Here is a 138,899-nt window from a genome sequence, read left to right on the forward strand (position 1 = left end):
TGTTTGCCAGGGAATTAAAACTGCACGGCCAGCCCCAGCGAGTGATTTAGGTACTGAGACCAGACTGAGCCCCGCAAGAGCACGGGCAATAAAACGCTTCGCTGCCCAGCAGCCTGGGCAATTTAGGTGTCTTCCCACGAGGAGGAGGCGCAGCCCAGAGGGCCAAGGAACTGGGTCAGGGCTTCTTCTTCTGGCATGTGCACGTGGGGCAGGACCCTCTCCCAGGGCTCACAGACCTGCCCCACCAGAGGTGTGGGTTGGCCACCTTACTGAAGCAGTGAGGGTCACCCAGTCTTTGCCATTACTGCACCCCATGGACCCTTGCCAGCTGCTGGGAGGAAAGACCAGAAGCCATGAAAGTTGGACACACAGATTATCTGGGACCGAGACAGAACTCAAGTGGTGTGGGATGAAGGGACACCAGTCCACTCACACAGTAGGAAAATGCGGTGTCCAAAAGGTCTGCTGCTGCCATCAGATTTTGCAGACTTGTGGGGAAAAGTTTAGGACTACCTTTTTGAAATTATATTGTCTATGATGCCTGTCAGTAAACACCTCTGTGGTGGTTTCTGGTGCACTCTCTGGATGAAGCTGTGAGCAGAAAATGGCTGTTACATCCCTTTCCCAGTGCAGAGAAGCTGGGAGGAGATCTCCCTCTTTCCACAGATCCCAGCACAGGGAACACAGATATCCTATATTTCCTCATCCCAGTCCTGGAAGAAGGATGCAGCTCAACAAATGTTTCAGCCTCTGCAGGGATCATTCTCCAGAGACCCTTTCTAACCCCTGTCAGACCTGCCTTTGCCATCATAAAATAAATACACAATGCACCACTTGCTGGCAAGCGGGCTGGAGCTCCTGATCGCCCAGCTACGATATTTCTGAATTTCTCCTTAGCCAACCAGATCTTTCCCTGCATCCCACATTGCTGTAGTGCTTGAGACCAATCCTATAAAGGATTTTAGGCCTTTTATTACTCTTCTTTTTTTCAATGGTGGGGTTGTTTCAGGCCAAATGGAGACAAGGTGTGTACAGGAGAGAGCGTCTCCCGTGCCTGGCTGTCCCCGTCCCCGCCATGGCAGGGGAACAGAGTGTTTCGGCACCTCCTCCTCTGTCACAATGTTTTTCAGCTCCACCAAGCAAAGTGTCCAATTAGAGCAGAGCCTCTTGCTTCCATCTTTGCCGACATTTAATTAACATGCTGCTGCTGGCAGCCGCTGACAAATTCCAGAAACATGTTGTAAAGGGTTTTTGTCTTTACCCAGCATGGAAAATGAGGGTGTCATATCCCAAGGGGATGTGAATAGCTACTTTTGACTCCCCCCCTCAGGTGTAAGAATTACAGCTAGACGCAGTGAAGAGACCTATCAGCCGTCCTACCTCCTTTCTCCACCCCCCTCTCCTTTTCCTTTCCTGCTTCTCACATTATATCACCCTGGAAATTTAGGCCTGGTTTGCATCCCTGTTTCCTCCAACTCTGGCTGAAGCCTGATGGTCCAGCTAAGAGACAGGGTCTGTCCTCTTCCCATCAGAATAGCACCAGACAGTGAAAGAAGCCATCTGATGACACTGCAAGAAACGGCTGAAACCAAAAAAGAGGAAAGCGTCCTGCCAGCCTGTGCTGTACATGCAAACAAGGTTCCCAAGGAGCTGATGAAGGCCTCAGCAGGGCAGCTCAAGGGAAGGTGATGGCAGAGGCCATCATGTAGAAGTGTAGCTGGACACACAGGTGGCCCTCACCCCTGCTGTGGATGGCAGGATGAGTAGAGGGTCAGCTGCTGCACCCCAGTGTCCTCCCCTCAAAAAGAACCAGCCTGGCCCATGCTTCCCACAGCGGCTCAGCCCCATCTGGGAGCTCATCACCTTCTCGGTTGTCAGCTCAAGGTGCCAGCTCCCAAACCAAGTATCTCCCAGAGTGCGTTATCTAATATATTGTCTGAGACATCCAGCCTGTATTGCCATCGTTCATGCCTCCACTTTGTCCCCAAGGCACCGGGAATGTCCCGGCTTTGCCCCGGGCAGCCAAGAGCTCTCCTGGCAGCTGCCGCGCCGCTGGCGGCAGAGACGGCTCTGGGCGACATCCCATCCCGCTCGGCCGCTGACACAGGGCAGCCCTGGCCTGGAAAGAAGAACACGACTTTATTCTATCCACAGCAGCTCGTTACAAAAGCGGCAGAGTAGGGCAGAGCCCTCGTCGTCACGGGGAGAAGACGATCCTTCGGCCGGCGGCGCGGGGCGCGGCTCAGGGCGAGGCGGCCTTGTCGGGGTTGTGCATGTGGTACACGTCGCTCTCCTCGTCGTCCGGCACCTGCGGCAGAGCCCCCTGAGCCCCCCGGGCCGGGCCGCGGGCCGACAGCGCCATCTCGTGCCCCCCGGCCCGCTCCCGCCCCGCGCCCCCTCACCTCCCAGTAAACGCCGTCCTCGAAGCAGTTCTCGGCCGCCGCGTCCCCCCAGATGGGCAGCTTCAGGATGCCCCCTGCAAGGAGGCGGGCAGGGCGGTGGGCAGGGGCCCGTGCGGGAGGCAGGAGGGATGCGGCTGGTGAACCCAAGGAGGGAAAACCCAGCCCTGGCACAGCGGTCGGTGCCGTCCCCCCAGGATGCGTCCGGCAGCGGACAGCGGCACGTGGATGCCTCTGTTTCAGCTGCAGGCTGGCTCAGCCCTCCCCTCTCCGTGCTCCCCTCCGGCTTACCCACGATGGCCCCCCCAACAAATGCCATCAGCAGAGACACCACAATGCCGGCGGCCTGGAACCCTCCCTGGATACTAGGTGTCCGTGTCCGGTACACGCCCGTGAAGTCAAACGCCTTGATGAACCTGCCGAGGGCAGAAACGGTGATGGGTGTCCCTGGCTGGGGACATTCCCTGGCTCTAGAGGAACCATGTTGCCCTGCTCTCTTGGGAACTCTTCCTTAGCCCCATCCCTCTTCTGCAATGACCAAACCCCTGCTCACTTCCTTCTCTGACCCCTGGCAAAGCCTTACCAAGGAGGAGCCCCAGATATAAACATTCACTTTGTAATTCAGACTTTTAGCCTTATCCAACCCCACAAAACAATGCAGGGGAGAGGGAGAAGCACCTCTCTCCCCATTGTGGCCCAGAATAATGCCAAACAGCAGGATTGTGGCTCACTTTATGAGGCCACCAAGAGTCAGCTGAGTAAGATGAGGCTACAATTCAGTAAGACCAACACGGTCAGAGCACCCCCATGTTTTTGAGGGACATCTCTCCACAACCCTGAACTATGAAAAAAAGCTGTTAATTGCTCCCTGCTCCCAGCCCACAGAGCTTCAGGTAAGATCTATTCTCAGGGAAGATTTTCAAGCCATCTTACCCTTCCTTTCCATACACATCCTCTGTGGCTGCAGCTGCTGTGATGGCCCCCACAATGCCCCCAATAAGGCCTGGCATGGCATGGAGGTTGTGGATGCCACATGTATCCTGAATGTGCAACCTAGACTCCAAAAAAGGCTGAGGGGAAGGGAAGTAGAGAGAGATCAGGGAGTTGAGTGTGGTCCTGGAAAGGATTAGTTCCTTCCATGGGGGACTGGGATAAGCAGAGGAGGAGGAATGATACTGCGTCCCATTAAAGAGATAAGGGCTTGTAGACAAAGATGTAAGCCAAGCTCAAGATAATCTAACAACATATCCTCCAAACATGCTCCTGCTGTGAGTCTGAAACTTCATGGGCATTTTGGGGAAGTAAAAGGAGACAGAAGGGATTCTGGAAAGCAGGAACTGTCAAAGGGAAGTCAATCCATTTCTGGTCTCCTCAGCAGGACCAGGGCTGCAGACCCCTGGAGCAGTACTCACCGTGAAGTAGACATACCCCACGGTGGACACGATGCCGGAGATGGAGCCGACGATGAGGGAGCCGTACGGGGTCAGCATCATCTCAGCACTGGTGCCCACGGCCACGCCGCCGGCCAGCGTGGCGTTCTGGATGTGGACCTGCACAAGCAACCTGCCTTGGCATCTCAGGGAGACTGAAATTGCCCAGGGATGGTGCAAATGGCAAAGTGGGAGAATCAGCTCTGAAAATGTTTCCAGAGGAAATATCAGGGCCCATTTTCCTACTTAGTGGTGAAAAACAAGAAAAGAACAGGCAGCTTCTGTCTGCAGCACAGGTGCACATAGACTCCCACTCCCCGTACCACACACGTTCTTTGCATCCACAGATAAGGGTGGGGAGTTGTGATGAGATGGAAATTGTCTCACCCGTGTGTCATGCAAGCTCTGCTGTCACAGAGACATGTCACCCACACATCTAACAAGTCAGCCCCCCGATTGCTCATGAGCTGCTGCGCAGGCCTTGTTTGATGGGGAGCGCTGCCAAAAAGGGCTCTGCAACATGCCCAGCAGAGCAAGTCCAGCTCCTGCCGTGACTTGGGTCCACCACAGGAAGGGCATCACCCCACACCTCAAGCCCTGCGGGAGCCATCCCCACTTTCTTTTTCAGTATAGCCTCAGAGTTTCTGCCTGCATGCTGGTTTCACCATCATGCCCCGAAACCCAGTGTCTGTTCAGAAAAGTACAAGTACCAGTTGTTTTCTGGACCCTTGATTAACCTCATTAATTGGTTAACCCTGGTCAGTGCAGGGTTCTCTGCTCCCATCTTACCATGTCAAGCTTGCCCTTCTTTTGCAGCATGCTGGAGAAGGCCATGGTGGTGAGGACACAGGCAGCCAGAGAGCAGTAGGTGTTAATGGCAGACCGGTGCTGGGCATCCCCGTGATCAGAAATGGCTGAGTTAAAACTGGGCCAGTACATCCACAGGTACAGTGTGCCTGGTGGGATGGGGCAGATGGGATGAGGAAGAGAAAGGGACAAGAGAGAATACAGGGATTGAAAAAATACCCTACTTCTTTAGGAAGATATTTCTGCATGGGGGAGGTTACATCCCATAGTCCTGCTTCCCTAGATTCACACCCCACATGATGAGACCAGTGTCAGGAAAGGCTGGGAGAGAAAGGGAACCAAAATACATCCTTGTCTTCTCAGACACCACCTCAGCCCAGCCACTGATGAAGGGAGCTGTGTAACTCTGAAAGGTGAAAGACCTCTGGGATACAGAACTCCTCAACTCCATATCCTGGTTTCCGTTTTTCCCAGAGACACAGGAGGAACCAGCCCTGTACACCCGAGTGGTCCCCAGGCAGCAGCACCCCAAGATGAGGGCTGACTCACCGATCATGGCAAAGAGGTCAGAGTGGTACACGGAGCCCTGCTTGTCCTTACTCTGCTCCAGGTTGGGTCTGTACAGGACCCGTGTCACCGTGAGGCCAAAGTAGGCTCCGAAGGTGTGAATGGTCATGGAGCCACCTGCATCCTTTACCTGCAGCCATGGGAAAACAGAGGTTTGCTTCTGCAGTTGCCACTCATTCTGGAGCCGAGGCCTGATTTGCATTGTCCTCAGCTTGTCTGTGCACTTGACAGAGGGACCCAGTGCTCCTGACTTGCCAGGCTTATAAACCCCAGAAGATATCCCTCCTCAGGGAAGTACAACCCCCTGCCCCTCTCCTTCACAATCTGCTTACTTTTGCTGCCTGAATTCTTGCATTTTAAATCGGTGGAGCCATAGCAAAGGGAGACAGTTCGGACAGGTGCAGAGAGGAAGGGGCAGAACAAAGCAGGTACTACCTAAAGCCTTACATGAAGAAGGTTGAGGAGGATGTACTCGTTCACTGAAAAGAGTGTGACTTGGAACAAAGTCATGACAAGGAGCTGTATGGGGCTGGTTTTGCCCAGGATGGCCCCAAAGGCGATGCACACAGAGCCCACGCAGAAATCAGCATTTATCAGGCTGGAAAAGGGGAAGGAAAATTATGGTTTAATAAGGACATGTTTCTCTGTAAATCACTCTTATCTATACCCAGCTCTAGAGATCCCACCTGAAGAGAAAAAAGTGATTAGGAGACATCCCTGGATTTCCCACTGACTTTCCTCCCATCCTTATACCCCCAGATTTTTCAGGTAATGTGGATGATACATGTTCTCAGCACTAACATCCTTGGTGCCTGGCTTGGCACTAAGGGGTGCCACTCATCTCAAGTTTCCCTCTGAGCAGTACCACCACAATGGCAGGTACCTTTGGACTAAAAGGTGGAAAGCAAGTGGAAGTAAAACAACATTTTAGACACTGATTTGTATTTGACATAACTGAATGACAGGTGTTGCCAACTGCTTGGCTCTCATTCCAGCTTTTCCACTGGCCAAGACAGAGGTTGCATCCTAGAGCCCAGTTCTTCCTTACTTCTCCACTCCAATGAGGATCTTCCCATCCTTGAACGAGTGGAACCAGCCTTGCATCAGGAGAGCCCACTGGATCCCAAAGGCAGCAAGGAGGAAATTGAAACCCACAGCTCCAAATCCATAGCGCTTGAGGAAGGTCATGAGGAAGCCAAAGCCCACAAAGATCATCACATGGACGTCCTGGAAAGCTGTGCAGAGGGAAGGGACTGTCAGCTCTGTGGGGACAGCAGGGCTGCAAGTGCCACGTGCATTTGGTGTTGAAAAGAAACTAATTACATCAGTAGGGGGGAAATTCAAGAGAAAATGTGTGTTTGCCTCATGTCCCCATGTTTTTAAGACTGAAAATGGCTCAGCTTTCAGAAACAGCTTTTTCTTAAAAGGCTCAGCCTTTAAAGTAAATGTTTACTAAAAGCTGTGTGCAAAAGAAGACCTGAGAGTAATGGAGTGTACAGAGGAAAACGTTTTTCTATTCAGGTTGTTTTTTTCCCCTTTTGTAAAAAAATAAAAAAAACATCATGTGTAATGAACAGTAAAGTTTTTTTAAAACACGTAAATGTTCATTTTGGGTAGGTCCATTCAGTGCAGGCATCCTGGTGATGCCTCAGAGCAAGGAGAGGACAAGAACAAGGAAAGTTTACAAATGCATTTTAAAATGCTTCGGAAATCAGTGGCAAAACACCCTTGAGACCAGAAACCCACCTCGTGAGATTTTTAGTGCTTAAACCAGAGAGACCCAGTTCTTCCCACTAATGGTCAGAGCTGCTCACCCAAGCCCCTCAGATGCCCTTCCCCGGGGGAAACCAGATCTGTTTGAACCTCTTGAAAGACCTTCTTGGTGCCGTAAACCCTGCACATTTTAATCTGCACATTTCTATCAGATAAGCATTGCTTTGCAATTAAGTGAGCTGAAACGCTTGCATACTTACAAATTGAACCATGCAAACCCTCACACTGAAGGCCACTCAGCCAATAGAAAAAACAGGAGACCCAAGGCTGGGATCCCCCCTGGGAGGCTCTCACCACCAAACCCATCCTGCAGAGCAGATAAATTCAGCAGTGATGGAGCTAAACCAGAACGTTCTGCATTTTGCAGTCCACAAATCATTATAGCCACTATATCCAGCAAAGTCTGTGCACTCAGAGAGGGTGTAAGCTCAGGGCAAAGGAAATTCTCTACCCCAAACCTGTGCTGAAATCCATAAGCTTCTGGTCCATTTCCACAAAGCTTGTGTCTGCTATTTCCACTGAGGGCTGATGAAGACTTGTATGAAGTTCTGCAGAGGCTGAGTTTTGTCTTTTTGTGCTTTAGAAGACCTTGCAACTTGTTTAAGGATGAGCATTTGGACAGGCTTAAGCCATGCAGTGCCATGCTAATCTAACTGATTTTTAAAAATGCCCCTCATACCTATGAAATCACTCTTCAAAAAGGAAGGAGATGAGATCTGCAGCTGGCACTGTTCAGCAGAGGTCACTTTAAAAGCACTTCTCTACATATCCTAAGAACCAGTCTTACTGTGCTTTTACCACACAATCCCAGAGACTTTCCTTCTGCAGCTGTATTTATTTCCCCTCTCTTTTCCAGTGTAAGCAGCACAATATACAGCTAGATTTATCTGCTGCTATTTGCATTACATATTCATTCTTTCATCCTAAAAGCAGAAATACACAGGTCATAGTTAAAGCTGTGGACTGTGTGCCTTCCAAAAACCCAGAGGATCCCACTGTGTACTAGACCCTGTACGATCTCAGGAGGAAGAGCAGATCTTTCTTTAAACCACACCCAGTCTAAAATCTTTTTCTAACCCTTGCCTTTGTTTTCCTGTAGTAACAATAACATTGTTATCACTCAGAGGCAGCACAGGCATTGCCATGCCCTATAGGTTTTGTAAGCCCGCTTTTGTGGCAGGACAATTGCTGTAACTATCAAGAATGAGTGTTTGGGCTTTGGGAACACTCTCAGGGACAAATAAAATCTCTTTTCTTTTTCTCTAGAGAGCAGATGAGTCACTGATTATGGAATATCCATGTGCAATCCAAAATGAGAAAGAATTGTCACACTGACAGGACCTGGCAATGGACACCACTAACACAACTACATACTGGCTTCCTGAAACCAGGACAACTTCCCTCTGCCTGCCTTCCCAATCTTCTCTGGCTTGAAGGACCTGTTTGTCTGTCACTCCTATCCCTCTGGCATTGCAGACTGGTGCTGTGGACAGCAGTGGTCGCAAATATGTTGGTACAAATGGTCTTTGGATGTTCAGCCACCACATTCTTCTGAGCAGCACTGGATGGACACGGGGATTAAAATTCCAGGGCTTGGCCACCTTGTCATATTTGTCCATCTTTGCAGAGAGAGAATATTTCTGATTAGATGAGGGAAAAAGAACAGCTGTGCTTTTGGGCACGTGAGCCCTTCCTCAGGTCTGAAACAGAAACGTAACTCAAAGCTAAACTGAGCAGTTGCCCGTAGATTGATTTAGTTGTGTTGAATCCATCCTGCCATTTGAGGGGGAATACTTGGCACTGCAGAGCAGGAGTGGGATATGAGGACAGAAGAGATGTCACTTCCTTAGCTCCCACACACTCTTTCTTGGACTCCTGATGTCCTCCCAGTGCACCAGTGACAAGAGCAGCCCCCAGGCACTGCTGCTGCTTCACACCAACCTGTGTGGGGCTGGTCCCAAGGGCAGATGTCCAGGGAGAGCCCAGGGCAACCACGACCGTACATGAACCTGGAGCTGACTGAGCAGTGGGTTTCTGTAAGCAAATCCTTTTCTGAACTAGCTAATCTTCAGCAGCCACAGGTTGCTATAGCTCCTTTGATTTAGCAGGTGTTTTTAATGGAAATGTTCTAAATAGATGCATGACTCAGGCCTGTTGCTTCCTTGGAAACAATTGCCTACAGAAGCAGCCTGTTCTGAAAGGCTCACAAAGATGACCAGCCCTGGAGATCAAAGCCACCCAAAGGCACTGCCTGGCCAGAAGAGCTTTAACCTTCTGAATAATTTCTGTGTCACTACGATGCAGTGACCCCAGAACCCTGGGAACCTGGCAGCTTAGGAGAACTCTGGCACTGAAATGCCAATAGCTAAAGGATAATTCACAAGTGAGGGGGTGGACAGAGGAAGAGGAGGAAGATGTCACAGGATCTCGACAGCCGTTCCTCTGTGTGCACAGAAAGGCTTGCTCTGATCCAGAGCTGAGGGAGGGGGCAGCAAGCTGAAACTTGCGGAGTGTTGGGAACACGTCAGCCCTATTCCTGGAAAAAAAGACGTCACGGTACCCTGCTGACAGAGCCCCAAGGCACCAGAGGGTCATGAGGCCTGTCTCTTGCTCTTTGGTGAACCCCAAGCCAGCCTCAAGGCAAGAGCACGACTTTCTAGCAATGGATGGAGACGGCGGCCCCGACAGGCTCTGCCACAGCACAGGATAGGATGGAGGGGATAGAACGGGTTGGGATGGGATGGATGGGATGGGGACCAGCCAGCACAAGGATTCGTCTTCCAGAATACTCACAGGGGTATCGGAAGTAGAAATCGTTCTCTATGTCACTGGTCAGGTTCATCTCTCGTTTCTCCTCCTCCCAGTGCGCGTCAGCCTCGGCGCCAAAGCGCACGAAGACTCCGAAGAGGACGATCATGGCCACCTCCCAGAGGAGGCACACCAGCGGAAGCCGCCAGCGCATGTTCGTGTTCTTGGCCATGCCTTGGTGCCTCGGCTTCGTCCCCCGCAGGGACTCTGGGGGACCGTGCCAGCCCACGTCCCCCGCGCCCGCCCGGGGCCTGGCACATATATGGGTCGGAGAGGGCGAGGTGGGGCCCAGGGAGGTGCCTCCGGCAGGATCACATTTCAGAGCACTGGAGCTTCAGCGGGGTTGTTCCTCTAACCCACCTTCCTCCCTGGGAGGAGGGACAGGCTTCAGCACCTTTCCTCCGAGCTGCTCCGAGCGCCTTTGAGCCCTGCCTCCACGGGGACGAGCAGATGTGGAGGCCAGTGTGCCTGGGGAGTGGAGCCAGAGTGTCCAGCCCCCTGCTCTGCCCGGTCCCACACCCCTTCCCTGCCCCTGGCAGGAGCACCCTGTGCCCGGCTGTCCCCTCCCTCTTGGCTCTGGGTGTTCCCCTCACCCCTCCCCAGCTCTGAGATTGCACTTCCCCAGCTGGCACTGTGGGTGAAGGCAGGGTACCCTTTGCTCCAGCTCTTGGCTTTTGGAAAAGCAGCTGGGGAGGAAAGCGTGCACTTCAAACCAGGTACCAAGATCCTGCATGAGTGCACAGACACACGATGGCCTTGCCAAGGCTGTAAGGATGTGTTCAAGTGACACATGTTCCATAATTTCCCAGAGTGATTTACCCAGAGCATTCTCCTGGCAAGGCAAACTGAGCTGGGCTGCATAACCAGGGCAATACTGTGAGATGGTCCTGGAGGCCTGAATACCCTCTCCTCTGGTATGGTTTTCTTTTAATTAACAAACATAAACACAGATCTCCATTTTTCCTCCTGTTTTGAATTATGTGCTCTTTCCCCAAAGAGCTAGGAAAGTCCTTCAGATGGATCCCAGCTCCCTCCTCTGCCTGCAGATCCCTGGGTTGCCTGTCAGTCTTCAAGAGATGAAAGACTGCAGCCCAGGCAAGCTGCCCAAATTTGCTGATGGCATCTAATTGTGGCCCGCAGGCTGAGCAAGCAGCACTGATTTTGGTGTTGATTAGGCAATAATTTGAGTTTATTATTTTTCCTTGTATGCTTTCTTCTCAAAATGACAGATGGCAGAAAAATGCTGTGGATGGTCTTGAAAAGATTGACGGCCACACAAAAATCATTCTCCAACCTCATTTGAACCCTGTGCAGGCAGCAGGGTAGAGACAGAACTGGGAAGAAGAGAGAAGCCCACCTGCCTTAGCCCTTACCCTGCATGAGCAGAGGTCGGTGTGACTGGGGTCACGTTTTGGGGACACCTAAAGCAAGTGGATGTTGCTGTTGTCTGAAGGACGAGCTCCCCCTCGAGCAATGCTGCTCAGGGTGTGGTTTTGGGTCTCCCATTACACAGGGTTTCTTCAGGGCTGTCTCAGCTGTACACACCAGGATACAAAGGATCCCTAGCTAGAAAGAAGCTGAAATCCCCGAACAATACTTGATCTCTAATTGCTGGAACACAATTGTTGACAGTTGCATGTTCTCGTGCCAACTACGTGGTAAGACCAGTATTCTGCCCTGCCCTACAGCAGCCCTTAGACACCTTGAAAAAGGTAGCACAGAGGAGCATTTTAAAACAAAAGGGAACTTGTTTAGGTACTATAGCCACCAGCAGTTACACTCTGTGATTACTCTAGCGAAAGAGTAACTGCAGAGCTTTTCTAATCTATGACATCAACTGAAATGGCAGGGTCTCCAGAAAAGCAGCTTGCAAAGCCCTTGTGCAGACCCCAGAGGCAGCAGTTCTGCCCCACCTGCTGTTCCCAGCCCCTCTCCCCATGTGTGGAGGCCAGGAACAAAGGCTAATGGCTTTTCTGCTAGCCTGATAGTCTCACCTTGCTGCACTGCCTGGCGCTGCCCCTCCTTATCAACCTGCAGATCAGCACTTTGTCACTGCAGTCCCATCAGGGCTGGCATGCTCCACTGGCTGTCTGTGCTGTGAGAACCCATTAAAAGACCAGCTTCTCTCCAGGCTCCTTTTCAGGGCCAGGATAAAAGTGGGAAGGCTGGTGGGGCTGTGCCAGCACAAGTGTCTGCAGCAGTGCTGGCAGAGCACTGCCTGTGATGGGTTAGACCACCATTGCATCCACCCTACAAGGTACCCAACTGTGTGGTAGGACACACAGGGCAGGCTTCACCATGCCTCAGTCACAAATATCAAGGTGCTTAAATGTCCTGTTGGAAACTTCCGGCTGGTGTGAACTTGCTCCACCACAGAATTTTGCCCATCATGTCTAGCACCCGTAAGAGCCACAAGGTTTCCCCAAAAAATCACCGGGATGATGCTGAGGGAGAAGGAGAATTTGCCTCTCTGCTTAAGAGATATGGGGCCAGGTCTGGCAGTGTCCAGATCTTAGTTACCTTGGGTGAGGGTTGTACAGTACTGGTCCCAGCTGGGTCTCACCAATTTTCTCACTTTTATGAGCACTAAAAATATTTGAAAATGTATAGATAAAATCTAAAGCACACAGAAAGCCTTCCCTCTTGCCTGGAGGCCTTGGGGCAGCTTCACCCTGGATAAGAGGGAATGGGTGCTCCCCAAAATCAGTCGTCAAAGCAACCACTGCCAGTAGCCTTTAGACACATGGGGTGGAGAAGGCACTGGAGAATGAGGATTTGGGGAGTCTTGGAAGCCTTGAGACTCTGGGCATTGTCCAGTATCAAAGGTGACTTGTTGCTTGTGCAGGTCCTTGAGGAGTGACCTGAAAGCAAAGCATCTGAGTCAATACAAAACAAAACTTTTTTTCAGGCCGGCTCAGCAGAAAGGGAAACAAACTTTCCACAGGGGCAGGACAGAGTGGTGGTATAAGGGTAGATCCAACAGTTCTCTTAGGTCTGGGCTTTCTCATCCTTTTTTTCAGCCCCCTACCATTAAGTATCCCTTGGAGATAAATACTGGAAACAGGACAAAAGAAAGTGAGACTTTTTTAGGTTAAAAAAAATTCTTATCTGGATCAAAGTGACAACCACACGTGAGCCAAATTCACAAATGATTTTTCTTGTGCCCTCTCCTTCCTCCCAAGAAACAGTATTTATCAGCAGGTAAATGATTGTCCAGAAAGAACCCAAGGACTGTTTGAGAGGGAAGCTGGTGTCCTTGTGGAGCAGGCAGAGAGGGCAAATATCTGTGTAAGCAGCACAAACATGGGACAGTGCAAGAAGCAGAGGTGTGAGCAACTCTGACTGTCACACAGGGAAACACCATCACCTGGGCTCAGCCAACACCTCTGCTGGCATTCCCAAGACCTGGATAGGCTTCCAGAACAAATACACTGTATTGGGCAGGAAAGGAGAAGGAGTTTGGGTAGCTAGCAGCAGTTCCTGTGTTGCAAGCTGTCAGACTTTTCTGAGAAACTCCCTTTAGCCCTGGGTTTGTTTCGGGGCCCAGGTGGCCTGTGACAAGGCAGGTTTTGGTCACACTCTGCTAAGTGGGCTGCTGGGGCAGATGCCAGTGGCTGGACAACAGCAGTGACATGGTGTGGTTGGCTTGTGGAACAGAGTGATATCAAGCAGCAAGAGATGTCAGCCCCTGGCCAGGAGAAGGGAGCCCACACCCCCAAGGCTACAGGCTGTCCTCTGCACTTCTCCAGGGAGACCTGTTGTCCTTCTCTTGCTCTTGGTGGCAGGTTACTCCTGCCCACTTGAGTGGATCAGCTCCTGGTTCCAGCTCATTAAACCCACTTGTGTTCACAGTCACCAGCAGAGCTGAATGGGCAGTTTAGTGCCCACTTGTCTTTGTTGCTCTATAAATATGACTGGCTGCTGGTGACACTGGTTTGGGCTGGGGCATTCAAGCTCTGGAGGCCAGGGTAGCGCTGACACCTGGGTGGCTCTGGTCTGTGGGGATTCCTCTGCCATTACCCAGTGTGATCACACCTTGACACTACGGGGCAAGAGAGAGCCCTGCAGGGAGGCGATGCTCCTGGACAAGGCAGCTGATGACAACCCAGGGTTCTCGTCCTCCACAAGTGTCAGCCCTTGTCCAGGTGCCCTGACTCCCATACCTTTGCATAGAATTGTCAAGCTTGGAAGAGACATTTACAATCAAGTCTAACCATGAAAAGAGCATTAAATCACTGCAACTTCTAAACCACATCATCCAGCGCCAGATCCAGATGCCTCTTGGGCAACTCCAGGGATGGTGACTCCATCAGTTCCCTTTTCCCTGCCCAACCTATTTCAATGCCTGACCACCCGAACAGTATTTTTTTTTTTTTTTGAATATGTGATCTGAATTTAAATCTGAATTTTACCCATACGGGTCCTGGGCTGTCCCTGCTGTCCTCCAGGGAGGCTCGGGGAGGAGGATGCCGTGTCTGCAGGACCCTCCGGGCAGGCTGTGTCTGCCGCTGTCCCTGTTTCTCCTGCCCGCGGGCAGTGGCGGGCATGGGGAGGTGGCGGTGAGCGAGCAGGCGTGGACCTCTAGCGGCACTAACGGAGCCTGTCCGGGTGCCGGGCGGGCAGGACCGGGCCGGTGTCATGGCCTAGCAGCGGGGTCCCGGCTGGGACCCGGGGAGAGCTGCCACCGCCGCCCCGGTGACGTCACACTCCATACCGATGACGTCACCACCGGGCGCGCCCCGCCGGCTTTAAATTTTAAACCAGTGGCGGCGCCCAATCGGCACGGTTCGCGCGCTGGCCCCGCCCTCCCCTCCGGCTCTGCCTCTGGCCAATGGGATGGCAGAGCTGGCCGCGCGGCCTGCCAATCAGCAGTGAGCACCCCGTTCGCCGCCGCGGCGCTCCGCCCTCCCGCTCCGCGTTCTCCGCCAATGGGAGAGGGAGTCGCGGGGAGTGGGCGTGGCGGGCGCTTCGCGGCAGCCAATGGGAGCCCGCGCTTGGCGAAGGCGCGAGCGGCCGGACCGGGCGGGCGATGGCGGCGGCGTGAGGTGTCCGCGCCATGTCGTGCTCGCACAGCGCCGTGTTCCTGCTGGACACCGCGGGCCCCGCGCGCCGCGAGCGGCTCCAGCGCGGCGCCCTCCGCCTCCTCACCCTCCTGGGCTGCCGCTTCGGCCTCTCCCGCCTGCGCTGGGCCTTCCGCTTCTTCGACTCGCTCGGCGGCCGCGGCGGCGCCTCGCGGGGCGGCGGGTTCCGCCCGCCGGGCCCCCGCGCCTGGGAGCGGTTCGAGGAGGAGCTGGCGGAGCGGATCGGGGCACGGGCCCCCGCCGCCCTGCCCGGCCCCGCGCCGCGCGCCGCCCTCACGCACAGCGGGCTCAAGGAGACGCTGCTCGACTTCCAGTGGGACCGCCCGGAGATCGCGTCCCCCGCCAAGCCGCCCCGCAGGAGCCGCAGGACGGGGCTGGCCGCCGGAGAGCCCACGGAGGCGCCGCCGGAGGGCTTCGTGAACGCCGTGTTCCTGTTCTCCCCCTGCCCGCACTCGCGGAGGGAGCTCCGGCAATTCCTGTGGGGGAACGATGCCCGTTCTTCCCCTGCAGAGCCGCCCACGGCGCAGGAGCTGGCGGAGAAACTCCTGCCCAAGAGTGTCCAGGAGTTGCTTGTGGAACAGAAAATCACCCTGTTCTGGGTGGACACTGCCGACTGGGCACAGGTAACGAGGTTACACCGCGCTGGCGGGACATCTGCCACGCGGCTTTCTGGTATAAGTAATCTTTGGGTGGTAGGGAACCACGCCAAGGTTCACTTACTACCGCATAATCTTCAGCAAGGGCCGGAAATCTGGAATGGAATTATCCACGTGGAGACTGAGATATGTTTGCGGTGGAGTAGCTGTACAGTGTTTATTGATGGGATGTCTTGTGCTTTGACTTAAGAGGGGTATTACAGCTGTTCAGAATTGCAGATAAGCAGCCTGATAGTTCAGGTGTGTAGATACCAGATTTTTAAAAAAATAGCTTGAAAATATTGTTAGCTTTTAATTCACTGGGAATAGTATTTACTTTGTTAGGTTCCTATGAAGGCTGATAAAGTCCATGAAAACACTCAGAAGGCACCGTGTTTAGATGTTATGGATATGTTTCATATGCCAGCTTTTCTGAAAAAGGGCAGTCTTTATTTGTTATCATGAAAGCTCTCTCACTGCCACCTGAGTAACCTCTCTGTTACTTCTGTTTCAGCTGATCGAATGCCCGGATCATGGTGGCTACTGGACGATGTTTGAAGTGATTTGTCAGATGGGAGGCACCATTTTGCCGGCAGAAACCTTGGTGCACTGTCTGAGTCACTCCAGGGCAGATGATGCTGCTCCTGGCTTCCTTGGGGACTTCGGGTTGTTCCCAGTGCCACAGGCTGTGCCTTGGGCCACACTCCTGCCCCTGGATGCAACTTTGAACTGTTTGTTCTCCAGGCCATCCGGGTATCGATCAGTGTTTCCCCAGCAGGAAGGAACGTTGTTTCTCAGCATGCCTGGTAATAAAAAAAGGAAAAAAATATAGATGTAGCATGGTAGCAACTGGTCTCTCATGCAGGGTCCTTGATGAGTTTCCTTTGTGAATACTGTGTGTGGAAGATATTTAAAAGTCTAGGTGTTTTGTGTTATTTTTAAAGTTCTGCTTGTGCTCTGCTTCTGATATGAAAACTATTAGCCCACATTTCTGATTTAGCCTTTTCAGTCTTCCATGCTCCTAGAAGTTTGGATGAAGTGCTCTTTGCTGGTCCCATCTTATAGAGGTGTACTCTCTCTTACAGTTATTTAATTTAGCTAAGAAAGAACACATATTAAAAACCCTTCTAAAGAAAACAGATTAGGTGTAAAGCAGCATGCAGTATGCATGTGGTCTTTCTTTAGTGGCCTTTCCATGCACTCAGCTCTTTGAGGGCATGGGAAGGAGGTCAGTTCTGTAGCACGCTGTAGAGTATATCTACTGCTTAATCCCTGTTTAATCTTAGAACTCTTTTGACATTGAATGTCAGAATTTGACATTGATGGGAAAACTTTTTTTACTTGCTTTCAGACTTTATCCTATTCTTGCACAGGTGAGAAGAAGCAGGAAAGCTGTGCTGTGATCCTGGAACCTCTTGCCATGAGCCAAAGACAACTTCAGTGTCCAGTCAGCATTGTTGTGAAAGGAAGCTTGACAGGTTGGAGCTTGGCACAGGCTGGCCACTTCCTCACAGAGAGCTGGATACTGCAGAGCTCACAGGCTGAGCAGGGAGAATGTAACAGGTCTCTGTTTCATCACCTGTTGAGGAGTCTGGTGGCTGAAGGACTGCACATGGTAAATCGTCCTCTTTGCCTTAAACTAATACATGCTCTGAAATGAACTGTGACAAAAAGGGTGGCAGTTGTGAAGGCAGTAATAGACACTGCACTGCAAATTGCTCATTTGAAGCTAAATTCAGAATTATTTTTTTTTAGATCATGTAACTCTGTATAACTCTATAAGCTGCTTGTAAAGTATCTGTGCCCCTTAGGTCTCTGTATTTCTAGATGATGTAAACTCTTTTCCTTTTTTTTTTTTTTTCTTTTAAAATGCAGATTGCTGAAGTATCTCTGTCTGAACCTTGGTGCCCCCGCACTGCTGTTCTGTCACCACTTTCTGAGGATACTGCAGTTCTGACTGTGCTTGGTCCTGAGAAGTCTGCTGAAATTCAGGGATGCAGCCTTGAAGGAGCTGTAGTGGAAGACTCTTCCCAAAACTGTGCTACTCACCTGCCAGAGATTGTGAATAGTGTGTTGAGTAAAATTGACATGTCAGTGGAAGATTCTCTGGCCAGTCTGGGTAGGTGTCAAAAAATACAAAACTTGCCATCTTTTGATCATCTCCAGATCTGCAGTGAAAAAAATATAAAGTTAATGATTTTGTCCTTGAGGAGTCTCTTTTTTGGGACTTGGTCATTGTGGAGCAATGGTGATGTGATGCAGAAATGGATGTAGCTTTCTGTTTTATTGACAGAGTATTAGTTTCCATTAGCTTGCAGATAAAGCACAGCTACATGTGCCTGTGGGCATGTTTTTAGAAGAAGGCTTCCTAAAATGTGTCACATGGGCCATCCCTGGCCAGTAAAGCCTTTGGGTGGGACTGCAGCGAGGAGGCTTCATTTACATGTGTGTTTTGTGTTAGAGTGACTCTCCTCATCTTCTGATGTATTGACTATGAAATTGTCTCTCCAGGATCAAAGGTTTGGGAACCTCTGTCTTAGAGCTTCTATGAAAGCTGGGACCTTCTGCCACTTAGTTCAGCTTTTCTGATTTTTGTGTGTGTGTGTGTGCTTACAGCAGGAGAAGCTCCAGTGCCAGAGTGGGTCCAGCGGGAGCTGTCCCATACAGGGGGCTGGCATCCTTCAGTGCTGGAAGCATGGTATCCTGCATCCAATGCTTGTGGGGCAAGCTTGGATCTGATGGAGTCATTCAGGTATTTTTCTGAAGATCTCTGAGCAATTATCAAGGATTTCTGCTTCCTGTTAAGGGAGTATGGCTGTAGCCTTGCTTAGAGTTCTAGAATTAAGTACCTCTCTACTGCTTTTATTTCTCTACTCAGTTTACTGGTGGCTTATCTGTTGTTTCCCAGCAGTGAGACATATGGACAAAAGAAACTGGGAACAGGATGTTTGGGTATCAGTTTGCATGGATTAGAATCTTGCTAGTTTCAGGAGTTATAAAGGTCACTTAAAGTGACCTTAAGCTACTTGTGAAATGACAGACTTCAGCTTTTATGGGATGGTGAGATCCAGTAAAAGGTACTGAAGATGTGGCTGTGTTCTCACAGTTGGTGTTCATTTGGAATGAATAAGCCTGCTTTCTTCAAAGAGCTTGCTGAGTGAAACAAAAGAGCTTAATGCAGGATAGTTGAGAAAGCACAAAGCTGCTCATTTAGTTTTGTGGTACAGGTCAGTGCCATATCCATTGTACATTAATGTAATGCTTGTTTCCAGCATTTTATGAGGGTATTGGTTTTCTGCATCTCCTAAGTGTGTTGGGGAACAGGTGCTGGAAGTGTTACTAGTGTGTGCTACTTGCACTATGTTGCTGCAGGCTGGAATCTAGGAAAACCTTGTTTCTGTCCATACGGAAGAAGGGATATGCCTCCTACTCCCACCTTTTTTTGATAACAGTATTGTTCTTTCATATAGACTCCTGCAGGTTCCTTGTGCTAACAGGAAGGATGATGCACACCAATCTGATGTGGAGCTCTCAGAAAGTCTGTCTGAGCTGTACCAGAGAAAATTCAGTGAAACCTCTGCTGCAGCTGGACCAGGAAATCACAAAAAGAGACGTATGTATACTTTGGGATTATGTGTGCATGTTGTCAATAAAAGATAATGCATGAACCCCAGAGATATGTACTCTAAGTAATAGCATGTTTTAGAATTTTTTTATTTAGGGACAGTCTCATTTACTTATTAATATTAGGTTTGTCTTGTAGTAGAACTCCCATTATTGTAATTTAAGGCTGTGCAAGGACTGACAGAACTGTTAAAAGCAGCATGCAGAGCTCTGCAGTTTAATTAGCTGTTGAAACAGGGACTGCTCTAACTACTAGTAAATATTGCAACCTCTCAGTTTTGTTCTGATTAGAGAAATAAAACTCTTTCTTCTAGAAGAGTGTGATTGTTGCATTTCTCTACACTAACCACAGCTGACTTTACCCTAGCCTCATGTGTCTGTAAGTCCTGCTCTGTCAGCTGCTTCTATTTCTGTGACATAAGATTGCTGCCTATATATATAACTTCTGATTAAACCTTTGTAACTTATGCAGAGCAGTATGCACCTGGATTTTTACTTGGAGAAGTAGCTGCCTGCTACACTGCCTGTATGTTGATTTCATGAAGAAAGACCAACCTTTTGGGCCATGTTTTCCTCTGGGAGTTTACTAAGTTCACAGTTTTTTTCTCTGCCTTGGATGGAGTTCCTGCCCCAATGTGCCTGATGGTAGAACTCTATTTTGTGGCATTGCAGGTGGGGTTCCCCGAACTCCAGTTAGGCAGAAGATGAAGACCATGCCCAGATCCCTGCAGATGCTCAATGCAGCAAGACTGAATGTAAAAGCTCAGAAGTTTCAACCTGATGCTGTGCCACCAACAGTGAATGAGAAGGTTCCACAGAAGCTTTCAGCAAAAAGATTGGATGAAAAGGTGGAAGGAAAGGCAAAAGCACTTAAAATATCAATTGGTGGGTGTTAAATCCTGTTGCCATTCTGTCCTGATGCATCCCATATGAACTCTTGATATCCTGATATAGGAGTCACAGAGGATTTTTATGGAGGGGAGGCCATAGTATAATAATGGAGTATTCAGTATTGAGGAGCAGATCAGTGTCTGAGTTTCTCTATCTTCAGCATGGCAAAGAGTAGACATTTTTTCCATCCTTCTGCCATTTAGCTTCTGATTCTTTACAAACTAGTGTTACAGCTGTTTCTGGGGTTAGTTTCTTGTCTTGTATCCATCTGCAAAAAGCAATAAGGATTTACTTTAAAAATTTTTTAACCGAGAGAAGTAGAGGGAAGCACTCATCAAAGTAAAACTGGAAATGTAGTCCTGTTTACTAATTAGACAGAAATAAAGAGCATTTATTGACTGCTACAGTAGCTTGAACGTTTGCTGGTCTTAAGCAAACATCGTTGATTATAGGATTGATTTAGCTTATAATATGTCATGGGCCTGGACCTGGGACTGCCTCTGTTAAGTGCTGTGGTCTGGATGCATTATTGCTGGAGGAAATATTTATTATTACTTCCTCTGTTTTCTGCTTCAGCTGGGATGGGTATTTTATCAGTGAGGTGTGGTGAACATGCATGTAGTTAACAGAGACTATTTCCTTGCAGACTTCCAAACAGAGGAGGAGCTGCAGTCCCACTTGACTGCAAGCTACCAAAAGGCTGTTGCTGAGGGAATTCCCTCATCTGTGTGTGCCCAGAATATGATCATGGCCATTAAAAAGTTCTTGAAAATACAAGATGCCAAAGAGAAAGAGGTAGGTAAGAGCATGTGGGCAGGGTTGTTACTGTTCTGGAAGAATTTTTACTATTTTGGGCTACCTTTCCTTCATGTTCCCTGAAGTTATATGTGGAGTTGCACCATGGTCACTGACTGCTTCTGTCTGTGAGGACTCAATCGTGAGGAACTGGATGCTTGTAAAAAATGTAGGAAAATCCAGTTCAGTTATCAGTTTACAACTTTGCTAAATGTTGCAAGGTATTTTTTCTTTACATTGATGACCTTACCAATTCTCATTTCAAAGACAGTATTTTAAAAAATACATTCTTGCAAACTGTATTTTAAAGAAAGTGCATCTTTTGTTTTTGCATTACATGGCAAATCTAGGCCTGGCTTTGCCAGGAAAGAGAAATTGTTCAAACACAATTGTTTAGCACTCTTCATAGGCTTACAATAGTCTGAAACCAAAACTGGTAAACCTGTGATTAATTTAACAAAAACAATGAGAGACAAATCCAAAGTGGATCCAGAGAGAAGAAGGTCTGAAGCTGCAAGCAAGAGACCTCTGTGATTTCAAGCTCTAAGTTGTTCTATGACATAACTTTGCTACTAAGAGGAAAAGTAATTTCTTTCCTTGAAAGAAAAGGAAAAAACTGTACTTCTAAAAGAATAGATGTGGGGGGCAAACTGGGGGACGGGAAACAGTTTTGAAGTTCTTGCTGTCTTTGTGTCTGCAGGTGGCCTGTGTGGGAAGAGTCAGAAACCTTCTCCTGAAGACCAGCAAAATGCTCAGACAACAGCATGGCTCACAGAAGGAGACCAAAGTCAGAGAGTATGAGACACTGTATTTACTTCAGCCTCTGAGATACTGTGGAGTTGGTTAGCAGTTTTTAATGGTGGTTTTTTTGTACAACTGGAAAAGTATTTACATGGGGCAAATATTTCAAGGGGAATCTCTGGTTGCAGTAAAACCATTTCATTAAATGCAAACATACCCATGCTGTGTGATAAGCACTGCAGCCTATATCTGGAATGAGGCATCTCCCTTGCCACCAAAATGAAATGCTAACTAAATTTTGCTGTCAAAAGGAACCACTTTCCTTCCCATTGCTTTTTTGAGCACACCTTTTGCAGTAAATCTGCTGTTTCCATTAGAAGAAGAGGTGCTGGATAATTGCTTGTCTCCTTAGGTGCCGACTTCAGGTGTTTTTGCGCCTTGAGTTGTGCCTTCAGTGCCCTTCACTGCAGAGCAACGCTGAGGAAATGGAGCAGCTGTTAGAAGAGGCAAGTAAAGTATAAACCAGGTTGTGTTTCTGCATGGCACTAGAAATGCAGACCTGGAACCTGCTTTTCCTTTGATTTTACGCTAACACTTTATATTCCTTACTAAAATATCTGGTGCTGCAGCTGTCAAACCTTAATCCCTTTTGCCACCTGACTTCTTCTTCCAGGTGACAGATATGCTGCGCATTTTATGTCTGACTGAAGACCCAGCCTATCTTACAAAGTTTCTAGAGGAAATATTAGAATTGTAAGTTCTTCAGCATGACTTTGTTGCTGGGGACTGTGGTTTGGGTTGGATGTTGTCTGTGAGTAAAAAGCAATCAACAGCTTTGATTCACTGCATCTTTGTAATTCTCAGAAATTTAGACATGTTATCTTTATTACACTTATATTTTGGTTAAAGAAAAAGTAGCTGATAAGCAAGTAAACCAGTTAAAAACCCCAGTTTTATATTCAGTTTATTGTTTTTAAATTGACATGTAAGAACAAGAATTTAGTTCACACCTTGGGTTTGAAATACCAACAGTTTTGAGGAGGGGTATATTTCATGTGGGTTCTCTCTGGTGCTCCAGGTACATGAATTCTATACCGAAGACTCTTGGAGACATTTATTATGGTCTGGGTACACAAATACCCCCAAAGCTGGCGTCTGTTCTGCCTTCAGACTTCTTCAGTGATGACTCTATGACTCTGGATAGCCAATCTCCCGGCCTTCCTCCCTCCTTGTCATCTGTCTTAACTCCCAGTGCTGTTTGCACTGAGAGTGATCAGCTGGAGGAGCTGCGCACCAGATCTGCCAAAAAGAGAAGGTAGGAATTCCAAACAGGAGGCACCTTTTTGTTGACTATAAAAAAATACAATCTTGATTCTGTGTTTGTATCTTATGCAAAAGTAGATTTCAGAAGCATCTTCCATGAGAGGAAAAGCATGTTATGCTGTGCAATAGCTGATCAATATTGTTAAAGTTAAAAGTGATTTACAGGAGATCTGTGGTGGGGGTTCTGTGTTCATAGTAGCAAATTGTGAATGCATTCCAATGGCAACTTTAGGAATAGCTTTTTATATTGCAAATCATATCCCAGTGTTGTAGTAAGTGAGGTATCAACACAGTTTGCAATCTGAATTTAGCTAAACACTTCCTATCTCTTGAGTCACACCTAAGTCAATAGGTGTGTCAATAGGTTGACAAATGTGCTTTTGATATTATTTTAACTTATTTTTTGTGTATTTTCTAAAGGAATAATGTGTTAACCAGGCACAGGAGCATGACAGAAGCACCACAGAACTTGCGTCAAATTGAGATTCCCAAAGTAGCCAAGAACCCCATCAGAAAGGTAAAACTCTTCCAGAAGGGCTGTGTGTGAGTTGTGATGCTTGACTGCAAAAACTCTTGCTCTGTATTCCCTTGGTAAGTGTGCCCTGTATCAGCTGTACAAAAATGAAATTGTTTTGAAGGCGAAATTGAAATAACAGTTGGTTCAAAACTTACAGTTAATACTCATACTTACACATAACATTGCAGTGCTGCTGAGGCCGATTTCTTGTTTGTTTCAGGAGAACTTACGTTCTTACCCTGCCACTGAGAAGTCCCAGCAGATGCCTTTGTTGCAGAAAGAGGCAGTGCAAGGTATATTGACTTCTGGCTTGATCATGGAAAGGTGCATCTTCAGCACATGTTGTCCCTGTAAATTTTACTGAGCCATGATGAAATTATGCTGAGGCATTCTGGAAATCTGAAGGAAGCTTTGCTGAGTTGTGCAAGAACTTTGAGGGGAAAAAAATACATGGTATTCTATGGACTCGTACGCAGAAAACTTAAATTTTGTGTCCTCAAAAGAGAACCTTGACTCTTGAAATTATTTCCATCTTCTCTGTCCTGAAAATAAAATGGGGACAAGAACGAACTATATCTGAAAATAGGATATATCCCCACAAATACTAAATAAAAATAAATCTCACGTGTTCTCTGAACCAAGATATGCTTTCGTTGAGATTTTGTAGTGCACCTAATGTTCCACATGGGACACTCACTGTCTGCTTTTGCTGCTATGGCATCTGCTTGTAGCTTATTGCTGGAATAATACAAATAATACAAATTCAGATGAGAAGGCTGGAATGGATTTAGAGGAGGACATGTTCCAGTAGCAGAAAAAACAATTTTTCAAAGGTTTTTAGCCTCTAAAAAGTTGTCTGTCCGTGCTGGTATATTGTTCTATCCCTAGTGGCCTGATAAAATTACCTTTGTAATTTTTTTTTCTTTCTTTTTTTTTTTCTTCTGCTTTTCTTTGTAATTTGGTCTTTTTTTGCTTTTCTTGCCTCACAGAGGTTACAAAGGTGAGGAGGAATCTCTTCAATGAAGAGGTACTTTCACCATCAAAAAGGTCGCTGAAAAAGATGCTTAGAAGCCAGTCAGTATCTGCTGTGGAAGGCCTAAAATACAAATGCACCAGTGAGGGCAACAAAGGTAGGTAGGGTATGACTTGCCTATGTAGGATTATTGTGGAAGAACTTTTGCTAAAATTCCTATTTTTGCATGCTCAGTTCTATGAAACAATTATGATCTGTTTTTAATAAAGCATAAAAGGAGGTCATTGCTGTGGTGTTTGGAGGGGGAATAACGATGGTATTGAAACTGAAACCTGTTTTTACTGAACTCTTTACATCTCATAAAGAAAATTAAAGTTAAAAAAGTTTGTTTAAAAAAGGATTTGTGAAGTAAAGATAATTTAATTCTTTATCTCAGTAGGTTAACTAGGTCTGATGTACTATTAATAATATTGAGGGAGTGGGAGGGAGGTGTAGACACTGGACTGAAATAATGATAGCTTGTGTGTGCTGGGAGACAGCACAGAGATTTTATATTGACTGTCATTCTTGAGCTTAAGCCTGTACAAAACTGTATTTATTTATTTGTTCCAAGTGCTTTATAATTGTGGGATGTTCTAGCTCTTATGTGTGTTTTTAGATCATCACAAGTTATTGACCAAGAGAGTTGCAGAAACACCACTACATAAGCAGGTGTCCAGGAGACTCCTACACAAGCAGATCAAAGGCCGGTGAGTTCTTTCTGAATTTCTTCAGTAAGTATTTGCTATCTAATTAATGGATGCCTAATTAATGGTTATGAGCAGAATTACCAGGTATTGTTGTGGTCAAAGATGATCTTCACTTCAGGCAGTAAGAGACCCAGTGGATGATAAATCCCATTGCTTAAGTACGGGGAAATACTGCTTTTTCATCATGTAAGTGAGGCTGCTTTAAGTCCTGCAGCTAAATGTCTGTTTAGGTTCAGTTGCTGATCCAAGGGCTTCTGAAGACAAGGCTCCTGCTGTATTTTGTGGAGTCCAGGCTGAATTGTAGCATTTTCTTTCATGTAGAACTGTTAACTGTACATCTAGAGAGCTACCCATACTTAATTACATGTCAGTAAGAGGCAAAGTGCTCACTAATTGCTCACTTAGAGTAGTCCTCAAAGCAATACATTGGTGTAGAGTAGAGTACTGCTTTTCAGTCTCTGTGGCAAGTTCTGTTCCTGTAAATGTGCTCAGTATGCTAAGCCCAAAATGTCTGTTGTTTCTCAAGGTCTTCTGATCCAGGTTGTGACAGTGGTGTTGTAGAAGAATCTCCAGAGAAGGCCATATATGGTAAGCACTGATTTTTCATTAAAGGTGGTTTGGCCATGTCGTAGCTTGTAAGATGAGTGTGCTTTGATTTGGCTAAGTCATGAGAAGTCAGTCCAAAAGTCTTGTACTGTTCTGTTCTGATAGAACCAGTTGCTGCTCACTGCTTTAACAGCTCTGGACAATAGAAGTTAAGAAAGAGAGGTAGGTAGTAAGTCTTTTGAATGAAAAAACATGAAGGACTTGAAGGGTGAACAAGGTTCTGAGCTGCTATAATTACTGTCAAACCAGCACATGCTTATTTTTAATGTAACTTCACCATGTTGTGTTGTGACCCTGCTCTGATTTCTGCTGTAACAGACAGCCACCTGGCTCTGGGGAGTGTCTCTGATACTGGCTACTGCTGTTCCTTTTCCCCAGAAGGGAAGAAAAAACCAGCATGTCTGGGCAAACGGGAAAATGAAAATGCTGGCAAAGAGACAAGAGCATTAACCAGTCTTTTAACTTGAATGTAACCTGCATTGAACATGGCTTTTCTAGCATTCCTTTCCATATAATTGCTGAAGAGGAATGACAGTGATCATGAGTTAGAGGAGGGGCATCCTACTTTAGAAGGTGGTTTGTATGCATAAATATTCCAAATCCTCAAGAAAACTGAATCTTTTCTTCACCTGCTTGCCTTTCTGGGTTGAATAGGTATCTGTAGAGAATTTTATTCTGAGAGTATGTTCCTTGCAGTTGTGAACTGATGATGTGCCCATTGCTGAGGGGGAAAGAAGGCTCAGTCTCCAATGTCTTTGCCTTTTCAGAAGCAGGTTTGAGGAGAAGCCCACGCATCAAACAGCTGTCTTTGAATAGGACCTGCTCTGGTGCTTTCTATTCCACTACACAGCTCAGCTCAAACAATTCACAGCACCTCCACCAGGGACAAGAAAAGGAGAGCTGTAAACTGCAGGATGTAGAAGGTACTGAGTGGGATTTCAGCAGGCTGATACTGCTGATCTAAAAAGCTGGCATGGATAGCTCTGAGTTTGATTTGATTTGGCTCTATAAGAGACTGTAAGAAGCTAAGAGCTGTCATGTAATACCTTCTGTAGACAGAAATTCATCCTCAGTAATTATTTTTTAATTGGTGATCTGAATTTTGAGGGTGGTAAGGCAGCTATTTCTATGATGAATTCACTGCCAACTTAACAAACCAGTCAGGCTCTTTTTACAGAGTACCACTGATTGTCAGTCTGCATTCCTTAAATGCAGTGAAATCCATGTAAAATATGGGACAGAAATCCTATAGCTTACTTTCAGTCTACTCTGTGGCAGAATAAAGCAGTGACTGATGGGATCTTCTTTGCAGGCTTTCTCAGTAGGATTATCAGCTAAAAATGGTGACACTTAGTTCTTTATATTCTACTTATTAGAATCCTTAGTCATGAACCAGAACTATCTAAAGCTACAAGCTATAAATAGAATAAGAGGCTGAGGTATTTTGTATCTTTTTTTACCATTGGAGCGCTCTTTCTAGAGATGGATATTAATTTCATAATGGGAAATAACAATAATTCTGGTGAAGCTTTAACTCTTGGCTAGAAAAGAACATGCCAGGGATATGAGCTTTTTACACTACTTTTCTGCCCATTTGACGTGATTCAGACAATTGTGGCACGTTACTTTGTAGTAGTTAAATTGTGCTGTTCCATGTTATAGGCCTTAACCAGCATTCAGAGAGCCCCCCTGTCCAGACTCCCAAGAGGTTTTTCTTTGGTGCAGTCATTGACATGTGTAGTCCTGCAGTGAAGCATTCACCTGGAAGGAGGAGAACAAGAAAAGATTCCTTACACTTAGAGGAGCTTCCCTCATGTCAGGTAGAAACAGTTACCTCCCTTTCTCTTTCTTCCCATCCTCATTTTCTCCTCTATTCATCAGCATCTTAAATTTAGTGTTCATTAAGTCTCATCCAATGGGTTTTTTATGTTTCAAATCTTTGGAAGTAAATATGAAGATGGATAGATAATACTCCTGGAGTAGAACAAGCATGATTCTTTAATTTATTATTTTCCCCCTGCAGACTCCTAGAAAAACACCTCATAAATTTGCCCAGAAGGCACTAAATTCTGCCAGTAAGCTCCCAAGGAGATCTCCTCGCTTTGCCCACAGGACGCCACAGAAGCTGGAGAAGACACCTGGCAAAAGTCCAGCAGCTAAGCAGCCTGTAGCTAAATGTTTGGGAAAGTACTTTTCTCATCCTGCACAAAGGGTCAAGTCTCCATCTGCTCTAACTGACAGCAAGAGGGTTCACTTAATGCAAGTAGCTTCTGAAGACTGTTGTGCAGCACTAACACTTTCCCCTCCTCTCAAAGAGCCTGGCTTGCAAACACCAAAATGTGAAGGGTTCACAGGGCTTAATGCCTCTGTATTACCTCCAGCAGATTCAAATCCAACTGCTGCTTCTTCCCCCTCTGCCACCCAAGAAAGGTGTTTTACAGAACTTCAGACTCCAAGACGTTCCTTGAGATACCTCTCAAAATTAGCATCTCCAGGTAGTGCTCGGAGGCAAATCCTCACAAAGGAAATTCAGGTGCAGTCAGATCAGTTGTCTCAAGCAGCTAAAAGGACACCCAGGAAACTCGAAGATCCAGGTTCAAAGTTATGTACCAGCCCACTGAGTACAGAAATACCTCAATTTGCTGTGAAGCCAGAGCCTCTCTGCAGTTCCCCTCTTCATGAAAGTTCCACAAACGCTGTGACAAGCTGCTCTGCTTCCCATACGCAGGCTGGGGAGTCTGACTGGGAACCTGGTGCATCTAAACCATCTTCTCAAAAGACTCCATGTATTACTGGCACTTCGCTGAGCTCCCTGCTTCACACATCCAAGCAGGCCAAACGTGAACCAAGTTCTGGAGCAGAGAGCCTCACATGTGTCACACTTCAAGAAAATGAGAACAGTCATCATGACAGTGGTGGTAACTGTTCTGTAGAAAGCCTTCGGCTTCATCAGTCCCAAGTTACTGAAAATACTTCTGTATTGGAGAAAAATAAACAGATGGATAGAGTGTTTCAAAAGTCTCCTTCAAGGGAGGACTTGGAAAACTTGGAAAACCATTTCTCTCCAAAGCCTTTTGCTGGAGGGCAGGAACATGCGCAGAGTGCTGAGAGAAACTGTGAGCCATCAGTTCAGGGGGAGAACTGCAGTGCAAACACCTGTGAGCCCTTCCTAAGTGATTTGCAAACAGTCAGCGATGACTTGGAAGCAAGAACTCTGCTGAGGGAAGAATGTACAGGACTGAAGGCTCCAGGTGTCAAGAGACGCTCCAGGTTTGCCCTGAATCCTTCTCCTCCCATGCAGAAGTCTCCTCCTGCCTATTCCCTGCGCTGCACTGCAGACAGGCGGCAGCGGGAGGCTGCGGCACGCATGGCAGAGCCTCAGCTTGTAGCCAAGTTCTCCACTCCTGAAAGTCGCTGCAGACTTCCTTCTGCCAGCTCTCCGACGTACGAAGTGGAAATTGAAATGCAAGCTTCAGGCCTGCCCAAGCTTCGCATTAAGAAAATTGGCTCTTGCTCATCATTGGAAGTTCAACCTGAAGCAAGTGCCAGCAAACCCAGGGGAGGAGAAAGCCCCTTCAGTGATTTTGCTATGACCTGGTGCAGCAAGCACCCAGGGAAACTAGCAGCTGCCTGTGTTTCTCCATCCTGCTGCCGTTCTTTCCATAGTACACCTGGGAAAAGTGCAGGACAGACCTACATATGCCAGTCATATACCCCAACAAGCTGTGCCTCTACTGTCACCTCCCCATTCCCGTTGGATGCAGGAGTTCTCAAGACACCTTCTCCAAAGCAGAAGGGGAAGACTACTCCTGATGCCATCAATGACTGGCCTCGGAGGAAGAGAGCAGCAGGCAGCACTGCTAATGTGAGCTGTGGTCTGAGCGAGAAAAATGCTGATGACAGGTCATGGGTGTCAGCAGGCAGAGAGAGAACGATGAGGATCTCAGAACACTGCAGCAGCAAAGTAACAAATACTCTTGGGGAATTTGAACTGGAAGGGATTTGCAGGCTCCAGGATCAGGCATCTCCTAGTGACTCTGAACCAAGGGCTGATGAGGACTCTGCCATGGGAACTTTTGGCTTGAAGTCTCGGAAGCGGGTTTTTACTTACCTATCACCTGAAAAGGAGGAGAGTCACAGTGCCAAGAGATCACGTGCTGAAAGGGGCAGCTTGGATCTCGCTGGCTTTTCCACGAATGAGGGCAACAGAAATAAATCAAGGACAGACTCTGTACTTCCTGAGAAACCAGGAGCCTGTGCTCTCAAAACGCTGGACCAGCACAGTAGTCTTGGGGATGATGATGTCTTCCTTTTGTCAGGTAATTAAATGGCATGAAAGATGCTCCACTGAAATTCAGATGTGGTTAAAAATGAGGCTTAGACTAAAACAAGAACACAATTGTTTTCTGTGTAATTGTCTGAGGGAGAGTGAGGTGAAAGGGGAGGGGCTTGTAGATGACATGGAAGATAATTATGTGGATGGGCAGACTGGATGTAAGGATGGAAGAGAGATCAGAGAAATATGAAAGAGCAGGAGGCTGGAGGGACTAAAAGGAAAGTCTTGAGAACTTGAGGAGAAAGAGGATCCCAGTTACATTCAGCTGGTGATTTGTTCAGGTTTGTGTTGATGCCACTGGCTTCTGCCCAGCAGCCAGCTCTGAAGCCAGCAATCTTAAGTGTAAAGCTTGGCTGCTTCAGTGCTTCAGACTGGAGTCTTGGCAGGGTTAGTCCTGTGGATGTTGGTGTTTACTGGTGCTCCAGTTGTCTGTGGTGGTGGACCGGTTGAAAGTGCTACCAGAAATGATGCCCTTGCTAGCAATAATGGTCAGTAGGTGTATAGATTTAAGCTGCCTCTTTGCTTTTGCTGTGGGTACAGAGGATTTAGCTAACCTTGGTGAAACAAGCTGTTCAGCTCTGTAAGCAAGGCCTTGTGAATTTCAAACACTCAATCCAGTATTGTTGTATAAATTACAGGGAGCTGTGGCAGGTGTTGTTCTGTAGTCATTGCACTAAGCTTTGGTGTCTGTTTTCTCTTGCAAGGAAAGATTTGTACACAGAGGCAGTGTCTTACTCAACATTATCACAGAAAAAAGGCAAAACCTTAAAGCAACATTAATCCATATTCAGGACATGAATAATAGTGGTGCTTTGCCTTCAGATGGTCCTGTAAGAGACTTTCTGTACCTACAGACATTGTGTTTGTATTTCTAGATCATTGTGGTGGTAACAGTTTTCTTCCAGGCAGTGTGAATTACCTGTGTTTAATACAAGTGAAGTGATTTTCTGCTAAACCAGCTAAGAAAATTAAATATGCTAAGAGCTGATTCTAGACTGCCATTTACCTTTCTCAAATGCTAAAACACCACTGTTACAGCCTAGAGTTTGTATCACTTTGATAAGTGGTATCAAAGTATCATGTCAGTTTTGAGGTAGCATAAAGGCCGTGTGTGAGACTTAATATTTGAGTTGTTGAGTGGTTTAGCTTCTGCATCTCACTGTGCTTTTCCAGGCTCCACTCCACCCCTGAAGAGTGGACTTTGTGCCAGCAGCCTTCTAGCCCTGACCCAGTCTCCACTGCTATCTCCACCACCAGCTCGGAGAAAGCGTGTTCAAGGTAAGCACTAGCTAGGAAAGGCTGGGCTCAGGTAGACTGGCTATGCTCCCTGCTTGACTCCAGCTAATAAGAGCAAAATCTTGCTGTGCTAGGGGTTGGGCTTTGGGCAGAAAACCTGTGACTGTATCTGCTACTGCTGTGTTCAGTGTCTCAGTCTCACGTGCTTACAAGCAGCTTGGTATGGACTGGGAAGTTTGGAAGGAGAGGTTGCAATGAAGAGAGAGTAGCTACATGGGAAGTGCAACTTTCAGTTCTTGTTGTCTCCACTTGGTATTTGGCTTCTTGGAATCACCAGTGAATTCTGGTAAACTGTAGCTTTCATGTATTCTTTCTGGTTTTGTAGAAGAGGAATCTGATGCTGTCCAAATTACTGCCAGCCAGGAGCTGTCTCCGTTCCACGTCATGGCTTCCAGGAGGCATCGCCTTAGCAGGACTTATTCACGGAAAAAGCTGCTCAGCTGAAGTTTGGAGCCAGGCCAGCATGGGAAACGTATTATCCCAGCTGTACAACACACCTTTTGACAGAGCTGGACTGGAGCAGCCTTGTGTTGGTAGGAGACTGGGTGCAAGCTGATGGCTGTAGAAATAAGGACCACTCTAAAAACTTACGGTTTCTTCCATCCGTTTGAAGCCTTACTTGGTCTTTCTGCTAGAGGAAGCTTAGGGTTCTACAATGAAGATCCAATTCTCCCAGCCCAAGAGGGAGAATTGTCACTTTTCTACAGCTTTCTTGTAAAATAAACTGATACAAATTTTCATTGTGTCCTTTAATCCAAAATCTGTTTTTGGCTTGAGGGATGGGGCTGCAGCAAAAGAGGATGCTGGAGGCGAATGGGTACAGAACAAGCTGTGTGCTCCTGCTGTGTCTTGTCCTGATACTAAATGGATCCCTCTGTTAATTGTATCCAGTTTGCCACAGCTTAGTGGGAAAATAACAAGTGGATTAATTAATTAGTCAAGTGCCAAGAGTACAGAAAAGGGGAAAGATAATTTAACTGGGAACATCTTTGCAGATCATGAATGGTTTGGTGTATCTGCTCCTGGCTACTTCTCGATAAGCAGATGCTGATGGAATGACTTCATTGTCCTTTTCTGCAAACTTGCAGTAAGCCAGAGAGAATTGGCTTGGGGAAGTGTCCTTGAGAAGTAAAACTTGGATGTAATAACTGGAAATGACAGTTTCAAGACTACTCTTTACCCGAGTCATGGATTAAACAGTGATTTAAGTCGCCTGTGACACATTTGTGTTCTAACCCCATTATGAGAGCAAGAGCTGTTGTTCAGTGCCTGAGATGTAGCCTACAAGGGGCTAAAATTGTGCATAATATTGGAAGGGCTGAATTTTTTCCCTTGGGATAGTGATCTGTCTGTGCATAGCAGGACCTTGGGGAACTCACCCCACTGTGTCTACTGACTGCACAGGAGGTGGAGAGCTATGAAGAATAGTGTGAGATCATCCTTAAAAGTATGGGAAACCAGACATTTGTTAGGTGTCTTTAAGGCTTTGAGGGACTGTGTGGGATTGAGTGGAGCTTGTTTCCTGGACACAGTTTGTTGCAGGAAAGCTGTTAATTTCCCGCTGGGAAAAGGGATGGAGAATCCTGTGCTAACAGTGATTGTTTTGCTTCTGGGAGAACTGTACCTGCTTCAAAGGATGTGGGTGACAGAAGCTTGTAGCTTCAAATCTACTACTTCCAAGTAGGGTGGATTGTTATTTTCCCTATTGGAGGTCTTTGTTTTCAACAGCAGGAAATAAAATGTCTAAACTTAATCTTGCATAGCTCAACCACATACAGAGCCCTCAATAATATCCCCCCTCACTGTCACACCAGGCAAGGTCAAGGATGTAGATCAGAAAGTGGTTCTTGTATCATGCTGGCTTTTAACTTGGTGTGTTACTCCTTTAGTAGTGGTTGTGGTGGCTGTTCTCATTTCAGGCTGAAACGGTGGCTTGTTTTTTAGGGTCAAGTGGTCAAGCAGCCCCTTGCCCTTCCTAAAGCAGGTATCTGGGCTTTCATTTCTTGCTCTGTCAGAATTGAACTTAGTCCCCCTTCCTGAGCTGTCAGTGTTAAGCTGCAGGATTGTATTTAGTCTCTCTTAAATCCAGTCTGGAAGTTCTCTCAAGAATATGAAAACCCTGCTCTGAGCAGCTTAGAGGCTGCAAGAGAACAGAACCAGAGTTCCTTTTATCATGGATGTTTCAGACAATTCTGCTGCTGCCTGGAGATGCTCTTCCTGTGGCAATTTAATGTAGGAGGCCTACTAGATGTGGCTGGGACTACTTAAACAAAGCAGATATTTTAAAATTAGGCCAACATTGTGACAACAGCTGACTCCCCATGCAGTGAGATTTAAATGCAACTCCTTTCCTGCATACCCGGAGTAAATGGCCCTTCTGACACGTGACCATTTCATAAAACTCACTCTGCTTTATTAGAAAAGTTATAGTAGAAATGTAAAAAACCCGAAGTTACTACAAAAATCTATGTACAAGTTCTGCAGGACTGCACAGCATCTTTCTCCAAGTTTGGCAGGACTGAGTGAGCCCTTCAGCTGAGAATTCCACATTGTAAACAAGTTTTTAGTGTTAAGAGGCCTGGAAGGAAAGCGTCTCCTGCTTCACAGTGTTTAAGCTGCTGAGAGAGCAGAGGAAAAGCATTCTGTCAGTGCTACCTGGACTGGCAGCAACATGGAGAATATAGGCTGGTGCTCCCACACCTTACACACTCCACTCCCTCCTAACAAAGTCACATTTCTCTTCCTCAGGCCTCTGAAATGTACCGGGGTTGTAGCCAGGCTGGCTTGTGGGGCAGGAGGGCTCTCAAAGTCAGGCCAGCAATACCTGCTGCTCCCTGCCCTGTGCCAGGTGAGTGCAAGCCTGGCTCTAGAGCGGGTTTTTCCTCACATCGATCATGGCTGGGTGATAAGGCACCGGGCTCATGTTGAGGCTGGCCCTGCGCAGCTCCCGGCGGGGTTTGGGAGCAGCAGCAGCCAGGCTCCGTGCTGGGAGCAGCTCGTGGGGCTGCCCCGCTCTCAGGGAGTGCTCTGTGTCCCTCTGCCGGGGGTCGCCGGGGCTGTCGCTGGGCAGGGAGGAACGCCTCCATGTCGAGGGCAAAGGGGCGTGCACCAGGTCCCTGCTCTCCTCCCTGGCCCGGGGGCTTTCTTCAGCGGCAGGCACAGGCTGAATGAGGCTGAATTCCTCACATGTGCCAAGCTCAGGGGCAGCTCTGTCCGCAGCCCCGTGAGTGCTTCTCTCCATCCCTGCTGGGAAAAAATGAGGGTAGAGAGGTGAATATCTAGTAGAGGATCTTTACTTTCTTCATCAAAACTGGTGCCTGTATAGCAGTTGCTGAGGGACCTATACAAGCACTGCTCCGGACTGCTCCAAGCTCTCACTGCCAGGCACAGGAACAGAACCTCCCTTTTAACTTGGCAGGAACAGCAAGGCCCTAGCCTGTGTTTCCTCTCACCTTTGGTCTGTCCAGGATGGAGGTTCATGTTACTCAGTCTCTGGTTCAGCTCCTGGTTTGCCCACATATAACGACTCAGCTCCTTTTCCAGCACTTGAATCCTTGCCTCATACTGCAGCTTGCTGCTGGCCAGCCCCTCATCCATGTGCTCTACAAGAAAAAACAAGGCTATTTCAGCCTGGGAGCCCTGTGAAGGACAAAAGCAGTAGCACTGCTGCTCATTTGGAGAGCTGGGGGAGTTACCACGGCTCTGCTGCAGCAGTAACTGCATGTTCTGCTCGTGCTCCTTCTGCTGCAGGGTGAGCTGGCGGTCCATCTCCAGGCGCTGGCGCTCCACAGCTGCCTCCAGCCAGTGCACCAGCTGCTGCTGCTCCTCCAGCTGCATCTCCAGCTCCGAGAAGGCAATGTGCTGCCTGTGCTGATCCTCTCGCAGTGTCACCACCTGGCCAGGGCCCAAGAGCAAGGAACACTTCACTGCTTCATGCCTGAGAAGATTTCCTGCCCCACCGAGCCCCAGTCATGTTAGTTTTTTGGTACAGCTTACAAAGGTTAGTAGTGCTGGGATGTCAGAGCTGCCTTGTGGAGGGAAGAGCAAGGTGTGGCTGCAGTGATGTGGCTGAGCCACTGCAGGGATCCATGAATCCCATGACTAGAAAAGCCCCTCTCCCAGCTGGGGGTCATGGTGCTGGCCTTACTTTACAGGGCAAAACTACAGGATGATGCATGGAGAAAGCTGGAAACCGAGGGAAACAAGAGTTTGGTAAGATCATAATTTCTATTAACAAGTGCATTCAAGCTGTGTTATGTTTATTATGTATTCTAGCTGGCTAATAATGCAATCACTACCAGCCAGTAAATGAAATACAGCACAGAGGGCAGTAGTCTCCCACCTTGTCAAAGTACTTGCAGAGCAGAGCTCGTGTCTCGGAGGAGGAGAGGTAGCTGAGCTTGGCCATGAGGTTCATCTCACACTGGGACAGCAGGCTGGCCGAGGCCCGCAGGACTCGCTGCCTGCACGTGATGGACTCATTCTTGTACTCAATGGCTGCATCCAGAGCCTCGATTGCCTCATCCAGCTGGAACAAGATCCGCTCTTCCTGCCAGGGCAGAGCTGTAGTTAGCAAAAGGTTTGCTTTGTCTCACCCTGCCCTAACCTTCCTTGTCATGTCAGTAGTGTTGGTGAGAAGCTGAGACACACACAATTTGGGATGCAGGGGAGCATCTGTCAACAACCTCATGCTCAGCCTTTACTTCTCTCCTACAAGCTCCTGCTCCCCAGCCCCAGCAGAGGTACCTCTGGGGACAGCAGTGTGCCCTGACGCAGCTTGTTGTCGAGCTCCAGCCTCTGTTTGAGCAGCTGGTCCTTCTCCTGGCGCAGGCTGTTGATCTCCTGGCGGATCTGCTGCTGGTCGTGGGCGCTGCCGTGACGCAGCTGCCCGTTCTTCTCACTCAGCTCCTTCTCCAGGTGCTCCAGGCGGCTGGACACACGCACTATGTCATCTGTCAGGGCCTGCAGCAGAGGATGCTCAAGGGGATGTGCTCTGAAGGTAAGTCAGGCCCTCAGCCTCGTTCTACTCCCTCTCTAGGTCAAGTGACCCCCCAGGCAGACACAGGCCAAGGGCTACCAAACCAACAAGCTCAGAGGCACAGCACAACCAGACTCTTTCATAGGGACAAGATTTCATACCCACTTCCCACCACCACCTCATGCTGGTCTGCAGCCTTCTGCCAGACACAGGATGGCACCCAGGTATTCCAGCCTCCACCCCTGCTGGAAATCAGGCAAAGGGCTGAGGTGTGACACTCTTGTCCTACCTGGCTGGAGCGCAGCCGTTTGCTCTCCAGGCCATTCTTTTCCTGAAGCAAGGCTTCTTTTTTGGCCACAATAGCTTCCCGCTTCCTCAGCTCATCTTCCAGCTCATCCAGGGCTCGCCGCTGCTCAAGAACTTTATCCATCTCCATGTCCAACCACTTCTTCTGTTCTTCAATTTTCTGATGGAGGGAGAAGCAAATGGTGTGTGTGCGCGCAGACACCAGCAGCAATGCCCAGGACTGCTGGACTAAAAAGCAGTGGGGTTGAGATCCAAACAAGAGTCCTTATTCCATCTCTGCTAACCCCCACAGGTCAGACTTCACTGCTTTTATCCTTCCAGCTCCTCCAAGAGGCAGCACTAAATTCCCAGCTGTCAAGGAGGGCACATCTCTCACCACCCTTCTGCTAACAAACAAAATTTCAAAGCTTCTTTACCAATCCTGGGATTTAGATGAGATCCTGTTTCTGGGGGTAAGACAAGACCTTAAGCCCTCTGCTACCAGGTGCAGATGACATTATGGACTGTCCTTCTCAAGAGTGGGATGGGCTCAGGTCCCTGTTCTCAGATTTCTTCCATCAGCCTGCAGTCTGCCAAGTATCCCCTCTGAACAGGAAAGCGGAGGCAGGCTTGCTGTCTGTACCTGCTGCTGCTCCAGGCTGATCACAGAACCATTGCTGCCACTCCGCCGCTTCCTCTGGAAAGCTGCAATTTCCTCTGTTTTGATGCGCAGGATTTTCTGGTGCTGCTCGTGCTTCAGTTCCAGTTCCTGAGTGTAAAAGAGCAGCCCTGAGCATGGAGGGAGTGGGACATGTTTGCCTTATGGAAAGGGGCTGAGGGACAGGTTATGTTCTCCTCTGGCTCTTTGGATACTCTCCATCTCCACGCTCTCCAAGACAATCCCAGACCACACCAGAGCCCACCCACTGCCATCCTCACAAACACCCCAGTAGCACAGCTGCTCCTGCCCTCTCCTACCTTGACTCGGTGCTGTCCCTTGTTCACCTCTGTCTCCAGGCGCCGTTTCTGCTCGCTCTCCTCGCGCAGCCGCCGCTGCAGCTGCCCCTGCTGCCGCCGCATCAGCTGAATGTTCCTCTCCAGCTCCTGCACGCGCTTCTCGCTCTGCGCCGACAGCGACACCAGCCTCTCCGTCGCCTGCTTCTTCCTGCACAGAACCTGCCACAGGGTGAAAACCACCCTTGGCTTCGGCTTCTCTTTGCAGAGACAACTCAACTTTTCATCCCCCAACTCTGCCCCTGCTCAGCGCCAGGGTGGGCAGAGCCCTTCCCCTCACCTGTGCCTTGCTCTGCGCGGCCGCCACGCGCGTGCGGTACTCCTGCAGCTTGCGCTTCTCCCCAGGGTCCCACGGCTCTTTGCCCTCCAGCTCCTGGAGCTGCTTCTGGCTGTCACTCAGCTCTGCTCGCACCTGCTCTGCTTCCTGCTCCAGCTCACTGATCTTCTGGCTGTACTGCCTGTTCAGAGCCTGGGCGTCCTTGCCTGCAAAACAGCCCCCTCTCTCACAGCTGGGATCCTGACCCTTCCTCTCTCTCCCCAGGTATTTCTGGCTACAGAGACTGAATGTTCCCTTTCCCTTAGCCACTCTAGGGAAGGGACAAACCAGTGGGAAGGGCTTCTGTCAGCTGGAGGGATGGAGAAACAAGGCCCTGCTGTTTATAGGGGAAGAGACTGATCATGAGCAACACAGGGGAGAAGATGAGGATGGAAGAAGAGACTAAGCACCAGGACTAGGAGGAGGTTTCATGGGAAATGGGTGCATATTCCTGCCATTAGCACTGCACCTGTCTTAATGAGCTCTGTGATCAGCTCCTCTTTCATGCGGATGTTGATCGCCAGCTCTCGAATCTTCTGCTGTGCTTGCACCAGCCTCCACTCAGAGTCCTTCCCTGACAGGCGCTCCCAGGAACCAAGCAGGGGCTCGCGCTTCCCAGACACATCTGGAACACAGATTCCCAGGTCACGAAAGTCTTATCTTAGCAGACAGGTGACAGAAGGGCAATCTGATCTTGGATCTGTAGCTGGTCTGGCACAGCATTGCCCAGAGTCACCTGAAGCTTCCACCAAACACTCTTGCCAGACCCTACGAGTTCAAGTTTCTCCCTAACAAAAGCAGCTGAGCTCCATTTCTGCTCCAGTTTTGTCCTCTGGGCACCATCCAGCTGGGACATCAAGATCACCCGGTGAAGCACCATCAGCCCATGGAAGATTGTCCAACAATCTATGGTTGCTACTTGCCTTTTGACAGCTCCAGCTGCTCCTCCTGAACTGAGTAGGCATTGCCTCCACTTGGCTCCTCGCTCAACTTGAAAATCTCTTTCTTGCTCAAATTTTGTATCCCATTTCTAGAAGGAGAAGCAAATTAATCAGTTTGGTCTGGGCACTGCTGAAGCTGTTCCCAGTAAGGACCCTCATGATCCACAGGCTTCAGGAGATGGAAACAATAGCTGTGGTCAGGAATGATGGTAATGAGCTCCGCAGGGAGCAGTAAGGTGTCTCAGCAGCATCACTGACCCCAAACGCAGCATTTGCCCCTACATCAGATACGAGAGCTGAGCTGCAGCAGTGGGACAACCAGGTCACAGCCAGGACACCACACAGGGACAGCTGGCTGGGACAGCCCTAACTCACCGGCGCTGGGACAGGGACCTTTTCCGTTCCCATTCCTCCATCTCCTCTCCCGAGGACAGTTCTGATGGTTTCTCTGAGTCCTGGCTGAGCTCCCTCCTCAGCACCACATCTCTGACCTCAGGATCGCTAGTTGGGCACTGTGCATGGTGCAGGTGCCAGCCTGCTGGCTCCTCCTTCTGCAAGGAGCAGGTGCTGCTGAGCTTCTGGGGCACAGACTTGGAAAGAGAGGAAACAAGCTGTGTGAGAGCCAGCTTAAGAAAAAGTGGCCCCCAGCTGAGCATCACTGCTAGATTGAGCGTATTTTCAGGGGAACCAGTGTGTTGCCAGACCCAGCTGCCTGTGCTTCTGCTACTCAAACACTGAACAAATCTGGGACTCACTCACAACGTGAAAGCAAAACCCTCAGTTTTGAAGCTGGACTGTTTTTGCCAGAGTTGCAAAACTCTGGATTTGAACACTAAGTGCAGTCTTCTGGACTACACTTCTGACAAGGATCATGTTGAAATGCAGGACAAAAGTTCTCCTACAGTGGAGAGCAGCCAAGTGAAGAGGCAGCAGCTCTTCAATGGCACAGCCTTATGCCCTCACCTTTTTGCAAAGAGCTCTTCCACTCTGCTCAGGAAGCAGCCCCGGGGGAACCCCACCAAGGCCATGGGATGGGGCAGCATCCAGTGGGGCTGTGTGAGGTCTCTGGCTGGCAGTCACCAGGTGAAGATTTTCCAGCAGTCCTGGCACACACAGGTCTGGCATTGCCATCTCCAAGCGCACGTGCAGCTCTGAGATCTTATCCTGCTGCTCCTGCAGTTTGTCACTCTAGGAAACAATGAGAAAAATGTGGTTACATACATGTTGATCTGAGACCCACTGCAGAGAAACCTGAAAGCTGGGCTGAGCACCCCTGGGCAGGAAGGAAAAGAGTGGAGCAGGTCCCTACCAAGAGAGCAGAGCCCAGAAATACCTGCAGCTTATACTGTTCCATAGCATCCTCCAGGGCAGCCAGGAAATCACGGTTCTCCTCCTCCAGGCGTTCTACTTGCCTTTGCAGTTTGGCCACCTGCTCATCTTTTATGGACTCACACTTCTTCTCAGTGCTCACCTGCTCCCCAAAATAAAAGAGAGGCAGCATCAGCATCCACCTTTGCCCTACCCTTCCCATGCTGGACTCTGCAAGGACACAACAGCTCTGCAGGCCCAGATTCTTCCTGTGCAACAAATCTCTCAGCTGCAGCTGAATCTAATTTCTCCCTGCCTGCTGGGAGGACCATGTCCTTCTGCCTCCCTAGGGCCTCCTGGACAGGTTACTTCTCCTCCTCTCCCGCTCCTGACCCTTCCATCATGCTGTGCTGAGGCTGCTTCATGAGAAGAACCTAACCTCAGAACTGTAACACCCCACAATCACCTATGCTTTTTCATGCTGTGCTGGGGCTGCTGTGGCCAGGAGATGAACCCACCCTCAGTAACACCCCACTACTACCTGAGCTTTTGCCACCTTTGAACCTTGTGCCTCCAGCCCCTGGTCTTCCATGGAGGTGCTCTCGATGCCGCTGTCCAGCCCGGCTGAGGTCAGCTCGCTCCTCTCGCTCTCCACGGCGCACAGCCACTCCTTGAGGCGCAGGATCTGCTCCACGGTGAGGTTGCCGTCCTCCTGGAGCTCGGTGAGCAGGCGGTGCGCGGCGTCGGTGCAGGTGCGGTAGTGGGCGCACTCGGCCAGCAGCCGGGCCGTGGCGTCGGGCGCGCGGCGCTTGGCGCTGCCCGAGCGGTGGATGATGCGGGTCTCGGAGCGCTGCCGCTGCTCCAGCGCCTTCTGCAGGTTCTTGATCTGCAGGTGGAGCTCCTCGATGTGCTCCGTCTCCTTGCGGCAGTTCACCACCGCCTTGTTCTGGATGTTCTGAGCCCGGTTGGCGTAGTTCAGCGTGTTGAGGCTCTCGTCGAAGTCAGAGGATGAGGGGCTGACACAGGCTATCATCACGGTCTGGGCATTGCCCCCCAGAGAGTCTTTCAAGATCCTAAGGAAGAGCACAGGGATTGAAATAGCAGAAATACAAAACAACACATGAAACAGAACATTTTCAACCCTTTTCAGAGGTTAAGCCCAAGGAAAATGATGTCCTCACTCTGTAGTTGGTTTGGCACTAGTGAGATGAAAGGAATTGTTAAATAGAGGATTAACAGTTTGCACCACGGCAAGTCTCCATCCAAATAACTCCTGAGGTTGGGAGCTCCCTGACTCTGTGATCACTACTAGGTATGTGCTGCCAGGGATCCTGCTGGAGACAGCAAAGGCCACCTGCTCAAGCTAAGAACTAACTGTGGACCATTAAACAAGTCTACTGGGAGTATTTTTTATTTCCTGACAGGCAGGAAGGGCAGGATAACCCTCAGCAACACCTCATCTCAGCTTCAGCAGCATTACTCATGCAAGCCTCATTGTCTTCAGCAGTGCAACGAGCTAGGCCTGCATTTCTATCCTGGCCTCATTGCTCCTGGAGATTCCCTAAATGAAAACCTGCAGAGACGGCAGACCTGCAAACTGAGATGTACTGTGAGATATACTAGTCCCAGTGGTACCTGGTGATTTTGGAGTCCCTGTACGGGATGTGGGTGGTCTTTCTCCGAGGATCTCCCAGGGCACTGATGACATTGCCCAAGGCCAGAAGGCCACAGTTGATCTGGATACTCTCCTTCAGCCTCTCCCCTGTGTTTCCCGTCTTCACAATTCTCTCTGAGCCTGCCAGGTCCACGAAATGAAACTTGGACACCAGGACCTGTCCGGCGGCAGGCAGAGCAGGGGCGCGGTGGTGCAGGGGCAGCCGGCCAGCCCCACGCCGCTGCTCCATGGTCACCGTGAAGATGGTGTGCGAGCGGCTCGACTGCCTGTTGATGTGGGTGGCTCCTGTGTGCTTGGCTGTGTTCCCCATCTCCAGCAGGCTCAGCACCTCGTCCAGCCCTTCCACTTCTGACTCCTTCACACCGCACAGCACTGCAATTTAAAGGCAGCTGTGGCTGGGAGGGATGGGCTGCCTGAGGATGCAGCTCCCCTGCAGAGCCTGCTGCTGTCACCCTGCTCGTACTGGGTCTTGCCCAGACCAGCTTTCAAGATTAAGCACAGCTGCAAGAGACAAAGGGATGGAGGGAGAAGACCTGGCTCTGCCTTCATGGATAGACAACCCAGCTCTGGCCTATAACACGGGGAGAAAAAGAGCCTGTGCACAGCCACACATACCAATGTTCCCCTTGTCATCCTCCCGGATCTGGATGTCTTTGCTGGCTGTATCCACCTGCAGCAGGTCCCGAAACTCCTCCTTGTACACTTCCAGGTAGGACACTCGGACCGTGTAGTCAATCAGGTCATTCTCATCGATGAGCCTGAAGGTCTCAGCCATGGCTCGTGGGATGATGCCCTGCTCATCTTCATTGATGGAAGCTGGCAAAGAGAGGCACATGCTCATGGAGAGCAGGGAATGTCCAGACGGCTGGGGACAGAGCTGAGGTCAGAGGACTGTCTGCAACACACATCAGCTGGGAAAGGAGCAGCCTCACAACTCTCCCACAGCTCAGCCAGGGTTACACATCCCACAGGACCTCTGGGCAAATCCTATCCCAGTGCTGTGCTGGATTCCAGCAAAGCTGCTTGCTTCCAGTCCTTCCTCAAGAAGGAAAAAGCACCTCATCATTTCAGTGAGAATCAAACACCATGCCTGCAGCTACAGTGTGCTGTCCTTTGAAGCCAGCATGACTCTACAACTTTTCCCAGCTCTGAGAAGCCTTTTTTTTTTTTTCTTTTTTTTTGTGCTTGCAGCTTGCTTGTGTAATTTCAAACGTTTTTCCTTTTGTCTCCAACAGCTATGTAAAATGGCAATTCTCAATTGGTGCAATGATAGCCTGAACTGGGAGACTGAAAGCACACATAGATTAAAAGTATGAAACAATTCAGTGCTTACAAGTGATGCAATTAACTAAAGATGACTGAAATGTTTACAGTACATCCTCTGTAAGAAATCACAATGCCATTAAACCAGAATAAAGAAGTTGTCTCTTTCTTCATTTCCTTCATACAAAAAACCTAACAGGATTAACACTTGCAAACCTCCCTCTCCTTCAGATTTATTTCAGGGCCTGGGACTATTGCCACCACCTCCAGAGCTGGTGGAGGACCACATCCTGTCACTTGTCCAACAGTGAAAGAGGAGAAACCTAGACACTGTGATCTCAAAGGCATCCATGGGAGGTGGCTACAGCAACATAGGCAGGGGGAAAGGAAAGGCTGCTGGGGGCTAGGATGGCAGGGGGAGGTTGACTTGAGCCGGAGGTGCTGGCAGGGTAGAAGTGTTGTTTGGGAGTGAAACTGGAAGTGATGGAGATGATGATACAGCTGGGTTTGGGTAGAATGCAAAGGTGCCGAAATGGGTGTGGACAGCAGCACTGGTGAGGCTGGTGGGCTGGGAGAGATGGCTGGGATAATGGTGGGGTGGGTGGCTTGGCTGGGGATGGAAGGAGATGGAGATGGAAGGAGGTGGTGATGTGGGGCTGGTGGGGAGAGCAGGGAGGTGGTGGGGATCTTGGCAGGACAGGGATGCTGGTCAGACAGGGATGCTGGAGGAGCAGGGATGCTGGGGATACAAGGATGCTGAGGATACAGGGATGCTGGTCGAGCAGGGATGCTGGAGGAGCAGGGATGCTGCCGGGACAGGGATGCTGGCGGGCACGGAGCCGCCGGTCCCGGGCAGACTCACCGACGCTGGCCTCCCCGATGGTGTAGGTCTTGCCGGAGCCGGTCTGTCCGTAGGCGAAGACGGTGGCGTTGAAGCCGCGGAAGAAGGCGCGCAGCAGCGGCTGGACGCAGGCCCGGTACACGGCCGCCTGCCCCGCCGCCTCGGGCAGCACGGCGGCGAAGCGGAACCGGCGGCGGCCCAGCGCCACCTCGCCGGTGGCGGCATCGCTCCGCAGGCAGGGCCGGTGTCCCCGCAGCGCCTCCCGGGGCAGCAGCGGCCGCACCCGCACCGCCACCCGCACCGCCGCCGCCTCCGCCGCCATGGCCGCGCCCGGCGCGCCGCGATGGCGTCAGCGGCTCCTCCCGGCGGGCCGGGGAGGGAGGATGCGGAGGGCCGGGAGGATGCGGAGGGCCGGGAGGATGCGGAGGGCCGGGGAGAGAGGGAGGATGCGGCCGGTCCTCGCTGCACCCCGGAGAGAGCGGCCGCGGGGAGCGGGGGACGCCCGTGGCTGCGGGAGTTGCGCGGCGGCTCCCCGGTGCTCCAGAGAAGCTCCATCACTCGGGAGATGCTCCATCACTCGTGGGATGCTTCATCACTCACAGGGGTCCCTCGTGAGATGCTTCGTCACGTGCGAGGCAGCGCTCCGTTAGTCGCGGGGTGTTCCGTCTCTGGTGAAACAAAGTTCCACCACCCATGAGATGCTCCGTCAGTCACAAGGGACTCACACCTCTCATCAGCTGCTTCATCACTGGCGAGACCCCCCAGAACCTGTGACACTCCTCCACTCCTGGCAGACATTCCCACGGTCACCGTGGGGAAGGGACAAGGGGCTGCGTGGCCCCTTTGGAGGCACAAAGTGCTCGAGGTGTTGTCCTGGGCACCTTCTGGGATGCGGTTTGCGGAGCAGCTGGTGCCGACAGCTGGTGCTTCCCGGCCGCCCGCCGTGCTGGGGGCTGGCGGGGCCGGCTCAGCCGCTGACGTATGTTCAGGACAATCTGAGCGATGACAAAGTTTTTCATCCGGCTGCCTGCAGTTCCCTGTGCACCGCCCCTGCGGCTGCGGGGAGGGGTACGGGCCTCGTGGGTCCCCTGGGTGCCGTGGGAAGCGCTGGGCTGCCGGCCGTGCCGGGCGGAGTTGGACACACGGCGGGGACTGCCCGAGGGGCTCGGCCACGCTCGGCATGGGGCTCCGGCTCCCGCTGCGCCGGAGCACCAGCTTCACCCCCGACCACCCTGCCCTCATGGAGGTGCCCGGCCCCACTGCCCTGAAGATGGAAGCGAACGTCCTTGTCATGGGAGCAGACAACGTAGGGAAATCAGGTGAGAACTGACCGTGATCTGGAACAGCGGGTTCCCAGGCTGGAAACTGCAGCAGTGTTTGGAGGGCCAGTGGCAGGGAGCAGCCCAGTGGAGCAAATACTGGTGAGATGGGGCTGAGCCCCCGGGTGCAGCTATGATTCAAGGTGAGGAAGGTGAGCACAACCTTGTAGCCAGCCGGGGAGTGACAGGGGAAGGTATTTTCCACTGAGCTGCAGTTTGCTGATGCTCGGGATTGTGCAGATGCTTTGGTTTGTGCTGTGCCTCTGCTGCACTCACAGACCTGCTGGTGGCTGGGGAAACTCCGAGGTCATTCATGCTTCTAGGAGTTTACAAGGGGATGGTGCCTGACTCTGCTCTGGATTTAGAAAGGAGAATCCTCCAGGTTTTGGGTTATTCTGATGATTCCTATCCTTCTCTCTGCAGCTCTAACTGTACGTTTCCTGACCAGGCGCTTTATTGGAGAGTACGGAGACATGGGTGAGTGCCAGGCCAGGGCCAGGCCACTTCCCAACAGGGTCTGGGGCCGAGAGACAGCCCTGCTTCTGCCTGTGGGATTTCATTGCAGCCCATCCTCTCTGCCTTTCTCCAGAGCCTTTGCCTGCTTCCAGTGGCTCGATGTTGCATTTGTTCAGTGACCCATCTCTTTGCTCCAGAGCTGCTTTCTGGGGTGCAAAAGGTCCAGGGTGGCAGCTGGTGATACCATGAGGATGACAATTTTTTTTTCTTTTTGGGGGAGCAGAATTCATCTACAGCCACAACCTCACTGTGGATGGCCGAGAGATTCTCTTACACATCTGGGACGTCCCCAGTTCCCAGGTGAGAGGGCTCCACTCCTATCACCCATTTCTACCCCAGGGACAGAAAAACCTCTTTATTGGAAGTTACCTATGGGGAGCCACAGGCTGGGAGGTCCAGCTGAAAAAGGGTCTCAGATCTGAGGGTTCATAAGTGATTGAACTCCTCTCACTGCCAAGCACAGGACAGCAATGTTGCTGACAGGGTAGCAATAGTTACCATAGCCCATGGCCCTCTGACTGAGAACATTGGAGCTGAAGCACTGATGCTAATACAGGACTGTGCTGCTCTGAGGTCCCCACACTGTTACCACCTACAGCCTGCAGTGCCTGGCAGCTGGGTGAGGGTTAGGATAAGGGTGTGATGCTGAAAGCTGAATCATTCCCCCCTTGGTTAGTTCTCCCAGGTGCTGCTTTGCCCTCCTTGGTACTCCTCTTTCTCTCCACTCTTTTGCTATTCTCTAGCTGTCCCTGTCCCAAGAGGCTCAGGATTGCCTTCTTCTATCAGACAGGTGTGGAGGGAAGGAGCCTGATAAAACAACCCTTCCTTTTCTCTTTCCCTAGGAGCAAGCAGAGGATGGCTCCTCAGAGGAGAAGCGAATCCAGTGGGCAGACAGCTTTGTCCTGGTCTACAGTATCTGTGACCGTGCCAGCTTCAACATCCTGCCCCTCAAAATCCAGTTCATCAAGGCTGCCAAGGAGGGGCAGAGCCAGGAGAAGGTGCCCATTGTCATTGTGGGCAACAAACGGGACCTGCACCACCAACGGGTGGTGTCCAGCGAGGAGGGGCGGCTCCTGGCCCTCTCTTTGGACTGTGGTTTCTATGAGGTCTCTGCAGCTGAGGCTTATCATGGGGCCCTCATGGTCTTCCATGGACTGGCCAAGCTCATCCCAGACACCAAGCTGGCCCTGAAGAAAGGTACAGGGATCCGTGGCATTGTCAAGACCATGTCGGCCGTGTTTGCCCGTAAGCGAACAGACTCCCTCTGAGCTGCTGCACGGATGTTGCTGCTCTCTGTGCTGCCCAGCTGGGCGAAGTCTCCTCGCTGGGTGCCCATGGAGATGGCGTGTGTCTTCCTATAAATGTGACAGGTTCCTTGCTGTCCTCCTAGTCTGGGTGTCCTGCCATGCACAGCCAGTGCAGCCGAGGACTGTAGTGTGTTACTCTTGGCTCTGGCGTGGGACAGTCTCACCTCTTTGCTGTACCAGCTCTTGAGGTGCCTCTTGCTTTCTCCTTGTATCCTCCAATACTGGAAACCACGGGGGGATTTTGCCAAAGCTCCAAGCAGCAGCATTCCTAGCTCCTGCAGCAGGAGGTGCCCAGGCTGTCAGCGATTAGGGAGGATATCCTGCTCTTGTACAGCACGCGACTCCCTGTCTCTCCATTCCTACTCTGGGAACCTTTTTATTGTTTAACCCTCATCAGGGTCCTCTTCAGTAACTCTAGAGCACCCATGAGCTGGAGAGGTGGGGCTTTCTCCACTGGGGAGGCACTGGTAGTTCCCACGTGTGTATCACCCTGTGAGAGTGTCCCAGAGCCCAGGGCACGTCGATCCTCGAGGGCTTTGGTGAGGGCTGGTGCCTCCCATCCCCCGTGCCGTGCTTTTAAACAGTGCTGCTCGCAGCCCTCTCCCCCACAGCCTTTCAGCAATCACAGCCGTTTGTTTCCCTTGTGCGGGCGAGCGCTGTACAGGCTGTGCCTGGGAAAAGCCAAGCGTGGGGCTCGTTCCCAGCATGGGAATTGCACCACGAGCCTTCCCAAGCCACTCCTGTAAGGCTGTCTGTCCCCGGGGAGGAAAGGAGGTGGGAAAAGGGGTCGCTGGGCTCCCCGCTGAACCCTTCTGCTTCTGGGAGGCTTTTCCCTGTCTCTCCCAAACCCTTCTCTTTGTGCCCTGGGAAAGCAGTGTATTGGAAGAGGGTTTGTGCGTGCTGTAGGGACACTGATTTCTCTGCTGTGTTCTTCTGGAAATGCAATAAATTGTCTTTGGCAGGAAGCCCCGGCTCCTTGGAGCTGTGAATTTGTACTTGGGGCATGGGAAGAGACACGTACTGTGCTGGGCATGAGCACCCACTATCCCTGTAGTGGCAGCTACCCACAGGGAATGTAACAGGAAGTTTCCCACACCCACTCCCTTGGCCCCGAGTTGGGGGTCTCACCCCTCTCTGTTCCCTTGGTTTGGTGTCTCACTCCCACAAAGATGCTGAGCAGATGGGGTGAGTGGCAGGTGGTTTATTGTTGCAGGTTTATTATTGCAGCAGATACAACAAGGAGCCAGGTGTAGGAAGCCAGGTGATCTTGTGGGAGAGGGGCTCCAGGAGCTCCACCTGTTCTCACCAGCCTTTTTCCTGACCCCATCATCGATCCCACCATGAGCTGGGAGGGAAGTGCCCAGGGCTTTCCCTCTCATGAGTCCTGCTGGTTGGTGGGGATCCTTTGCCCCTCCATGGAGGAGCAATCTGTGCCTAGGGGGGAGCCCTGCAAGGGGGAATGGAGGGAGGAAGGATGGGGAAACAGGCTTGCTATTGTGATGTTTGACAGCTTTGCCACCCTTCCTGCTCTCTCTCACTGCTGTTTTCAATGTGTAGCCCACCTAAGTTCACTGTCTGCTGAGCAGGGTCCAAGGTAGCCCAGTGGCAGCCTGGGTGGTCCCTTCTTCTGGTGTCATTGCTCTTTCCACATCACCTTCCTAGTCCCACCTTCCCCTACCTTCTCCTTCCAGCAGCAGGGCTTTTGATTGCCTTTATTCCCCCATCCTGGCCTTGATGCACTCCAGAATAAGCTATCCCATGGCCCGTCTACCACTTTAAGCTCCTGTCCTGGAACAGGGGTATGTGTGGGCAGCTGGCAGGGGCCCAGGCAAAGCATGCTGTGGGGATTGGAGAGGGGTTGGGATGTGCTTGTCCTACCCTCTGGCTCAGTCCTTCTTGAAGACAGGACTGTAGAAGTTGCCGTAGTAGGCGCGGCTGTACATGGACTCGGGGCTGAAGCGGTAGGAGCCCTCGCTCACCCGCCTGTTGTAGGGGGAGAAGGCGGATTTCCGTGGGAATGGGTAGTCAGGGTCGAAGGCGGGGCTGCGGTAGTAGTTGTGCCGCAGGAAGAGGGGGTCCTCCAGCCCCAGGAAGGAGAGGGGGTGATGGCCACGGTACTGCCGCCAGTCACTCCTCAGCTGGGATTTCTCCTCATTGGAGGAGGCAGCAGGCTTGGTCTCCTCCTCCTCCTCCTTCTTCTCTTTCTTCTCTGTGCTGGTCTTGCTGGATGCTTCTTCTTCCTTCACTGACTGCCTGCGGAGCTGAGAGACGGGTTGAGCACCCAGCCAGGTTGTACCCACCTGCCAGCCCTGCTCCACCTGTGCTACACAGCCCCCCCTTAAACTGGGAGGAGAAGCTGGTTTGCCCCCAGATTGGAGGGGAGTGAGTGGCTTGCAGTCCTTGAGCAGCTGTGGTGGAGAAATGTTCTCAGGGGATCAACAGGCTGAGGTAAAGGAGAGAGAACAGGGTCTCAGCCTGCACTTTCACCTTCCCAGGAATGTGGTCACACCTTGTGTGAAGGTGTCACCACTGTCTGACCCATTTATTCTAATGGGAGATTTTCTGTCATGGCTTTGGGGGTGCTCAAGAGGAGGGTGGGACTGAGGTGTCTTCATGGCACCCCATCTGCCTAGTCTGGTTCCCCCGGCATTGCCTGCAGCTCTGGGGTGCTCATGGGAAGAGATTGAGCAAAATGGGTTTTGCTGGAGATGGACAGAGCCTGGCTTGGGGAGAACTCACCGGCACATAGCTGTACAGGGTGCCCAGCAGATGCTTAGGGGCACTGACCAGGGTCCCCCCGAGAGCATCCACTGTCTCCATGGCCCTGGACAGCCTGCGGGGGGTGAAGAGGATCAAGCCCTCTGCTGCATCCCAGGCCACAGCCGGGACCTTCTTCATGCTGGAGATGCCAGAGGCGCAGGCGGTTTGCAGGTTCTGAGCCACGCTGCCCACGAGCCCGGGGTCCTGTCCCGCCTGCCCAGAGAAACCAGCTCAGCTCCTGGCCAGGGCCTCTGTCCCACCGGCCCCTCCAGGCAGGGCAGGGGTGGCCCTGCTTTCCCCATCCCCTTTGCAGCTTGAAGCCTGAGAGATTTCAGCTCGCTGCTGTGCAAAAGCCACTACAGCTCTTTGCAGCAGGGTCTCTCTCTGTCCCTGCCATCTCCCCCCACTCCAGGCCCCTGGGGACCCTCTGCTCGAGGCTGTGCTTCCGCTGCAGGCAGAGGCAAAGGGCACTGACCCCAACCTGCTGCTTCCCGTCCCCAGGTCCCAGCGGAGGCAATGCTGGAGACTGTTCCCAGCCCCACCGGCTCACACCAGCCCTCGCTGCTGGGACCACGGCAGGGAATTTTTCAGGGGTATTCAGGAGCTCAGTAGGGAGTTCAGTGCTGATATTTCACAGCTCCAAAGGAGTTTGAACATACAAACCAGGATGACTGTGCCTGGCACAGAGGCTGCCCACAGCCCCCAGCTTTGGGGAATTGAAAGAGGACTGCCTCACTGCCAATCCCTTCTTGCATCCTCCAAGCTGCAGTTCAGGATTAAGCAGGGATAGTTCCCCCAAAGGTATGGGGGAACAGCTTCCATGGTACATGGATAGGAGGATGCTTTTGGAGCATCTGCTCTGCTTTTGTCCATACCTTGGTGTGATTGGTGTCTTTCTTCCCTGCCTTCTCCTGCTTCTGCTCTGGTGCCTTGCTCTGGCGCCGGGTCAGCCAACCCACACTGCCCTGCCTGTCACTGCGGGCCTGAGGGGCCGCAGGGGCACTCGGCTTGGCCAGGCTTCCCTAGAAGGGGAGCAAAAAGCCACCACTCAGAGGGAGATGGCTGGTCCCATCCACTCCGTCCTGTTTGGTCTGAGGATTTCACAGGGGTGCACAGGGAGTTCATTTGTGCATCTGGGGAGAAATCCTGAAAGGCAGATGGGAGCTCTGGGATTTTGGCCAGGGTAGATGTTCCCACTGCAGCACGGGGCAGGAGAAGACCCTCCTTTTCCCCATCCCCTCTGGGTCTCTGCAGGGGCTTTTTACTTTAGGCCATAAATCAACAATTACACACTGGGAGCCTGCTAAAAATAACTTGTCCCACTAATGTGGTACATGGTTATGTGTGAACATCACGCAGGAACCGCCGGCCCCAGCTTGTCCTGCTGAGCAGGGGAAATGTACTCTGCTCAGATTTTCTCCAAGGAGCTTGAAATAACTCATCTGAAAGCAAAATCAGCTCAAAAGAGGATACAGGGGAGCAGGAACCCAGCAGGTGGGTTCTGGCACTCACCAGGATGGGGATCCAGGAGACCAGCTCCTGCCCTTTGGTTTTGGCACGCTGGAGGCTTTGGGTGGTTTGCTGGTAAGCGCGGTGGGACACGGTGCTGACCAAAGCACCAATCCGGCCCAGGGTGCTGGGAGCACTGGGAGTGCTGGGAGTACTGGGGGTGCTAGGTGTCCTGGGAGCGCTGGGAGCCCTCACAGCACTGGGAGCACTGGCAACCCTGGGAGCACTGGGAGTGGTGGTAGTGCTGGGAGTGGTAGTAGTGCTGGGCTGCTGCTGGGAGACCTTTGGCGTTGACAGATGTTTCTTTTTGGGCTTCTTATCTAAAGGTAGAAGAGTACAAGCAGAAGAATGGTGGGAGGGTTACATTCTAGTGGGACAACCCTCCTAGGCAGCTTTATGCCAAAATCCAGGGGCTGCCTCCTGCTCATGCACCCCACAACTGAGGAGCCACCCAGCCAGTTGTCACCAGACTCCATCAGAGGGGATTTGGGCATCAGGACTACCTGCTTCTTCATCCTCCTCTGGCAGCAGGTATTCCATCAGCTTCTCCAGCCCTCCCAGGGCTGTGTCGACCCCCGCGGCTGCCATCTGGGTCACTGAGTTCTTCCTCGTGTACTTGGCTGTTGTTTCCACTGTGCTCTTGGTGGCCTCATAGCCCTCCGCTGCCAGCTCTATGATCTTATCCATGGAGCTTCCAATGGTGCTTTTGGCACTTTGGAGGGGGCAGGAGATGGTGTCCTTCAGTTCAGATGCAAGCTGTGGGCAGAGAGATGGAGAACAGCCCCACTGGTGTGCTTGGGGTGGCATGGGACAGCCAGAGGGACTGCAGGGACCCCAGCCATGTCCACGCCAGTAAATAACTCCAAGAGGGGCATAAGAGCTCTCTCCAACCTGGGCTGGAGGTAGCAGCCAGGGATGGGACACAGGATATTGCTGACTTATATTTGGGAGCCCCAGCCATTGTTTAGGCTGCAGAAGCCCTTGGAGGAGCCCTCACTTGGAGATGCTGCCTTGTTTCCCAGCCAGCAGCCTCTCACCATCCAGAAACTACACCTCTAGAGGAGATGGATTGTGGGCTCTTCAGAGGGGCTGGTGGGTCCCAGATTGTCCTGCCTGTGACTTACCTTGTCGACTGGATACTGGAGGGCAGGGATCTTCTCCTCTAGGTGATCCAAGCCCCGGCAAGCCAGGTTGTTGGCCACAGCGACTGCCTTGGGCAAAAGCACAGTAAGAAAAGCACTTGGGCTGTGCCAGGCACGTGTCTGTGCCAGCGCTGTCCCACCAGGGGAGGCTCTGGTGGCCCGTCCTGGCACACAGACTCACACTGCGGCTCCAGGCGGCGCACCACGGGCTCCATGCCCCACATGGCCAGGGCACCGGCGCCCTGCACGCCCCGCTCGTACACCTCGCACACCGAGGCCATCAGCGGGTGCGACTCCTTGGTGCTGCTGTACTTCCTCTGCAGCGTCTCGCAGGTCGAGCTCACCACGGGCAGCTGCAGCACCCTCTGCAGCACGTTCTCCTGCAAGAAGACAAGGGTGAGCCAACAGCCCTGTCCCGAGGAATGCTCTACTGTCCACACACTGGTGGCTCTTGGTGGGTTGTAGGGGCTAGAGGATCTTGGCTTGCACGGGAAGAGGAGGAGGCCATTCCTCAAGTCCCATTGAGGGTCTCCCAGATATGTTGAGTAAGGACAAGCAGGCTGGCTGCTGCCACTGAGGGAGCAGGGACATGGCAGGCAGTGACCGATGGGAACAGTCCCCACTCCTCTAATGTCCCAAACCCAAATGTTTAGGTGCTTCCTCTGGCTTTCCACCCTGTGGAAACCTCCATGACTCTTGGAGGTCTGGGGACTAAATGGGGCACAGATGAAGGACATGGATAGGTGGGACCTATCATTTGCTGCTTGTATCAGCTCAAGGTTAACTTTTTTGAATCAGAACTATTTAATTTTAAGCAAGCAAAAAGGTTTATCCTTTCCCTTTGATGATGCTCCATACTACTGCAGGTAAAGATCCATATAAAGAGAACATGGGAACGTGGCACAGTGTGAGGCGTGGCTGGTATTCATCCAGCACAGTCAATACACACTACCTGGCTCCCCTTGGCACATCTCTGCCCTTTTCTCTCTCCCTTTCCCTGACCCACCTTGGCACTTCCATCCTGCAGAGCCTGAGTCTTCTTCACCGTCATTATGGTGCCTCCACCTGCAAAGCAAAGTTGGGAACCGCAGACTCTGCCTGAAAGCAGGGCTGGGCTTGGGCTCCCCCCTCACTCCTGCACCCCCTAAGCACAGCAGCTGTGCTGACACACACCTCCCATGGGTGCAGTGGACTTGGCATTGCCCAACACTTGACTTTTTACCAGTTAAACTATAAAACAAATGCCTCCATGCAGCCTGCCCTGCTCGTGTGCCTTAACACCCAAAGATACAAAAAAATTAGTTGAGAGGCATCTAGTTTAGAGAAGTTATGGTAAGGGCAGGATAAAGTATGCTGGCAAAGCAAACTCAGAGTGACCAGGATGCAAACAGATGTGCATGAGAATAGACTCTGGCTGAGAAGGGGTAAGAAAGTAGGACAGGAGCAGATAGAAAAGTGGTGGGTTGCAGCAGATGAAATTCTGGAAATCTAGAGAGGAGGGGTGACCCCTGCTCTCAGTCCCTGGTCCCATTGAAGCTGTCCCAGAGCACCCAATAGGCACAGGCTACTCACCAAGGGCCAGCCCGTCCCCAACAGAGCAGGAGCAGAGAGTGGTGTCTGCACTGTCCCTTCACCCCGGTCCTGTGAGGGTGATGCACCGTGCTCTGGCCACTACCACCACCACGAGGCCCCACCTCCCTGTTGCGTGGGCTCAGGAGCTGACGGATTGTGGTGGAAATGGGCCAAGGAGCTCCCTGAAACCACCGTAATTGGGAACAGATGACGGCAGAAAATCCCCTTTGTCGCCTTCCCTGCAGATCCAGAAGCCCCAGCATGGCTGAAGTGTTCTGGGGTTTAGCACCGCTCCTTCCACAGAAGATGAGAAGAAGCTGCCCTGGGACCTCACCACCTCGAAAGCCACAGATCATGAGCAGACAGGGAGAAGGTGAAGAGTCAGGCAGGGTTTCCTAAGAAATTAAAACCTTCCTATATTTCTGTAGGCTGTGTTATGCCTCATGATGGACCAGGGTATGATTCTGCTGGGAAACCAAACATAGACCAAGAACATGGTTTCTCCCCAGGAGAGTTTACTCAGCACAAGGAGCAGAAGGTAGATGTGGGGAGACATACTCTGCTTGAAACAATCTAGTTTGGCCAGGTCTGCAATTTCTAAGATGATTCATCAGGCTTTTGGTGAGGAGGCTTTAGCTGAGGGTCAGGGAAGACACTACATTAGGCAAGCTTTAAGCATTTGGGGTAGATGAAAACATCCGTTTGGAAGTGATCTCTGAAGATCACCTCACTCAACTCTCACTCAAAGCAGGGCTACCCTCAAAGCCACATCAAAGGCTGCTCTAGGGAGAAGCAAGAAAATCTTCCAGGGAGAAGATTCCCCTCTATCTAGGGTCCAGTTCCTGTGCTAACCATACTAATGGTTAAACTTTTTTTTCTCAAATATTCATCTGGAATATTCTTTGTTGTACCTAACATCTCCTATCCTTGTTTTGTGCACCTCTGAGGAGAGTTTGTGCCCCAGTTGGTGCAGGTGCAGCCTGTGTTCCATGGCCCTGAATGCCTTACCCTCTCAGTGATCTTCTGACAGACTGTTCAAGATGTGTCCTGTGATGGTGGGACCAAAACAAGACACGGTGCCCCAAATGTGGACTCACAAATGCTTTGTAGAGGAACAATTGCCCTCCTTGACCAGCCAGCAATGCTCTCACTAAAATGCTGTTCTTCTATGGCCTCAGTGCACAGCAGGCACACTGAGGACTGATATCATCATTAACAAATCCATTTGTGGTACTGACTGAAAAGAACACACCACCTGTACAGGGCTCTGCCAAGTCTTGGTTACTGACTACAGGTGAGCCACACTGATGAGATGAGGACAATGTGGTGGAAAGAGGGCAAATGCTAGAGGACAAAGCAATAATCAGGGAGACCAGTGCAGATGAGTGGTCTAGGGCGGCTGTGTGGATCAGCTGGCAAGGCAGGGAGCCCCTTGGCATGTGGCTCACAATGCCCACAGCTGCCCAGCACTCCCATTCATGACATGGAGGTGAGCACCCAACACGGCTCCATGGCTCCCTGCTTGTGGCTGCACTGCTCCTGCATGGGAGTGGGAGGCTTCCTTGGGGCATGGGAAAGCAACAGATGGAAAGAAAACACCCCCTTTTCCTTCCCAAAGAGCTCAGAGTTCGCTCACAGCCCGGGGCTGTGCCTGCCTTGGTGGCTGGGTACAGAGGCACATGAATGTGCTGGGCTGCCTCCAGCTGGTGCTGGGGTCAGTCACTGCCCTTGAGACAGAGGGACAAAGGGCACCAGCCTGCTTGAAAGTTTGTTCTCTTGGTACTGAGACTTTTTCCAGCCCTGTTGGCTTGGCTAAAAGTGCAGAAGGCACACAGCAACCTCCTCTCTGCCTTGGCTGGAGTCAGGAGCCAACACAGCCTTTGCCCTACTAATGCCTGTGCTCATCCCCGCCCCTTCCTCTGGGGCAAAGGCTGTGCCAGCCCCGGCTCTGCAGGACAAAGGTACCACGGCCTCCCTGCCCCACCACTGCAGCTGGCATCAGAAACACTTCCTGTGCTCCTACAGGCAATGATCAGAGCTCACCAGATCCACAGGGTGCAGGGAAGCAGTTTCACACCCCTGTATCTGCAGTCTGCTCCGTACTCATTAATAAACCACAGTGAGGGGATGAGCCAGATCCCCAAAGCCCCATAAGGCACTTTTATACTTTGGTCTGGGAAGGGGCTGGAGAGCTATCTGATTAATTTCTGTGGAGGATGAGGAACCCTATAATCCTTGCTGTCTGCCCAGCTTCTTTTTAAGGACTGCCTTCCTGGGCAATCTATTTATATTTTTATTTTACTTTCAGTTCAAAAAAAGGTGTGATTTAATTCTTTGTGGCAATATAGAAGTATTATCTACTGGATTTAGAGACTGATTTATTGCCTTGCTTGTGGCAGAATAGCTTTCAGACACTTGGAAGACTACTCACACCCTCCCCCAGTCACACTTCCTCTACAAAAACCAGTTTATTTGGTATCTCCCTGGAGATGTTGGTTTTTAACCTTTGACAGCTCTTGACATTCACCTGGGAATCCCCAATGGCTCACATATTCCTTGAAATGCCACACCAAACACAGTGTTAATGTTAGGAAGGCCTTGTCTGTAAGCAGAAGAGATGACCACTCTCTTACTATTTCCATTACAAAATGTGTATGAGGCCACTAATCCAGAAGGAAACTCTTGCTAAAGCGCTCCTGAATGCCATGCTTTATACATTGTTCAGGAGCTGACATTTTGGAGCTTCCAAGTTTGCAAGACTCTCACTGCAGGGGTAGGAGCTAACAGTGAGCTCAGTTTAATGGTTATCCTGGCTCCATCCCTTGCCACCTCTGCCTGAGATAATACCCTTTGTTCCCTCCTTGAGCTGGAATTTGTCATTAAACTATGACCATCCAAATGAAAAGTTGTTTATAAGATACTGAAATGCAGGTGCTCGTGTCCCTTTCACCCACCTACACTGGCCATAAGGCTCCAGCCCTCACTGCTGGTGCCCAAAGGCAGCTGATGGCAATTCCCAAAACACTACCTTGTTTCATTCCAAGGCATTCCAAGGATGCAGTTTCACCTGGTACTCATGTATTTCTTAATGTTTTTGCAGTTGAAATTGTGATTATAAATTAGATGGATGAATCTAGCTGCCAGTTGGCTACTGCAAAAGGAAGGCTCTAGAACCCAACCACAGGCAATGTCTCTTAAATAAGGATGTCATCCTTCATAAAATTCAGAGATGGGAGGAATCCTTCCTTCAGCATCTCTTTACACCACCTTCCAAGTAATACACAGTGTCACACTCATCACAGTTTATTGCTTGTGTTCAAACATATTGTTCTTACTCCAACTGATATATTAGAAATAGATACAAAAAAAAAAAAAAAAGGCACTAAAAGGATCACAATCCTATTGCTTCATTATGTTAAGGTACCTTAAATCATCAAGCTCCAGATGGGGAGCAGAAGGCAAATATTAGTGCTTAACATCCAGTAAACAGAGGTACTCCTGTGTGTTCCAGCCCACATCATGGAGAATGGGACAGGTAGGGCTGAGACAGGCTGAAAACTCACCCCCATTTCTCTCAGTAAGGCTGTACATGCTAATCCACACCAGGCCCTATGGGAGGACCATCAAAGCCTGGCTCAGGGCTTTGCACACTGTTTGTCTGCAGGGCACAGAGGGGTGGAGACTGGGCTGCACCACTGTATCAGTGGTTTTCCCTGAAAAGTGTAAGAGAGAAAGAGAAAGCAGTTGGCAAACCGGTGAAAGTATTTTGTGAGGTATTTTGCATCTGAGCGCTCCCCTGAGTGGGACTGAAAACACAGTTTTAGCAATAAGATGGAATTCTGTAGACAAAAGCTGGTCAAACCTCCTTGTTTGATGCTCAGATGATCAAGACTGTCAGATGATCAAGACTCCTCTTCCCTTATTCCAGGGGCTGCTACACACTGGGATAATGATCAACTCTGACTAAGATGGGGATGGATTCCACATTGCCAGGAGATGAAAAGTAAATGGAGAAAGAAACAAAAAAAAAATCCATTGTCATAAAGGAGAGGAAGCCTAGAATATAGCCTATAATACATATCCCACACACAATGCTCCATTTTGGCCTGAACTGCCAGTATGCTCTACTTTTAGTGCTACTCATTTCCATATTAAAAAGAAGAGCTGCTGAAGGCCACATCTGGTCTTTTAACACACTTAATTATCCTACCCAGCAACCTCTTTCTTTGCAAACACCTCATTGGCAGGCTATCACTTCATATTCAAACTGGAAGTGATTCCAAGCCCAACCACAACTTCAGGTAAACTGGAGCACTGCCTCACCTGCCTACTTAATTCCACATCCTTTGCCTTTTAATAAAGGAGACTCATACCTTTTAATCTTCTGGTTTTCGATAGCATCAGAAATAATAAGAGAGCACCTTGGTCCAGATTAGAGTAGCCTGTTCACATGTCCTTGGCAGATTAAACAAGGACTTCTTACACCAGGAAGCAGCAGAACACACAGGCCTAACTCTGACTAAGAAAAAAGTTAAATTTCTCTCCTATATAATGTGCAATTTTGTCTCAGATGGTGTCAAACTGCAAAGTCAGGAGCAGCAAAAACTGCATGCCACACTAGACAGCTGGACACAGCATTTCTCTTTTAGCCCAGTTACACTGCCAGCCCTCGCTGCCAGTGAGGTCAGTGATTAACAATAACACATTTGCAGGGGAAACATGAGGCATTTTCAAATGGTTGAACCCATTCAGCCAGTGAGAGAACACACAAGCAATTATGTGGTCATGAGCAGGGAGGATAGGGAGCACCAGATAGGAAAGTCTAAACCATGAATGCCCAAATCCAGTAAAAAGCTCTCTTCTCACACGGGATTCTGATGTTATCATGACCAACTCCATTCTCTTCCCTCCTGGAGCTTACACAACTAGAAACATGTCCTTGCAGTTTTTCTGACTCAACGAGCTCTGAGCCAGGCTTCTCTCCTTAACTGCACGTTCCAAACTCCTTATTATACTGCAATTTTTCATGTAAAATTAAAAGAGAAAAACAAGCTCCTTATCACAATATCATTAATGGAATTGTGCTTAATTAATATAGTTGTGCTTGCAATTACAGGGGTTTGGGAGTTAATGTGCTGTCCTGCACCAAAGCCCTCAGCCGTGGCCTGCTGGTGCAGTCAGAGTCACTGGCCAACAGTCCTTGGCTCACAGTATCAAAGGAAACAAAGAAAGTGCAGATTTCTTGGGACAGGAGTTGGCACTCACTAGACTGCAGCTCCAGCATCACCAGTGCACACACCACAGAGACCATTTCCAGATACCATCAGAGTGCACTCAGTGCCTTCAGGACACAGGATCCATCAACCCAAACCCATCAGAACACTCATCCCTGACTTCAGGCAGTTCTAACTGCAGCTCCTAATTTAATTAAGCCCACTCTAGACAATCTGACTGTAGAGACCTTGGATTAGTGAATTGAAACTTTCCAGTGTAAACATGATTAGTGTAGTCATGAGTCATATACCTATTACAGTTACTTATGCAGCTATTTCACAACCCTGTATTAAAATAAAGGAATATTTTCTTATCTAGCAGCCAAGTTCCAAGTCCTCTTTCTGTTTGTGAAATATTACTCAGCCTTTTCCTCTCTCCACTCCATCAGGGAGTGTGTCTGGCACCAAACTCACCTGCAAAGGCACAGGGAAGAAAAAAGGGCAGAATACACTTATTCAGAGGACAAAATTAACCTTGAGGTAATTTTAAGATATGTTCATTGAAAAGTGCCATATGAAGATAAAAATCTATCAGATGATCAAAGCTGCAGCCTCATACTATGCAGTTCCTTTTATGTCACTGTTTCAGCTTCAGATGTGGGCTTGCTAATGTGAGGATCCCCACCAAGGAGGAGAGGAGGCCGCAGAAACCAATCACTCCTGGGCTGGTCTTGTAGATTCCCAGCGTATCCAAAGGGCCTGGCAGATCACAGAGGTTCTTCATCAAGTCCAGCAGCAAAGGAGGATTCCTTTTCAGTATCTGAAAGAGCTGGCGGAGCAAACTCCGCAAACCATCACTTCTCACACCGTTTAGCTCCTCGCCGTGTTTCTGCGAGAAGAACTTCTCCTTTGTCTTTTCTTCCAGCGCAGCTTGTTCCAGCCTCCAGGAGATCTCATACCAGTCCCTGGCCAGATTCATCAGCAGTGAGCAGTAGTAGCACTTGGTGGCCCAGCCATGCCACTTGGGCCGGTCGATGTGCGGCTGCAGCCCGACGCTCCTCAGCCACAGCACGGCGTCGCACACGAAGTACAGCGCCCGGCTCAGGTGGGAGCCCGTCAGGCACAGCCGGGGAACCACCTCTGGCAGCTCTGCAGTTCTCCTGGCTGCCACCAAGGCGTGCACCATGTTGCCCAGTCTGAACACTGCAAGAAACCCCATGAAAGTTAGCAGGGCCCGGCCCCATGCACAACTCAGCCTGCCACTGTCTGTATGTACTTTTACAAAACTTGGAGGGCTTTAGGAATTTGAGTGCTTAAGCACTTCCTAGAATTGGTGAGGAAAGGGGTGTAAACATCACGAGCCCAGGACCTACACATGTTTTGTCAATAGCCAGGACTTGCACCTCTCTTGCCACTCTGTTCTTGCACCTGGGGGCCGTCTGCACCAGTATTGCCCTCAGCTCTGCAGGAGTCAGTGCCAGCACACAAAGAACACAAACAGAGCCTCTGATTTCAGCTGCACATTTCACTGGACTTTACATCACTGTGTGGACAGAAGATGTTACTGCATTAATCCTATTGCAACCATGAAATACAAGTTTCCTTGTATCTCATGTGCCTGTGAAAGCCAGTGATTCACCAGCTGAGCAGAGGGACCAAAGCCCCTCCTCAGCCATGAATCTGTCAGACGGACACTGGTTTCCTGCAAACTGTGTATTCCATTTCAAACTATATGGCAAACCTCATTTCACTCACTGCACTGTTTGGGTTTGGCCCCTGAATGTTAATACAATATTATTCAAAACACTTTTTATACCCTGACGCCTTGTCACAGGGACAGATGTTGACAGCACTTAAGCCTGGTGGAACTACAAGAGCCCTGGATTTAGGCCTGATGTCTATTAGTGATTTATTTAGCAGAAGCACGAGAATTGTGGCTATGCTGATAAACCAATTGGCCTCTCCACTAGAAATTACCATACTCTGAAGCAAATGGAAAAATAAACAAATCCATGGCAATAGGATAGGCTAGAATATTTGTCTAGTATGTTGCAGTTGTTCCAGGATTGAGCAACTGACAAGTGGGTGGATCATCAAGCTGAAAACAAGTGATACACACATAGTAACAGCGTAACCATCGTGGATGCAACCATGACACAGAAGGGAGTGATGCAAATGGTCAGGCTGTGGAGAAGCATGGAAGGGTATGTGATTTAGCAGGGTATAAATGCTAAAGAAAATTAGCATGTAAAGTAGGATATAAAAGCTATATTGAAGGATGATCCTTCAGAGGTGATTTTGTGGGACGATAATCTTTTAACACTGGGCTGTCTCAATCCATCAGCTGGAAGGACTAATGAGCACACAGTGAGCCAGTATTGCCTCGTAACCCTGGTCTGTCCTTGAACAGAGGTGACAGTTTGGCTTCTCTACAGGAACAGCTGACTGGTAACTTATTCCTCTCATCCATTGAGCGGTAATTCCAATTGTCTAACTGGAGAGGAGGCTGAGGAAGTAAAAAAAGTCTACTTGGCCCTACCTGGCCTGGCAAGCCATGGCAGAGATAAGGTCTATTGACAGTTTTGTAAATATACTAAAAGAGGTTTTGTGGGTCAAGGTAGGTTAACTACAGGAAACACAAGGCCAGGATCTGTTTTACTTGAAGGAGCAAGTGTAGGTCTTATCCCTATAGACACTGGGTACTTACTTTTCCGGCCAGAGCTCATGCTAGATTCCAACTGCTTGAGTTTCATTACCAGCTTCTTTTTATCGGCTTTATTCTCTATTAAATAGCTAAGCAACATGCATGTATACTGAGTGGCTCTGGAAGGGAAAAAACGAGGAGAGGGGGACACAGGTGAGACACAGACAATCACAGGATGGCAGCAGCAGGACAGGTTTATTTCACAGAATCAGAATTGTCGGGGTTGGCAGGAGACCATGCAGTACAACCCCACTCAAGGCAGGATCACCTGGAGCGGGTGACACAGGAACGTGTCCAGGTGGGTTTGGAACGTCTCCAGAGAGGGAGACTCCAGGACCCCCCTGGGCAGCTCTGCCAGGGCTCTGCCACCTGCAATGTAAATAAGTTCTTCCTCATGGTGAGACGAAACTACTTGTGTTTTAGTTTACGCCAATTGCTCCTCGTCCTGTCGCTGGGCACCACGGAAGAGAGTCCGACACCATCCTCTGGCACCGCTTTCGGAGCGGAGGGTGCCCCTGGCCGGCGGCAGGGCCGGGCTGGGCGCGGGGCCGCGGCCCGGCGGGACGGGCACGGGCGCGGGGCCGCTGACGGACCCTGGCCGGTGCTGGGGGCTCCCGGGGACAACGCCTGCCCCAACACTCACCGGAAAAGCTGGTCGCGGCCCTGGGAGCGGTTGGTGAAGTCCACGAAGCCCTCCATGGCTCGGCAGCACCCTGGAGCAGCGCGGGGGACGCGGCCGCTCCGCCCCGCCGCTCTCCGGCCCCGCCCCGCTGCGGAACGCTCCGAGGCGCTCCGCGTTCCCGGCCGGGCCGAGGCACCAAGGTGCCGTTACCACGGCAACCGTCAACAACGGAGCAGCGGCGGTGTCACCCCCAAAGGCTTCCCCCGCCCGGGAGCCACCGGCTGACCTGCGGCGGATCCTCCCGGGAGAGCCGGAGGAGCCCGGCCTGGCCCCTCGGCCCCCGGCCCCGCTCCGAGGTCAGGCCACTGTGAGGGGTGACAGCGGTGGGGTGAGCACCGCCCCGCCGCAGAGGTGAAACTCGAAACCACCCAGTGTCTTGGAAATGAAGTATAAAACTTCCAGCGGGAGCACCTGCTCTCAAAGTTAATCGTTGGGATTTTACCCAGGTCGAATAAGTCCATTAATGAAGAAGCTAATGTTTTTGAATGCTTTGTCATAATTCTTAGACAAGCTCGTCACAAAGTTTTTGGGCTCTCTTTACCTGTGGGCAGCCTGCACATCCCTGTGTGGCTGAGATCCCCAGAGCCGGACAAAACCCCCGCGAAATAGAGGCGATAAAAGGAGAAATGAGATGTACAGAACAGGGTTCATCTGGCTATCAGCACTGAAAGGAACCCCCCTTAGACATCATTAATCATCTTTTCCCCCATTACCTCATGAAAGAAAGTATTGAAACACTCTTCATTCTTCTGCATCCAGGGTGATTCCTGCATCCGTGGTGTGTTTTGCATCTGGAAGGTGAGAACCATGGCGCTGAATACCCGGACTCATCCCCTGGGGATTCCCCCACCATCTGACAAGGACTGGCCAAAGGAAGACGAGGAAGATTTCTTCCTGCTGGATCCTGATCGAAAGCGTGATGTGCTGCCGCAGCCCTTCAGGATGATCAACAAACTGGTGATGCAGGTTTTTGAGAGTGCTATGGAAATCATTGAAAGAAGGGAGATGCTCCGAGAAGCACAAAAACTGAAGGTCCAGCCCCAAAAATGTTTTCCTACAGCTGAATTCCAGGTACAGAGCCTCTCCCAGCAGAGATAGCATTAACCACCATAGCAGATCTTGTCGTTCTTCTGTTCATGACCTTCCTCAGAATGCATCACCATCTCACTGGTTCAGTTTAAAAGCCTGCAGTTTCTAAGCTTGTCTGACAGGTTCTGCTTCCCACTCAACTATCACACCTCTCTGAAAAGAGAGAAGCAGGTATTAAACACTAAATTCACCTTCTGCTTCCCAGGCTGGCTCCACCCTTGTTTGCTGGGGAGAAGGTAATTAGTCCATAGCACACAAGTGGGCAAGCTCAGCTCTGTGTTGTGGTGAATACTCCAATGGGAGCACCGTGAGCAGAATGACAATGCTGCCTTCCCCATTATTATGTGGGGGTGTCCAGGAGGATACTCTGCTGTCTGCTGGTGTTCTGTGAGTGCCTGGAGGAGTTCCACATCCCATCACAGCTCTGCACTGGAATGGAAGGGATGAATGCTCCCGAGTTCTTGGCCTTTAAAGCAATTCTGTTTGTGGGAAGGGGAAAGATGGGAGAAAACTTTCTCATTGCTAAGGCAGACCAGTCTGTGACACAGATGGGAGACCCTTCCCTGCCCTTGTGGGGAAAGATTGTGTCAAAATATTTCCCTTGTAGAAGAAATCAGCATTTTCTGGTGAAAAGGCCAGGAATGTATCATTAGTATGGCTGATGTACCCTTCTGTGAGAACCCCGTTGGGGACACTCATCTCTTCTCCTTTTTGGTAGGTAACTGAAAGAGCCAATTGCCTTGCAGTGTCCGGAAAATACATTTTTGTTGGTCTGTCTGTGGGTCTGGCTGCCTTCAACACGTGTGACTTCAAGGATGTTTGTGCTTGGGATGCAGCCAACACAGAGATCTGTGCCATCCATGCCTCGGATTTGGGGAACGAGTGCCATGTCCTGCTTGCTGTGGATGAAATGGGTGAGTGTGACGTGGATTTTCTTGCCCTAGCTGGGGATTCCTGCTCCTGTGCTCTGGAGCTGAACTGCTACAGAACGTTGCTAGATCAGGAGGAGCATTAGGATGGCTGAGAATTTCCTAGAAAGCTCTACAGAGAGGGCGTTGGACGGCTAACAGATTGATTGTTGGACAGCTAACAATTAGGGCCTTGTGATTAGCAGAGGGTGTGGGTTTGGTGGCCTTTCTGGCACAGCAGAGGCAGGTGCAGAGCTGAGGGTGAAGCACAGTAAACTTTAGGAACGTCCTGGGCTGGGCAGAAAGAGCTATTGCTCGATCTGAATTCCTGCCTGTGACCTGTTCCTGCACCTGTAACAGTTGGTTCATCTGAAAGTTATCAGTTCTGGTGGAGATAATTTTCTGACTGATTTATCCATCCCTCTGCACAATCAAGTTTTCACAGATGCTGGCATAAGGAAGCCAGTAAAAGTTTAGTGCTGGAAACAGTGGGACATTATTCCTTTGGCCTTGAAAGTAATGTAATCCTGTTCACTCTCCTTCACATGTTGCAACAGTTATCTCCCAAGAGCCTGACTAACATTAATTCACTTTTCTCTTTCTCCTTCAGCTACTTCTGTATTTCTATTTCAGGGCTTGCCTGGCTCTTCTGCTTTCACAAGGAAAGCTTCCTGCTCATTAAAGTCCTGAATGAAGTGGTAAGTACTGAGCTAATTCCATAGACACTGGGCACAGGTTGGGAACTAATCAATCATGAGGAATACCAGTTGCCCTCAGAAATTTATTCATAGGCAGTAGCACTCCAAGACTGCTGCCCCATATTTTTCTTTGTTCTTCCAACAATCTGCCTGGCCTTCATCCTGTTGAGAGCTGTGTAAGCCGATGGAGCTCTCTGAATCAGTGATCTTGCTTTGGTGCCAGCCTGTATTTCCTTGGCAGGGGGACATCAGCCAGCGAAGCACTTGTGTGGAGGTGGTGCTGTCCCGAGGAGGTGATTATGCAGGAATCCTGCTGCAAGGCAAGTGCAGGATCATGCTGTGTTTGGAGAGTTGTGTTCTAACAGAGGGCTAGTGGCAATGTTTATAGAATGCTGCAAGTGGTCTGCGAACTGGTTTAACCCTCCGAGTTCCTCCCCCAGCTTAAAGACTGGCTCCTGCCACTCCCTCTCCCTTTCAGAACACTTGGTGTGGATCAGGACTGATCCCAAAGCGAGCTGTCTGGAACTGGTCAGTGCAGTCCAGGAGGCTTGGTGAAGGCCGCTTTCCCTCTCTCCAGAAGTATTAAACTCAGTTCTTCCTCTGGTTTGCTATGGCTCACTTTTACGCTGGAAAGATGTAGACCTGAGGAGTTTTCTCTGCAGACACAGGCCAGAGAGCACAGAGGACCTCTAAAATCACTACAAGAAACTGCTTATTAGAACGTTCTTCTGTTTCATGGCTGCTGGATCCATGACAGGCAGGTTTTCTGGACCTATGTTTGGTGGAATCTGCCTGGACACATGCTGAGAATGAGACATGTAGCAGAGAACTAATTCGAGACCATATCTCACTTTCTACTCTACTATTTAGAGGCTACAAGTCAAGTTTTTGACTGAGTAGCTTCATGGAATTTCTTTGGCGGATGGAGGACCTTAAGGGGTTGAGCTGGAGGCTGAGATGTCAGTCTCAATCAAGCATGTCAAGCCTTAAGTGGGAGGAGGGGTGGGCTGCATGGAGTTCACAGAGATTTTATATTAAAAAAAAATAGAAATCTTTTTATAAGGATAAAAGATAACAGAGGCTGCTTGCCTGACAGACCTTTCCTCCTCATTACCAGTTGCTTAATGTGGTTTCCCAATGCAGACAGCACAAAAGCTTGGCTGGAGATCTACCAATTGCCTAAGGATTCCTGGCTGACAGAGATGGAAAAGAATGCGAGAGCTGCAGAAGAGCTGGCTTGCAGTGAGAGGACGTCAAACAGCTCATCTGAGGTACAAAACAGTTTCATCTCCCTCTGTGCTATTTATTTTTTTTTTCTTACACCTTTTTGCCTACAGGTCTTCCCCCAAGACTTGCTGCTGCAGACAGTGACAGCAAAACACAGCCTGAGCACTCCTGTTGGCCCGAGGGGATGGTTTGTGTGTGTGTGTCTCTACATCTGCTGCAGCTGCCCATCCCACATTTCATAAGGCCTTTGTGCTATTGGGATATGTTTACTCTCCCAAGACAGGCTTTCCAAAGAGATTCCCTTGGTCCCAGGGTTAATGTTCCTGCTGCCCCTCCCTGAAACTGGCAGCTCGTTTCCCAGCAGTATTGCTCCATCTGAGTGGGCCCTGTGTAAGGGTATTCCCACAGGGCTTCTCCCTTATGTTACTGGGGGAAGGTGAAGAGGACTGGGAACCAGGCAGGAATGCCTCTGTTTGGCCTTGAAGGAGGGTTTGTGTTTTAGATGACATACTAAAGGAGCCTGGTGGGGTCCCACCCTCACCCACCTGAGCAGGGCAGAGTCTCTGCCTGTGTGCACTAACCACTGTCAGCTCAGTTTTGGCAGAAAACTGAGGAGCTGCATGGACACAGTTCTGCAGAGATGGTCACTGGCCTCAGTGACTGTCCTGAGCTGTCACGGGGAATTTTAAATTCTAGGTCAGTGCTTAACTCTCCCCTTTATCACTTTCACCCTGCTGGATTTCCCCTCTCAGCACACACACATACCTGCCCAGCACCTTCAACTAACCCTCTGTAATAGCAGCCTCCTAACACTTTCCTCTTCCTTCAGCAAAGACTTTCCTGGACACTTAAGAGGGGACTGCTTCTCAGCCTTGTGCTCAGGGCAAACAACCTGCTTAACTTAGCAAAGCCAGAAACTATTAAACCAGAAGCTTTTTTGTTAACCCAGTGTCAATGTGTGCGGGGTAGTGGGCACACACTGGTGTTGGCCCCCTATTACTGGTACCATTAATTTTCTGTTCTCAGCTCTCCAGTCCGGGGCTCCTGAGAAGTAAAATCTTGTTAATCTAGTTCTTGCTTTCTAGTTCTCCATTGCTGAAGAATGGAGACACTCTTCAACCTTCAACCTTTAGTCCTGCCTTTTTTTTTTTTTTTTTTTTTTCCTTTGCTTTCTGAGCATTGCTGTGACTCACACAGGCTTGAGCTGCAACAGGAATAACTGAGAGATGGCACAAAGACAGGAGTCTGGGCAGGACATCCTTGTAATGTAGTTGAGAAAGTAGTGACACCCTCAAGCTTCTGTGTCCTTCTGTGTCCTTCAAGCCTGAAGAATGAGCCCAAACTCAGTATCTCCCAGACAGTGCCAGCCAACTTTTGCATACACAAAGGAGCTCATCCTAAATTGTTTAGGAAGCATTTGATTCCCATGAACAGATGAAAACTCATCGGTGTAGCACTCAACACAGTTCTCAGGTGGGCACTTTTCTGTTGCAGGGGCTTCCTGTGTCTGCAATCCAAGCTGATCTAGAGCTAGATCTCCCAGTGCTGCTGCTGACAGTGAGGCCACCCAAACCCATTACAGGTCAGGACTGATTCTGTGTGTGCAGCCTCCAGCCTGTTTCAGGTGGCAAAGGAATCATGGCTCCTACAAATACAGAACAGGTCAGAATGTTTCAGTAACATGATTCCTGGTCCTTTCCTGACCTGTCTTTCTAGTTACATGTAATCCTGTAGTGGGAGTTGCTTCCTCCCAGACCGTCTCACATGTCACCTTTGCCAGCACAAAATGCTTTAGAGTGTCTCAGAGTGGGTGTCATGCACCCTTGGCTTCAGTGTCATTGGAGAGGGAGCAGGCTGCTTCCTAGATCTAGCAGCACCTCTAGTTCATCACTCTGAGTCTTGGATTTATAGAAAAACACCAAAGATGAGGAGGGGACAGATTTTCTGCTGGGAAAATGCCACAGAAAGGCAAGGTGAGTGGGATCCTTAGTCTTGCCCTGATACGCATTCAAATACTGGAAGATGGACTAGTGATGTGGAAAGTCCCAGACAAGATAAAGTGTTTTCTGCTTCAAGACCATGCCACCCCCAAATGCCTCCATGGTGTTTACTTCATGGTTAGTCCTTCTTCAGGGCTGTGCCTTTTCCCTTTGTGTTCCCAATCCAGGCACTAGTTTTAAGGGCCCTTTGGATGCCTTGAAGGAAGTGGATGATGGCAGCATGCTTGGCATGGGGTACAACCATCTAATCAAGGATTCCCAGTGGGAGCTGCAGGAAGCAATCTTCCGTAGCACTTACCAGGAGTATCTGGAGGCTGAGGGTGTGATCGAGGAGGAGATCCCCAGGTGGGTGGGAGCACCAACCAGGATTCACCCCATTAGTCATCCACACAGGGCACTGAGCTGTGTAGATGGAAGCCTCTGTCTTAGCTTTGCTTCTTTCATCCCAAGGCTTCAGGGCAGGGGGCTGGAGCCATTCCAGGTCTTGTCATAGTGCTGCCTACTTATCAAAGCCTTTCTTTTACACATATTTCTTCCTTTTTTTCAGATATGCTATCTTTCATTTCCTTCTTCCTAGCCGAATCCTGGAGGGACCAGAAATGAAAGTACAGCCAGGTAATCCAAATGGACAAAAAGCTGTTAATCTGTGAAGCTCAGTTGTTGCATGACATTGAGCTCCAGTGCAAGCTCAGTGGGTCTGGCTTGCATCGACTCTGCAAATTCCTTTTCCAAGGACGTAAACCTGGGCAAAACTGTCAGTCCTAAAGACTTATAAGTCAGTTACTGGCATGGAATAAAGAAACCCTTATCTTCATATTTAAAAAAAACTCCACAACTTCTCCCCTGAAAAAAAAACCCCGGATCAAAACAGCACCCCAGCAAACAAAAAAGGAGCATATAGTCAAGATAAAAAAAACCACAAAAAAACCAACAAAACAAAACAAAAACCAACACAAAAAAAAAAAAAAAAAAAAAAAAAGCAAACACCAGAAACAAAGGGAGAGGTTGAGAGATTGTTCTTGAGAGATTGTTCTGGTTTAGTTTCTGTGTGAGAAGAATTTCTGTCAGTAGTACCATGAAAGCTCTAATGAGATTTTTCTAATGGTGTTTTGGTGTCCCAGATTGTTCCTTTCTTTGTCCCCAATCCTCTCCTTTTGTCATCCCCTTCTCTGTACCAGATATTCCAGCTGGCATCGGTGTGCATTGGGATGGAAACCACAATTTCTGCTTGTACTTACTTAACCCTTCACTCAAGGAGAAAGCAGGTAAGAAAGTTTTGCTTTCTCTAGCAGAGCACTGTCTGGGGAGTGGGAGTGTTCTGTGGCCAGGGGCTGTCATTCTGCCAGGTCTTCACAATTCAGAGACATGAGGAATTGGGAAGAAAGCTGACTCATATCTTGTAGATTAGGCTGGCATTTGGATTGCGGGGCTCTGTGTTCCACAGACTGGCAATGTTTTTAGTGAAGCCACTCTGGCAGGAGGCTGCAGAATGGTGCATGTTTAATGGGGAAAATGGACGCTATTACTGAGTGAGAGAATGTTCTGCACCTTCTTACAGTTGTCTCTCTTCATGCCATTCTGTTTAGATTCTGATCTGAAACCAGATATTGTGTGGCCATGTGCAGCTCCAATTGCGTGCTCAGCTGTCAGTTCCTGCTCCAGGTACCTGGCACTGGCAGGTGAAGATGCAACAATAACTATTTGGGATAAACACCTAGGTGAGCCTGCCGTTTGGGACTGAGTATTTGGATCACTGTGGATAAATTGCACCTTTGCCTACAAGTTTGATGCCCAGATTTAGTGTGAATAAAGGGCTGGTGGTGAGTTTACAAGGAAATCCAAAAATGGTTTGGATTCAGTTGTCTACTGGATGCTTGGCCAGAAGTTGCCAGCACAGCATGACTGCCCTGGCCCTTGCAGAACCATCCCCATCCAGGGCAATGCAGGGGCTGGAACTGCTGCAGCAAGGACTGATCAGTCTTGCCCTGAGACTGTGAGACAATGACAGTCACTTCTTTGCCACTGCACTCTAAGGTCATTCTAGAGGCTGTTGTGGCATCACAGTTCAGGCTGCCATCAATGCTAGTGTCATCCTGCCATGATGCAGGGACTCTCCTGGCAGAAGAATCTTCTTCTGCCATCTGCTTGTTCTCCCTCTGAGCAGACCACACTCCAAACTAAGCTTTGCTTGGATAAATTACCAGTTCCTTTTTTCTTCCTTCCTCAGGATACCCACTGTCTGTGACTGCCATTCTAGAGGAACGTTTCATCCGTAGTATCCACTTTCTGTGTGATTCTGCAGCTGCCAGGGACGAGACATGTGGTGCAGATTCTGTCTCTTGTGGTGCAGATCCTGTCTGTCCCATCATACAGCTTCTAGTGCTGTGTACAGATAGCTCTTTCTATTTAGTGAAAGCACCCAGGGCTGGGAAGTCCAGCATCACACTCCTAGCAGACAGGTGAGATAGACTACAGCCAAAGAAGCTGTGGTTATAATGGTCCAGTCTAACAGGGAACCCCAGATTTCTGTGGAGTAGAGAATGTCCTATTGTTTTTACCCAGATGGCTCTGCCATGCTGCTGTCAGCAGCAAGTGTGGTTTTGCTAGTATTAAAATTCAATGGTTTGCCAGAATTAGAGGTGTTCCTGGGTTCTTCTGTGCACCAGAACACAAATATTTCTAGCACAGCTCCAGGGCTGATATTGAACTATTTGTGTCTGCTGGGTACCCAGGGGAATTTTTTTCTTCTCTCTTCTGCCCTTAAGATAATATCATGCCCCTAGAAGTCAGAATAAACATTTCTTGCCATCTTTTTATCACTTTTGTGTTCACTTATCCCCTTGGTTTGAGGTGGAGGGAAGCTGCTGCTCTGAAGCCTCTGTGTTCATGCCTCCATGGCAGGCAGGGATTTGTATCTCCAATGTAGTTCCTAGGCAGGTTTGCACAGGGATGGGCCTTGGGGGTTCCTGCCCAGGAGGATATAGGCTTTGTCTCTATAAGGAAGGGGCCTGGCTGGGACTTTTTGCCAGCCATGTGCCACAAATTGCCACTGTCATTATCACAGCTTCTCAGTACATGCCAGGTACATGCAACAGCAGCAAAACCTATGTCTCTTTTACAGGCCTGAAAATCCAAATCTTACTATCAGTGCAGTGATGCCTGTCCTGGCCTTCCCCAGTGCAGTGAGTATTACTGCCAGTTCTCTTAACAGCTGGGTGGGAACACATCTCCAGCTGTGCTGGGATCTGGTTTCCAGCAAGGACTGGGTAACTGGGTGCCTAGAAGATAATAAGCAGGGCAATGAGATACAGTTCTTGCCTCACATCCTTTCCCAGACTCCAAATATTTATGATGTGAAGACTTCCTGCACCATTTACAGGTCTGTGTGTAGGTGGTAATGCTCAAAGGACTTCCCTTCCTCTTACTCAGTATCCCCTTGCACTTGTGCCCTCTTACTGGGTATCGAGGTGCACATGGACAAGTCCATCTGGAAGGTGGGAGGGTTCAGCCATGAAGCCTCAGGGTCAAATATGAGAGGGCATCCTGGGGAGGAAGTTACAAACACAGGTCCAGCCAGACCTTACAAGTGGCCTCAGAAGATTTACGGGCATGGGGAGGAAAGGACAAAAAGCCACTCACCATAGCTGCCATGCAGAAGGCTGGATCTAGCTCATTTCTAATGTGCCCTGTTGCCCTTTTCCAATCCCAACATCCAGCATTTTCAATCCAAGTTCCTGCAAGGGCTGTTCTTCATCTTCATCCTCAGCCTACAAGATAAGAGTCAGCTGTCCTTCCAGTTCCTCATTTCTCTGATTCATGAAGACCTGGCAGAATGACAGCCTCTGGCCACAGAACACCCCCACTCCCCCTCATCACTGTCACCCTATGACTATGAGGCAGGCAAAGAAAACAACATCATAGTTTGGGATGTGAAATCCTGGATGTCATCTCATGTCCTTTACACAAAATGTTTTTAATCCTTTTACATCTACATGTCTATTTTGCTGCTTCAGGTCCTTATCTTCTCCTGGGATGGCACAGTGTCCCTGATGAACACTGACACATCACAGGCTGTTTACTGCTTCTGCACTCCACCTTCTCATGCTGTAGAGCCCTGCTGGCAGCCAGTGTTCACCGTGGATAGTGTGAACTGCTGCCTGCTGCTCCGAGGTGGGTGACACCTTGGGGTGGCCATAGATACGCCATCACTGGGTGCATTCAGCTTTGCACTGATCCTTGATAGTTCTTGTTGGATGATTCCTGATGCAGTAACTCAATGTTCTTGTTTCTGTCTAGGAGATGAGCACCAGCAGGAAGGTGATTTGGACCAGGACAAAGCCACTCACAGCACCATCTTCCTTTTTGACTTCAACTCCTACCCACTGAAGGAGGCTTTCCCCAAGAAACCAGATTTGCCTCTCAAACCCTTGCATGAACTGCAGTGGATTGAGAGGTGTAACATTTTCTTACGTGATAGGTTTCGCTTTCTGCCTGAAAGGTGAGGCCAGCTGCATTATTGTAAGCTGTGGTGTTGCTGAGTTCATGCAAGGTCTCACCCGGGAGCTTCTGTGTTGTTCTGTGTGCCGTGAGAGGTCTGTGTCTGACTAAGGTTGGTGTTCAGGCAGCTGGACTCCTGACAGTCACCCAGAACCCTTCCTCCTCTCCCTTCTGTCCTTCCTAGAACTGCTTCAGCTGTAAGCCAGGATGCAAGTTCTAATGTGTTTTTGTGCAACACAGTTTGTGCAGGCTTGTCAGGGAGCGTGATCCTCACGTGTTTCCTCTTTCTTTAGACCCCACAGCCAGGCAGAGCTGGGATCTCTTTGTACCCCTCTCGACCCCTGCATTGTCGGGTCCATGTGATGTCTAAGTAGGTTTGTGTTGGAGGTTTCTTGTTTTGAGGAGGTCACCGGGCAGCCTCGAGGACGGTGCATTGGGTGGATGCCGTCATTAGATGGCACTGTGACATCTCTTTTTGGGGTCCTTTTCCTTCAGTTCTTTTGGAAACCTGGAGTGGTGTCAGTATTATGTATCTTTTCGCTATGCTTTAATTCTCCAGTTTGAAACAAAACAGTGGGTGCAGGTGTGACCTTATAGTACATATTACCCGGTAGCCTTCCCTAATTCCTTGTCTCCAGGGTGAATCCTGTGGAGTTATCTGGCTAGTTAAGTGCAGAAAAGTTCCCTCCTATGCTACCAGCCAGCCAGTCCCTCCTTCTCAAAAAACTGGAGAGGAAACCCTTGTCTGCTTTATACCAGAAAATTGAGGAGTCATCACCTCCAGGGATATCTTGCTCTCTGGGAACTGAGAGCTGAAGCCAGAGTAGTGCAAATACAGCTGCAGTGAGAGCTGTGTCTACACAGGTGTAGAGACAATAGAAATTCAGATGTCCTTGCTGTCAGGAACAGCAAACTTGAGTATTGATTGGTGTGGAGGAATCACTGAGGTTTTTTGGACACAGGAAGTAGAACTGCTTAATTGGTAGTGAGCCCCAGGGGCCCTTGGGGGTGCTGTCTGAGCACTGGGAGAATGTCAGGGACTGTTTTTGTTTTAACCACTCTTCCCCCCACACTCCTTTTCAGGCAGCAGGTACTTCTGGAAATGGAGGAGCAGGAATACTGGGATTGTCTGAAGGCACAAGCAGCTGCCATGGACAATGAGAGAGAGAAAATGAAGGGAGAGAAGCAGTAGCCAGCCTTGCATTCTGAGGGCCAGGCACATGATCCAGAACTGACATTTTGATAGACACTCTATTGCAATCATCTCTCTCCCAGAGACCTGGAGCATCAGAGCAATCTGGTATGTTACAATAATACAGTGGACCTTAATAAAGCCTTTCCTCCATTAAAAGTCTCTTGCTCTTCATAGGATTGGCATTTTGTCAGATTCTGATTTTCTGTCCTTGTGTTGCTGGAGCTTACCAGTGGGTCTCTTTTTCTGCTCCTACCCAGATGGGCAGCCATCAGCATCCTTGTGCTTAACCAGAAACCTGATCCTTTCAAAGGAGGCAGCAAATTGGATGTGGAGGTGTCTTCCCTCAAAGCACAGCAGTGCTAAGCAGCAGTGACACTGCAGAGTGTGACAGGCCTGACATAAGGATGTTCTGCAGTTGTTTCTCTTGATTTCAAAGCAGGCAGTTTTGGGGTAAGAACGCTTAGGAACTGCAGCCTGGAAGGCCCATGAGAAAGCTTCAGTCTTTCTACGGCTGATCATGCTTCCAGGATGACTGGCCAACCCATGAAGAATCTGACAAATCTCCCAGGAACTACTCCAATCTGTGTCCACGAGGGACTTTTTTTCCCCCAGGTCTCATTCTAGTCCCTCCCACAAAGGTTCAGGATAGCACCAATGCAGGGTGCCAGGGATTCAGCACAGTCTGTGCTGTGTAGACACTACCATGCCAAGGTCCCATTTCAGTATTTCATAGCAACTTGTCTTGTTGGACTGAGTTTTGATGAGGGGTTTCAGCTCATCCTCTGGAAATAAAATCAGCCATTCTGTTGGGGAGGTAGGAAAATGGAGAAGCATTCCATTTGTTTCAGTCTCAGATGCCTGGCTTTGCTCTGCAGAAGGACAAGCTATCTGAATTGAACCTTCCTATTTGCTACCTTTGTGAAGGCTCTGAGGGCTGTAGTAAAAGCTTTTGTGCTGTCATTTTCCATCTGCCACAGATTACAGCTTCACAGCTCATCTGATTGTTACGGATATTGGGCCTGGGCTGTGTGAGCTCTTGCCATCTGCCTCGGTGTGAAGTCAGGAGGGTGAGCCCAAATCACCCTCAATGCCTGCTTAAACCAAGCCACCTGGGTCAGCACTGAAGTGAACAAGGAGCAATCCTTGATCTTTCCTTCTGTTCTTGCTGTGCTGGCCACAGAGCTTAATTATTTTGTTTCTATGGTACTTTCAGAAACAATAGACCTTCTGCCATAGCCAGGCATAGGGGATTACTCAGGGCAGAAATTCCTATTCCTACATTTCTTCCCGTGCTGCAGAAAGCCAGCACAACTAATATGTGGGCCCTTGAACAGCACTGGGTCTAGTTCTTGCTATTTGTGCAAATATAAAGGGCCTGGGGATCTGTGCCATTAATCTCACCCCATCTGCTTTCCATCCAGAACAGGAGCAGGGCTGACTGGCATCAGAAGAGGCAGGACAGGATCTGCTGAACAGTTAGACGTACTGTGCATCCACCAGTGTGTGTGTATTCCTCTCAAGATGTACTCGTTTGTTTGCAGTTAGAATTTGCTCTAAGATTCTAATCATGTCCTTGGCCAAAATAACCAAGAGCTGGCAGGCTCCACAGAGAAAGGAAAACAACAAGCAGCTGCAGGAGGCTGATGAAGAGCCTTTGTTTTAACTCATGATTTCAGCAGGGGACCATTTGTTTCTTGCTTCTTCGAGGGATACAGAAAAATTGGCATGATCAGTGTGCTGACATGTGTGTTGGTGATGGGGCTCAGCTCTGTGCTCAGCTCTACAGCATGTTCTGACAAACACAGACACCTGATTGCTTGCTCAAAGACAATGCCCTTGGCAGCCATCCTTTCATTCCTGGTCACTATGTGAGCCCTAGGCAGCTGTAGGTCTGTTCCAATTTCAGCTCTTCTCCTGCTGGAAACTATAGAAAGGCCTTGAGTAGTATCATATATATAGATATGTATATATGTATCTCACCATCAAAAGATGAAGCTGAATTCTGGCTGAGCCAGCTCCAACCTCAGTGCCAAGTGCAGTGAACTCAGAGGTGCTCAGGGTATATAATAGGAGCAATTTGGCTCTGTATTTTAAAAATATAAAAGAAAATTTAAAGATCAGTTGGTAGATAAAGAAGGCTGTGAGGGAGGAAGAGGAGCTCAGATCCACAGAGAGGCGCTCGAACAGCATCATTCCAGCAGAGACAGGTCCCTGCCCAGCCGGGCGGAGATGATTTTTCTGCGCGAGAAAGGAGACGAGGCTGTCGTTTAATCTCGCTGAATTATCTGCTGTTCTCTGCGAGAACCCAAATGTCATCTTACTTCTTTGCATACTTGCTTGTGCTGTGAAGGCAGAGGAGATCAGAGGCAGATCTGATCTGATTCCCCTGCTCCTGGGGCAGCAAAAGTTTAGGCTGTTTGGATAAGCCACGTCTGTGTCTGAGGAGTGTGGTCCTTGGAAAAACTGAAGTGCTGTGTGCTCTGGGATTTGCCCTCCTTGTTGCCTGTGTTGCCAATTTTAATGCGACAATCCACATATCCTGTAGTGTCTCACCACATAAACCTGAAGCCACCCTGAGGAGGAAGCTGCAAAGACTTCTGTGTCCTACCTACGGGAAATAAAGTCCCTGCAAGACACTGTGGGACGTGCAGTGGTGCCTGGGGCAGGACAGTCCCAGCAAGTGCTTGCTTGGTTTTCTCTGGAAGTAGCAAGGGAAGGTCAAGCTGACTCCCCTGCTCTACTAATTTGTGTCTAGATATAGGTAGACCATGTACTGCATCCCATACCTAATTTCTGAAATGGCTCTCGTTGTTCAAACTGGTGTTGCCTCATTACCCCTAATGCCAGTTCCCTGTACCAGGGTGCAGTTTCTCATCATCCTCTGAGTCCAGGCTATTGCTGTTGGATTGTGCTGTTCAGCCTAGCCATGCAGATCAACTCTTTTAATCTTTCCTAATGCACTGTGCCAGGCATCTCAGGCTGGTTTAATCTGGGGTTTCTGCAAACCCTTCCACTTTGTCCCTGTTTCTATTCCAGTTTGATGGTGTCCAGTGTTTCTTGTACTGCTCTGTCTAGGACCTGGTACAATATTCTTGTGTGGTCTCACATGGGGAGCCAGGTTCTGCTGGCCTTGACACCAGATTTTGCAAGAGCAGGACAATTGGCTGGGATTAGAAATGAGCCACATTTTCTAGGCCAAGATACAGGATGAGGCTGGCTGAGCTCAGCTGAGGATGCTTGCTCAAGAGATAAGAGATTTGCACAATGACAAGGGTGATGCTGCGTCTTGGCTCTCGCCCTGTGGATTTACAGGCACTCCATGCAGCTGAAGACAGACAGTGCTTGTGCTCTGAGGAACTCACACCCTACACAAGTCAAGTGCTGGGCCTGGGGTGTAGAGGAGCAGACCTGTTGTGCCACATGGGAGGATTTGTCCTCGCAGGAGCTGGGTCTTCACGTGGCACACCTCTGTGCAGGGCCACGTGCTGGCTCAGCCCCAGGAAAGTCCACGGTTTAAGAGAAGGGGAAGGAGGATGACTCATGTCACTGCAGGGCTGCAGATCAGACAGGAGGGAAATGTACAGTGTCTGAGTAGTGAATTGGCTGTGCTGCCAAGTTTGAAACACTTCCTCTGCCTCAAGCTCATCAGACTGAACAGCTCGTTTGGTTAGAAGCTTCAGGTCAGCCCGCTCGGGCAAACAGCAGCTCTTCTGCATGTGAGGGGCTGAATTGTCAGAGGGAGAGGGAATAAATTTGTGTTGTTGAGAGCGTGTTCACAGGAAAAGGAGATCTGTAGGGGGAAAACAACAAGTCCTGCACTGAGCAATGAGGAAGATATGCTAATTAGGCAAGGAAGAGGAACCTGCTAGGTTGCAATCCTGACCTAACAACCAATTACAGGATAATATAGCACAGTAATATAGGGTAAACACTAAGTGGAGGATGTTTCTGAATTAATTCCTTTTTGAAGCACAGCAATCATTCCAAAACATCTGGTGTGCAAATTCTACACTGCCCATCACTGACGCCAGTGCAGCCTGCGGTCAATTGTCACAGTTGTTAAACTACCTGTGCTGTTTGAAATTGCATTCTGTTTCTGATCTGAATAGGTCATGCTCCAGGCTCTCCAGCTTTCCAGGCTCTGAGAGATGGAAAAGCAAAACCCACACCAGGGAAAGGTGTGGGTTTTGCGGAGGGACTCAGAAGCCGTGTGTGTGTGTGTGTGTGTGTGTGTGTGTGTAGGGAGATTAAACAGGCTGCAGTGTCCATGGAGGACCTTAGCAGTGGATTCAGGTTAGAGGTGAGGGGAAATTTGCACTGGCTGTGGAGGCAGCATAGGTGTAAATTTCTGGAGAGTCATGCAGTATCCATCAGTGGAGGGATCTTTCCTGGCCAGGGAGATTCACTAGGACATGGGGCACTCCTGAATTCCTTCTGTCCCAGATTCCCTGTGATTCTCAGTTTCTAGAAATGAAATGGACAGGGTTCCTGAAGTGTTTCCCCCATATTCTCTATTTGGGTCCTTTCTCTCTTTGAAGGAAGGAAGGAGAAAAGTATTTCACAAAATTCCTGGGACAGTGCAGAGAGGCACCAGGAGCAGGGATACAAACCAGGAAAAATTGCAGTTGTCCAAATGGGAATGGAATGTTCAGTTCCATCACTAGTAGCTTTCGCCCTTTATGGATCTCCCCCGTGACAGAGTCCTGGCAGAGACTGAGGCAGCAGTGGTGGATGAGACAGGACTAAACAGATCTGCCAGGCTGTACTTCCCTCCTGGTTCAATAACTCGTATCCTTCATGCTTCCCAGTGAGCAGGCAGTGCCTATTACGGTTTTGTCATTTATTTCTTCTGGTCTTTTCTCTGTGGAAGTTCATATTTTAGCAATTCATTTTCTTAAAATTATTTCTGCTAAAAGCATTACCAGAAGGTCTCTTGGCACTGGCAAATGTTTGCAAAGACTGAATTGTGTTGATCAGCATTGCAGACAAGCCCCCTTCCAGCAGATTAAATCAGAGTTAGTGCTGCTGAGTGGAGTAACAAGGGGTAAGGCAGCTTTGAGTGATAAAAGGAGGAAGCCATGAGTTATTTGGCTTTGCTATGATCACTTTAATCAGTGATTTTCAGGAACAAGTTGTATTTTTCTTCAGTGCACATTACCAGTGTTGTAAATCATCATTCCACGGGGATCAGAGAGGCCGAAGTTATTTACTTGTTGGAACCAGAGTGAACAGATAGAGACTTACACATTTCCTCTACCAAATGAATCTGAATCAGAAGCCTTCCTCTGTATATTCTCCACCTCTTGAGGGTAAACCTGAAACCCAGATCTGGATTTTACACTTGCATCTAGCTATGATCACACTCACCTTAATCTTCCAGACTGAGGAAGAATTATAAAGCTTAGCTGCCATTTAGGCTACCTGTTCTGCTTTTGTACTCCCATTTAGTCAGCCTTTACAGCAGTTTTTCTTTCTGAACGCATTAAGACAGTCTCATTACAGCATAATTATTTTGTGGAAAGACATGCATCTTGTTGCCTCATACCAGAGCTTCTGGAGGAAAAATGCTAATGCAGCCTGCAGTTTGATTATCATTGTGGTGACGGTTGTTTTCCCATTTAATTTTGACTTTGCTTTCATTCTCTGGGAACAGAGCAATGGCTGGAGCCCCTCTCCCTCTTTCAGAGATGCCATGCTGTAGCTAGGAAATATTTAGCAAGGCACTGAGGCAACACAATAGACATATAAAAGGCACGTAATGAAATACAATGAATTGTTGGTGAAAAGATCAGCCAATTAATGCTTTCAGCTGTTGCAGCACAAAACCCTCCCTATTCCCTTCCCCAAAGGTAGATCAAGTGCTGTTATGAATTCCTAAAGCCTCTTTAGAGAATTTAAATGCATCCTCCAGCTCTAAGCTGTGGACTCCTATAGCATTCCAGGCAATAATATTTTCCCAAGGATGAACTGTTCCTGAGCAGAATGGCCACTGAAGTGCATTTCATATGTAAGGGATTTCGAGTTACAGGAGCTTATGTTTCTATAAGTAAGGTTTGTATCATCTGTCAGAAATCTAAACATTTCCCCAAGAAGTTTGTAAAAAATCCTGTGGTTTTCAAATTTTGAATGCAACCACAGTGTTTGTTCACTTGTCTTTATTATCTAATTACAGACACAGGGTGAAAAAGAAATAAGAACTCTAAGGAAGAAGTTTTTATTTGTTGTTGTTGTTGTTGTTGTTGTTGTTGTTGTTGTTGTTGTTGTTGTTGTTGTTCTTCCCTCAAAGGAGAAATACTGCTGCATTTTGTTTCATTAGTTTAAAAATTGACAATCCTTTTCACTGAAATGATCTTTGGAGCAAAACTTGTTTCAGTGTTTTCAGGCACATCCTCAGTGCTGTAGGAAAAAAGAGATGTGGTTTGCAAAAGAAATTAATGATTTTGGATGCCTTTACCTCACATACTCAACCAGAGTTTCCTCAAATAGACTGTTTTCACTGTCTCCCAAAGGCCTCCTTCAAATCAAATCAAAATGGCTTGGGAATTTCAGATGAACCTTAGATATCTCTCTAGAAAATGCACTGAAGATTTGGTTGCCATGCACTAAAGAAACAAGTTTTCCATTGCCCCTTAAAATTGCACTGGGCTGGAGCTCCAAGGGCCATTGGGCAGTTTCAATGTACACCTGAGTCTGTGACATGAACTGCCCCGGGTCAAGCTCACTCCTTGTGTGGCTTCCTTGAATGTGTTGACTTCAGTGGATTTACACCATGGAAAAAAGATTATTTCCTATTTTAATCAACAGGAGGGAACTTCCGTTAATTGCAGCCCTGCTGAGGATTTGTAGGTGAGCAGAAGGCAAGTCCCTCAGGCTTTGCATCAGGGATGCATTTGCAGTGAGCCATTGAGCTTCACTGCTTCAGAACAAAGGTGTGATTAATCTGCCAGGCTCTCTGCCCCTCCAGCCCAAGGCAGAGCTCATGGACTTCCACCCAGAGCCCCTTTGCTGGAGTGCCATGGCCACCCCAGCTCTGAAATGCAGCAAGGCAATGATTGTTTGTCAGCCCTGCGTTTGCTGCCACCCCTTGGGCAGAGCCCAGGGCCCGGGATCAGAAAACCTGAATGGGGCTGGAATTGTGAACACATCTGCAACCATTGAGCCCACAGCCCTCCCTGCTACAGCTCTGTGCTGGTGACAAAGTGGCTCCTGTGAATGACACAGAGACAATGCAGCCAGAGCCCAGGCAGGGGCAGGAACCTGGAAATGATCTCCCACTGACAGCACATTGCTGAAGTAGTATGGGGGGTTTGAACTAAATCTACTGGAAATTCAGGGGCCTTCTGGGAAGGATGCTGATGAGGGCAGTGAGCTGCAGGGTGGCTCTTTTTCAGGAGCAAATGCATTTTATGCAATCATTTTAGACCCCCTCTTGGCTTCAGTCCCCTCCCCACAACAGTGAGGCTGATTATTTGTGCTAATGTCCTCATCTCTGGTGAACAATATTGCTGCTATATTTAATATGAGAGAGGGTTATTACAGTATTATCTAGAATGAGCCATAACCATTATAGGTTGCTCTGTGTCTCAAAGCTAGTTTTAATTAAAACTGCCAATAACTTTTGAGGGGTTTGACTTCTGGAGTTGAGACAAAGAAAGAAGATGCTCAGGTGGTTTCATTCAGTTGTGAATGAATTATTAGAAGGGTGGAATCAGGTTCACTGGCAGCTGAGCCCTGAACTTTCTGTGTTGACTGTGACAGTCCATAGAGCCTGACTGGCCTTCTCAACATTAGTATGTGTCTGGGAGCAGGTTATAATTTCCCACAGGCCCATGGAAGGAGAGGTTATCCTCCCTTACATCACTCAACTTGATTTTATTGTGAGACAAACCACGAAGTGGGACTTCATGTTGCCTGGGATGCCATTTGAACAAATTCCCTGCTAGCCAGAAATAAAGAACTGGCTCCTCAGAAGTTGCTCGGTTTGAAGTAAATTCAGAGATTTTTCCAGCTAACTCCCAAGTCTCAGCAAGCCTGGACATCACATCTGCTCCATCAGCTGCTGCGTTGGAATACGAGGTCATGTCTCCCTTTACCTGCAGCAAGTAGAAAAGCATCTCACAAGTGTGCTATTAAAAGACTGAAATGAACATGCAATTAGAGATCAGAGAAGACTTCTGCAGGAAGGTGCTAATTACTCCAATCAGAGATTCCTGTGTCTCTCTTTACCTGTGCACATCAGAGTTCAAGTTTTGATAGTCACAGCAAACTCAGAAAATCCATTTATATCCACACCTGATGGCTGGTGTAAGTGACACAATCGATCTGCTTTGCTCAGACCTTTGTCCATGTCCTACACAACATCAATATGCAAACACAGCAGAGGTGAACTTGGGGCTGAATTCAGGCAGTTTGCAGTTGGACACATTCTATGGCTTGGAACAATTCCCCCTTTACCATGTGCCTCCACCACCCTCTCACCCTGTGAGACTGTGGGTGTGCCTGATAACTTACAGGGCACATTCCTAGGAGGGAAAGGAAAATTATCTGGGATTTCATGCACTTTAAGGTAATTTTGTGAGGAGAGGACCCCTTCAACCCTAGAATCAAAAAGGAATAATGAAGAATTAAATAACCTTTTCCTCCCACTTCCTCTGCCTGTGCTTTTTCTCCTCAATATTACATGGAATGTGACAAAGTTTTCCTCCCTGATGGAAATCACTGGGCAATTTCCCCAAGCCAAGTAGTGATGGGTACTCTTCCATATACTAATACTGTAATCACTACCTCCAGGAGAAAAATCCTCTCAGATTTACCCTTACAGGAGTTTTACACTCAGATTTACAGCCTGTCCCTTTCCTTGAAGTGCAGAGACAATAATCCACCATTACATGGCTTGAATAATCTGGAATCCTACCAATTCATCCATCCCACTGTTGAAATAATATCATTAGAGGCCTTTGTAAGAAACTGTATGAACTTTGGCTTTATTTTGGTAAAATTTCATCAGTACACATTGAGACAGAATTAGCACCATAATATGAGGAAAAAGGCAGCATATTTGTTTGGGAAAATGCAGGCAGGCAATGATGGTAGGTGTGAGTGATATTCTTTCTTAGCTGTGCCATGAAACCATTTTTTCTGAGCCTGAAACTTCAGTCTCGATTTCCTTAATAGCCAATTCTTTCATTTTGTTCTCCTTGTTCAGCCTTAAAAGTTATTTACAAGGTACTTCTAAAAGCCTGTGATTTAGGCTTCTCTAATGCTTCGTTTGTTTTTGTCTCATCAAATTGCCTGCTGACCTGCAAGTAGTGGCCAAATCAGACTGAAATTAAAAAGGTGGTGGAATATGCCCCAGTCTCTCCTCAATCAATACCAGCCTAAATTACTGCAAACCTGGAGCCATGGTGCATGTAATACATCATTTTGTAACCCCATAAATTGCTTTTAGCCAGTCTCTTCTGATTTCTCTGTAATGGCCTTTCAGCTGAGATCAAGTGTAGCATCAGTTCTGCATCAGCTGTGCACCCTACCCCGGGGCTGGCTCACACTGGTACTGGGATGAGCTCAGCCAAATTGTGAGAACTTGATGTTGGTCATTTGGAAGCTGCTCTGAGATGCCTCCCCTCTGTGAATTGCATTCATAGTGCCCATACCTGCCTGCAACACACTGTGAAGTCCTGCCCAGGGCTGGGTTCTTACTCATCCTTTTTCCAAGAAAGTGAGGAAGAGAGGTGGAGAGATGATGGTGAAACTTGTTCTTTAACCCCTGGATTACATGGCCCCACTATCCCTTGCCATGATTTTTTCTGACTAAATGGAGCAGTTTCTGATCCCAGTGGGGACCTCCAAAAGCCATGGCCCTGCAGAACTCCTGCCATGGCCCCAGCAGCCACAGCTGTGGAGGTGGCACCCTGGGCAGTGCATGTCCTGCTCATGGATCATCCCTTTGCTTGCACAGAGCCCTGTGTGACTGGAAGAGCAGGTGTCAAGCCTCCCCTCCTCCTGAGAGAGCCCTGCAGCTTCTGCTGAGATGGAAGATCCTCACCATCTGCCAGTGCTGCTGGCCTGGCCACGCCACTCTCTTCCCGGCAGGATGGTGCCTGTGTCACAAATCCCACTGCAAGAGAGGCCCTGCCCTTGCCTGCAGACCTCTGCAGCTGAGCTGGGAGCGTGATGGGCTCTGAGACAGCAGCTCTTCCCAGAGGCTGTGTCCACAGAATCACTTTCAGATGACTTTAGACGTATGCGAGTTAAGCCCAACCCAACCAGAAGCAGGACCACCACTGCATCTCCTCAAACAGGACTCTTGCTTTTGATGCCTTTCCCCACCCTCAGCCCTTTTTCTGTGATTATTCACACAATGATCCCAGCTTCAGGGGAGGAGACACCTTCTCACTTCCCACGAGCTGTGTTGCAGAGAGACACCTGCTCTGGGTGCAGCCTCTGTACCCAGCCATGCCCTCTCCCTGGGACACCCACAAGCTCCCACTCACTTTGATCAGGATCAGACCAAGAGGGATTGTTTCATCTGACCCAAATGTGAAGACAGTTAACTAACACTCTATATGGAGTTTAGAGTTATACCCTAAAGCAGTGCAGGATTTAAAAAATATAAAAGCTAAAATCCTAAGGCATCAGCTTCTGGGGTGACCCACTGGGGACTCACAGGTTCCAGCAAATACAGTATAAGGAAATTGGAGAGATTTTACAGATCTCCACTGCGAAGAAATACTTCTACAAGAAAATAATGAGAACTTTAAGAGGAAAAGGTTTAACTTTTGGCAAAGAAAAGGTGTGTCTGTGTATGTCTGCTGAATTACCAAATATACTTGGCACTGAGAGCAGTTCCTCTTGTCTTGGCTCTTCTTTTCCACTTTTTCCTGACAATTGTCTTAAAGAGCTGTTACGAACTCTTGGAAGAACTGTGGAAGATGCTGTAATTAAAGTACAGCCCAGGTCTGTGTTAGTGTAACATACAGTGAAGTGATTACCTGGGCTGGGAAAGATTCTATGAACTGAATTACTCATAAGATGCTTGAAATTTGTTGACTTGATCTGTGCATCTTTCAACACTCCGAAATGTCAATGTAGGCTGCAAAGAGCTCAAAACACTTTCAGATGTTCAGAGATGGTCAGAGATCAGCTTTCCCTATCAGAAATACCAAACACCCCCTCCTTCTACCAAAACACAATGTTTTTATAAACATCTTAATAGGGAAAACATCCCTGCTATTGGAGGGCAGAAATGCAAATGTCTTATTTCAAACTGGCATTTAAAAATGAAATGAAAATTTCCATTTTGGTTTGTTTTGAGTTTACCCAAGAGAAACCCCATCATTTTCCCACAGGAACAGCAGCCTTCCTTTCAAATGGTTTTTACTTTGGAAGAAAAATAATTTTTCTCTTGAGATGGTAGTTACAGGGTCAGTCTCAGAGAAAACAAAACACTTCTGAGACTCTGGGAGAAAATGCCATTTTCTCCTCTGTGTTCCATTGCCCCCTTTACTCCATAAGCAGGAAAGAAAGACATAGAGAAAGACACAAAGGGCAGTGCATGTGTTGGGGAAAGACCAGTGCAATCAGTGGCAGAGCAAGCCATGACTAACTGGCCTTTATTTTTCAAGGAACTTAAAACCAGATGCAACCCAAATCAAGTCAGGGTGGTATTTCCCAGCTCTGACTGCTGAGGAAAAGAGCAGTGTAAACATTTAGGGGCTGCTTTGAGGTTTGCTGTACTTCTGCTGCCTTTCATCAGCTGTCAGTGGAGGCTTCCAGGTGACATGGAGAGGCCACTCCTGTGGCCTTTTTCTCTTGATGGACTTCAAGTGGATTAAGAGCTGCCCAGAAGTCACTGCACTTTACAAGCAACACAAGTCCTGGATGTAGGGATGTTGCTGGTGGCTTCAGGGCAGGGTGCTACTTTTCACTGTTACTCACTGCAGGGAGCCTGAAAGCTCCTCAGATCTTCTGTAACTGAATAAAATGCATTTCCAGCTACAAAATCAATTCATTTCCCTTTCTCTCTGAATTTCAGGAACAGCATGCTATAAGGTGGGTAAGCCATAATGCTTTTTTGTATATCTTTATTTGAGACTGCAGTATTTAAAACTTTCTGTTAATAAGAGTAAAGAGGCCTCATAATTAATAGAGCTTGTAATAGCCACAGTGGCATACAGAGCAAAATTTGACAAGAGAAATTACATCTGCAGAAGCATTATAATGAACTTGTGTGCAGATCACAGTACTGATAGGCATAATGTACTGCATCTGGTTTCAATTTGGAGGCTTGACCTTTCACCGAAAATGAATTTTAATAGGCAATTGACTTAAATAATTTGTATGCGTTCAAATCAATACTGGAACGTGATGGTTAAGTGGTTAAAATAATTGAGGTGTATGAAAGGGGCTTTTAAAGGATTTCAGATTCCCATCAGAAGGCTGGTGTTTGTGGAGGTCAGAGCTCAGGTCTGTGACTGTGCCATTGCTGACGTGCTGTGTGTGGCTGTGACTTCAGCAAAACTGCTTTGGTGCCTCCTGCAGCCCTCCCAGCCCCACACTGCTCCCTGCTCCTGCTCCAGAGGTCATGGAGATGAGCAGGATGCTGTGCTCCCTGGATTGCCGTGGGAGGGAGAATCCAGGTGCACATCCATGCTGAGCACACATCCCACCCCACTGGCCTGAGCTGGCCACACACCAGGGCCTCAAGGCTCCAGTGCCTGTGTGGTCTGAGTGAGCTCATCTTCTGCATGTGCAAGGAAAAAAACATGCTTTGCAGAGAATCCTTTCTGCAGTGGTCCACAAGAAGGTTCCCTTTGACTGTTCAGCACAGCTGTTACTCTGAATTTCATTCATGATATGTAGATAAGACTAGGGGATGTCACATTGCTCCCAGCAGCGAGTGCTGCCAGGTAGTGCTGGGGACCTGTTCTTGCTTCTGAAGCTAATGCAAAGAATTCAATCCTGCCTACTAAAAACAGGGGTTGAAAAGTGAAGGGCAAGACAACACATCATAGTCTGAGGCCTCGTTCTCACAGGTTGTGGCTGCAAACCTGTCCTGCTGGCCACTGCACTGGGTGACAACACCAAGCCCTGCCCTTCCTGCCACCCCAAGCCCAGCTGCAGTGAGAGCATTTCACACAGGACAATTGTGCCAGTGATTTATGAGGCAAAGAAGAGTCCAAGGGTATTTTTCTACTGCTGAAGAGCAGAGCAGGACTCTCATGCTTTTATTATATCTGTACAAACGCATTTCTTTAGTGCAAGATGTGCACTTTGCTGCTGATTCGACCCCTAACACTTTCACACTTCTTCTGCATAGAAAAGGTTTTCTTTATTCATAAAGAAAAAAAACCCACCAAACCCAAAACATCAAACTTTTCTGTTTGTGCCATCCTTTTCCTCTAGGTTGAACTTTCTTCTGTCCCCTGTGGAGGAACACAAATGTTTTGACACAAAATTCACACATTTCCTCCCAGGGCAATCCAGGAGAGTGAGGTAAAAGCTTTCAGTTGGAAAGATGAGTTTTTTGGTGCATTGAATCCAGACCACTGGACAAATCATTAAGGGCCCTGAGTATAAAAACTCTTCCCCAGGTCAGGGAGTGGTGGGTTTGAGGGATGAAGTGCTTTTGCAGAGGCAGAGCATGGCTGTGGGAAATGGAGCTTCTTGGGAGCCTGGATGGTAATTTGAGGTGGCATCTGAGCTGGTTTTTCTTGGGCTTGGAAAAGCTGCTCTTGTTTGAGGCTCAATCTCTTGTTGAGATGTTCTGAGGAGCAGCAGAGGGCTTGTATTTAGGCAAAGCAAGTGAGAAAGCAAACCTCCTTGTATATAGTGAGTTTCTCTGATATTTCAGTTTTGGTAGAGGGGTATTCAAGCAGCTTTCAGTAGAGCTCCTTCACTTAATGCTGGGGGAGTCATGTGTTGACCTGAGTTTAAAGTGAGTCCCCAGGAGAGATTTTTCTGATGTAAAGTGCAGTGCTGACTCTGGTAGGTAGCAAATATGTTCTGGATCCTGGCATAATTTCCCTTCTGTTATACATTTCTAACAGGAAGAGGAGGCTGAGTGGCAGAGCTGGTTAAAGTGCTTGACTCAGGCTGAAGGATAGAAGAGCAAGGTCTATGGGCTCTGGCTTTTGCATCTATAACAAACTTCACATTTTTTGTGTTTTATCTGTCTGACTCTTTTTGGCAACAGAGAAATGGAACATATGCATGCTTCAGTTTATAAAATAGCAACCCCCAGAATCTAGGGGCTTTACTGTTGCCTTAGGAGTTGTGCTAATGCTGCCTGGTACTTCAAGTTGGATGAGTGGGGACAGCCCAGGGAGGACCATGGTGTTGCTGGGCACCACAGCCTGTGTGGTGCATGATGCTGATGTGTCCCAGGGCAGCACAGAGAAACCCCAAATGTCCAGGGAAGAGCTGAGCCTGCTAGGGTGGGTGATCCACGCCAGGAGGCATCTCACTCCCAGCACACCAGCCTCAATCAAGAAGAGTTTTGCTGCAAATTCTGAAGCTAAATTTAAGAGTTCATTTTAAAGGAGTTGCCTCTTTTTTTAGCCCAGATCAGTTACTCAGTCTGCTTTTGCCGTGCAGCTGCACGTACAGCTGTAGCTGGATGATGGAGGGAACAGCACAGGGGTGAGGGCAGGGGAGGGATCAGCAGGGCTGTGTATTGGCTGTGCTCAATTCATGTGAGGGCGCCGAGATCTCCTTGCATTTGAAATGGAAGGGTGAGAAATTTGTTCTCTCATGCTGGCTGGCTGCTACAGCTGGCATGGTCCTGGGGGTCTTCTGCTGTCCCCGTAGCTGGCACCAGTGTCTGCTCACCCCAAACTGGGCAAGGCTCAGACCCACCTGGGAAATCAGTAAGTGCAAGGTGACTCAGTGATGGAGTAAAAAACTTGGCTGGACATGCAGCAAGCTGGGGCTGAGCATCATCTGACTCCAAATGAGATTTCTCTCCTCTTTTGTCTGCTCCTGATCTCAGAGCTGGACTCTCATAAGTAGACTGAACAGTGACAGCAGCATCGTTGTCTGCATTTTAGCAAATGCTTCATACTTAAGAGACCCTTCATCAAAAGGGGCAGGCAGGAGCTGGATGATAGTGAGGAGAGATGTGTTCTGCACATGTGGGTTTGTTTTTTTTTTTAAGAATTTGAAATTCTTCAAAATAGAAAACCTTTTTAGCTGTATTTGCTCTCACAGTGCAACAGCTGCCAGCTCAAATATTTCTGTGGTGCTTCTGTAAATAAGGTTCACAGGTATGACTGATACAGCAATCTATCATCGTGCCAAGTGGCTGTTCCACTCTGCGACTGCAATTTGATCCCTATGCAGAGTAACTTCTTTAATATATAGGGGAATAATCAAAGATTGTTTTCCCAGGATATCCCTTCTCTGGGAAGATAAAGAAACTAAATCTTTCCATCAAACTAAGTTTTCACCTAATAAATGCATGTGCAGACCCTTTGGTGGAGTTGTTTCCAGGTGAGACAAAGATGAACCCAGCAGTGGATGGCAGATGGCTCTGACATGGACAGAAAAGGAGCAGGGGGAGAAATCTTCCTTTTTCTCTCCGAGTTAGTGGACATCTTCAGCAGTGCATCTGTCATAATGCTGCCCAGATAATCTGTCTTCTGGAGCCTGAAATCTGATAGGATTTGAGACTGACAGTCTGGAAAACAGAAACTGCCTTGGCACGGAGCAGGCTGGCAGGGAAACCTCTGCCTGGGGGTGGGATTGACAGCATGGCCAAACCGATTACCCTGGACTCTGGTCTCAGCTCGCTGGGGCTGTGCCTGTGTAGACAAGACTCCTGATTGTGATGGCTCTCCCTGTGCTCAGGTGAGCAGTTGCCATATGCTGAGGGCTGCAGCTTTCAGGGGTTTTGTGGTCCTGAACTCCTCTGTGGAACTCGCGCTGAAAAACTGCTTTTTGCAGCTATACATTATGTACTCCAACTGTGCTCCAGCATTAAAGCAATGCCTGGAGGAACAGTGCCTTCTGGAAACATCACTTCACTCCTATATCTTCTGGAAAGTTCATTGCTGCCTTGACAAAATTCAGTTTTTATTTAAAATGATTAATGTCTGTGAATTTAATCAAGGCGTGTTCACACAGCGGTGGCTTTGCTATAATAGCTCCATTTTAAACAGCTTGTGTCCTGATGCGTGAGGTGTGTTATATTATTTGACAGCAGTGACATTTATATTTGTAATTACTAAATGGTGACAATCCATTGGAAAGCCTGCCCCACTTGAGGGAAGGAAATGGATGGAAATGCAGGGCACCAAAAAGCACAGAGTGTCACAATACATCACTGCATCCCGAGATTAAAAAAGCCATGCATGACATTCTCCTACTAACAAAAGCACATATGTGTTCCCGAATAAATTGCTGAGTTTTAATTATTTCTCTTGTATTCTTGAAATATTCTCTTCCTGCTTATTGCCTGGCACAGTTACCTCTTTATTTCATGGCACGGGAGCTTCTTGAAAAGCAGAAGATGTCATACCCACGAGTCATGGGCCTCTCGGGGTTTGATTACAGAATGCTGAAATATTGGGAAAGTCAAGCTGGAGCAGAGAACCCAAATCTGATATAAATCTTGATAAATCGGTCAGAGAAAAATGTTTGGAGCTGCTGTTTGCGAAGTGCTGAGATGCAGGATAAACTTATCGGCTGGTAGGCGCTGTTTTGGAAGTGGCTTTAAACTATCGACACTTTGCAGATAGGATCCTTCCCCCTGCAAGAGGAAACTCGGTATTTATCAAAGCACTTGAGAGTGGGTTAGCAGTGGAAGGAGATACCCTCGGGCCAGCAGGTAATTAATGGCACTTATCTCCTAGTTAAGAGGCGCTCTTGGATGAGATCAGTATCTGGGTTTTGCGGGTGTAGGAAGAACAAGGAGCTCTAAATGAAATTCGTACCTTAGATGGTTTATGTGACCTGCTGGGATGCCTGGTGACGCTGGGCTGTGCTTGTCCTTGACACCAATTTCCTTTTCTCATCTGCCTGGTCTATTAAAACTTTTCCTGCCCGCTCTAGGTCTCTGTCCTGGCTACACAGCAATGCATGGGAGAAAATCTCTTGTAGCTACAGAACACGTAAATAACCTCCTGCAGAGCTGTTCCTCTGGCAGATCCAGCTCTTCTCCCTGTCCAGCCAGCCCTCCACCACCTCCAGCTGGGGGCTGAGCATTTCCAGGGGTTCTGGTGTGTTAACTAACATAAGGTGGGAAGGATGGTGCCCTGATGGATGTACATCCATCCTCATGATGTCTAAGATCTTAGCAGCTTTGGGTTTGTTTTGGGTTTGTTTTCTTTTTTTCTTTGCAAAACTCCAGCTGCTGAAGAGGTCTAGCTGTAAATAACAACCTTGTGACTTCCTCAAGTTCATGTTGCACCTGGAATTTTTCTGATAGTCATAACAGATATTTTCTTTCCTTGTGCATTGGATTTATCCTTTGCAGGTGATAATTTATACTGATTGCAGCTCATCAGTCTTGCATCTTGTCTGCCATGGGATTTCTTATGCTTTCTGATTTCCTGAAGGAAATTGTATTGACAGCTCTCAATGAATCCCACAGTACAAGGAGATGTGCGTGGTGCCAAATCCTTGCAGAATGCTGAGTCCCAGATACTCTCCAACAATCCCTAATGGTTTGAGACTCAAGCAAATGTTTCATTGTATTAATCCAACAATGGCAAAGTAGCACAAGACTTATGATGGTCCTTTTCTTCCAAAATAAAAACACTATCAAAAATAAACGGCCTATCATCTCATCATAGGCCCTTCAGTAGGTGGCAAAAACTGTCCTTCAGATAAGACTGAAGTCCTCTTCCTCAAGTGGTTTTCTAGTTTTTTAATCAAACTTTCCTTTTGGGAATGATATATAAACTCTATCAGTACTTATGTAAAAAGATGTTCATAACTCAAAGTGAAGAAATGAAATATTTAGGCAAGATTAATCCTGAAAACATCACTGCTTTAGCTGCATAGTCATTCATCTTATGACATGGACATATTTGCTTGGCTACAAACTTTTGCTTTGGAAAAATCTAGTTCCATTGCAGCTTAAAATATTAAAGTGGGGAGAAAGGACAAGTTTTGGAAAGAAACAATATGGGAATAGAAGCTGATGGCATTTATACTGAAGGTGAACTGTGATATGTCTGGCACAGGAGCAAGAATAATTAAGGCTGCCGTGTTTTGAAGATGGTCCCTGACCATATGTACCTACTCAGTGCAGCTCTACAGGTTGCTGTCTGAGATATCCCTGCAGAGGCAGCAGGACAGTGTAGTTGTTGTTTTTCTCAGCCTGGGGAAGATGCTCCAATGGTCTTTTTTCACCCTGGGACAGGTTAAAAGTTGTAAGAACTACCAGAAGGACAAGTTTGGAGCAAAGAAATTACTGATGTCTCCAGGTCACCTTTTGGTACCTGTGGGTCCTTCCACCCCACGGGCACTAAATCCCTGTGTTCCTGTGTCATTTTGGGATGGGGCCACTGCAGAGGTCCCATCCCCAGCTCCAGTGCATCTTGTGTGCCTGCCTCTGTAAGATGGGATTGAATCTCCAGTGTCTCGAGGCTGGGAGGCTTTTTGCATATTTGTTTATAGCATTTCCTGAACTAAAGCCTGATTGCTGTTGTGGCAACCTTGAACTTTTGTAGTTTCTCATCTTCCAGCTAAAATGATTCAGTCTGGCAGGAGTCTGGTGAGGCTCTGAGCTGCTTATGAATGCATAGCTTGTACCAATAAGGGAAATTAATAATTCCTCAAAACCATGCAACAGTTTAGTCAACTCTTCATTTTCTTGTTGGCTTTTTAAAGTTGCAATTGTCTTAAAAGGCACTGTTGAAATTTTACCCTGCCTGTTTTGTGGGGACTGGTGCACAGACTGAGCTTGTGTTGAGTGGGGTGGGTGGCTGGCAGGGATCACTGCTCCTTCAAGTGCAAGGTCGTGTGAAACCTGCTGGGAAATAGATATGGAGTAGGAAGTTTCCACTGATCAACTTCGTGTGAAATTAAAATCCACCCAGATCTCAGGCAGGTGAAGCCACACAGACCTTCCAGAACTTGCTGAGTTCCCATCTTGGGACAATTAACTCAAAACAGGGCTTCAAATGAGTACAGGGGCAAGGGGCTAATGTGGAACAGCTGGCACACTGGGCTCAGGCAACTGTGCAATAAATCTCCAGCCCAGAAGATGCACAAGATATCTGCCACAGGTCCCTATAGACCCGAGGACTAAAGTACAGCATGTTTTGCAGGCTATGCAAGCTCCAGCACTACCTGCTCTGTCTCCTGGGGTCAGATGTGGCAACTGCTTGGTAGACAGCCCTGCCTTTTTACAGATGATTTGGGATTGGGCTGAGGAAGTTGCCTAAATCCTGAGGATGCCTTAAACATGTTTCAGAGTGAGGGGATGGACCATGACTTTGAAGAAAGGAAAGTTGTTCTCCTGTCCCCTAAAGAGCAACAGCCACAGAAGCCCTGAATTATCCTTGTGGGAGACACTGTGCTGGAGGCCAGCTGAGACTTCCCCATCCTTGCTTTGCATAGGTTTGTGCCCACTTTTGAGAGCAAAGCAGTTGTACAGAACATGAAAGCAAGTCAGCTCTCAGGGGCTATGCTTATCCCTGATTTATCCTTAGAATAGAGCACACTGATGTCAGGGAAGAAGCTGAAGCCAGTTGCTGTATTTACAGCTTGTGGTGCTCCTCAGCCTGACCTCTGCTCTGTGGCAAAACCCTTTCATGATGCAGGATGATGCTGGAGTGGGGATAAATTAAAGGTCTGAGAGTTTTATTAGACTAAGTATGAATGATAAAATTTCACTGGCATCCCTGCAGTGGTATAATTTAACACACGATTCAATTAGTTTTATCCTGCCCCTAAATTTTTAATTTTTCAGTATATTAAACTTGCTTTCCCCCATCCCTCTTCTGAAAAACTTGCAAATGTTTCATGGAAATGTTTAGTGATGAGGAGACTGAAAGACATGAACAGCTTTGGAGATGATACTGGGGCTCTTGGTATCCACACAAATTTCTTTGTGGGATGAGAGAAGAAGGGAAGAGGTTGAAAGTTTTACTCAGTGTCTTGGTTCAAGGAAGGACCCCAGTCCTGTTCAGAGAACTTGCAAGCAGGCGGGATTCTTTTTGTAAGGGATGCTTATTTCTTGCTCTCCTATGGAAAGCTTTTCCAGCTATGCCTTCATCTAACACTTGGGCATTTAACTAGCCAATATATTTGTGCTGGAAATTAAATGTAAAAATTCCTCTTGTGTCCATACTGCTTTTTTATCTCATCCATTGTTGGTGGAATCAAGGGTCACTTCAGCTCTCAGTGTAAAAATAGGCAAGGTCTGATGCTGGTAATCTCCCTGATCTATTCAAAGACTGCAATTGTACCACTAGAATTTCATTTGCAAACTGAAATGAGTTATTTTTAATCTTCTTTTGTGAGATTAACTAAATATGTATGGTTCTTTGTACCTGTTACAGTCTGAATGAAGTCTTTCCTAAACTGGGATTCCTGGGCCTGAGCAATAACACTTATCTTCAGCTTCTCCTGAGCAGACCCTCTGTAATAATTGCAGAAACTCATTAGCCTCTCTTGTGGCCCAGTCACATCATCAGCTTGTTCTATCAACAAATACACAAAGGTTGTCATCTTCCCAGGACATCTATTACACCCAAATAGAAACTATTTTGTCCTGAGGGTTATTTTTTTTCCCCTATCCTTGTTTCAAGTCTTTCTCTGAAGTGAATACCTGGCTGTTTCGGGATCTCCGTGGGTATGTGGGAGATTGGCAGCCCTCAGGACTGTGTGTCTAAGAAGCATCTCAGGGTGAAGGATTTCAGGCCAGATCTGTCAGTGTTGCTCAGCAATCCCGGCTCCTGGGCAGCAAATCAGAGCAGCTGTGTTAAGGGCAGTGTCTCTGCCTGGTGAGGGATGGAAGCACTGCACTGGGATGCTGGAGAGATGCCTCTGTGGAGAAGCATTTTCCCTCTTCTCCCTCCCTGTGGGGGTATTTCTGCCAATCCTGCAGGTGGCTGGAGGGAAGACTGGTGTGGGCTTTCCAACCTTTTCCTTACCTGGTTTTGGATGTGTGAAGGTGACAGGATGAGAGGAAATGGCCTCAGGCTGTGCTGGGAAAGTTTATAGAATAGATGCCAGGAAAAATTTCTTCACTGGAAGGGTAGTCAGGCAGTGAAACAGGCTGCCAGGGAAGTAGTGGCTTCACCATTCCTGGAAGAGTTCAAAAGTCAAGTGAATGTGGCCCTTGAGGAATGGGGCTAAGTGGTGACCACGGTGGTGCTGTGTCAACCACTGCAGTTGAAGACCTTGGAGATCTTTTCCAACCTTAGTGGATTCTGTGATTTTAAAGTGGCTTTACCTCTGGTCTCTCTTGACTCTCCAGAGACTGTGGCGTTGTCTTTTTGAGCAAAGAAACCCAGCCTTTGTCTCAAGAAGGCTTTAGAGGAGGCTTGCTGTGACCTCAGGGGGCTGTGTGGCACTGCTTGGGTGTACATGGTCCAGTCTGCCCTGCTGCACTTCAAGCTGTCCCAGTTTTAAGCTATTTAAATAACAACAATGGCAATTCTCCCTCAGAGTCAAATGCAAAGCAAGTACATTGTACAGTCATTCTTAGACAACAGTGGGTGCTGAGTGATGCTCAAGGTCAGGTGGCCTCAAGTACCCAAAATTGGCCACTTGTACCAAGGTACAGTTGATTTTTCTTCCCTCGCTGGATGAAGTAACACACAAAGTATTGTCTCTAATCATCAGGTCAATTCCTGTGAAAGAAAATCTGATCAAACCCTTAATTTATCTTCAGTTGATTAGACAGCACTGACATGTTGAGAAGACACTTGTAAAGACTACTTCAACCTTAATGAATTCCAGAGAAAAAAAAGACAGTTCTTAATTTTCCAGTTGGCTACATAGAATTTGTTAAAGCCACATTCTGTGAAAATTGGCTCACCCTGGAGAGCTTCAGGTCTATCACATTGTGCCTTAACAAAGGGCCTCAGTAAAGCAGCAGATGAGTATCAAAGACTTGAATGACTGAGTGTGGTGGGTGGTTTAAAATTACATATTAAAGGAATTGTTATTGCCCTTGTGAGTGGTACAGCTTTTAGAGCTTTTGGTGATCTCAGAAAGGAGACCTTGGCATCAAGAGGAGGAAATATAAATTGATTCAGCCAGGACTGGCGATTTTTGAATCTGCAAATTACTTTAACCTGGGTTGACTTAGTCTTCTTGCTTTTTCCTCTTGGAATCCAGCCACCCAAAAATGCAATGGGGGCCTTGCAAAGGGCCTGGTGCTCCTCATGGGTGTGAGGACCCACAGATGTCAGCTCACAATTCCCAAGGAGTCAGTCACAGTGAGATAGACAAGGCATAGCCGCTGTTGTGGGTGCTCATTTACAAATGAGACCCTTGGCACTGACTTCACTGAATGGTTCCATTCCCTAATGGAACAATTTACCAGCAGTGGGAACCTGTGTGCACCTCATGAGTTTCTTTTGTGGATGTCTTGCAATAAATCTTCTTTCTATTGCTATGGGCCAAGCTGATCCCTATAGAGGGGACTATTGCATAGCAAGGGTATTGTGGAGGATTGTCCCTCCTCTCTGAGGATGATGCATCCACCTTCCCAAACTTCTCTGGATTCCAGCTCTGTGCAGGGCTCTGGTGTTTGTAGAGCCAATCCTTTCAATATTTGTAAAAGCTATCTACAGTATTGGGTAGGGCTTCCTTTTTTCTTGGAATAGATTTACTGAATGTATGCAGAGAGATGTTTCCAGTAGGATTATTTTATAAAGCAGAAAATAAAACACAGCACTCTCTGGCTTGACAAGCATACTGGGCTTTTTTCTTGAATTCTTACTGAATATAGAAATTAAAGCTATTCTTAAAGAAAAAGAAGGTTTTTACTTTTCTCTTGCAAGGCCAAGTCTGATTTGGTGTCATTTTTTCACTGATTTCAAGGAGCACTGAGTTTGTAACCATACCTAATTTGTAACCACAAACTTTCTACTACGTGAGTTAGAAGCAATTAAAGTCTAAATGGGCTGCATTTGGCTGAGGTCTAAGGACTTCAAATATTGTGGCTGCAGTACACAATGTCTTTTAATCAACTGCAATTGATCTTTGCTCATCTTTAGGACCTGGGGAAATGGGAATTCTGTAAAGAAGAAATTTTTTTAAAAAAAAGAAAAGCCTTGTTTTTGATGGTAGATATTATTTTCCCCCTTTTTCCTTTCTCTTTTTTTGTATTTTTTATTTTATTTTCTGCTATTAGTGTTGCTCTTGGTGAGAGCAGGTGAATGAAGGCTGTTTGTGAGGATTGGGGTGGATGCACAAGAGTGGATTAGGAAACTGAATCTGTGGTTTACTTTTCAATTCACTTGTGATGACCTGAAAATGAATCCAAGTGGAAAACTTAAGGTAAACTAGGCTCCTCTTAGTGGTTTAAAATCAATGATGAAAAGGGCAGGAAAACACTTAAGGAAATCACTGCCTTGATGTGGACTGTGGCACTTCTGTCTTCCAAAGGCATATGGGGAAAAAAATGATGTGAGATGAGCTCTGGCCAGATCCTGGATTTTCATCCTTCTCCACCTTGAGCAATACATTCTCAAGGACAAGTTGGAAGCAGTGGAGCATTTTGCCTATACTGCAAGTATCACAGTAATGAAAACTTCAGTTCAAATCACTGCATAACTCCAGGACAATTGGAGGGTTTGGTTTTTTTTTTTTTTTTTCATTTAGAGCAAGTAAATTTTAGCTCTTGTGGAGAGAAACCTTGAGCTAAGTATAGCCTAAAGCATTTAAACAGACGGCAGATGAAAATAATGCAATGGTTGCAGCTTTTTTAATAATGACTCTTAGGGCTTAATTCATGATTTTAAAGCTCTTGGGGTTGGAAGTCTGAGGACTCCTGAGGTCTGAGGCACATCAATAACAGTAATAGCCTCTGCATGGATTGATGAGCTGAGCAATGAAGGGAGCCAGCTGTGTTCAGTAATGGTGGCAGATACATCACAACTTCTCAAACATGCCTGGGATGCTTTTACCTGGGAAACACAGAACTGAGCAGATCAGCTGGGGGTCCTGACCTGATGGATGTGATCTTCAATGCTCACTTGAGTCAGACTTCATCTCCAGCATGTGCATACTCTTAAGGAAAGCAGGCCTCAGGGACATCCTGGCTCTTCACAGTGCTCCCCACTCCCATCATGGCCATTTGTCTAAATGAAGACTCGTGGTCTTGGGTTGTGCCCTTGAACCTCCCCACATCAGAGCCACCACCTGGAGGTTAAGGCAGCTTCTGCATATCAAAGAGCTCTGCTGGATGTGCACAAAAGTAAAATCTTTGAACCCAGATGATTAATGGTGGGGTTTGTAGCTGCAAATCCCTGGATTTTGTTCCTAACAGAAGTAGTAAGGCAATATATCCTGGCTGTCAGGACAGTAGTTTGGGCTGGGCTGTTGCTGCTAGAGTGGAAAGCTGTTCCTTTCCAGCAAATAGCTGTATGAGATTCCGACTCCCTCCTCATCTGGATCGAGGAAAAAAACCCAACCCACCCTGTTTAGCAGGCAAGTCAGCTCTCCTGCAGTCTGATAAATACTCCAGGCTTGGTAGTCTTGCTTTCCCCACAGCAGTGCTGGTAGGCATTTGCCAGCTGCTGGCTCTGACCTCCAGTCAGTGGTGTCTGTCAACACACAGTTCTTCAGAGGTGGCAGTGTGAGATCTGGCCACAACCAAGTATCTGCACCATTGCCTGAAGATCTATTGGGCAAACGGAGTGAGGCAAGAGCCAGAGCTGGAAATTTCCTTATGCTTCCAGTCTTAACAGCAAGAGGTTTAAAAACAAGGAAAAAAAAGGACTTTCAAGTCTTATAAAATCACACTCATAATCCAGGTTGCCAATGAAGAGCTTATATGAGAGCTTCTATTTGGCCTAATGTTGACTTGATATGAATTAAAATACAGGAGGGAAACAGAGCTCCTGAATGGGCTTTTATGTGCTTTGTGCACAGGAACAGGCCAACTGTGTGTTCCTCTGGCTAAACTGAATTTCAGGTGAAATTTGTTTGGTTAACAGGAACTCAAGAACATGGATGAGTCTTGTGCAGCTCCTAGCTGCTCTTGGCAGGCCTGGTCCCACACAGAAGGGAGAGTTGACCCACTTGTGCTGCAGATGTGTGTGTTTGCACCTCTGAGAGGCAACTCCTCTGTCCTGACAGAACTTCTGATGGGGTAAAGACTTGTCTGTGGAAAGAACTTTGGGCTGTGCTGAGTGCGTAGATTTTTTTTTTTTTAATCGCATCCCATAAATATTCTGCAGCAAATAGCAGTGGCTATAAAACAAAAATGTATATGATTTCGTTATCAGCAAAACACTTGCTCTGTCACTTGAATTCTCAATCAGAAACTTTGCCAAACCAGCAATTTTTTCATTGTTTCAGCCCCGAAAGTTTCTTGGAAACAGAATCACACTCCAGAATTAATAAATGCTGATCTGAAAGTTCCCTTTCAAGAGGATGGTTTGCTGGGCAGGAATTCAAGTTCTCTAGTTTGAATGAGGCAGCTTGTTCTCCTCTGGAGCACTGTGAGGCAGCACCTGTGCCACTGAGGGAGGTTCCCACTGGGCTCTGGGACACCAGGTGCCACCAGGGGTGGGGTGGCAGCACAGGGCTCAGGGTCCAGCTCTGCAAAGCAGCCAGGGCCCTCAGTGCTGTGGCTGCTGGGCACAGCTTGCTGTTCATTCAGCACCTCCTGCAAGAAGGATGCTCAGGTTCTCCTTTTCTTTGCCAACAGCTCTGACACAATTTAGGAAAGTGGATTTTTCTCTGCCTTCTTGCAATGTTTGTTCTGTTTAGGTGGTTGGTTGGTTGGCACTGAAAATTCTGTCTGTGAGGACAGAGAAGGAAGGCAGCACAAACTGGACACATGCTGGTGCAAAGTGTGCTGCTGCAAACCTGCTGGCCCAGCTTTTGGTTTAAATTTTTTTTTCACAGCTGTCCAGTCTGAAAAAGGCAGTAAAAGCCCCGTGTGTTTTTGGAGCCCAGAGCCTCTCTGAAGGTTTTCTTGCTGCCCCTCTGAGCTCCTTGCACAGTCCCCTTAGCACATCAGGTAAAGGTTGGCCAGCACAAAGTCAGTGGCCTCTTGAGTGCTGTGAGCTTAGGGCTGAAAAAGCCATTTTCTGTCTGAATGGAGGCTGGTGGCACAAGGCTGCCACAATAAGCCAGAGCTGCTGCATGAAGAGAGGCACCTCCCAGCAGCTGCAAAGCTGAGACAGAGGTTTGTGACTGCAAAGTCCCTGCTGTGCGTGCCTTGGCTGATCTCCTGGTTTTTCCTGGTCTCCCTCTATTGTCCTTTCTTTATGAGCTTGCAGGAAAAGGTTCTTGCTTGCTTCCCACTTCCAGCTGTGCCCCAGCAGCCCTGTTGGGATCCTGACGTGCAAAACAAACTGGTGATGGACCTGAAGAGCTGAATTCCTCCACCTTATTTAGTACTGACACTTGAGATCATTTGCTATCTTGTGTCAGAGCCTTAATGACATTAAATTCATTTACCTCTGTTAAGCCATCCAGGTGTCTCTGCCTGTAATTGCATGGTCTGCATCTCTGACACACTCACTTTCCTTACTCATTTTCTCAGCCTGTTTTGAGCCTTCTGCTCAGCTGCCCATGACCCTGGGTGGGAGCAGTGATCCCCATAAAACACAAGTTTGATGTGAGCTATTTGCTGTGCCAGGTCTTAGCCTGGCTGTCCCTCTCTTGTCCCCAGCCTGTGGCCCTAATTAGAGGTATCTTATTGAAATGCCAAATCTGCCTGCTTTGGAGTCATCTTTTAACCCTTTCTATCAGCTAATATCTCACCTGATGCTTTAGGTCCTGCTCACCTGAGGCAGATTTAGATAAAAAGACCCTAATTTGGTCAAGTTTTGTCCATTCAGAGACCCCTGTCCTGCTGTGGGGATGAGAGGTGAGCCTGCACCTTTCTGTGCTCAGCAGCCATCCCTGATGTGCAGGGATGGGAGAGTCAGGAAGAGGAACACTCTGGGAGGATGAACTCTGCACCTCTGCATATGTAACTTCTTTTACACCCTTTATTAGCTCTTTGGAGCAGTAAGGTTGCTCAAGAAATATCCTCTCTAGTGTTGACATTAATCTGAAGGAAATGTTAGATGAAATCTCCCACCAGCAGATTTTAATTTGAAGGCACACTATACTTCAACAATCAGAAGTGTTGTTTGGTTATAAACCAAAAATTAATTCCCACGAAACTTACTGAATAAGCATGAAATATTTTGAGTTCATTAAATGTGATTTAGGTTGTTTTCAAGAAAGCCTTAATTTAAAAAAGAAATTGAGATTTTTAACTGCTTATCTTCCAGTCTTGGCCAATTATACTCTGTAGCCAGAATTAAAAAGCACTAGATAAAATATCTTTCCATTAAAACAGAATGAACATGCAGAAAAGTAAGAGCCTTGAAATATCCTTGCCTTGAATTTCAAATAAGCTTCTTATCTGATAAAGCTGGAGATACTCATCCAAAGTCTCTGAAGTCAGGAGGGCTGGGGTGGGTTGTGAGAACATCCATAAAACACTATCCTGGCCTCACTTGTGAGAAACATTTGCCTGAGCACTGCAATTTGCTTTTGGTCAGGTGAGAGTTTTGTTATCCTGTACAGAACCCCTGTGCCAACACTGGCCAGACCTTGTACCAGCCTGCCAGCAGTGCTGAAACAAGGAGACATCTTCTGCTCTTGGGCTGAGCCTGGGGAACTGGCTGGACCCGAGGACATTCAATAATACCTTCATCCAACTTAATTGCCAAGACTTCCAAATGTGCTTCTCAAATCCCTAAAACCCTTTCTGAAAACTCTTTGCCCCCTTTAAATTGCTGTGAAGCATTTTAAGGACAAAAATATTTTCCTTTCAAATACTACAGGGGTTTAAATCCTCCTCCCACTCATTCCTTGGGCTGTATTTTCTGCGAAGCAATTATCAGCCTTCACTAATTTTTATCAGCATTATTAAATGCTTATGGTCTTAAGTAGATCTTACATTCACCTGATTAGTGAATACTCAATATTTAAACCCTCTCACAGTTTTGAACCCTGATCCTGTTGTGCTATTAATACATCTGTGTTTGATGGCAGATTTGTACCAGGCATAATGTGCTGGTAGCTCTGTAGCACTTTTAGCTTAGCTATTTTGTAGTGCCAAGGAGACCCAGCCCTCCTGGGTGGTGTCACAGCTTTCCTGAGGACACAGCCTGGCTCTCCAGTGCTCAAGATGAGGCCCAAATGGCTCCTCCTGTTGAAAAGTGTGTCTGGCTCCTGCCCTCCAAACTGATTCTGTTGCAAGTGTTTTGCAAAGCTTCTCATCAGCATGGTGTGCTGAGTCAGAAAAATGCAATTCACCACGTATTAGGAAGAATAAGCAATTACCCCTTGTCAATTATGCCTTCAATCAGTGCATATAAACAGCTGGTGATGCAGAACAGTCTTCACTTAAAATCAGGGAACCTTTTAGGAGAGTTGGTTCATTTCCATATATTTACCAATTTTTCTTCCTATAAAAATACCATGTCTTCAGAGGGGAAAAAAAAGTGACTTAATCCTCTTGGTCTCTGGGGCAAGTGATGTATTTTTAGGTGTGACTAATTAGCAAACGTAGAGGGGGGATTTTAAAGCTGCTCTGAGAAGAGCTGTCACTTGAAACCTTCAGGAGGTTGTTGCTGGTTATTTTGCCTCTCCAGCTGTGTCTGGCTCAGATGGACAAGGCTGGCTCCTGATCCACAAGTGTCAAACTCGTGCCCACCAGCTTTTCTGGGCGTGTGATGCACGGGAGCTCTCTGCAGGCAGATCCCAGGGGGAGCAGCGTTGGCGCCGTGTGTGGGGTGATGCTCCTTAGTGAGCATCACTAATGAGCCATTATAAGACAAGGCATGGCGTGCATGGCAGTTAATTTTGACTTTAATTTTATTTAGTAGTTCATAACACTTAATTTCAATGTTTAACAAGCTTAAACAGAATGAACAACTTGTGCGCTTTTTATGGTAATTGGCAATATTTTGCTGCTGACTGCTCCTGTGCTCTTAACCCTCCCAGCTCTTCCCCTTGACCTTAATTGATGCTCTCCAGGCTTTCTGCTGTGACACAACTGAAACGGGTTATTCCTTTCTTCTGGTTGTTACCACCTCGGAGTAGACAATGTTCACCAAACTGAGAGGGAATGACAGCTGAGTCACTGGTGCTGCCTCCTGGGATGGCTGCCTGGTCTGGAGGGGTGTATGCTCAGCCAGGCACCCGCAAAACTTTTGGGGGAGAATGTTTGCACTTTCCCTTAAATGCCAATGCACAATTTTAATTGCAGACAACCAGGATTTCTAAACATGAATGCCTCGAACCACCTGAGGCCATGTACAGTTTGCAATTGCAGGCAGAGGGAGGAAAACTGCAGATCTTTTCTGTGACTGATACGCTTCATCTACCAAAAGAAGTTGGATTCATTTTGCTTTGCTAAATTGTTGCTGTTTTAGGCCAAGAAATGGACTGTACCAAGGAGCAAAACAAATGGCACCATTTTGAGGGTGTGTGCAATGGATGGTTTGGGACATGATTGGTTTTGGGAAGAGGCAAAAAAGAATGAGCAGCTCTAGGGGATGGTTTTGTGGAGAAAAGTCCTTCAACCCTCACCCCCAGCGTGGCACCAATTTTTCTCTGCCACCAAAGCTAAGCAAGGATTGTTTTTCTCCTCTTGAGGGATGATGGGTAAAACAGCAGCAAAAACCCTGCTGTGCACTGTCTCCTGTCTGATTAAATTTCAGCCAGAGGACCTCTTTCTGTCCATGGCCTCTCTGCCTATCACTTGTAAAGTAACAGAGTGCAGTGATTTGTCCAGCCTGTGTTCCTCTTAATAGACTACATCGTATTAGAGTGTCTAATGGGTACTGGGAGCACTTCTACATAACTCATCAATATGCTTATGGAGTGCACCTTCCCTCACCTTTCTCCAGGGTGTCTATAAAAGTACAGAAATGCAGTCTGTCCTCATCATTAAACCAGAGGTGGTAGGTATTATTTCTTCTCATGGGATTGTGAAAGTGTGGGCTGGGTAAACTCATTTGCACCAGCCAGAGGTTAGAGGCCTATATCTAAACTTCATCTTATCACTATCTTATCACTGGAATTAATATATGGTGATAGGTGCAGGTAGCAGAATGATTGATTGACTGAAGTTAATTTGTGTGCTGACTGAGAGATGTGGTAGGGAAGGGAGACATCCATCACAGGAATGTGTTCTATATATATATGTGTATGTGTGTGTATTAGGATCAACTGCTGCTGCTCAGCTTCTCAGGAGGAGTAGAAAATTGAAGCTATGTCAAACAAAACTAGAATTATTTGTGTCTCTATCACTGCTGCTCCTTGTGTTGGCTGGATCAGCCTGCACTGAGTTTGAGACTTGCATGTGTTGGGATGTGGAGGGGTGTTCCTGGAGGGTTCCTGGGGTGGGACGTGTCTCATCCAATGTGTGCTCTGTGCTGCTCGTGGTGCAGGGACTCACCTGATCTGCCCTTGCCATGCTCTTGCACCATTAGTCTCTGCATTAGCAGCACGCAGGGATCACTCTCTGACTCCCCAGTCTGGCTTCCCTTCCCCTGCCAGAGGAAGATCATGTGTGGAGAAGCATTGATTCCTCTTGCTGCAGAATGAGAGCTCCCACCAGTGAAGTCTGCAGCCCGTGGACACATAACACCCAAACTGAGGCTGCAGTGATGCTGGTACTGAACAAGTGTGTGCATTTTGCTTGGCTGTGACCTTCAGACAGGGGCACTGGGCAAACCCTTATAATCCTTACAGCTGGGATGGCCCTGGCAGCAGGGAGGTGCTGGTGGTATCTCTTCCTTCTGCTCTTCCCTCCAAGAATTCCCAGCTCGTGGACGGAAATGCTTTAAGCCAGGTACTGACTTGCAGAGAAGAATGACCCATTGCTCCTCCCAGGGCTATGAGTGAGTGCTCCAGGAGTGACTGATGCCATGAGCCTCCACCCTGGGGTGTGGATGGAGGGCTTGGCAGGGCTGGCCCCTGCTCGGGGCATCTCTGCAGCTCAGCTCACAGTGAGCTCAGCTCTCGGCGAGGGAACAGAGCAGCTCCTGGGTGGGAGAGGCATGGACCATGCCAGACAAAGCTGTTTGTTCTCCAGGAGAAGCAGTGCTAGCAGAAACTGGAACTTACAAAGCCTTGCTGCACAATTATTTAAGTGTATATTGGTCTCTCCCCTCTCTTGCTTCTTTTTATGGGTTGGTGCAGTTCCTGCTCTGTTAGGACCCAGAGGAACCAGATGACCACTGCCAGCTGTAATAACTCTGTGAGCAATAACAGGAGCTGCTGCAGTTTAGCAATTGTTAACTATGTTCTGCATTGGATTTTGTTATAGCTGTTCAATTAAGCTCACCGTTGTATGTTACACCTAATGTGTTTATTAAGAAATCTAGTGAAGCAAAACAAACATATCCATGCTGTCTGACAAACTTGTTTTCTACCAAAGTTAATTAAAGAGGAGGATTCCTCCTGACTTAAATATTTTCTTGCACCTTAAAGCCAGCTAATTTTGAACTAATTGGATTGTTAACCATTCTCAACAGAGAGCAATTCTGACTGCAGGGGTTTCCCAAATGCATGAGGATGTGGTGGACACTATGGAGGTTAAGCAGGACTGAGCCTGGTGCAGGGCAGCAGGGCAGGGAATATTTTGGTGTATAGGTCAAGCACTGAGGGGGAGGCTGGTTTTCTGAAACCAGGAGCTGAGATGTCTGAAAAAATCCCTGGGGGATTTTGTCTTGAATGAACTCACTGCTAACCTGGAGGGCATTTGCTTCCTGTGAACTGTTTTGTCTTCATCTTGGGGGAATTTTTCAGTCTCTGCAGGACTGTTCATTTTAGAGGCACGCTGGGTTTTGATGGCAATGTCTCTTTGCAGGTGGATGTTATTGCAGGTGCTGCGGGAACTGTTGTGTCAAGGTGGAGCCAGGTCAGCAAAATCTTAAGTGATCATATGTCTAGAGAAGGAGGTTTGCAATATCTGTATTAATGTAAAGGTAGTGAGGAAGGCTTCCAGGCAAGTATGTTCCTTCCTATTTCATTTTTATTCTTTAAAAAAAAACCCAAAACCCACATCACTGTTCTAATAAAATATAAAGCTTCCAGGAAGAAGCACTGCCTCTCTCTTACACTCACAGACCAGAGGATATTGATTTCCTTAAATCTTCCAGAGGGAAGATGTGCCCAAAAAGGGGCTGAGTGGAGGCAGAGTTGAATACTAGCACCTGAGCTGCACTGGCCTCCCCAGTGCTGGAGGACAGGCTCTGGGGAGCTGAGAGTGAGCTCTGAGGGAGATCAACCAAAGGTGTGTGTCTGACCATTTCCATGGAGAGCCAACCTTTCCCAGAGAGCTTCTGAGAAAGGGACTCTAAAGTCGGCAAGAAAACTTTATTTTCTAAAGACCACTGAAGAGATGCTGTCAGCTCTGTCATTCTTGTTCAGCTTAATACTGCAATCTTCTTAAAAACCATCATTACATCTGCCACCTGTTAAGTAAGAGTGATTTCTTTTTTTAATAGTGAGAAATGTTTACTTGTATTTGAATGTCATCTAAGATTAAAAACTTTATTCAATTACCTTCTGAATGGTACCTCAGTATGATCCGATGATAGACAAGAAGTAATGTGAATTGATTTGATTTTGTCTGAGAGATTCATCACAGGAGGTGAAAACCCAAAATATTCTTCAGCAGTAAATTAATATTCTTTTCCTGCTCATAAAAGATCAAATACTTGTGGTATTAATATATTCTAAGCTTTTTAAGATTCAAATTGTGGATGGTCGTGTAAAGTTTTCTATTGCCCTTTGTGAGGAGTAGCTGTTTATTCATTATTTCTGTAATGAAAAGGGAGCTCTGGCTCATCAACACTGATTTCCATTTCACAATGTCTGAATCTCTGGTTTCAGGGAGGGCAGAGCTGTGGGTTGTTGCATGACTAAATCTCTTTTAAACAGTTAAACCTTAAATTACATCAGGACTGGACTTTCTTCAGTCTCCCTATAGAAAGCTAACTTCTGATTTTACACACTGTTGCTCTTTACAGATGCTTTCCAGGCTGGTTCAGCACCTTCTCACCCTGTTCCCAGTCTCTCCCACTTTCTACATTGTACCCAAAGGCTGAAAGACAAGCCACAGTGCAATTAACCCAAATTATCTTCGGCATCCTTGAATGAGTGATGCCCTGGAGAGTCTGGTTTGGCCATACTGCTCACATCTGGACTCTGTTTCTCTCTGGTTCCTGCAGCAGTGGATGGAGATACTAAAGCACAAGGACACATGTTTGGAGAGGGTAGGAGACCCTGCTAAGGTTTCTTGGTACTGGGCTTGTCTCTTCTGTAATCTCTGATCATTTGTGTGCTGCTGGTTGTTCCTGCAAATAGCTGCTGAACCTGAGATCAGGATGATTTTGATTAAGACATGCTGGGATGGAGACAGAATGTGCCTGCCTGATGTTTCCAAAATAGGAAACCTTCCAGCACTGCCACATTATGGCTTGGAGATGGGAAAATTATGCACTGGCTTCTCAGGAATTTTCTTTTTTTTTTTCCTCTGTAGCACTTGAGTCACATTCATTTAATAACCTTACATAGGGTGGGTTTGGGGGGAAGTTTGTGCAATGCAATGCAGCTTAATTTGAATTTTATAGCAGTTTAGTAGCAGTTGGTGTGTGCAGCCTTTCCGAGGTTTATTTCTTTAATAGCCATACAGACATTTTCCTGCTGATGACGTATCTGCCACTTTGCCCATGTAGGGAAGTGTGTGTTTGCAATCTTGGAGCTGAAGAGTTGCTGTGCCTGGGGACAACTCAGGTTGGGAATGTGCTCCTGCAAGGTGCCTTTGTAGAAAGTCTTCCAAAGGGCAACGCAGCCAGCTAAGGTCCAGACCAATGTCATTCCTGTTTGGTGCTGGACTTTCCTGCAACGCTCAGGGAAATGGTTCTTGGGGCTTTTCCACAGTAGGTTGGGTTTGCCTGGTGCTGGGACTGTGCTGGTTATCAGCCATAAACACTGTGTTCCCCTGTCAGGTGTTAGAAGAATGGTCCTAGTCCTTTCCTTTGCCAGTGGTTCTATTTTTCTAAACCACACCTCAGTGCTGCTGGTCCTTGTGGGGCAGGGGATTTGGCACAGGCCTGACATCCCTCTTTGGTGCCTCAGGAGTATCCACAGTGTCCAGCTGGAGATGGAGTACCTGAGCCTCTTCTCAGTCTGCATAAAGCAAACTTCCCCCCAGATCATGGGCAATGATGAGACTGAGCTTTCAGAGGAGAGAGGATGGACAGAAACCATGTGAAGAAACAAAGCTGTGCTGCAGCTGTGGGGAGGAATACAGGCTTGGGGAGCATTAGAAACTGGATGGTTTAGGACATAAAACTTCAACAGAACTTTCCTGAAGCTAAGGACATACACACCACTGTCCTTGTCTACTTCAAAAGACAATAAATCGTTACATTCCCTAAATAAAATTAAAAAAAAAAAAGAAAAAGAAAAAGAAAAAGAAAAAGAAAAAAGAGCTTATTTTATGTGTAGATTTATTAAGTACCTAAGATGTGAGAATTGAATTTCATCAACCATAGAAACTCAGACTAACCTGCTAAGATAAAAGATGGGAGGACAAGAACATAGCATGTGTGTATTCTGGTCAGCTCCTTAGAGAGTTTCTCACTGCTTCACTGCTAATAATTTTTGTAGCACCCTTTTTTTTTTTTTCTAGCTCCAACCAGCACTTTCCCATGCAGTTTTATTGCCAAGTTCCTCTCAGATGTCCAAACAGATTAGAGTTGCCACATTTTTCCCATGGAAAACTAGTTATCTTTTTAAAGAAAGATATTGGATTCAGTCTGGCATGAGCTTCTCTTTGTACACCCATTCTGCATTTTTTACTGCTTTCCATTAACCACCATATCTTTTAATTACTGTTCCCTTCATAACTTGTTCAGGAAATCTTGCACACTGGTGCAGTTGGATTAATGGGCTTCTCTTAAACATAGTTTTATATTTGCTGTTTCCTAGCACACACTGTCATTTATGCCTTGATAGATTTTTTTTTTTTTAATTATCATTATCCTCAGGAATTATCCAGCCCCCAGCACTCAAGTGTGCTAAGCTCTGGCTCTTACTTTCACTTCAGATGGGAGTGATTTCCATTTCTATTAACTCATTCATATTAGTCATCCTATTTGTGTTCCAGCACTCAAAATCCACATTTCTGAGTGCAAATTGAAGTTAAATTTTCATTTAGGTTTGGGATTGTACCAAGTTATGTTTATTTTCTACTCCATTCCTGTCATGCAAGAGCCCCCTCCATGGTCAAAGCTGCACAGAAGCTTGTCCTGTGATAGTGGGTAGTGACTCTTTCCTGGTGTAATCCTCCAGTCCTCAGTGGTTTGCTGTGCCTTTTTGCCCTCTGTTTTACATGCTGAGCAGCACCTCTGGTTTGTTTGGGCACCAGTGCCTCCAGCACCCTGCAGCTGGCTCTGGGTCCTGCCAAAGTCATCTGGAGGCTGAAGGCTCTTGCTCAGGGTCGTGGTGCTGTCACACACGTGCCTTGCTGCTTTCTCACCTGCCATATTCAATTCCGTATTCAATTCCCTCGAGGAGGTGAAGTTCTGTCAACTCCACCAGCACCTTGGACATGTTGCTTGCAATGTCCCTGGGATGTTTCTTCACTTCCCCTCCCTGTGCTCAGGGATCTTAGCTCTGACTTTGGGGAAAAGCACACCCTGGGAATCCTCTCAGGGTTCACCTTGTTTGAGATGCAAGAAATTCCCAGGTCTGCTGTGACATTGCTGTCACCTTACATTTTGCCTTTTTTTTCTTGCTTGTGTTTTGATGTCTGGCCTTATTATCAACGTGGGGAGTTTTGAACCTTTGCAATAAGTGCTCTCCATGCATTTCCACTGACTGAACCAAATGGATAAGGGACATGGCATAGTAAAATGCATTCTTATGATGAACAGTTCTCCACACAGTGTGCTTTCATACTCCTTTTGAAAGCACAAGCCATGGCTTGAATGGTGAACTGTGGGGATGCCCAATGGGAGTGAAAAGGTCAGAGGAGTAAGAGGATGGAAGTGTCCCCAAGGAAGGCTGGTAAATGTGTTGTGCTCAGGGAAGGGGACCTGTGACTGAGATGGAGCAGAGGGAGGAATGACTGTAACTGCGGAAAATGAGGGAAAAAGAGAATCCTCCTGCCAAGACTGTAGGCTGCTGTCATGGGAGGTAAAGAAGAAGTTCAGAAAAGCCTGGGACCCATTGGAATACCGAGACTAAAACACTTTCAGCTAAACCGAAATCTCCCAGTCCCCATGCTTGGCCAGAAAACAAGTTTTTGTTAAAAGAGGCACTGGCACTGTGCCTCAAAGCAGAATGAGAAACGCCTTGGGGTTTCACCAGGGAGAAGAGGAGGAAGAAAAAAGCCATTCTTCCTAATTTGATATTCAGTGCAGCTTGTCCCGTGTTTCTCAACACTGCCTTAACACACTCTGGAAGATGCCGTTCCCTCCATGCTGCTGTTATTTGCTTTATAGTTATCATTTATTTCTATTTATGCTATCTAAACTGCTTCCACCCTGGGCACAAATACAAGGCACATTTTAGGAAGGGAGGAGGATAATCTGAACTGTCTGAGCTTTTTCTGAGCAGGGAATGGCCTTGAGATGACAGTGGAGGTTTGCTGGGTCAGGCCAGCCACAGGAGTGGGATGGATCCAGAGGCAGGAGCTGAGCCCTGGAGCTGTAGCCCCCCTCCCATATTCTCCCTCTTCTGAGGACCAGGGCAATCTGATGCTGAGGGAAATGTGAAAACCTTCATGAAGTCCCCTTTCTGCTGGGGTTTGCTCCTGTGTACATTTGACTCACACATCTTGTTCCTCATGGGCTGTGAGGCTCCAGAGGCTCTCCCTGGTGCCAGGGAGGGAATTTGCTGCTGAGGGACAGGGATGCAGCCTCTATAGATCCAAGTATTGACCAAGGTGTCAGGTGTTGGAACAACTCCCCTGATCTCACTGAGAGAAGCCAAAATCACTCATTAAATACATCTGAATCCCCTGAGAAAGGGCTGGGGCTGAGCTTGTAGAGATATTTAACTCCAGGAAAACCTTTTCTTGCATGAAGGAGAATATGCTGTTTCTACATATTTCTCTTTGGATGGTTTTAGTAGATTTGTTTCAGGCTCCATCTAGACATGGGATTGTGTTTACTAGAAAAACCTATTTTTCTTAACAGCAGTTTAAAAAATGTTCTTGGCTAATGCAGTTTGCCTCTCACAATGTCAAAGAGGGTAGTGTTATTTAAGACAAAAACTTCAATTTTGTATAAGGCTGAAATCTGCCCTGAAAGAAACGTGCTTGCAATTTTATTTTTTCCTTTCATCCAGGAAATCATGAGAATGCAGCCTGAAAAAGACCAAAGTCTTATTGTGCTTACAGGCTTTTTCTGTGATCCAAACTACGTCCTTTCAGCTCAGGCAGGGATCTGCTTTATATCTAACTCCAACTTACACTGAGGTGGTTGTACAATGCCCCAAAACATGTTTGTATTGGTATTTTTAAATAATTAATTGAGGAGTTTGTGGATGTTGTTGCATGTGTTAAAACCAGTCAGGTTAAGGGAGAGCAACCAGTTTCACAGTGGTGTTAATTAGGAGAAGAGGAAAGAAAATTGCAACAAGTAGAAAATCATGTTAGCAGCCTCCAGGGGATGGATCTGTTCTCAGTCACAGCAGTACCTGAGGGGCACTCAGAGGGCTGAAGAGCCAAAATAACCATGACTGTAGATCTTTCTGTGCTTAACAGAATAACAGTAGAACATATGATTGCAAAACACTAGCTTGTAGTTATTTGTGCCCAATAATTTGTCTGCAAGTGGAGGGTTTTCCTGTAACAGCTGGGGAGGCTGTGATGAAAGGACACTTTTTATTTTAAATAAAAAAAATAGTGGCCTTAGTCTAGCTTGGAGTATTTTTGTACAGAAAAAAAGCCTTTCTGCTTGCTGGACCCGATGAAATGAGGATTCTGGGGAAGTTGTGCCTGAGGAGGGTGGGGATACAAATTGCCTTGATGAGAGTGGGTAGAATAACACAGAAAAAAGTCCCTGAGCAAAATATTACTTAAAAGCATGCAAAAAAACCTGCAGAGGGTTGCAAACTGGCAGCTACTGTGTGAAGTTAGTAGTTGGCTGGTACAGTGCTATGGGTTGTAAAGTTTCCTGAGCACTCCTCCCTGGAACTTCCTGTCTGGAAACACCACTATCTCCTCACTGCTCGGTGTGAAGGGATAATTCATCTTTGTGTTTTTCTTCCTTTTTTTTTTTTTCCCCCCCTTAAACATCGCTAACCTTGCAAATTAAAAATGGACCCATGAGTAATTAGGCTTTTCTTTTTCCTTTGTTAAGTGTGTAAGTGATGGTGACAGCTGAAAAATGCATGTGGTCTTTCTACCCGAGTCTACAGACCTTGAAGGTCCCCAAGTACTGGAGAAAATGTTCTGAGATACAGTTTTTCTTGGATTCCCCAGAGAATATTTTTCTTGGTATTTTCAATTGTCTCTGTCTACACAGGTTATAAATCTAGTTCAGTAGAAGCAAGACAAATTTTAATGGATTTTTTTGTTGAAACTAATTAAACATCTGGCTCCCTCATCACCACAAACAGACAGGAGATTAACTATAAAATAATAGCCAACTTCAAATTTGAACACGGATTTTGGAAACTCGCATTCATCTTTTGCTTTATAAGTTACTGTGTTTCTTGGCTGTTACAGGAAGCTACTAGTAAAATAGGTGTCCTTGGTCACTTGCCAGTGGCCTGCAGAACAGACTTTACACAGGCAAGTATTCAAGGAATAGAAACTAATTGATTAAGACCACTGTCTGCAGGAGTGATTCTTATTTCCTTAATCACGTCTTCATCATCCGCAGTTTGCAGATCAATCTTGACTTCAGGCATCATAGTTCTGTCAAAAACCACACCATCTGTTATGGAAATGCTGGGAGGCACTTGACAAATTTGGATTAGACACCTTTATTTCCCTTTGACATTTGGATGTAGGCAAGGCCTAATTGGATTTCGAGAGCTATCGTTGTTCCTGCGGATAATATCTTCTCACAAGAGATGTTCAGAGCCCTTTGGCTCGTTTTGCTGTTAGTATGGACAACAAGAATCTCTGGTGTTTCGCTGCACCTTCTTGGCTGTTCCTGCTGTTTGCTCCAAAACCCACACCTGTTTCTTCTCTTTGGTGCTCTTGAGCCAAAACTTGGTGTTGAGTTGCCTTTGAAGCAGGCTGAGCTGGAAATGAGGAACCTTCTCCAACAGATGGTCCAGATTCAGTGGTGGCCCTGTCCACACCTCTCTGCCTGGGCACTTCTAATCCCCACTTGCTCCTTGGGAATGGGTTGCTGATGGTCTCCTGAGCCCAAATCTGAACTGATCTACATTTGCTTGTTTTAATTCCCAGATATCACCACACTTGTCCCTTTTCCTGCTCTTAGACCTCTGCAGAAGATGCTGTTCTAGAGCCTAGGGTTATGATTTGGGGTGGTAAATGCTGAGAGTGATGTCCCAGACAGGACCCTTGTCCTGATGCTGGCAGGGAAGGAAGGGTAACTCCAGCTCCTGAGAAGAACTTGGGTTCTCATGGGTAATGGAAGTGCCTTGGGATCACAGTTAAATTTCTTCATCCAGACCTTCTGTTCACCTTTTTTTAAAAATTATTCATCATGTTCTTTTAGTATTTTCATTCCTTTTATTCTGTCCTGATTTCAGCTGTGAAAGTCTTTCAAGTGATTTTGGCAAGAAATCCATGAGAGCATTGGCCCGATATTCTCTCACATTTAATATTTTGATGTAGGTTTTTTATTTCCATTTTCTTCTTTCTCTTTCTCTTTTGGCATTTCAACCTTCATTTGTTAAAGAAACCTTTAAAACCAAAGAATATTTCTCATCTATAATGGCATGAATAAATGAATGTGAGCTCTGTGATTAATGTGCCTTTATGTAGTTTCATATAGCATATCATCCTAGAAGGGGAAAAGGGCTTTGTACTTGTTTTCTAGAGAGTGTGCAGGGAGCTTGAGACAGCATCCAGTATTTACAGAGAAGGCAAGAGAAACAAAAGAATGAGGATGCTCTGAATGCAGAAGGTAGTTATTAAAAAAGAAAAGTCATTCAATGACCCCAGGATTTGTGCAGGGCAGAGGGGTTTTCCCTCTCTCATTTGACAGAGCTGCCATCTTCAAAGTGAAGTTGTGATTTCAAGTTGGGAAGTCCTGCTGCTGCACCACCAGCACTGCTTGGTCCCACTGTGCTGGTATGTGATGGCAGTGATGCCTGTAGTAATTTTGGTACAAAAGGGAAACAATGAATTACTCTGGGGATAATTTTCCCATCCCACTGGTACATTCATGTCCCCTGTAAGCACCAAGAGGGTGCTCTGGGGACTTGAGGAGAGTCTCCTCCCATCACAGTTTAATTGCCCCCAGTACTGAGGCTAGCACTAACCCTCCAAAGGGCTGAGGTGAGTGAGCAAGCAGAAACAAAACAGAAAGTGGCACTTTGATAGAAACCAATAACGTGGTGCCAAATCAGAGTAGATCCAAATTTTGTAAAAAAGAAAAACTAAAAAAAAAAGGCTGGATCCAAGATGAATGTCTCTGACATTTGGTTGCTTTTAGCACAGAAATCACATAAGATATTCACTTAGTTGGAGGAAAGAAGGTCAAAATAGGAAATAGGTAGCTGACAGAACAATTAGGCAATCTCCACTTTTTTTTTTTTTTTTTTTTTTTTTTTAAATAAACCAAAGCAAATTCAATTCTCTGTCTGTGCAGGCGCTTTTCCATTGTTTCTGCCTCAGTGATTAAATGTCTGTGATTTGGAGAGTGTTCCTGTGCCCAGGTCAGGCAGGAGAGAGCAGCAGAAGAGGATGGGCCAGTGGTTGGGAATCTCTGGCAGGAAGGATGGGGCTCCTTGGAGCTGCAGACCACGGGGTGCTTTATCTTTAGGTGCAGCTGTTATTTGTCCATAGAGGACATTTCAAGCTGCTGGGGCAGGGACAGACTGGACCTGTTCCTACAACGAGCACTCTGTTAAAAGGAGGAGATGGAAGTGTGATCTCTTAATCAGTTCGTTCCTCTGTTTTAGAGACACGTCCCACTTCTCAGGGTTGGAATCTGTGCTGCAGAGGTGAGCTAGGTGTGAACTGTAGACGTGAGGACCAAAACACAGAGCAATTCACTGAGCTCTGGCTGTCGACCCTCTTGAAACTGGACGGATTTCCCCCTCCTCTGCACCTCTCCCTATTAAATCTAAGCTGTTATGACATTTCAAAAGGCTTTTAAATAAGGCATGGTGTGGTATATTTTGCATCACTTGTTATGCTGAGGGATGGTGTAGCTTTTGTGCTCATTTCCTCGGCGTTGTCTGTGATGGATAGAACTGCCTTCGTCTCAGTGAGGTCTTTAGCAAGCCTTGACATCTAATGCAATCTGAATAATCAACAGAAGCAAATAATGAGATGCCAGCGTTGAGAGGAAAATTCCTGCAGCTTAATGTCCCAGTGCAGAGCATGGTGTACCAGCTTTGTAACCTGCTAATTTAATAATGGAGCCAACCGAGCTCTACGCATAAAGCATCTTCCAGTGTGCCTAGAAATTAACCTTTAAAAGCCACTTCACTTTGTCTCTCAAAGTCAGTGATTTTAGGCTTGTGGGTTTTCTGTCAGATTTAAAGGGTTTGGTTTAATTAGGTGAAGGGGAGCTGGATAAACCTGGTTTGCCTGTGAAAACACAGGTGGGGTGTTTGGTGTTTTTTGTTGGTTGGTTTGTTTGTGTTCAAGGGCTGTTGAGCCCAGTGCCCAGCAACACAGATCAGGCTGGATAAACCTCCTGTAGCCTTGGTGTCTGCATCTGTGAGCATCCAGAAAGGCACGTAGTAATGTATGGCAACAGGCACATCTCTGCTTTAATGAAATCCTGCTGTTTTGCCTAACAGCACTTGAGAGCTTCGAGTGGAAGTTTACCCAGCTACACAGATCCTCGGTTTTCTTTTTTTTTTTTTTTTTCTTCATTAAAAGCAAACTTGCAAAAGACCTGCAAAGTATTTCCAGTCCCTTTCCAGTGCAGCTGGATAAATATTTTGGCATCTTCTGGGGTGAAAATAAACATGGGGAACAGTAAGGAGTAAGCACAGCCTTTCAGCCTCTCTCTTTCTGGGCATTTGATGAAAGGCAGGCCAAATTTTGTGGTGGTTTCTTTACTGGATGTCCCAGCATCTCCCTTGCTTTATCTCTATTCTGCTGTGAGTGTGCACCATGTAACAGGATTTGCATTTTCTGTTTGTAGTCATGGAGCCAAATCCAACTTGATCGGGACAATTTTCTGGGTTTTCCATCTGAAATTCTGATGCAAACTCCAATGTCACTTATACAAGAGGTAGCAGATGCAGGAGGGGAGAAAACTCCTCTGAGTTGGTTGGATGCATGTGAATTATTTCATTATGCTTCTGTGGGTTTCTTAGTTCATTTGGGCTTCTAATATTTAAATTGATGTGTGAGATTATTAACTCTAATATTGATTGCTGACCAGTGTGATAGCCACGAGTACAAACTCCAGTTGTTTTTCAATATTTTCTCCTGCTCTGCTCTTCTACTGGCAGCTAATCTCGTTTAAGCTACATATAAAAACATCCTTCTTCAAAAGAACATGTTTGTTTTGGAGGCATTTCAGACACATTCAAGAACAAACTTGCTCCAGTGACTTATTGCAAGCCCAGAGGAGTTCTCTAACATTGTAGCATCTTTTCTCTCTCTTTAGCAGCTGTTTTCTTCTTTTTTCTGCCTGTGAAAGACAGCTTTTGTGAGACAGGCTCTCATGGGAGCAGTTGTGTGATTAACCCTCCCCACGGACAGTTTGTGCCCAGCATGTTTTTTAAGCTCTCCCACACCCAAAGCTGCCTTTTGCAGCCCCACACCAGCTCCCCTCACTCACATTTTCCTGCCTGCTCCCAGGCATCTGGGTCACTTCCTCACGTTGTTTAGGTCTAGAGTTGGTCCATCAGGTCCAGGGGATTGGTTCCTTTGGGCAGCTGAAAATCTGGTGCCAGGCCAACCATGAGATGTAAAACCCTGGCTGTACATAAGGGGCTGGTAACATTCCCTGTCTCCTGGGCTGTGCCATGCTAATTCCTCCTGAAAGATGGGAACATTCTGCAAAATTTTGAGTACCAGTGCTAGATGCTGTAATCCCTTCCAGATGAGCCTGGGAGATTAAGAAGCCCAAAGTCCACTAAGAACTGTCCATGCCTCCACTGATTTTGGAAATGGGGCACAAGGTTTGTGACTGCTATTAAACATCACCCTGTTCAGAGTCCAGGGTTTGCTGGAGAAATAGTTGTTTCAGCTTTGTTAACAGGTGCTGCCAGCACCATTCCTGTCTGTGGGAGAGTCCCCCTGGGGAAAGTGGTGATTTTTGGATGCTGGGTGCCCATGTTCTCCATGGTGTCCTACTGAAATGAGGAGAGCATGAAAAGCCACCCAGTGGGCCCAGGGATGCTGCTGGCTGCAGTACAGGTGGGTCTGTGAAGAGAGCTGAGCTTCTGCTGATCGTGTTAGCTGAAAATAGGTGAGATTCCAATAAAGACAAGTTTAATCACATTGAGAAAAGTGGTAATAACCTAGTTTTGGGCTGGCTCTGGGATTCTTTTCAGTTTTTTTCTGCAGTTACTGCCTTATGAGAGAAAAGATGGGGGAGAGAAAAACAGATGTCCCAGATACAGCAGGCATTTCTGATAACTTGACTCCTAAAATAATCTTGCTTTATAGAAATTGATTTTGTTCTTTTTCTTTTACAAAGAACAACAGAGAGAAGGAGTTCGTGTTTCCACAAATCCTCTCTAAAGGAACAGTACTATATAAATCAAACTCTGGTTCAGGAGGTTTATTTTTTAAAAAAAATCTTTAATATTTAATTTAAGCCATCAGTTTGGACTGACATCTATTTGTCTCGAAAGGGCATAGGTTTTTTATTTTCTATGAGAGAGTGGTATTTTCTCTTTTAATAGACCCTTTATATCATGCTAGGGAAAGAGGAAGAAACTACAATATTCCCTCAATGAGTATCACGCTCATGACACCTTGTTTTCTCTGTAATGGATTCAGACTAAAATAAGGTCCTTTAAGGTTTTTTCGTCTCCTAAAACTCTGGCATGTTAGGAGGATTTAGAGTCCACCAGAATAAAAGCAAGGGCTGAGATGTGTGCAGCTGGCTTGCTGCCATATTTCCCAACTCCTGGTGATCACTGCATCAGTGTGAGCCAGCACTGACCTGTGCCCCAGCTGGGGTTTCTGAGCTGATGTTTGGAAAAGGGAGAGAGGATGTGGCTCCTGAGCTCCTGGGACCTCCTGTGCCCTGTCATGTAGCATCCATCAGTTTCAGAGAGAAAGTTCCCAGAGCCAGAAGAGCTTCTGACCAAAAGTCTATTAATATTATTTTCTGAAGGTTTTAGCTGTGTAAAAGAAAACATGCATTGAGATCCAGCAGTTGGTATTAAAATGAATGTGTTTCTCTTCCAGGAGTTTGTTCAGTGTGCAAATAAAATCAACCTTTCTGCACAAAAAATCTGGAAGGTTTCAATTTAAAATTCATTGGGTTTTCTAGAGAAGAGTGTGGGGCTTTTTTCTGCATGTATAGTAATGTATTGAGAAAGATCCTCATCTGCATAAAACATCAGAGAGCAAATGTCAATTATAGATTCATAGACTAGCAAAAAAGTTATTCTTGATTTAGCCTTGTGATAAGATTTATAAAGCACGGTGAACAGTCTATGCTAAAAAGAATGACTCCAGTTGTTATAAATAAAACCAATATACTTGATGCTAAAAGTGATAATATCAGCCCAAAACATGATCTGAACAGTATGAGGCAACACAAAAATTGGTAGTCGATGTCCAGAGGAGAGGACTGCATTTCCTATTTGCACATGAGGGATATATGAGCTCATTTGGGTCTGCAGGAGAGTCCTCGTGTGTGACTCAGAGGAAGAGCAATGAGAATTATTGCCCCACTCATTGAAAAATCAGTTTATACTGAAGTCTCCACTTCTGAATTTGACTCGTTCATTGCAGGATGGGTTGGCACTTTCCAGTGCGATATGGAAGGACTCAAAATGTACATCTCAGGAGCCCTCCATCTAATTTTATTGCAGACTGCAACAAAATGTAAAAGCAAAGTCCCACATTAGTTGTGTGTCATCAGAGCAGCTCTGCAGAGATAATGTAGAAAACACTCCAGAAGATGATGTGCTTGCCCCGAGAAAGAGCTGCTTGGTGGAGATGTTAAAATGTATTACCTGATGGAGGAGGGCCATCCAAGCAGTGAGTGTGAATGTGCTGCACTGAAAGTTTCAGCCTGACAAAACGCCTAACTGGGGTGCTGTGCCTCTGCACAGGGAGAGGGGGGGTCACAGCCAGGACTTGAGCAAGGTGCTACAGTGCTGAGAAAATCTGCCCCTTCTGTCTGTGGAGATTTCCTACAGTGACAGCCACAATTTTTGCACCTCTTCTAAGGCTAGAGCAGGATAACATAGCTGGAGATGAGTGATCAAAGTATTGATGAGTTGTGGCTTTCTGTGCCTCAGTTTCCCACACAGTTTCTTAGTGCTGTGATGGTCGTGATGATTAGGGATGGTATTTTGTGAGTCTGTTAGTAATGTTACTGTATCAGTATGGATAATGGTGATTTAAAAGCCTGCTCTGCCATTTGCAAAAGGACTGAGTCCAGCATTACAGTTTCAGATCCCCATTAATGTTAAAAATCCCATTATTCTGAGCTCTCCTTTGTGTGAACCCGTCCTGGCTGCCTGTCACAGAGGCACAGGGCAGCAATCAGCAGGTTGGTCCTGCAGGGATGGAGGGTCCCAGGTGTTTGTGTGCACATCAGCAGGTTTTGGGTGTATCTGTACCACTTCCCTGCCAGGGCAGGAGCTCCATAGTCCTCCTGGCCACTGGCCTGTGACCAGGAGAACACAGCTGTGGTGAAAACCTGGCCATCTAAAAAATGAAAAGTATGAAACTCTTGGAAACTCTGGATGTCATGGGCTGAATGGGGGTTTGGAGATCCCTGTGGTATCAGATACCAATTAGAAGGTCTGGTGTCTGCTCAGTGTGAGAACCCAGACCTCAGAGGATGGCTTGGGAGCAGCATGCTGTCATCCCTCCCAAAATGGGCCATGCAGACCTACTCAGCCACAGAGCAAGGAGAGAGGGGAAGTTTATTCCCCCTGCCTGTGGCTATTCAAAAACCTCACGTTTCTGAAGTTTTTTCAGTCCAATTTTTTTAGTCCATCAATTTACATCTATTTGTTCTTGTGCCAATATTCTTCCTCAGCTGAAATAGCTCTTCTCTCTCCCCTGTGTTTACCCCCTTGATGTATTTATAGAAAATAATCACAGCCCCTCTCAAGCTCCATTTTGCAGAGCTAAAAGGAGCAGCTTGTCCTCTTTCCTCTTACAACACTGGCTCATCCCTGTTGCGTCTTGCTCTGAGTTGGGCGTTGCTGAGCACAGGGGACAGTGTGGGGCAGGGTATTCCCAGGGAGATGCTCATCCTTCCCAGTGATCTGTGCCCTGTAAATGTGTCAGCATCCTCCCCAGGAGCTGTGTGCAGAGCTACTCATCCCACTCCCTTTGATTTTGTATGGCCACAGCCTGTCAAATGCTCATAAGCATCCTGTGCTGGACTAATGCTTTGCTTTTCCTCCTCCTCCCCACTGATAAGCTCCCAGGTGCTTACAGATATTCTTGCTGCTCCTTCAGTGCAGAATCATAAGTGATTTTTTGTGTTTGACCCATCTTGTTCTGTGCAATTTCTCTAAGAATGCTTCCCAGCCCTCTGTCTAATGCCACTGAAGGCATTAGTGCCTTTCTGCTCTGTCTACAGATAATTAATGAAAATAGTAATGGAAATGGGTCCCAGACACAGAGGAATTCCCCTAATAATCTCCCCCAGCCTGCTCATCCTCCTCTCTAAATGGCATGTCAGCATCTCTCCTACTGGGTGGGTGGGGAAGTAGTTGGTAGTTGTGAATTAATCCAAATAATTTCCAGTGAACTTAATTTTCCATGTCAGCTATTTTGCTGAAGTCCTGATAGGTTATATGTGCTGCTTTAAAAAATGAGGATTTTTATCAGAGAAACATAATGGTGTCCCTGAGTGTGATTTATCTTGGTGCATTTTCTCCTGCCACCGTTTGCTTCCAGAGCCCTTTTCTTCATCATGTATTAAAGAGCCTCGCTTGCTTGTGAAATCAGACTGGAGAACCTGAAGCTGCCCAGATTGCTTGTCTGCACTTCTGAAAAATTGCAATATCATATTTTCTCATTCTATCTGATTGCACAGATTTATTAAATAAATCCTTGCCTTGTAGCTATCTTACATCCAGATTCTCAAACCTGTGCAGGGAGGATGATGGTTCGTCCTTTCTTTGATGAAATCTATTGAAAACAGACCAGTAAATGAATCCCAGTCACCATGCATTTAATAACAAATGTAGGCAAATAAAACATCCTTAGAGACTCCCATTTTTCAAGCTGTGTATAGGTAGCACGACTTCAGGCTGCAGCACTGTGTCTCAGTACATTTGAACACCCTGTCACCTGTAAAGAGCAATAGTTCAGACACACAAAGAATTTGGCAAAGAATGGCTGCAGAAAGGTTTGCAATCCGCTCTGTTATCACTAACAGGTTTGTCATTAAAGTGGAATATCCTGTATGGACACTTCAACTTTTATCATTCCTCAGAAACAGCAAGCTAACATGGTATTAACTGAAGTAGTATGATAGATGGCTGTGTTATAATTGAATTAGTAGGGAAGCATTGACCTTTTTGATGTATAATGTCTCTGAATGTGAACAACAAATACAAACTAATGCTTTTATGACTTTGCTGGGTGAGTTTGGTCATCAATTGGCTTGTGATAAATAAGACATCGTATGTTCCAGTCAATGGAAAACATGTTTGCAGCTCCTGTGCTTGTATTTCTGCACTCTGTGAAATCAGCTCTGCCAGCACATGCTACTCAAGTGTGGCTTTTGTATTATGAGCTGGACCCAAATGTGAATTCAAGTCCTCAGAGGACCTTAGGCTGCTGGATAATGATAAGCCCAGCAGCTAGTGTTTGGTGTTAATTGTTTTCTCCCTTACTGTGTGGCCAGATTAGCTGACAACGACCTGAGGAGATTTCTGCTGTTTCTGCAGCACCTCTCCTTGTCAAAATAGTTGTAGATCAATACCTGTTACCTCCACAAGCCATAGTGAAAGTGGAGTTAGACGGGAAATGCAATTAGAAGAGAGGAAGCTATTTGCAAAGAATTCATGTGGTTTGTTCTTGTTCTGTTTCTACACCTTGGTACTTCCAGCTTCAAAGCAGAAAATGAAATTTTTCTGCTTTTTATTCAGTTTGAGCTTGACAGAAAAATCACTATTGCTCTAACCTGGGACGTTTTATTAGTGTTTATCTGACCGTGATGAATTCACATATTGCTGCTTGCCACTGGAGCCAAAATAAATGATCTCCAGTGGACAGAGTGTGTGGGGTACTGATGGATGTCTGATCTGTCTCCTCCAATGCAGCCTAGGTCAGGAAACCTTGTCTTGAAAAGCATTTGCTCACTGTGTCACGCAAAGTGAACTGACAGGTCTCAACCTACATTTTGACTTCTCCAAAATGGCATGACCTTGGTGCAGGCAGATTGCCCACTGCCCCTGTGCCTATGTGTAAGTGTAGCTAATTCCTGGTGGCTTTGCTTTTCCTTACCTCATTCCTAATTTTGTGCAGTCTTCAGGTACTTTCTTGCACACGAGAATTTCCAAAACCCTCTCCAGGTTTGAGACTCAGCCACAGCCTAAGAGCCTGCAGCTATAGCAGCTTTCTCATAGTTATTATTGATTTAGGTAAAAGTATAAACGTTGCATTCTTCCAGTTTGTGTGTCTGTCTCTCGCCTCAGGCTCTTTCTTTTCCTCTGTGGGATCAATTACCTTTTTATCCTTGGATGCAGTCTGGCATGCCCTGCTGGAGCACAGAGGCAGGGCCACTGCTATGATAGTTTGGATCAGAAGAGCTCCTCCAGTGCAAGACTTTGTCCCCAGGAGGGCAAGCAGCAGGGATTTTGGGGAGCACTGCAGAAATGCATAGTCATGGCTTAATTTTCATCTAAGAAAACAACATATATTAGGGCCTTCACAGTGAGGTCAGAGTAAGCCATGAAAGAGCAAAACCAGACCAACCAGTTACCAGCAGAAATTAAATTTGTCTCATCACTGTTTTTGTACATCTGGGCCCCACTCTCTACTTTTGGACATCCCCCAAAACTCATGTAGCATTCTGATGTTTATTGCCCCAAGTCTAGATAGTATAATTGCTTATAAGAGACTTTAAAAAGATTTTTTAGCTCTTAATCTTTGATAATACTTGGTGATGGTGAAGTTTTACAGTACTGATACCTAAAGGAAAGAGTCTCCTATACCACCTCCTCTGGCTTTCTGCATCAGTGTTGGATGCAGTGAAGATATTTTAAAATAATTTTGTCTTGCAAATTCAGTAGCAAGATCTTGCTGGGCTCGATGCAAATGTTCAATTGTGGCAAAGGGAGAAACCACCTCAAAAAGCATTTCAAGGGCAGCTCAGGGGTGAAAGTACAAAGCAGAGTGAGCTCTGTTTCTTCCCTATGTATGGAAGTGGGAGGCAACAGCTGCATTTCCGTCCTCCCCAGCTTCAGCTGGGAGCTGAAAACAGGGGCATGGCAGGAGTGTAGCTCACAGGGCATGTACATCCTTGACCTTGGCACTTACAGCCCAAAGCTGGCACCAGGAGTCAGGCTTGACAGGCCCTTGGTACCTTCCTGCACTGAGCAAACCTGCTCAGCCCCAGCCCAGCTGTGACTAGATGCAGCTTTTTGGCATGAGGCATTCCCTGGGATGCTGCTGCTCCTTGGACTTGTCTCTGTACCTCCAGGCAAGACTTTCCTGAGTCCTGGTGGATTTGATGCACACAAGCAGGTCAGGTGAGACACATCCCATGGATCCTCTCTGGTACAGAGCAGAAGCGCAAATCCTTTAAGTATGCTGCCTCTCCCATGAGCAAAACAAATTATGCCAAAAGTGCCATGTAAAATGTGGTTTTACATGGTCCTCACTGATAAAGCAATTATGGAAGAGCTGGGCTGAAGTGTGTGTATAATCCCCCAGACATCACAGCGGAAGAGTGAGGACTTAGAATCATTCACACAGGGAGCAAACCTTACAAGCCTAATAAAATGCAATACAGACACAGAAGGAAGAGAGATTCTTTTTCTGTACGACCTGCCCATGGTCAATGGGAGAAAAGATTAAATGCTAGAGAGGTTTCAATCTATTTGTTGTGGTTCAAGAGCCTTGTACAGGATGTGTCACAAACAGTTCACTGTCTCCATAATGTAATTTAAGTTACTGTGATCCATATGGGTCATTCATCTGATGTTTTTCCCAGGATGGAGAAGCATGGCTTTTTGGCTTATAAAGACATCTTGTTATGATGCATCTTATTATATTACTCAATCCCTCCTGTGAGTGAGGCAGTGACACAGGGGAGGAATACAAGAAAATGGGAATATGTGAAGACACTGTTCCCTGGCTCTCCAGTGGCAGTCAGATGGTCATACCAGCTACTGGAGAAATCCCAGGGCTGCTGAGATCAATGAGTTTTTGCTGACAATTTCAAATGAAGGGAGTGATTTAACCCTACCAAGCCCAAAGACACAACCTGATGTGTGCTGCTGCCTGGATCTTTGGATTGCAGCCAGTGAATATTGCTCTACATTGAAGTACAAATTAGTCTGGAGAAGCCAGAAAAGAAGGACTTTTCCATAGATACACTCTGAACTATTCTTCCTTCTTGGGACCACAAAAATTTACATGATTTCAAAGGATTTTACGGCAGAGAAACTCATCTCAGAGGTATAGATGCTAGGAACAGAGGGGACAATTTAGAGATTTGAGCTGAAACATGTGAAAGAGCTCCTTTAGAGCTTTTACAAACTCTCTCTCACTGGCCTTCCCCATATCCCCTTCCAGGGAGGCTGACCTTGGCCCCCATGCAGCAGCTGTTGTTGTTGTTGCAAAAGTTCACTTTTGACTCTCCACTTCGCATGGGCTCAGCCAGAACACATTGCTCCATCCCTTGAAAGCCTTGGAGAATCTGGTTAATACATGATCCTTGTCCCCCCAGTGAAGATCCAGGAAATGGTTATAAATAGAAGCAGGGCCAAAGAAGCCAAGGTTAAGTGGAGATGAGTTCCTGCCCACCATCAACCATGAACAATCTGGACCTAGGACTGTTCCCACAATGTGGAATTGTTTCCTGGAGCAAAACTGACAGAGGAGATGGGGAACTGCAGCTTAGAACATGTGAGACAAAAATACCTAGGGAGAAAAAGTGCAACTTCTGATTCAGCTGGAGAAGGAGTCAGAATTAAACCACTCCATCACAGTGATGGTTGCTTTCCTCCAACCCACCTGGCAGAAATGAGAACGTGTCCTTTCCCTCAACAATGATTTGCAAAGATTCTTCCTTCATTTTGCAGACTGCAAGGCTGGAATTAGGATGGATAGCTTAATCCCCTATGACAATTCCAGGCATTTCTCTCCAGGACACACTGTGTCACACTGCCGTGGGGGATTACAACCTGTGAGGATGCTGGGATAGAGATGTTGGTGCTCCCCAGCCAAGTGCCCAGAGGTTTTCAAAGGTGGAGGGATATTCTGTATTATATATATTTCACTTTTAAACCCAAGAGGAGATTAAGCACTAGATAAACCACTGAAGGCAATGATAGTTTCTTAAGGTCTTCATTTCTTCAGTGGAGACTGCTGGCTTTTCTGGAAGATACTTTTTAATCAAATGCTAACTGCTGAGCTAAACACAGTGGTGGTTATTGAGTGAAATGCAATGGAATACGTTATTTTGCAGACCGATGAGCTAATAGTCTCCACTGGCCTTAAAACATGGATGGACATTTTAAGGAGATTCTATAAAAAGGCCATCCCAATAAATAATTACTCAGGGCAGTAAAAGCTAAGGCATTTGTAAATTCCTTGGTGACCACAGGAAATTTGAAGACTGTTTAGTGTATTGCTAAGTGCCAACAAGCACAATCAGACGTCCATCGATACGACTGGAAAGTCTCCTCTGGCTTCAGTGGACATTTGGTCAGGTCACAGTTGTGGGAATGTGAGGGCTAAAGCCAGCAGGGAGGCAGAGCTGTGCCACCCTCCATCACAGAGCACCACTGGATGAGAGAGATCTTCCTTCAGGTTTTGACTGCCTTGGGAAGGTTATTTTGATTTTCCTTTAGAAAACCTTGATGGGCTTGGGGACTTGGGGATGAGCCAGTAACCAACAGAGAGACAGATTGCACAGAAAATTCACCTGAAGGTGCAAGAAGCCAGCACGTAGTTTGCACAGCTTGGAAATGCCTTCACTTGCTGTGGAAGGTAACACCTTCCCAAGAGCTCACACAGAACAAAAAATGTCTCCAGCCCTGACCTGAGATCCTACCCAGCCTGTTGTGGAGCTGGGCTCCAGGGAGCCTTGCAAAGTGGCAGGTGGTTACCTGTCATACCTGCTGCTGCCTTCACCTGTGAGCTCGAGAGGAAACGGTGCCCAAAGAGCCGAGGTGATGGCTGGGCACAGATAAACTGAGCCACAGTGACTCCATCTGCCCAACCTTCCAGCACTCCCTCCCTCCTGGGGGCTGCTCTTGAAAAGCAGCCCCTTGGTTATCTTTTCCTTCACTTTTGACCTAAAATCTCCTGCACCTGTGCCTTTGTGCGTGTTCACTCCAGAATGGAGCTTGTCTGTGCCATGACCTGAGAAATGTATTAATCTTGCCCTTTTTGCTCATGCTTAGCAGTGCATTCACAAAGACCTAAACTGAGAAGTGATGGCTCATTTAGAAAAGTATTGGTCATGAATATAATTAATAAAATTGTTCTGGTTTTGAGTTTAAGTTGGTTAAACAAACCTAAATGCAATATTTCTCCTCTCTTATGGATTAGCCCACAGCTACTTTAATCATCACCGTTTTTCTATGTGGTATTAAAAGAGCACTTTAGAAATGCTCAAACATGCAGTATGGGGGGGTGTATATGTTTGTGCCAGCAAAATCCAGTTGCCCCCACACACACTGAAAAGAAATTCAGTTTAGCAGAGGGAAACTCATTAAAAAATTTAGACCAATATTCAGACAGAATATTTTATCTTATCCATGCTACTCTACAGTTACTGTTCTTTTTGTTTGTAAATACATTGGGGGAAAAATATCACTTCTGCCTAGGACTGCTGTCAAGTTGTACTGTTTTGAAGAATCTGGCATATTCTCCAGTCAGCACATCTGGTATGGGTGGATGCTCTTCAACAGACTGACTTTTTATTTTTTTCCTGATTGTTGTTATACTTCAAGTGATCCTGTGCCAAAGCCCGTTTAGCTGAACAAGAAGTTTGCCCATTATCAATCACTCCCTGATAACTGCTGCCAGCTCCAAGATGCATCTTTCCAGGCACAGCCTGTGTGCAGGCTGGCTGCAGGAGTCAGCTTCAGCAATACTGAGACCCTGCTGCGATTTCAGAGGAAGTGCAAATACGGAGTACTTGATAAAAATAGCAATCTGCAGGCTCCGTATTGCTAAGTGCTATTTAACGGTGCAGAAAGTTTTAGTATCTGTCTTTAAGCTAAGACAGGATTTAATGTTTCACCCAGACCGTGACAGAGAGGAAGAAAGCAGTGCCCTGGGTTGTCTGGCTCTTCCCCCAGAGGTTGCCTTGCTCTCCCAAATCCTGGCTAGAGACTTCAGGGAGCACAGCAGGCTTAGAGAGACTTGTCTGTTTGGAGTGTAACTAACTGCGCTCCCAGCACAGGCTCTGCTTTGGGCTTTAGATATTCTCTTTCTCTTAAAAGCAAACTCAGAAGAGATTAAGGACTTGCTACTAGAACACTGGAAAATATAAACCAGTCTCTGCACTAAAGGTGATATTGGCAAAGGACTGTTTTTTCTACAGTTTAATACCATTAGAATGCTGCTAGCTGTTTAAGAAATGTCTGTGCTGAAGAAGCTTCTAGGCAAAGTCATGTCCTATTTAAAATGAATTTTTTTCTTTTACCTCTTAGTAAAAGAGATTCATCAGGAAATGGTTTGGGGGTTCCTGAAGGCAGCTAAAACACCAAGTTGCCTGATGAGTTTTGGTCTTGATTTCTAAAGGCACAAATTTGCCCAGAGGTCACAGTAAAGAAGGTGAAGAAGAGAGTTGCTGCATGAAGATTTGTTACTGTTTTTAAATGAGCCCTTGGGCCAGTCCCTTTGCTGTCACTGGGACAAGGAGCTTGATTTGAAGTTACAAACACTTGCTGGAGTCTCTGCAAGGAGGAGCATACAGCAGCTGTGTGGTGCTGCAGCCACTGGCATGAGAAAAGGCAAAGTGAGAGCCCTGAGCCCAGGCTTACTGATTTATGCTGGCTCCTTGGAGGCACACTGCTCTAGAGGGGTTGCAACAGAGAGGAAATTTTGCAAGTGACCGTGGATAAGACATAAGTAGAAAAAACCTGCCCCTCCACAGGGAGTTGTTCATATGGGAAGGGAGCCAAAAAGTTTCAGAGAAATATCTAGTGAGTGTTGCAGTGATGAATGTCAGATTTTCTTTCTTAGACCTTACCCTCAACATCAGTTTCCCCTTCTGCATCTGTCAGCTTCAGTGTTTCCAGCCCTGTGGAACTATTCCTGTGCACAAATAAAAACCATTGTTGTTGCTGTGGGAGAGGACAGTGGCAATGTATTCATTTCTGTGTAGCTGGAATTGGCATCATGTATGAATGAGGAATATACTCTGGCCCTGACAACCAAAATGGGCTGAAACATCTTTATATTAGGGCTGTGCTACATAGGGAAGAGATTGTGAGGAACTGGGCACTATTTCTGCAGCACTGTGATGCCAATCAAATTGGGAAGGTGGGTGTGCTCACTCCTGGACATCCCTGGCTTGAGGAGACATCTGCATCCTGTGGGTCACCTGTTTACTTGGGAAGGAGTTGCTGAAGCAGAGGGAAGGGAAGGTGGAAGCTCTGGGGGAGCCAGACAAGGTAAATGTGCCAGCTGCTGAAGGAAAGAGAAGATGAAAGGGAAAAGAAGAGTGAAGAACAAAGCAGAAATGTCAAGGAAAGGTGGCGAGGGGAGACTGGAGTTGATGGTGCTAAAATTAGATGGAGAATGGGGACAGGGAGAGCTGATCCAGTGCTCTCCTCTTGGACCAAATTCCCACTGAAGCTGCTGTCAAATCTGGCCTGGGGAGGGAGGAGAGCTGGAGTCCAGATTGGAAAGCAATCCAAAGTGAAAAGGGAGGGGGCCAGGTGTCCCTGAAGACCTGCAGCACCCCAGCTGCTCAGAGAGGATTTCCCCAGCCCCAAGGGGAGCCAGCCCTGCTGCCCTCGGGACACATCACCCAGCATAAAATCAATGTCTTGTGTTTATGAGTCTGCACCCTGTGTAACTGTTTCAAACCAATTTTTACAGGTGATTCCTAATTATATGCTGCTGGTCACAGCCCACAAAAACATAATGAAACCCTTGCCATCAATTAAATGTAATTTCTGCGTGCTGAGGTGGAAGAAAGAAAGGCAAAAGACAAAGTCCCCAAGTTTTCCTCTGGCAGCAGCTGTGGGAGCCAGCTCTGGAAACCCCTCAGAACATGGGCAAAACCAAGTAAGATCAGCTAGACCTGAACCAGGGGTAAGAAAAGTTTTCTATTTATTCTCTCGTGTGTGCAGTTCTAAAGGGTACAGAGCTCTTCTGACTATTCTGATGACCTGAAGGCATGTGCTCTAAGAAGTGGTGTAGGGCTGAAATCATCCAGCTGTGAAATTTGCAAGTAAATGGATACTTACAGACTAAAAAAAAATCTGATAAAAGCATGGAAAATGGGACCCAAGGACACTGCCTCCTTTAATGCTGTTTAGTGGTAAGAATAATGTAGTATAAACATGTTTTTCTTCCATTTGCAAGGATGTACGTTTACCTTCCCCTCTTGTATTACCTGCTGTGTGCGTTAAGTGTCTTTACAGATATTATGTATACATTGAATCACACACAATATTCTTCAAACTCAGCGAAAGAACTTGCACATCACTGGGTTTCAAACAAAAACCCCCTCCTGACGCTTTGTTTCTCTCAGGAAAGCAGAGAGCTCTGTTCCCAAGGCTGTCAGAATAAGTAAACCACATAGTTTCAGGCCAGTTTGTCCATAGTGGTCTGATGGCCGTGGTGTGCTTGTGCATACAACCCTCCAAATTAGTTCATCCAGGAAAGAATAGCCGATAGTCCACTCCCCAAACAGTGCTTGCGAGAGGAAAGTCGAGCCTTTGACATCTTGCTGCTTTATTTCACCCAGCAACACCTCTATTAAAAACTCTCTGCAGCATTTCTGTGTGGCGTGGCGAGGCAGGCAGCAGCAGGGGAAGAGGCAGAGCTCTGATTGAGGTAAGACCTTGCCTGCCCAGACGGGGAGCAGTGTGCGTGTCGTGGCGCTGCACGTGTGCCACAGCACCCCTGGGGTGGGGACTGCCACACCGTGCAGCCCCTTCCCACACAGCCAGAGCCCAGCCCCGCAAAGACCACCCGCCTGAGAGCACTGCGGGCACTGTGCACTACAGGGATGTGCACTGGGGTGTTGGGGCACTGGGGACACACCATGCGGGGTGGGCACTGGGTGTGCAAGGTGGCCATTGGATGCTGTCACAGAATCATAGAATTGTTTAGGTTGGGAAAGACTTCTTAGACCATCGAGTCCAACTCTTAACCCACTATAGGCAAGTCCACCTCGGAATCGTGTTCCTAAGTGCCACATCTACGCGTCTTTTAGGTACCCCCAGGGATGGTGACTCCACCACTTCCCAGGGCAGTCTGTTCCAGCCATCACCTCTCAGCGAAGTATTTCTCAACATACAATCTCAGCCTCCCCTGGTGCAGCTTGGGGCTGTTTCCTCTTGCCCTATCGCTTGTTACCTGAGAGGAGACCGACCCCTGCCTGTCTACCAGCTGCTTTCAGGGAGTTGTAAAGAGCGATAAAGTCACCCTCTCCTCGCCTTCCCTGCAGGCTGAACAGCTCCATCAGCCGCTCCTCCTCAGGCTGCTGCTCTCCATGTCCCCGACTGGGAAGAGTCGGGCTCCATTCCTGCCGGCCATCCCTCCCCTGCCCCCTCTGCCCCAGGCGCTGTCCCCTGCCCGGACAGCGGGGCTGGCGGTGCGGGGGGAGCTGAGGGCTGTCCCTCGCCCCGAGGAGAGCCGGGACTCACACTAATAATAAAAATAATAGGGATAATGGTTTAGGGAAGGGGAGTGTCGGCCCTCCCGCCGCACCCCTTCCCTGCGGAGCCGGTGCCGGCGCTGCCGCAGCGCCTGGGGCCGGCCGGGGCAGCCCCGCCGCGGCTGCGGGCCGGGGGGCGGTGCGGGGAGGCTCGGCTTGTGCAGCCCCCTCCTCCTTCTCTCCTCCTTCTCGTCCCTCTCTCCTCCCCTCTCTCCCTCCCCTCATGCCAACCTGCTGCCGCCTTTGTCAGCGCAGCCCGGCGCTATGGCATCTTGCTGGGGCTTCGGGCTCGGGCTCTTCCTCCTCCTCCTGCTCCTGGCCGGGAAGCGGCTGCTGCAGCGGCAGATCCAGCCGTGACGGCCGCGCTCCCCGCGCCGGAGGCAGGCGGAGCCCGCAGGTGAGCGCCAGGTGCCGGAGGGGTGGGCTGGGGGAAAGGGGCGCCCAGGAGATGACCCCCCCGCTGTCCAGCCCCAGGGATGCTCTGGGCACCCTGGAGCAGGGGTCAGCACCGGCTCCCCCCGCCCGGCTGGGAGAAGGAGGAGTAGAGTGCAGGTAAGAGACCCCTCAGCCCCTGTGGTCCCCAGCGGTGCCCCGGGGTCCTGCTTCTTCGTTAAGCTCTCTAGGAAAGGGGGTACTCCAAAATCGTGAAACTCCGTCTGGGACTTTGACAGCTCCACTTCAGTCCCGCACATCTGGATCTGCCCGAGAGGAGCAAGTGGGTGACCCTTGGGCTGAGCCCCAGGCACCCCAAGCCCCAAAGGGAGTCGGAAGGGATGGCGATCAGGGAAGCTGCACCCACCAGGGCAAGGGAGCAGTCAGGTCTGGAGTGGCCATGAGATTGTTACAGGTTTGCTCTGCAAAAATCCAGGTTGCCCAGAGATGGGATAAATCGCTCATACCCGATTCGATTAGACTTTTTTTTGTGTCTGTCTGTCAGTGTTTTAATGATGTCTCCTTATACAAAAAAATCCGGTAAGAACGTGGCTTGGATGTGTTCTAATAATGTTTGGGAGGACAGTATTTGTGTATGTCTGTATGGGCCAAGAGTTGGCAAAGAATAACCAAGAGTATATGATGCAGTAATCATTCAAGTAATTTATTTCACAGTTTTAGAATGATTGTTTGCACTTTCACAGATGGTAGAGATACCTTAACCTGGATTGCATAACTGAACCATGCAAATAATAAGCCTAATGTTACTGTGCAAGAAAAATCAATAGCAAACCCCGTTCGACTTGAGGGGTGAAGGTCCACTGCTTTTATCCACAAGTTCCCTAATAATTTATGCGCTCAGATCCTTTAAAAACCGCTGAATTCTGGGATGTTGGGGAGACTGAAGTGTTGTGCGGAGTCTTTTTACAGCAGAGCCTGCCTCTGTTAAGGAGCTGGGTTTGTAAAGCGCGGTTTTCCAGGGCTCATTCACACAAGATACGAGCCAGAAAATAGCAACTTCTTGCAATGCTATTCCCAGCGACCCCCGGTGAACCTCGGAGGAGGCTGGCAGCGGGATGATGCCCGGGAGGGCGCGGAGTGTGCATCCTTCCCGTGCACGACAGCAGCGAGCCGCTGGCCAGAGCGGGTGCACAGCCACCGAGAGCTCCCGGCAGGCGGGTGTTCGTCCCCTGAGGCTCTGAAGGAGTGAATAAAAACCACCCCGGCGAGGCAGGGAGCCAGCACCCAGCTCCCATCCCTGCCCCAGGGACTGAGCCCACCCTGCTCCTGCGCAGCCGAGGAGACAGTCCGGAGGAGACAGCCCGTGTCAAACTGGTCAGGAGGACTTTTCAATGAGAGGTGGAGAAGAGCAGTTGCCATTGCAAGGGCAGGGCTCCGAAGTGCATGTTTTAGTTTTCTTTTTAACGGGCAGCAGAAGGCTGGAGGGAGGAGGAGGAGGAGGAAGAATAAGGTGTGCGGAAACGGGCATTGTTTCCCCGAGTGCCAGCTCCCGTGTCTGTGTGCAGTGGAAGCCAGATGGGGCTCGAGGTCCCTGTTCCTTCATCAGAAATTTCTTAATGTTTTGACAGAGAAATGGATTTATGAGTGTGGGAGAAAACAAAAACTGAATTCCATCGCGACGGGTTGCATTTCATGTGAGGCAAGCGTTGCCTGCCTTGCTTTATAGTATCTGGTGTTGGGAAGAGAGGCTGAATGATTTATGAGCTCAAGTTAATAGTAAAACAGCATATCACTGGCTCTGTATGAATGTTCTTCTGTGCTGGAGTAGCTGGCTCTTTCTGAGGGAATTTATGCAAGGATCACTTGCTGTCTGCCGTTGCCGTAGTGGCATTCTGGGGTGGCCCTTTAGTCACCGTGGGGGGACCAAAACAAGAATACTGTTTCCCTCTTGGCTGCCAAATCAAAGGGAGAGGGGAAATGATGACTCCAGCAGCCACATCTGTGCATTAGCTGCACCTGCAGTGGATATTGGGAGATGGGGAGAGCAAATGTCAGTGGCACAAAGAACGAGGAAAGGAAATGAAGGAGGAAATAAGAGAGGAAGATAACGTGGTCTGTCTGCCAGTGGCCATGATTCGGACTAGTGCAGGACCTTGCCACCCTGCAGCTGCTCAGGGAAGTCGAGTGATGGGACTGTCTCTTGAATCCTGTGCTGGGGTTTGTCTGCCCCAATGTGTGCTGCCCATAGCCCATTTGGCAGGGCAGGGTTTGGGTTGAAAGAGTCACAGGAAAGCAGCCAGGGCAACTGGGAGGCAGTACTAATTTCATGAATTCCTGTGGATGGCAAATTTATAGTGTAGTCAGGAGATGAGGGGATCACCCTCACCCCATTGCTGATTTGGTAGGTGGTGAGGATGGGAAGTGCATTCTTTTCTGCTACAAAGCAGGAAGCATGAAATAACCTGCAGGTTCCCCTGGTCTGGAGAACCACAGGGGAGAGGTTTCATGGAGGTTTGGTTCCTAAAGGCACCAGAAAATAGAACAGTATATTCCCTTTGCGTAGCAGAAAGCTCCACTGGGGATGGAGGTTGCAAAGGTAATATTCTTGGACTTCTCCTCCAGAGGCTGAGACAGTGGGTTAGTGGTAAGATGAGAGCTCAGTTCATCTCTCTTGGTGCAGGGCAAGAAGACATCGATTTGTGGTGAGTCTGGAGCTCATCTGCGTGCAAGGAGAGCCAGCCCCCATCGACTGGCTGTGCAATATGATGATCTGCAAGTCCATGCTGGGATATAATTGTGCTATTAGAGCAGCAAATGTCAAATCTCGGGAAGCTGAGTCAAAGCGACTCTTGTTAATATAACAAAATCATTAAGGATGAAATGTTAAGTGGCTCCTTTGGTCAGAGATGGTCTTGGTGAAGAAAAATAAGCCAGATCCCATCTCTTTGTCTAGGGAGCTCCATGTGTCTGGAGACCGAGGTCTGTTTGAGGGGGGGTTTGGAGGGTGTGTGTGGACATGAGGACCTTGGTGGAATTGAGGCCATCTGCGGAGACCCTGTGCTGCTGCTCTTGCTGTGGGTGCTGCCATTTGCTTTGCTGCTTTTGACTGATTTGTGACCCTGTACCCTCTTTAAAAAGCCTTGCTGTGCTTATTTCAGAGCTCTGCATTTCTGTGCCACGTCTAGCTCTATTCTGGTCCTGCTTTGAGAGATACTGAATGAACGTGGACATAATGGCTGAGATGGTGCATGGCCAAGTGCTTGGCACCCGGGCTGTGGCAGCTCCTGCGGCGGCCTGCCAAGAAGCACCTGTCTTTGTTGCAGGCTGTTAGGAGGCTTGACAAGAGACAGAGGAGCTTAATGTGCCACTAAAAATTTTGGCACCAGGTTTTCCAATCCCTGAACCAGGAAACAAGATTCCAGGGCCCTTATATATTATCCTTACGGGGTAGTACATCCTGTTCTTCTCAGCCCCAGCCTGTTGATGCTCCACTAGCAGCAATGTTTCTGATGCTCTGGCACAAGGGAGCAACAATTTCCATGCTCAGGCTGAAGTCCAGAGATACCTTTCACACCTAAAATGCTCTCACACCAAAAAGCTGTTTGTGAACAGCCAAGGGGTGAAGAGGAAATTATTCCAGCTCCTAGCCAGCTTTCTTTTCCTCAAGGCCTACATCTGACTTTGCAGCCTGCCTTTCCAATTTCCACCTCGCATAGTTGAGTCTCAGTTGAATGAGCTGGCTGAATTCCCACCTGAGCAGGTTCAGCTCTCTCCTGGTCACACTTGCCTCAAAGCCTCTGTCACCTCCCTGATCTCTCCCTGCTTTATAGCTGACTGTCACCTGCCAGGCTTGGGTCTGGGAGCACAGAGGCAGGACTGAGCTAGCCCAGCCTAGATGAGCTCTCCTGCTTTGGGCTTGTGCTTCAGTGCCTCTGCCTTACTGCTTGTGTATGGACTGGGGTCCCCAAAACAGCACAACAAGGGTCCTTGTTGGTGCTAAGTAGAAGCAACATGAGATAGGGGGTAGGCAGCAGGGCTTCCACTCAACTTATTGAGCTTGTCATCACTCAGCAGCCTTGCAACTCAGGCTACACCTGAGTTTTACCAGATTCATAGTGTTTAGAAACCTGAATTGAAACTAAAACCTCGGATGATGCTGAGAATTGTTTGGTACAAAGCAAAAATTTTCAAGAAGTTGTACCTAGGATATCCTCACTGGGTTGAGAGAGTAAAGACAGAGAGATGGGGAACAAAGTGGGTTGACACTTTTCAAAAATACGTTAGCGCAAACTGGCTACTTGGGTGCTGGGGAGAAGGCAGGCTGCTGGCAGGTCAGCACAGGGTGTGCATCAGGCTGTGAAAATGTATATCCAGGTGAGGGGTTCGCAAGAATCTGTGAATTTACAAGTAGGAGGAGATAGCTGCTTTTGCTGGTATTCAGCCTGGAGGTGACAAAAAGACATATTTTCACTCCTGTCCCAAGTGGCAGATTTATAACATGCAGAAAATTGACTTGCAATGCCAGTCCCCTGGCAGGCAGCTGGGAATGTCTCTGAGTTCCACATGTGAAGTTTATTCCGTGAGGACTTGGTAATCTTGGTGGTAACTAGCAGAGTTTGGACCTAGGGTGGGAGCATCATTAGTGGTGACATGTCAGAGAAATATAAAGGCAGGCTGTGAAAGAGGCTGTGCCTCCAAGCACACACTGCTGAGAGAAGAAGGATACCACCACCCTCCTCCAGTCTTTTGCATTACTTCTTGGAGCTGAGCACAGAAGAGTAAAACATTTTTTCTCTTTTGTCAGCTGGCAGAAGACTTGTGCTGCTATGCATAATACAGGAGCTTTAAAAGCAAACATGCATGCAGCAGAGGTGTTGGAAAATCCCTGTAGCCATTGCTTTCTGAGAGCTGTGTTTACAATCAGACAAATACATTCATGTTGATGCTGCTCAGCTCCTGATCACACACAGTAGAAAGACGTTATTTAAATAAACAGCCGAGTTCATATGGAGAGTTATTTTGTATTCTTTTGGGTAACTCTTTGTTATGAAAACTGAAGTACTCTGGCTTCTGATACTGATAGCAATCTCTGATGTGTAACAGGGCAGGAGATGAAGCAGGAGCCTGGATTCTGGAGTGGTGCTCAGGAGTCCTGAGGTTTTTGACCAGAAGGTGCCTTTTAGAATGAGTAATAATAAATAGTTGCAATGTTGACTTCAGTGCTTTGCCATTTGGGTGGATATTCTGCACTTGATGGAGGAGAGGCCGGTTCCAGGGGTCATCTAAGGGTGGGAGTGAATGGGAGAAGATAACATACCTTTTTGGGAAATGGAGAAGATTTTTGTCATTCCTATCAGTAAGAATAACAAAGACACAGTGACCAAACATAGCAATTGGCAAACTGCATCATCCTGTGCTCTGTCTTTCCTAGCAGCCAACAGCAGAGACACCGACAAGGATATTCACAATAGATGGATGAAAAATCATCAACATCCTTTCCTAATCCATAATAGCTAAAGGTTGGTTTCAATTCTGAAAGTGCAGGGGTTTATATTCTCCCCTAGTGTTATATTGCTAGTGTTAGCTGTGCTTGTTCAAGCTGTTCCTGTTATCCACATAAATGTGAAGCTTTTGCTCTTCACCTCTGCCCTGTCATTTCAGGATGGTGAATGGAAATGCAGTTCTAGGCTTCACTGGGAGCACATCACTGAAGAGCATGTTCCCTGTCCTTGATATTTTTCTGTCTTCAAATCCATCCTGATTGGCAGCCAGCCCTCTAGCATTTGCTGGATTGGTTTCCAGCTTCAGTAGGAATTTTTTTTTAACTCCTTCTGTTCTTTGCTAAATTTTGGACTTAAGAGCTGAAACAGGGCCCACACAAATTTTCACGTGGGACCTGGCAACTTTTCCATTCCTGAATATTATACTTAAGAAAAGGCATTTCTGGAAAAAATATGTCAAGGTATCCAAAGGAGATATTTCAGAGTAGAGGAGAAAATAATGGTTTAAAGTAAGCAAGATGGTAGTTATGTTCTCAGATAACTTCTAAAAACATGTCAGAAGTTTATTGTCAGAAAATCTTCCTCAGGGCCATTTGCATTCAGATATGAAAACATGTCATGGTGCAGTAGATCAGCCCTGGTTAGGCTACGACTGGAATTATTGCAGACAATTTGATGCTCAAACTGTGTTTTGAACCTCTCATAAGTTGGTAAGAAATTCTGTGACAGTCCCATAGAAAGCAGACTGGGATTGTCTATCTGCCATTAGTTCAGCCTCTCCAAATCTTCTGCTATTTATTCGCTTGGTTGCTTTAGTAGACATTGGCATAAAGGAGCCCTCTTGGATAAACCCCTGTATCCATTTAAGTATTGATTTATTGGAAGCTAGGATTGCAGCCTGAAGTTCAGACCATGAGGATGAGTTATAAAAGCAAGCCCTGGATGGCATGGTTAGGGACTCAGGCCCCATCTCTGGCTAAGTTGCAAGACCCTGGGTATTATCTGTAGGTGACTTACAATCTTTTTTTGTGTTGCTGTAGAAGCAGAACACGGTTTCCAGGCTGAACAACAAAATACGCTCAAGCCATGGAGTCCAACCAGGAATCCTCACTCTTCCTGGTGAAGATATTGGAGGAGCTGGACACGAAGCAGAATACTGTTTCCTACCAGGATCTCT

The 138,899-nt window shown here is 47.7% G+C and overlaps 8 protein-coding genes across 10 annotated transcripts in view; 4 read left to right on the plus strand and 4 right to left on the minus strand.

Annotated features, from left to right (window-relative positions):
- Positions 1–2,123: 2,123 nt before the first annotated feature.
- RHCG (Rh family C glycoprotein) lies at positions 2,124–9,981 on the minus strand. Its single transcript, XM_066328314.1, has 10 exons — positions 9,770–9,981; positions 6,252–6,438; positions 5,651–5,801; positions 5,186–5,333; positions 4,619–4,785; positions 3,812–3,949; positions 3,333–3,469; positions 2,691–2,815; positions 2,403–2,476; positions 2,124–2,308 (listed from the first exon to the last, which is right to left on the minus strand). The coding sequence occupies exons 1-10, from the start codon at positions 9,954–9,956 to the stop codon at positions 2,243–2,245; spliced, it is 1,380 nt and encodes a 459-aa protein (XP_066184411.1). The 5' UTR covers positions 9,957–9,981; the 3' UTR covers positions 2,124–2,242.
- Positions 9,982–14,840: 4,859 nt separating this feature from the next.
- Positions 14,841–32,089, plus strand: TICRR (TOPBP1 interacting checkpoint and replication regulator). Its single transcript, XM_066328316.1, has 22 exons — positions 14,841–15,488; positions 16,015–16,306; positions 16,874–17,115; positions 17,376–17,619; positions 18,117–18,252; positions 18,971–19,113; positions 19,797–20,009; positions 20,662–20,810; positions 21,511–21,605; positions 21,964–22,057; positions 22,225–22,304; positions 22,630–22,866; positions 23,295–23,391; positions 23,612–23,684; positions 24,381–24,521; positions 25,023–25,113; positions 25,640–25,701; positions 26,487–26,642; positions 27,382–27,539; positions 27,743–30,038; positions 31,229–31,333; positions 31,677–32,089. Exons 1-22 carry the CDS (start codon positions 14,841–14,843, stop codon positions 31,793–31,795), a joined length of 5,871 nt encoding a protein of 1,956 aa, XP_066184413.1. The 3' UTR covers positions 31,796–32,089.
- Positions 32,090–33,742: 1,653 nt separating this feature from the next.
- Positions 33,743–44,624, minus strand: KIF7 (kinesin family member 7). The gene is given in 19 exon segments (XM_066328317.1): positions 33,743–34,594; positions 34,804–34,953; positions 35,047–35,245; positions 35,694–35,900; positions 36,098–36,313; positions 36,619–36,795; positions 37,258–37,383; positions 37,593–37,790; positions 37,909–38,111; positions 38,414–38,569; positions 38,868–38,974; positions 39,261–39,463; positions 39,849–40,073; positions 40,219–40,356; positions 40,735–41,266; positions 41,829–42,240; positions 42,484–42,684; positions 43,994–44,299; positions 44,302–44,624. Coding segments are annotated over 19 exon segments (4,359 nt in total). The 5' UTR covers positions 44,528–44,624; the 3' UTR covers positions 33,743–34,217.
- A 426-nt stretch (positions 44,625–45,050) lies between these two features.
- Positions 45,051–48,079, plus strand: LOC136366987 (ras-related and estrogen-regulated growth inhibitor-like protein). Its single transcript, XM_066328315.1, has 4 exons — positions 45,051–45,291; positions 45,715–45,768; positions 46,031–46,107; positions 46,650–48,079. The coding sequence occupies exons 1-4, from the start codon at positions 45,153–45,155 to the stop codon at positions 47,073–47,075; spliced, it is 696 nt and encodes a 231-aa protein (XP_066184412.1). The 5' UTR covers positions 45,051–45,152; the 3' UTR covers positions 47,076–48,079.
- Positions 48,080–48,729: 650 nt separating this feature from the next.
- On the minus strand, positions 48,730–54,176 carry PLIN1 (perilipin 1). Its single transcript, XM_066328333.1, has 9 exons — positions 54,098–54,176; positions 53,532–53,590; positions 52,707–52,905; positions 52,508–52,590; positions 51,887–52,139; positions 51,387–51,703; positions 50,750–50,896; positions 49,854–50,087; positions 48,730–49,375 (listed from the first exon to the last, which is right to left on the minus strand). The coding sequence occupies exons 2-9, from the start codon at positions 53,574–53,576 to the stop codon at positions 49,001–49,003; spliced, it is 1,653 nt and encodes a 550-aa protein (XP_066184430.1). The 5' UTR covers positions 53,577–53,590; positions 54,098–54,176; the 3' UTR covers positions 48,730–49,000.
- Positions 54,177–57,384: 3,208 nt separating this feature from the next.
- Positions 57,385–62,743, minus strand: PEX11A (peroxisomal biogenesis factor 11 alpha). Its single transcript, XM_066328319.1, has 3 exons — positions 62,658–62,743; positions 62,018–62,133; positions 57,385–60,513 (listed from the first exon to the last, which is right to left on the minus strand). The coding sequence occupies exons 1-3, from the start codon at positions 62,711–62,713 to the stop codon at positions 59,948–59,950; spliced, it is 738 nt and encodes a 245-aa protein (XP_066184416.1). The 5' UTR covers positions 62,714–62,743; the 3' UTR covers positions 57,385–59,947.
- Positions 62,744–63,503: 760 nt separating this feature from the next.
- Positions 63,504–74,444, plus strand: WDR93 (WD repeat domain 93). The gene is made up of 15 exons (XM_066328318.1): positions 63,504–63,767; positions 64,504–64,699; positions 65,327–65,391; positions 65,633–65,711; positions 66,535–66,662; positions 68,113–68,200; positions 68,786–68,963; positions 69,166–69,233; positions 69,797–69,883; positions 70,205–70,336; positions 70,846–71,077; positions 71,740–71,800; positions 72,632–72,788; positions 72,915–73,116; positions 74,199–74,444. The coding sequence occupies exons 1-15, from the start codon at positions 63,504–63,506 to the stop codon at positions 74,305–74,307; spliced, it is 2,046 nt and encodes a 681-aa protein (XP_066184415.1). The 3' UTR covers positions 74,308–74,444.
- Positions 74,445–138,201: 63,757 nt separating this feature from the next.
- MINAR1 (membrane integral NOTCH2 associated receptor 1) overlaps positions 138,202–138,899 on the plus strand; it is a 10,736-nt gene continuing 10,038 nt past the window's right edge. For all 3 annotated transcript variants that reach the window (XM_066328320.1, XM_066328322.1, XM_066328321.1), the window contains exon 1: positions 138,202–138,899. This exon is cut by the window's right edge and continues 2,219 nt beyond it. In XM_066328320.1, the coding sequence (XP_066184417.1) occupies positions 138,809–138,899 (91 nt within the window). In that variant the 5' untranslated portion in view covers positions 138,202–138,808.

This window comes from Sylvia atricapilla, chromosome 13, assembly GCF_009819655.1.
Source record: "Sylvia atricapilla isolate bSylAtr1 chromosome 13, bSylAtr1.pri, whole genome shotgun sequence".
Taxonomy (NCBI): domain Eukaryota; kingdom Metazoa; phylum Chordata; class Aves; order Passeriformes; family Sylviidae; genus Sylvia; species Sylvia atricapilla.

Excerpts from the sequence above, each read along its gene's own strand:
- RHCG (XM_066328314.1), bottom strand. The coding sequence starts at position 9,956 with ATGGCCAAGAACACGAACATGCGCTGGCGGCTTCCGCTGGTGTGCCTC. Across the intron at positions 5,802-6,251 it reads ATCCTCATTGGAGTGGAGAA|CCTGATAAATGCTGATTTCT; the intron begins GTAAGGAAGAAC and ends CCCCTTTTCCAG. Across the intron at positions 2,309-2,402 it reads AGGACGGCGTTTACTGGGAG|GTGCCGGACGACGAGGAGAG; the intron begins GTGAGGGGGCGC and ends GCTCTGCCGCAG.
- TICRR (XM_066328316.1), top strand. The coding sequence starts at position 14,841 with ATGTCGTGCTCGCACAGCGCCGTGTTCCTGCTGGACACCGCGGGCCCC. Across the intron at positions 20,811-21,510 it reads AAGATGCCAAAGAGAAAGAG|GTGGCCTGTGTGGGAAGAGT; the intron begins GTAGGTAAGAGC and ends TTGTGTCTGCAG. Across the intron at positions 22,305-22,629 it reads CTAGAGGAAATATTAGAATT|GTACATGAATTCTATACCGA; the intron begins GTAAGTTCTTCA and ends CTGGTGCTCCAG.
- LOC136366987 (XM_066328315.1), top strand. The coding sequence starts at position 45,153 with ATGGGGCTCCGGCTCCCGCTGCGCCGGAGCACCAGCTTCACCCCCGAC. Across the intron at positions 45,292-45,714 it reads AGACAACGTAGGGAAATCAG|CTCTAACTGTACGTTTCCTG; the intron begins GTGAGAACTGAC and ends TTCTCTCTGCAG. Across the intron at positions 45,769-46,030 it reads TGGAGAGTACGGAGACATGG|AATTCATCTACAGCCACAAC; the intron begins GTGAGTGCCAGG and ends TTGGGGGAGCAG.
- PLIN1 (XM_066328333.1), bottom strand. The coding sequence starts at position 53,576 with ATGACGGTGAAGAAGACTCAGGCTCTGCAGGATGGAAGTGCCAAG. Across the intron at positions 51,704-51,886 it reads AGAGGAGGATGAAGAAGCAG|ATAAGAAGCCCAAAAAGAAA; the intron begins GTAGTCCTGATG and ends TTCTACCTTTAG. Across the intron at positions 50,088-50,749 it reads AAGACACCAATCACACCAAG|GCGGGACAGGACCCCGGGCT; the intron begins GTATGGACAAAA and ends TTCTCTGGGCAG.
- PEX11A (XM_066328319.1), bottom strand. The coding sequence starts at position 62,713 with ATGGAGGGCTTCGTGGACTTCACCAACCGCTCCCAGGGCCGCGACCAG. Across the intron at positions 62,134-62,657 it reads GGCCGCGACCAGCTTTTCCG|AGCCACTCAGTATACATGCA; the intron begins GTGAGTGTTGGG and ends TTTCCCTTCCAG. Across the intron at positions 60,514-62,017 it reads CATGAGCTCTGGCCGGAAAA|TGTTCAGACTGGGCAACATG; the intron begins GTAAGTACCCAG and ends GGTTTCTTGCAG.
- WDR93 (XM_066328318.1), top strand. The coding sequence starts at position 63,504 with ATGGCGCTGAATACCCGGACTCATCCCCTGGGGATTCCCCCACCATCT. Across the intron at positions 65,712-66,534 it reads TGCAGGAATCCTGCTGCAAG|ACAGCACAAAAGCTTGGCTG; the intron begins GCAAGTGCAGGA and ends TTCCCAATGCAG. Across the intron at positions 68,201-68,785 it reads GCCACCCAAACCCATTACAG|GCACTAGTTTTAAGGGCCCT; the intron begins GTCAGGACTGAT and ends TTCCCAATCCAG.